Genomic DNA, 144,179 nt, shown 5'->3' with positions numbered 1-144,179 from the left:
ACCTTTCTTGCCACAGCTGTTAAGTGAATCGCTTCAGTTGTTAACTGAGTAAGGCTGTTGTTACGTGAATCTGGCTTCCCCATTGAGTTTGATTGTCAGAAGGTCGCAGAAGCTGATCGCATAACCCCGGAGCACTGCAACCATCATAAATATGAGTCAGTTGCCAAGCATCTGAATTTTAACTAGGAGACCACGGGGATGCTACAACAGTCATGGGGAAAATGGTCATGTCCCTTTTTTCAGTGCAGTTGTAAGTTTGAACAGTCACTAAATGAACTGTTGTAAATGGAGGAATGCCTTTATTCAATGGAAAGTAAAGGGGAAAGCATAGCTGTTTTTTTCCCTTTTCATTTCTTTTCTACCCCATTCCCTTTATTTTCTGTCTTCTCGCTTCTTTCTTTGTTTTGCACACTTTTACTGGATTGAAAAATTCAATTATTGACGTATGGTTTTAAAAAATCCAAATAAGATCCATTTTGGATAATATGGACACTGCTAGTACAAACTCTGACTTCTCTTCTTTATTTGCAGGAATCTTTTTGTTATCTGCTCTACTCATTACTTACTGCAACCTTAGAATCAAGATTGATATATACAGCAATAGAATGAAACCTTACTATGGTTTTTACATTGGTTGCATTGTCTGTTTGCTATCATACTTTTTAGGTAAGTGAGATTCTAAGTTAAGCATAATTTTCAAAAACAACCTGCTCTTTCCTATGCCTGAAGAGAAAAGTTTTTGATCAGTGTGTGCTACCTATTCTAACATATGCTGGCGAAACATGGACACTCACCTCACAATCGATACAAAAGTGGCGCATAAAGTCATGGAAAGATCTATCTATGGTCAGCATCACACGACAAGATAGAAAGGCCTGCACATGGATTAGAGAACAAATGAAAACATACATTGCCATCAAAAGAGTAAAATAATTGAAATGGAAAGAGGAGGGGGAGGAGGAGGAAGGGGAGGAGGAAAGATTCTGTTGGAGACAACTGACTACATTATGGGTTAAAAGTGAGGATTAAGGTGGCAGTAGTATTAAACCATTGCACCAGAGGTGGTATTCAGCAGGTTCTGACCAGTTCTGGAGAACCGGTAGGGGAAATTTTGAGTAGTTCGGAGAACCGGCAAATCCCACCTCTGACGAGATTTTACAGTATCCTTCCCCTGCCACACCTACCAAGCCACGCCCACAGAACCAGTAGTAAAAAAATTTGAATCCCACCACTGGATAAAGATAACGGGGGGTAAAAATTTTCTGAGCATATTTTCCACCCAGAATTTTTAAATCAAAAACTTATTTCACAAAAAAACCAATTTTTATGTACATTTAAATAATATTGTGATTGTTATTGGAATGGCGCACAAAAACACTGAACAACTAAACAATGAAGAAACACACTCTTAATACAAATATGTATAACACCATAATTACATAAGTATGATTAATGTAATGAATGTTATTAATATTACTATTATTATTTGTATCTAAATGAATGATACCCAGATGCCTCACTGTTCATATAATGATATTGATGTATATATAAAAAAACATAACACACAAAAAAACCCCAACCCATTTCTATTTTCCCCCATGTTTCCTTCTTCATAATGTGGCAGGGGAAAAAGCTTTTTCATTGTTGCAGTTGTTATGGCATTAACAGTCAGAAATTGAGAGCTGGAAGTACAAGAACTTACCAGGTACATTCTATCACATGTGGTGGACATGTAAACATTGCAAGAAAATACTGGAGATTGATACAGACATGGATGGAATAAATGGTGGGAGAGCATATTCCATTTAAACCAGAATTATTTCTCTTGGGAATAATGACAGAAGCTTATAGGAAAGGTACAGCATATTTAATAATACATGTAGTGACAGCGGCAAGAATGATATATTGGAAAATATTGGAAAAATGAAATCATACCACCAGAAAGAGAGAGGAAAACAATGGCTTGTGTAGAATCAGATAGGCTAACCTGAGAATTGAAAAACAAGGGGGAATCAGATTATTATGTAACGTGGAATATGTTTTATCAGTGATTGCAAAAAAGAAGGGAAGGTCGGAACAGAAATAATCAGGATGAATAGAATTAAAAAGTAAATATTGTATCAATAATATGAATGTTAATGGTCTAGTAATATTTTTGCATGTATGGCAAATGTAACAACAAAACAGTTGCACTGTGTTGTACACTTATAGTTGCAAATAATAAATATATATATAAATGATTATGTTAATAATAAAAATAAATAGTTAAATAGAAACAGTCAGAATTTTATAACGATCTCTTGCCAAACACTTAGAGGTCTACCAGTAGTATATCTTCTTGTTTATCTTGTTTATCTTCTGTCTATGCATGATCAATTTTACTTTCCTGTTATTTTTTTTTCCAGGCACAATCAGCCTGTTATATCATATGGGCTTGATCAAAGAAAAGGTAAATGTGATCTCTGACATAAATGCACAAAAAGAAATGCCACAATCGGACAGTGACCAGCCTACCGTATAATCCATGCTTAATCTGTATTGCTCAAGAGTTACAGGCATTACAGGCATCCTTCAGAGATCCCGCAAACCACAGACAACCTGAATGAATGGCCATTTAGTCAACAGCAATATTTGATACTGAAGGCTGTCTGTGAGCTGAGCTTGGTATCTTGGGCAACTTCTTGTTCCCTGCTCCACTCACCAACATTTCTATTAAAATTGTTGAAGTGACGCAAGATTATTGTCTATTAAGTCTTCATTTCTGTCCTTAGTGTTGTGGCCCACCAGTGGCTGGAGGAGTTGGCAGCAGAGTCGGACAGTAGTGAGGAGGTTGGGGAGGAACCCAGGCCATTCCTGGAGGCTGAGGAAGGCTTGGATGAGGGCTCTGCGTCAAAGGCAGAGATGGGGCCAGGGCAGGCTGGCCGTCATCAGCTGCCTTTGGGCTCGGACAGCAGTTAGGCGGGGGAGCTTCTGGAATTGGTTCCCAGCCTGTGCACACACAGAGCTGCCAAAAGGAAGACACAATTAAGAACTCGACAGGGGAGTAAGTAAGGCCACAGGTAGACAATGAATGGCCCGTCCCATCAGGTTTAAAAGAGAAGCAAAAGGAGAGGGGGCTTTTGCAGGAAACAACTCACTTGTTTGGTCGTTCGTCCATTCCAGCCTCGTGAAGACTTGTCTGTAAGCCCAGTCCTTCCCTGTCAGCACTGAGTGTGGAATTTACCGGGCAGCGTTCCAGGTTTGATCTAGGTCTGAGCTCATTAGTATACCTTCACAAGACTGTTTGCCAAGCCGTTGGCTGACTGTGAATGAAATAAATTCACATTAATGTAATAAAAGAGGTTTTTGTCGGGACTCAGAATGATATTGCTTTTTGGGATGCCTAGGACAGGACACAGGTGGATTTATCTTTCATTTCTGAGGCAGGGGCCAGTTCCGCACAAATATATTTGCAATGCAAGTGACATGTTTCTTGGTGGGTGTCTCTTGTTTGGGGATGAAGCAGGTAACTGGCACCCAAGGTTTTTGAAGGCCAGAGGTGTCCTTGGAGATTCCAGTTCAGGTTGCTAAACAGCTTTAATGAGGAAAGGATTGGGATAGTTTGCACTTTCCTGCAGTAGCACAAACAAATGAGCATAGAGCAGGACGAGGCCATTATGGCTTGTTCCAAAGACTGTTAGAGAATGCACCTATTTGTTCTTTGCACATGACAGTATGTAGCTTGCTGCTTCTATACTCAGAAGTAGAAATATTATTAGTAATATTATTATTAATTATGTGTTTATAAGTTATAACTAAGCAATTTTTGTCTGAAATGGTACAGGGCAGAGGTATCAAACTCAAGGCCCGAAGGCTGGATCCAGCCTGTGGGGTGCTTAGAAGCCACCCTGGAAACAGCAAAGGACCAGCCCATGGCATCCCTCCCAGAAAAAAGGGAGCTTCGGAGAGAGCAGAGGGCTGCAGGAGGATGTGCGTGGCCTCCCTGAGCTCATTTTTCTAGCAGAGGGTTGCAGGAGGCTGGCACAGCTGAAAACAGAGCCCAGGAGGGCCATTGTGGCCAAAAACAGAGCCCGGGAGGGCCATTGTGGCCGAAAACAGAGCCTCGAGGAGTGACATTGAGCTGGCCACGCCTACCTGGCCACACCCCCTTGGCCCTTCAAGGTCAAACACAGTCCTGATGCGACCCTCAATGAAATTGAGTTTGACACCCCTGGTATAGGGTCTCCTGCCAGAGCAGGGGGTTGGACTAGGTCCCTTCCAGCTTCTATTCTATTCTATTCTATTCTATTCTATTCTATTCTATTCTATTCTATTCTATTCTATTCTATTCTACTCTATTCTATTCTACTTCTACTCTACTCTATTCTATTTTTTCTATCTTTACTACCCAACTCTCTATTCCTTCTATTCCTATTCCTATTATCTATTCTATTCTATTCTATTCTATTCTATTCTATTCTATTCTACTTCTATTCTACTCTACTCTACTCTACTCTATTCCTATTTTATTCTATTGTATTCTACTCTCTCTACTCTATTCTACCCAACTCTCTATTCTCTACTATTCTATTCTATTCTATTCTGTTCTATTCTATTCTATTCTATTCTATTCTATTCTATTCTATTCTATCTCTATTTATTCTATTTATTCTATTCTATTCTACTCTCTACTCTCTCCTATTCTACTCTACTCTACTCTACTCTATTCTCTACTCTACTCTATTCCTATTTTACTCTATTCTATTGTATTCTACTCTACTCTACTCTATTCTAACTCTCTATTTCTCTACTCCTCTACACTCTCTATTCTATTCTATTCTATTCTATTCTATTCTATTCTATTCTATTCTATTCTATTCTATTCTATTCTATTCTATTCTATTCTATTCTATTCTATTCTATTCTATTCTTATTCCTATTCTACTCTATTCTTTTCCAGACATGAAATAAAATGGCAATCTACACCACCGTGTATGTAAATGAAGTATAACAGCATAATACAAAATAGAGACAGTTTGGTGTAGTGCTTAAGGCATCAGCATAGAAATCAGAAGACCATGTATTCTAATTCCACCTTAAGCACAAAGGTAGCTAGGTGTCCTTGGGCCGGTCCCTTTCTCCCAGCCCCAGGAAGAAAGCAACGATAAACCCCTTCCAATATCTTGCCAAGAAAACTACAAGGACGTCTCCAGGCATTTCCCAAGAAATAGTGTGGACTCAAAGTGGCTCACCCAACCTGTGACGCAGTGGTGGGATTCATTTTTTTTTACTACTGGTTCTGTGGGTGTGGCAGGGGAAGGATACTGTAAAATCTCCAGCCAGAGGTGGTATTTGCCAGTTCTCCGAACTACTCAAAATTTCCGCTACCGGTTCTCCAGAACTGGTCAGAACCTGCTGAATACCACCTCTGCTGTGACACTTCCTGGTTTCCTAGTGAAGAAGATTCCATGACAGTTAGAACTGGTTGAATGGAATAGAATCAAGCAATGTCAGACTTGCTCAGCAAGGGCCATGAATGATATTTGGGAAGAGGGGATTGCGGATAGTCTAAACCACCTGGATGGAGACCTACAGGTATTATTCATTTTTTTCTTTACCCTACATTGGATCAAATCTGACTCCTCGGAGAGCACATCTGAGCTAAGTAGACGTGCACATCCTTGGAAACTTTGTCACTAATATTTGGGGAAGAAGAGACAATTTTTGACAAAGTTTTAATGAACAGTGGTTTGCCGAGAAAATTATAAAGACCCCAAAACTAACATGGGAGGCCAAGGGGACTTAGCATATTGAAGGAGATACTTCTGTAGGGCCCATTTAAACAATGTCACAATAATCTCCTCAGTACTTCGATATCTCTCTGAGGATAATTGTTTCTTGTTTAAATTTGAAGTGTTGGATCTGGCTGTTCTTCGTAGGTTTATTTTTCCTCACTCCACTTTGGTGCTTAATGCAAAAGGAAATGGAGTCCTGGGAGAAGGGGGTGAAGAGATCTCCTGGACATTTGCACCCTATTTCTTAGTTTATAACATCTTGGAAGGATTTAGCAGTCAAATAGCTATGCTCAAGCAGTGTGTGTTCCCTTCCTCTGCTCTTTTCTAAAATAATACTGTAGTGGAAATGTCCATGGGAGGTTTTAAGGTGACAAACCGCTCCTGTTTCCACCCTAAATCCTACTTATGATAGCCCAAAATCCCCTTGCTGGTTGGAGGCAAGAATAATGCCCCCCAACATTAACAGATTAACAGATAATCAGAGTTGGAAGGTACCTTATAGGTCATCTAGTCCAACCCCCTGCCCAAGCGGGAGGCCCTACACCATTTCTGACCAATGGCACTCCAATCTCTTCTTGAAGGTCTCAAGTGATGAAGCTACCACAACTTCCGAGGGCAACTTCTGTTCCACTGGTTGATTGTTCTCACTGTCAGAAAGTTTCTCCTTATTTCCAGGTTGAATCTCTCCTTGTTCAGTTTCCATCCATTATTCCTTCTCTGGCCTTCAGGTGCCTTGGAAAATAGCTTGAGCCCTTCCTCTCTGTGGCAGCCCCTCAAATATTGGAAGACTGCTATCCTGTCTCCCCCTGGTCCTTCTCTTCCCTAGACTAGCCAAGCCCAATTCCTGTAACCATTCTTCATATGCCTTAGTCTCCAATCCCCTCATCATCCTGGTTGCTTTTCTCTGCACTTTTTCTAGAGTCTCAACATCTTTTTTATAACGTGGTGACCAAAACTGGATGCAGTACTCTAGGTGTGGTCTTCCTAAGGCTTTATAGAAGACCAAGTTATTAGAAGACCAAGAAGGACAAGTTTCAATGGCCACGTTACCTACTTCTGAGTTATGTCTAGGCCTACAGACTTAGTTACCCACTAATAACGGCCTGTAGCCCAGCTCTTAACAAGCAAGAAGAAGCGTTATTCTCACAGCATTATTTATTCCCATTCGCTTCTTAAAGGGCAGGTTTTCTTTAAGAATGGATGGAAGAGGAAGTGGCCATCTTTTCTCCACTGTGTTTATTCTCAAACAGTTTTGCTGCTACCGTTGGCTTTCATCACAACTTCAGCCAGGATCTTTAGTCAGGGGTGGGGCTGCTGGGGGTTTGCAGGGGTTCGGGAGAGCCCCCTAGCTAAGATTCTGTGCAGTTTGGAGAAATCCCCCCCCCCAAATCCCACCCCTGGCTGGCCCCTCCCACCTCACCCCTCCCAGGAGTCCCCACACAGCCCGTTTTGAAGGCAGGTAAGTACAGGGCGCGCACGGAGGCTTGGGGAGGGCCCAAAACGGGCCTCCTGGAAGTTTGGAAAGGCCAGAAATGGGCCTGTTTCTAGCTTCCAGAGAGCTTCCGGAGCCCAGAGTCCATTTTCGCCCTCCCGGAGGCTCGAGGAAAGCCTCCGGAGCCTGGGGAGAGTAAAAATGCCCCCCCCCCCAATAGTACAGGAGGCCGACTAGGCCACACCCACCATGGCCACGCCCACCCAGCCACCGGGCAGAGAACCCTTTGCTAAAAATTTTGAAGCCCACCCCTGGCTTTCATCACAATTTCAGCCAGGATCTTTTGGCTCTTGCAAGGGATGTTATGACTAAAACATAAAGAAGGTGAAACCGGGAGAAGGAAATAGGCAAGGCCAGGGCAGAAGCAAAACACGATGTAATTTAGCCAATCCCTGGTGCCAATCCTCCCTTCCTCTGCAGGTCTGCTGCCTCATCTTCCCAATCAGCTACTACAAAACCGGATACAACATTGTCGCCTGCACTAATTGTCTTCTGCTGCTGCTCGTCTCCATCTCTCCCTTTTGGCTGATGCATCCAGAAGGAGAATATGTCTTAACCTTGGGATTCTGGACAAAATGCTATGAAAACAATTGTTACATCCTTGGAGAAACTACAAGTAAGAAGGATTTTCTGAGCTTTCACTTTTCATTTTTGGACAATTTGTTTTGACGTCAATTATGTGAAAACCTGAAACTGAATGGTGGAGATATTAAATAAGATTCCCGCCTTTTCATTAAGTTTAAGTGTAGATTTTTGTTTTTATCATCCTTGCCTTTTAAAATATATATTTTAGGTTTCTTTAATGCACCACTCTGAGTCCTTCTCTGAGGGAGATGGGTGATTCCTCCTCTCTTCTCCTCTCTTCTCCCCTCCCCTCTCTTCTCTCTTCTCCCCTCCCCTCTCTCCTCTCCCCTCCCCCTCTCTTCTCCTCTCTTCTCCCCTCCCCTCTTCTCTCTTCTCCCTCCCTCTCTTCTCTCTTCTCCCTCCCTCTTCTCTCCTCCCTCCCCTCTCTTCTCTCTCTCTCCCTCCCCTCTCTTCTCCCTCCTCTCTCTCTCTCCTCCCCCTCCCTCTCTTCTCCTCTCTTCTCCCTCCTCTTCTCTCTTCTCTCCCCCCCCTCTCTCTCTTCTTCTCCTCTCCCTTCTCCTCCTCTCCCTCTCTCTCTCTCTTCTCTCCCCTCTTCTCCCTCTCCCCCCTCTCTTCTCCTCTCTTCTCCCTCCCCCTCTCTTCTCCTCTCTCTCCCCTCCTCTTCTCTCTCTCCCCCTCTCTCTCTTCTCCCTCCCTCTTCTCTCTTCTCCTTTCTTCTCCTCTCCCTTCTCTTCTCTCTCTCTCCCTCCCCTCTTCTCCTCTCCCCTCCACTTCCCTCTCTCTCCTCTCATCCCATCTCCTCCTCTCTCTGATCCCATCTCATTTCATCTCACCTAGATCTTTAGATCTAGCCCTGGCATTACAGGCTGCCATACCCATTTTAAAGGCCAATACCTTTGCCCCCCCTTATTTCTTCTAGGCACTCTGATTTTGATCCGGACACTGGTGATAAATACCATTATCTGTTCCTTAACTGCATTGATTCTGTCACGGAATTTTTTTATGCGCTGTCTGAAAATAAATATAGCAGAAGACCTGCCTTCCTGCATAGCCCACTTCATCACAGGTATTGTACAAGTCATCTAACTATAAATAGCAAATGTATAGTTTTTTTAAAAAAATTACAGGTTAAACTTACAGCCACAGCTGGGCCCAAAATTTCTCTGGCTGAGTGCAACAGTTGTGAAGTGAATTTTGTCCCATTTTACGACCGTTCTTGCCACCGTGGTTGAGTGAATCACTGCAGTTGACAAGTTAGTAACTTGGTTGTTAAATGAATCTGGCTTCCCCACTGATTTTGCTTACAATGAACAATGGTCATAAATATGAACCAGTTGCCAAGCATCTGAATTTTGATCCTGTCAGTGTGGGGATGCTGCCGTGTGAATGTGAAAAACGGTCAGTTTTTCCATTGTAAGGTTGTAAAATTAGGCATGACTCATTTAAGAACCTCCTTGCTTAGTAACGGATGTTTTGGTCCCAATTTTGATTGGAAGTCAAGGAGTGCCTTTATAAAAATAATATATAAATAATCCATGGCCCTTATAAGGATGCCCTATTTGCATGACATGCTACGCTAAAAAAGCAGTGAACGTATTTACTTAATTTAAAATATGTACATAGCTGCCCATCTTATATCAAACTATGGGTGGTTCTCCATCCCCAATGGGAATGATAGCTCATCATTTTTCTAACCTTCCTGCTGAATTCTAGTCAAACTTTGTGATGTAAACTGAAAATGGTCATTTTCACGGGCTTCAAGAAACTGTAATTTGTGGCAACGAGGTTCACAAGTTCTAATTTCTGAACATTCAACCCAGTGGTGGGATTTTTTACTACTGGTTCTTTGAGTGTGGCTTGGTGGGTGTGGCAACGGAAGGATATTGTAAAATCTCCAGTCAGAGGTGGGATTTGCTGGTTCTCCAAACTACTTAAAATTTCCACTACCAGTTCTCCAGAACTGGTCAGAACCTGCTGAATACCACCTCTGATTCAACCTGCCTGTTTCAAGGTCATAGGACGTGGTAAACCTCGAAGCTTGTTTTAATATTTGCACCATGTTCATAGACATTCATTGATCTGTGAGATGCATGTATTGATTGGGCCTACCCATCCAGAAGTTAGATAGAGATGGGGAGGTCTTTATATCAAAGGTGGAGAACGTATGACTCCTTGCTAAGGATCATACTGACTGTGACTGTAGAGAATTATAATTAGCTAGCTGATAACCCAGCGTTGCCTGGGTATGTATTTATCCCAATCCTGTATTAGACAGGAAAATCGTGCCATCGAAACTCACGCTGTTGTACTGTCTCTCATGCAGGCATTGCAAGTCTTCTATTCCTTCACAAGAAGGAGCTCCCTTGTGGAGTACTGTGCAGCCGTTACCATGGCAAGTCCACTGTGCTGTATAGTAGAAGCCATTTTAAGGCACACACACAATCCCCAAGGGGTGTTAGAGGTGTCTTACCCCCACAGTATTTATTTCCAGAGGGTGTCACCTGTGTACCAAGTTTGGTTGAAATTGCTCGAGGTGTTCCAGAGTTATGTGCTGTACAGTAGAAGCCATTTTAAGGCACACCTCCCCAATGGGTATTAGGGGTGTCTTACCTCCACTGTATTTGTTTCCAGAGGGTAAGTCATCTGTGTACCAAGTTTGGTTGAAATTGCTCAAGGCATTCCAGAATTATGCTGGAACAAACACACACACATAAAAAAATAGATAGGAGGAGGAGGAGGAGGAGGAGGAGGAGGAGGAGGAGGAGAAGAAGAAGAAGAAGAAGAAGAAGAAGAAGAAGAAGAAGAAGAAGAAGAAGAAGAAGAAGAAGAAGAAGAAGAAGAAGAAGAAGAAGAAGAAGAAGAAGAAGAAGAAGAAGAAGAAGAAGAAGAATTAGCATGCAAGTGGCCATATCTTCTCTCCTTTCCAAATTTAGCAACTTCCAGATGTGCTGGCAGGAGCTTGGAGACTTAGTGACTTAACACATCTAGAAAACAGGAGGTTTGCAGGGGGTTGGTATTAATTTCAGAGGCAGTTTCACTCTTGGTAGAAAGTTACTGTATCAGAGGGAATCTAATTGTCCTTTCCTTCTTTGCAGCATTCTCCCTGTTGGCCATTTTAGTGATTACAAGTGAGAAGCTTAAATATGAATTTGAAGAATACGCGGTTCTGCTTCTAAACTGGGATTTCTACCTAGGTTGCTGCGTCTGTGCTCTGTGTTTTATCTTAGGTAAACAATATCTCTCTCTTTAAAAAAAAAATATTTTTTTTTTGGATACAAATAATACAAACATAGTACATATGCATCTAAATACCAAAAAAAAAGGAGAACAAGAAAAAATACAAATATTATAGTGCACCCCCACCCCCGGAGACCATTTTCTTTTCTGATATTTCTTCTTCGATAATAATTCAAACATATACAATATATTCCAACTGTGCTCTTCTCCCATTCAAAACAACATATATTCTTGAGTAGGTTTATCCTTTTGCCTTCCACCAACACTGTTTTTATGAAATCCCCCCATATCTCTCTATATAAAAGCGAAATACCACTCACACATCATCACAAAATCTCCAGAACCATAAAGCCTACAAATTTGAAATGTGGCGTGTATGTTCCTCTTGGCTTCTAGGTGCTCACTAAGAAAGGATTTTTTAAAAATGTATATTATCATTAACATGCTCTGATGCTAAGGAGTTCTACTCCACTTCCCCACCTGAAAAGAAATCTGTTCCAAATGCAAAACACAAGCAGAGGAGAGGAGTTTCAGTTTCAATTTTACTTTCACAACCGCAACCGGCTTTAATACAGACAGTTGAGCTAAGCCACGCCCAGGCTCCTTGCTGTCTCCTTGTTCACACAGCAAATACTGTTTCAGTTTCCATGTTTCAGTTTCCAAACAGCCCTCAACTCTTTCACCCACTGACAGGACACTAGCCAGATGAATACTGATGGATGCTGGTAGGCAGTGGCACAATCTCCCCCTCTGAATTTCCTCAAAAACTAAACCCGATCACATAGTTTCATAGTGAAGCATAGGTATAGAGCTAGTATAAAATACAAAGAAAAGAAAATAGGAAATTAAGGGAGGGAAAGGGAATGGTGGAAAAGGGTTGTGAGATACAAGGGCGAAAAGAAAAAGAATGAAAAGTAAGCATTGACTTCCAACTCTTCCTAGCACACTCCAACCTCAACTTTTTGCTTTTACACATTAATATATAACTAGCCATTTGGTGTTGTAGAAAACAAATTTGAAAGAACATTTTCCCCATCTATTAGCAATAGCACTTAGACTTAGATACCGCTTTATAGTGTTTTACAGCCCTCCACTTTATAGTGGTTTACAGAGTCAGCCTCTTGCCCCCAACAATCTGGATCCTCTTTTTATCCACCTTGGAAGGATGGAAGGAGGAATCAACCTTGAGCCTGATGAGATTTGAACTGCCAAATTGCAGGCAGCCGGCAGTCAGCAGAAGTGGCCTGCAGTACTGCACGCAAACCACTGTGCCACTGAGGCTCTCCTTGTTCCCAATGACTGACTCGCAACAAAAACCACCTGATTATACAGCAAAAATAATTTCATCCCCCTTTTTATTTTATCCAGGTATCGCCAGCTTCTTCTGGACTAAGTTCATAAAAGTGTAACCTCTTGATATTGAAGCTAAGGCAAGAGAGAACAAATAGTCTTGTATTTCCGCAGCCAGATCTGTATTCTCCCTTCATAGTTGCAAGGATTCATTTCTGTACTTCTGAGACCCTGGACCCTGTCTGGAGATGGGCATTCGTATGGTGACATCAGCTGAGTGGAAGCCAGCCCGGATATAGAAATAGTCTTTTTTATATTTTCTTCTGTGATTGCTCTGTTTGCGGTGACTGGATTGTCTCTGAAATTCCATAATCTTTTCAATACAGGTGCTACTCTAGATTTTAGCCTAAAGTGGAGTATTTCTTTCTATGCCAAAATGCCTGTTCTGACCCAGCTCCCCAAACATGACGAACCCTCTGATGTGAACTAAAAAGATTCCTTTATTAGGAATGCCGGTAGTCCCAGCAAAACGTTTATCTCGCAGGCTAATATGTCGGTCCGGCCGGAAGATGAATAGTAGTCTGCGACATCTATTCATGTCTGCTCCCTGCCTTTTATCTCCAGAGCTAGGGTGGAGCTTCGCTAGCAGCCGTGGCTCTTCCTTCCCAAGGACCAGCCCATAGATTTCCACTGCTCTCCTCTCCCCTGCTTTCTGCGCAGTCAGGCACTGGACCCAGCTGTTCTTCTTCTTCATCGGCCACCTCCAGACCTGGGGGCTGTTGATTCTCCATCTGAGGGCTGATGGATGGCCCAGGCTCCGCCTCTCTCTCCCTCTGCCAGCTCCATTCCCTCTTCCCCCTTGGAGCTCCCAGGTTTTCCTGATGCTGACCCCGATGCCTCCTCCTCTGATTCGGCTGGCCAGAGAGGCCGTGACCGACAGACCCCAACAACGCCTGTCTCTTTTTCCTATAGCGCCACTCAAAATAAATCTCTTTTCAAACGAGTGTTTTGCAGATAGAGGGTTCTTAACAGAGTAACATTGAAAGGGAGACTTGGAGGTTTGCTAGTCTACACACACACCCCGCCGCTAATAATCAGGTGATCATTAGCCTCAAGCTTGCATTTGTCAAAGAAGACAACCATTTGTCTGAAACACTATGCTACTTCAGACAAATGGTTGGCTTCTTCAACAAATGCAAGCTTGAGGCTAATGATCCCCTGATTATTTTAACATTATTGCAAGAACTTGCCTGGATTTTCATCTCTGGTGAAATTCAGGTTGAGCATTCCCATCAAGCAAATATGAAACAGTTTACATGAAACTCCTTCGGGAAACGAGATGTGTGGATTTCAACTTCCAGAATTACCCAGCTAGCATGGTATGTTTACATATAAGATTAAGCCATAAACTACTATAGGTAGTCCTCGACTTACAGCAGTTCATTTAGTGACCGTTTAAAGCTACAGTGGCACTGAAAAAGTGATTTATGACCGATTTTCACACTTCCAGTCTTTGTAGCATCATGTGATCAAAATTCATGTGATCAAAATTCAAACGCTTGGCCACTGACTCATATTTCTGATGGTTGCCGTATCCTGGGTCCTGTGATCCGCTTTTGCAACCTTCTGACAAGCAAAGTCCACGGGGAAGCCAGATTCATTTAACAACCAGGTTACTAACTTGTCAACTGCAGTGATTCACTTAAGCACTGTGGAAAGAAATGGGGCAAAACTCACTGAACGAACGTCTCACTTAACAAAAGAAATTTTGGGCTCAGACATTACTGTTCCATTTAATTTGTGTTCTTGCAAATGAGATCTCTTCACAGAATCATATTTTATGTTTGAATAGTTTAATTTGGAGATTTTTTAGCACCCTCGTGTCAGGTGAGTGCGAAGTTTCATCATTGAATTATATTGATTCTTCCCTACTGCACCACTTATTGTGAATGTTCTTTAATTTTGTTCTTCTAAAAGTAGTATCACAGGAAGTGAAACACTGGTCCTGAAGTTAGAGGATCCTTCAAAGGTTTGCCATCTAAAATCACTTTTAGATTTCTTCTGCATGATGTCTATAATCTCCTTTTAAGAAAATGTACACTGTTAGCCAAACTCTCATTTTTTCAAACCAATCATTATGAAAAGTCTACCTTTGTGGTTTGTGAAGGTTGATACTGACTTGATGGTCCATAATCAATATTTGGGTTCAGACAGGTCATTGCAGTTGTAATTTCTGTATTTAGATTTCAAAATAAAAATCTAGTTTGAAATCACACACCTACATTAAATTTCAAAATATACATTTTATTTATAAACCATACATATCTATAATATGTATGTCAGTGGTATATCCAGACCAAAATACTCGCATTAGTAAAGCAATAGCATTATTTACTTGTACCCACTGAGTAGCAGCATGAAGAGAACTGCACTGAGCGAAGGGATGTTTAATGACAAACATATTCAGTATTTGACTGAGGAACCTGAATATTCTTGAAGGAAATATCTCTCCAGGATAGCCCAATGCACAAATGGGAACATCCTAGAGTCAAGAAAATATTGCAGCAAGAACAAATCCTTCCGACAAACAATCACTCTAGAACAAGGATCTTCAAACTTGGCAAGTTTAAGACTTGTGGACTTCAACTCCCAGAATTCCTGAGCTAACATGACAGGAGGAGGAGTTCTGGGAGTTGAAGTCCACAAGTCTTAAAGCTGTCAAGTTCAAAGACCCCTGCTCTAGAATGAGCCTCTTCCAAAGGAGACACCTCAAAGATGTTGGCATGGGTGAGAAATTGCCAAGTAAGGAGTTCATTTCCTCCATATGTCCATGGTCAACCAGGATTCTGGTCTTGTTGTTGCAGTTGTTCTTGTTGCATCTCCGATGACAAAAGGTTGCCAGAATAGACTGCAGTCTCCCAAAGTGAATACTTGTAACACACTAAGTTATATATACCTGAAAGAAAAATGGACCAAAAAACAAACAAACAAACAAACCCATCAGGGAGGACAACAACTGATTAGAACATTGATGAAAGTCAAAGATGTCTATCCGCTGTAGCTTGTTGAAACCCTCAACCTTCTTTGGAAACTACTGAAGCTTCCTTAATTTGTGTGGCAAAATAGAAATGGCAAAGTGATATGATAGCATTGGATAGAGAGGGGAGGTCAAAAAATTTCGGAAAGGAAACGATCTCTTTTCCCCACCCACTACTTTCTCTCCACGATACTTGCAAATTCAAAACAAAAAATAACTAGCCAACTATTTTCAGCCCTACATTTTCTGGGACATTGAAAACTCACTAGAAGATCCATCAAAGCCTAATGGGTTAGGAAGCAGTCTCAGGCTATCAGAAATTCACTTCTTTGGTGTTTCTTTGACCCAAGCACACCCCAAAAGAATATTCCAAATGCTATGTGGTATATGTGCATTCTAGACTTTGATCATCCAACACAGAAGATGGATTTCACAATCATCATTTTATCTGTTGGTGGGCGGTCTTGTCCACCACCCCATCGGGCTCACCTATAAAGAACCACAGGATCGTGATGATATAGCTTAAATAAAAAGCCCATTTCTTCTTATGAGCTGGGATTGATTTGTCATCCTTAATTTTCAGTTCAAAGATCAGCATGGCAACCAGCATACCGAGTCCTGCAAAACAGATATAAACAGAGTTGGAAGAAACCTTGTAGGTCATCTAGTCCAACCTCACCCACCCAAGCAGGAGACCCTACACCATTTCTGACAGATGGCAGTCCAGTCTCTTCTTGAAAGGTTCCAGTGATGAAGCTCCCACAACTTCTGAAGGCAACTTCTGTTCCATGGGTTGATTGTTCTCACTGTCAGAAAGTTTCTCCTTATTTCTAGGTTAAATCTCTCCTTATTCAGTTTCCATCCATTATTCCTTGTCTGGCCTTCAGGTGCTTTGGAAAATAGCTTGACCCCTTCCTCCTCTCTGTGGCAGCTCCTCAAATATTGGAAGACTGCTATCATGTCTCCCCTAGTCCTTCTCTTCACTAGACTAGTCATGCCCAGTTCCTGCAACCATTCATCATATGTTTTAGCCTCCAGTCCCCTAATCATCTTGGTTGCTCCTCTCTGTACTTTTTCTAGACACAAGGAGGCAGATTCTACCATGGAATCAGAACAGTGAAAACAATGACTTTCATAGGGGACTCTCATATAGCATGTAACACTATGAATGCTACCATGGCAGAGACAATAAATAAACCCACCTTTCATTCTGCACCCCTGCCTTCAACAATTTCCAAAACAAGGTAAATCCAACCCTAGTTATATAGGTAATCCTCAACCCATGACCACAATTCAGCCCAACATTTCTGTTACTAAGCGAGTTAAGTGAGTTTTACCCTATTTTACGACTTTTCTTGCTACTGTTATGAAGCGAATCACTGCAGCTGTTAAGCTAGTAACACGGTAATGAAGTGAATCTGGCTTCCCTGTTGACTTTGTTTGTCAGAAGGTTGCAAAAGGGGATCACATGACCCCAAGACATTGCGACCGTCATAAGTATGATTTGAAGCACATGACCCTGAGGATGCCTCAATGATTGTAAATGTGGAAATGGACATAAGTCATCTTTTTTCAGTGCTGCTAACTTCAAACGGTCATTCAATGAACTGTTGTAAGTCGAGGACTACCTGTATTAACTCACAATCTAGTTCACCTAGCAGAAAACTGAGTTACACAGAATTGCTTTTGAAGACTCTCAAGAAACTATAACAAGATTTTCCCCCTGCCTAGAACCTGTAGCCTGGGAATATTTAAATGTAAAGGTAAAGGTTCCCCTCTCACATACGTGCTAGTCGTTTCTGGCTCTAGGGGGCAGTGCTCATCTCCGTTACAAAGCTGAAGAGCCAGCGCTGTCCAAAGACGTCTCCGTGGTCATGTGGCCAGCATGACTAAAGGCTGAAGGTGCACGGAATGCTGTTACCTTCCCACTAAAGTGGTCCCTATTTTTCCACTGCTAGGTTGGTAAAAGCTGGGACAAGTAACGGGAGCTCACTCCGTTACTCGGTGCTAGGGATTCAAACCACCAAACTGCTGACCTTCCTGATCGACAAGCTCAGCGTCTTAGCCACCGAGCCACCACGTCCCTTTCCTGGAATATTGACAATGCTGCCCAATTTGCCCTAAACATCTATCCAGATTTTTGCATCATGGGAATATTTACAATGATGCAAAAATCCGGATATATGTTTAAGGCAAATTGTGTATATTGTAGCATCACCTGCAGTGAAGCTCAAGAGTGAAGCCATCAAAGCTTGGGAAGGACATGAGAAAGGACAGCCATAGAGTTGGTTCCTCTTTACCAACCAAATCCACAGTACAGATGCGACAGATGTGACGAGAACTAACATTAAGAGGACTCGACAGATGATCATGTACGCTGGGAAAAAAACGGGTTGGGGAAGAGAGAAAGAGAGAATGCAAGTTATTAAGAATAATTCCTAGTTCCGGTTAGATATAAGAGATAGAAATTAGATGAAGAAAGATTATTGTTATGCGCATGTAAAAGATGAACATTGTCTATGACTATAAGCATGCTAGTATAATTATCATGATCATTAATAAGCTAATATAATTATAAATATTGCTATAATTACTATGTTTATTATTGTTGTTGTTGTTATTATTATCATCATCATCATCATCATCACTATCAGTTTATATGTTGCTTTTTTGGTAAAATGAAGTACCTGGACAATATACTGTTTTCAAAATATTCAAAATATTTATATATAAATACAAATATTATATATATATATATATATATATATATATATTGATTTCTTTCCATATTTGTTGGTGACTCTTGCCATCCATCACTCTGATACAAGTAGTCCTGGACATACAATCATTCATTTAGTGACCATTGGAAGTTACCATGGTACTGAAAAAAAGTGACCTGGGATAGCTTTTCATACTTATGACAGATGTCTCATCCACAAAGACATGTGATCAACATTCAGATGTTTGGCAAACTGGCATGTATTTACGATGGTTGCAAAGTCAATGGAGAAACCAGATTCACTTAACAAACAGGTTACTGATTTAACAACTGCAGTGATTCACTTAACAACTGTGACAAGAAAGGTTGTAAAATGGGGAAAAACTCACTTAACCACTGAGCTGCAGTGGCGCAGTGGTTAGACTGCAGTACTGCCGGCCAGCGGTGGAATCCTACCAGTTTCCCTACCAGTGCCTGCGTGCATCTAACATGTGTGCCGCTTTCCTCATACCAGCTGAGGCCTGCAGCGCCGATCAGCTGAGGCGATAAAGAAGAGAAAAGCACAGGGGCGGATGGGAAGGCCAATCCTGCACTTTTATTTTCTTTCTCCTCAGCTGATCATTGGAGGCCTTTTTTTTTTTTTACTACCGGTTCAGTTGAACCGGTCTTAACCAGTAGCATACCACCACTGCCGGCTCCTTCTGCCAACTGCCGGCTGCCTGCAATTTGGCAGTTCAAGTCTCACCAGTTCTCAAGGTTCACTCAGCCTTCCATCCTACCGAGGTGGGTAAAATGAGGACCCAGATTGTTGGGGGCAAGAGGCTGACTCTGTAAACCACTTCAAGAGGGCTGTAAAAGCACTGTGAAGCAGTATATACAGTAAGTCTCAATGCTATGGCTATGCTTGCTTAACAATGGAAATTCAATCGCGATTGTAATTTGAGGACTACCGCATCTCTGTTTTGAAGCCTGAAATATAATGTCTTCATAAATTTCTATATATCCCTTGGGAGTGAAAAGAAGCAGGCAAAATTAGGGAAGACTTCGAGAGAGTTCACCGTAAAATGAAAAGCAGGACAATAATTTCTATGTCTTCTAACCAGGAGGCAAAAATTTTACATTTTACCCAAGTGAATTTTCTGCACTCCTTATTTGAAAAATAATCCTCTCCCAAGAATCTTGATTCAGCTCAGCCAAATTAGTATTTTTTTCATTTGATATGATGCAGACTGACTTCGCTTAGCAACCTGCCTCTAATTAAAATAAGGTTGGATAGTTGGTCATTTAGCCTACTGTTAAAAACCCAGTTATTGACCTAGCAATGCTAGGTACATCAGCCCAATCATTTCTACACTAGGAATTTTAAAGTACCCCATAGGCCATACCATCAATATCTTTCACAAATCGGCAGACAAATTTTTCCGAGCAGATGGTCCAGAGGCCCATATAATACAGATCTACATGTGCATAATAGACAAACCAGCAGGGAGATACGACAACAATTAGGAGGAACACAAAATTAAAGAAGGTTAGGATGCAACTGATACTTTTGTAGGAAATCATGAGTCCTCTGCTCCTTCCTTTATCTGCTGTGTATCTCTGCAGGAAGACATAGGCGTGATTGAAAGCAACATATAAGAGAGAAGATGGGAAGGGAAGAAAGGTTTGGAAGAAGAGAAAACCCAAAGAGAGATCCTTCTTAGTTTCCTTTTGGTGGTGTCAGTTTGAGTTGTTTTCTTCTATCCTGGGTTCCAACTGTCATGGAATGGTAGTTCTGCTCCTAGAGCCAGATCCACAAGAACACAGTGAGGTGATAAACTCCCTTACTGGTGGAAGAAATACAATGACAGAAAAGAAGGATTGGAAATAATTTATTTATTGATATAGTTTCTTCATCTCCAGAAACATCTACATTTCCAGGAACAATATGGCCATAATTTAGGTCATAGATGTCAGCGTTCCAATGAAAGTCCCCATTTCATTCAGCGCTCGGAAACAGAGTTTATCCAAGTAAGAATTATTAAGGAAGTCACACTGACACACGTGGGAAAACCTGAATCTGAAAGTTCAGGGTTTTCCCTTTCCAATTGAACATTCAAAATCCCTCCCTTGCACCCACCCATCACATGGCCCAATCAACCATCGTCCGAACTGGAGACATTCCTCCAACCACTTCTTTCCAGGTGCAGGGTTACTTGTCCTTGACTTTATGAGAAGAATGTTGTTATGTCTAATCCCCTCCCAAATTCCCAGGCACTAAGATGTGGCAGCTTGGAAGCTTCTGAGTAAAATATGGCTTCCAAAGCTGACAATAGGCAGAAATTTTTTTAAAAAAAAAAATTCATAAAGAAAACTAAGGGACATTAATCCCACAATGGATGAAAAGCTAAAAAGGTTGCTGGAGTTAGCAGAAAGGGCTAAACTGGTTGCTTTGATTAAAGAAAAACAAAAACCACACTTTTGTTTCTACTTGGAAACTTCTTCTGGACTTTGGGCTAGAGGTGGAAAAAAAATGAAACTTTGATTTTGGGTTTAACTGATTAGATAGGCTTGTTGTTACAGAAATGGCTAGTTTATGATACTATGTAAAAGTAAAAAAAGTTGAGATTTGATATTATCTTATTCTACTGCACCAAAGGGAGTCAGAAGCAGAGGAGGTATTCAGCAGGTTCTGACCAGTTCTGGAGAACCGGTAGCGGGAATTTTGAGTAGTTTGGAGAACCGGCAAATATCACCTCTGACTGGCTCCGCCCCCATCTGTTCTCTGCCTCCCGAGTCCCAGCTGATTGGCTGGGTCTTCTTTGGTTGCCCTGCACAGGAGAACAGAGCTGGAAAGCAGGTTAGTGGGGTGGGGAGGGAATGGGGATTTTGCAGTAACCTTCCCCCAGGAGTGGGGAGGGAATGGGGATTTTGTAGTATCCTTCCCCTGATATGCCCACCAAGCCATGCCCACCAAGCCAAGCCATGCCCACCAAGCCATGCCCACAGAACCTATAGTAAAATGCAAAATCTGGATCACATCAGGCTGTGTTGGTGCTCAATGTTGGTGCTCAATAAATCCCTTCCATCTCTTCAATGGTAATAAAATAGTTTGTGTTAAATATGGAACTCACTTGTCAGAAATAAATTCAAATAAGGTAAAGGTCCTGTAACTCTGCTTAAAATGAAGGAAGGAATACTTGAATGAATGAATGAATGAATGAATGAATGAATGAATGAGTGGGTGGGTGGGTGGATGGATGGATGGATGGATGGATGGATGGATGAGGAAATACTTCATTGTTTAAAATGTAGAGATAGCAATACTGCTTTACAGTGCTTTACTCTCTAAGCGGTTTACAGAGTCAGCATATTGCCTCCAACAATCTGGGTCCCAATTTTACGCACCTCAGGAAGGATGGAATACTGAGTCAACCTTGAGCCTGGTGAGATTTGAACTGCCAAATTGCTGGCAACTGGCAGTCAGCAGAAGTAGCCTGCAGTATTGCACTCTAAACATTGGTGCCATCATGGCTCAGATATTAATCTTATTATACATTATGGAACTTGGACTTTTTAGAGTCTCTCTCTCTCTCTCTCTCTCTCTCTCACACACACACACTTCCTGCCTGCCTGCCTTGTTTGCTTTTTTCTTGGCAAGGTTTTACAGAAGTGGTAGGCTATTGCCTCCTCCTTAGGGCTGAAATAAAGTGATTGGCTCAAAGATGGCTTGGTGCCTAAGGTGGATTTATGGTTTTTAGCCTGGTACCTTTGGCCATGAAACTGGCACTATAACCCAACTGGCTCCATTTAATATTTTGCTATGGTTTATTTAAATAAGGATGGTGCCAACTTAGCAGTTTGAAAGCATGTAAAAAATGCAAGTAGAAAAATAGGGACCACTTTGGTGGGAAGGTAACAGTGTTCCGTGCGTCTTTGGCATTTAGTCATGCCGGCCACATGACCCTGGAGACGTCTTCGGATAGCGCTGCCTCTTCGGCTTTGTAACGGAGATGAGCACCGCCTCCTAGAGCCGGAAACGACTAGCATATATGTCCGAGGGGAACCTTTCCCTTTACATATGGTATCAATTGCCATTTTATTCTCTGCCCATGCCTTGTTTAATTAATAGATGATATTAAATATTAATATTAAATATAAATTAATTAATTAATTAATGAGAAAATAGACATGCAATGAACAAGGTGGAAATCAAGTAATAATACAAAGCTCAGTATGTACTTTTGGTATGAGGATACTTAATAAGTACACAGGAAAGGTAGTGCACCAAAATGATAAATATTTTATGTAGGACATACATTGCAGGGAAGTTCAATCAAAAGTAAAGGAGTCATGGACTATTTCCCTGAATAGAGAAATCTGCATTATTGTTTTTATATGGCATAGAAGTGAAAAATTGTGATGATGGCCCAAACTGTTTAGGGGAGTCTCTGGCCCCTCCCAATGCCCAGGGTCCAAGCGGATTCCGACATAGAAAGGTCAGATGTTCATAGCAGTAAAGTTGGGGTAACTTCAGCTTCGCTTTCATGCGTCTCTTCAGCCTTATCCACTGTGGGCAATCGTGTTCCCCAAAGTGCCCACTTGTAATTCAGTAGGTTATAGAGCCCTGGGAGAAAAAGAAGCAACATTAGGTTAGGTTGAGAGGAAGAGCTTGGTTGGTCTTCTTAAACCAGCCTGGAGATTAAGGCCAAGATATATCAGAAAAGAGCAGCAAAGATGATTAGGTGCAGAGACGAGCAACAGCAGAGCAACAAAGATGATTAGGGGTGGGATTCTACTGGTTTGGACCGGTTCTATAGAACCGGTTGTTATGATTCTGCACAGTTCGGAGAACTGGCAAATCGTACCCCTGGCTGGCCCCACCCCATCCCTCTCCACCCACCCTTTTCCTGCCCACCCAGTCAGTCCTTATCGTGCATGCACAACATCGTGCTCAGGCCCAACATCGCTGACTGTGTTCTCCCCTGCCCAGTCATTCCTTTTCTTTTTTTCCCCTCCCAACGATCAGCTGTTCTGATGATCAGCTGTGCCAGGATCCCCCTCACTGTCTTACTGCTTCACCCAGGAGCCTTCCCTGAGGCCCAGGAGGCAAAAAGGGCATGTGGGGGTGGGGACTGAGGGCATATGTGCTGTGCCCCCCTGTACTCCATTTTTTGCCTTCCTGGGCCCCAGGGAAGCCTTCTGGGAGCAAAAACACTCCCCAGGAGGCTTCCCTGAGGCCCAGGAGGCAAAAAATGAGGGGGGGGGGGGAATGCTGCCCACCTAGTCACATGGCCATGCCCACATGGCCACACCCACCTAGCCATGCCCACAGAACCTGTTGTTAAAAAATTTGAATCCCACCCCTGGTTGGAGGCTAAAGCATATAAATAGAGTAGAGTAGAGTAGAGTAGAGTAGAGTAGAGTAGAGTAGAGTAGAGTAGAGTAGAGTAGAGTAGAACAGAATAAATTCTTTATTGGCCAGGTGTGATTGGACACACAAGGAATTTGTCTTGGTGCAAATGCTTTCAGTATACATAAAGGAAAAGATACATTTGTCAAGAGTCAAGAATCATCAGGTACAACACTTAATAATAGTCATAGGGTACAATAAGCAATCAAATCATACTAGGAAATAATCAATATAAATGGTAAGGATAAAAGTGACAAAGTTACAGTCCTGCAGTCACAAGTGGGAGGGGATGGGTGATAAGGAGTGATGAGAAGATTAATAGTAATAGTTGGACAGTGTTGAGGGAATTATTTGTTTAGCAGAATGATGGCATTCGGGGAAAAACTGTCCTTGTGTCTAGTTGTTCTGGTGTGCAGTGCTCTATAGTCATTTTGAGGGTAGGAGTTGAAACAGTTTATGTCCAGGATGTGAGGGATCTGTAGATATTTTCACAGCCCTTTTTTTGACTGATGCAGTATACAGGTCCTCGACTGAAGGCAAGTTGGTAGTCATTGTTTTTTCTGCTGTCCTAATTATCCTCTGAAGTCTGTGTCTCTCCTGCTGGGTTGCAGAACCAAAACAGACAGCTATAGAGGTGCAGATGACAGACTTAATTAATTCCTCTGTAGAACTGGATCAGCAGCTCCTTGGGCAGTTTGAGCTTCCTGAGTTGGCACAGAAAGAACATTCTTTGTTGTGCTTTTTTGATGATGTTTTTGATGTTAGGTATCCATTTTAGGTCTTGTGATGTAATAGATCCTAGAAATTTGAAGGTCTCTATTGTTGATACTGTGTTGTCTAGTATTGTAAGAGGTGGTAGTATGGGAGGGTTTCTCCTAAAGTCTACTACCATTTCTACAGTTTGGGTGTGTTCAGTTCCAGATTGTTCAAGTTACACCACGAGGCAAGTTGTACAACCTCCTGTCTGTATGCGGATTCGTCGTCTCGAATGAGACCAATCACTGTTATATCATCTGCAAACTTCAGTATTTTAACAGATGGATCGTTTGAGATGCAGTCATTGGTATATAGGGAGAAGAAAAGTGGAGAAAGCACACAGCCTTGGGGAGCCCCTGTGCTAATTGTACAGGTATCAGACATGATTCTGCTTAGCTTCACCTGCTGCTTCATGTCTATTAGGAAGCTTGCAAAGAATGGTTGATGAACTATCTCTAGTTTAATGAAAAGAAGGATGGGGGGCGGGGTGACATGATAGCAGTGTTTCAATATCTAAGGGGTTGCCACAAAGAAGAGGGAGTCAACATATTCTCCAAAGCACCTGTAGTCAAGACAAGAAGCAATGGATGGAAAGTAATCAAGGAGAGAAGCAACTTAGAACTACCTGTCAGTGAGAACAATTAATCAGTGGAACAACTTGCCTCCAGAAGTTGTGAATGCTCCAATACTGAAGGTTTTAAAGAAGAGATTGGACAACCATTTGTCTGAAATGGTATAGAGTTTCCTGCCTGAGCAGAGGGTTGGGCTAGAAGACCTCCAAGGTCCCTTCCAACTCTGTTATTCTGTTCTGTTATCTCTGGGTGGGATGGAGTGGAATAGGATTGTGACACAGACAGTTTCTTCAGGAGCTGTTCTCATCATCGCCACATTGGAGGGACCATCTCCACCCAATTATAGGTCTGCCAGAAGATGTAGGCTGTAGGCCCCATCTGCAGAAGAGTTTCATCTGATGGACCCAAGAAATAGACCTTTTTTTGCTGTGGCACGTATCCTATGGAATATCTTCTCCCTCCCACCATGAGGTGAGATTGGCCTCATCCTTGCCATCCTTCAGCAAGTCCCTCAAAATATGGCTGGTCTGCAGCCAAGACATCTCAAGGAAAATGGAGATTTGATGAGATGGCTGCATTGTTTTTAGCACCAGTTCTCTCAACTGTCTTTTTTTTATCAAGAATATTGTCAATGTCTTTGATTTGTAGTTAATATTTAGGTGTTATGAGGCCTTTGAACTCTGGTGCTGGAGAAGACTCCTGTGAATCCCTTGGACTGCAAGGTGATCAAACCAGACAGTCCTAAAGGAGATCAACTCTGACGGCTCTTTAGAAGGCCAGAGCTTAAATGGACTCCAGAGGATGGCAGAGGACAGGAAGGCCTGGAGGAATGTTGTCCATGGGGTCGCGATGGGTCGGACATTACTTTGCAACTAACAACAACAACAAAATGATTCTTTTCATTGCAAGTCTCCAAGAGTCATTTTTACTGTGAGATGGACAGCTGTATAAATATGATAAACAGATAAGCAAATACCCACCTGACAAAAAACAGATGATGCAAATGATGTAACTCAAGTAAAACGCCCATTTCCGTGCTGGTTCCACAAATTTCTGATTGAAGTGGAATTCAAAAACCAACGTTGCTAGCAACACAGAGAACCCTACAGGAGAACATGAGAGAATTAGAGAGGTGGTATTATCAATGCAGGGAGATTTCTATTGTACCCAGAACAAGGGAGTCCTCAAGTACCACTGCGAATGTACAGTACTTTCTCTGCAAAATGCTACAGTTGCTGTTCATTTCAGGTACTGGTCTAAGAAAATATCCTATTATTTCATACTGATGAAAGAAAGAAACCTCTTCAGAAGAAGCTTTCTTTTACAAAGGTTTTTCCAAGGATAATTACTGCAGGCTACTTATGCTGACTGCCGACTGCCTGCAATTTGGCAGATCGAATCTCACAAGGCTCAAGGTTGACTCAGCCTTCCATCCTTCCGAGATGGGTAAAATGAGGACCCAGATTGTTGGGGGCAATAGGCTGACTCTGTAAAACTGCTTAGAGAGGGCTGTAAAATCACTGTAAATTGATATATAGGTGTTATTGCTATTGCTATAAGAAGATTTGAGACAAATTCTGATGGGTGGAATGGTATCCTTGCACTTCTATCCTTGATTAGATTCCAAGAAACAATGGATGGAAACTCACCCAGGAGAGAAGCAACCTAGAATTAAGGAGAAGCTCCCTAACAGTGAGAACAATTAACCAGTGGAATGGCTTGTCTTCAAAAATTGTGGGTGCTTCATCATTGGAGGATTTTAAGAAGAGACTGGATGGCCACTTGTCTGAAATGGTATAGAGTCAGAAGTAGCATTCAGAAGGTTCTGACCAGTTCTGGAGAACTGGTAGCTGAAATTTTGAGTAGTTCAGAGAACTAGCAAATGCCACCTCCGACTGGAGATTTTACAGTACCAACTCTGCTCTTCTGTTCTGTTCTATTACAGATACCGATTATTTCCCCAACAAATAGTACCTGCTATGAAATTAAAGATGGCAGTCATCAAGGGCTTTGGAAGAAAAATGAACTTGCAGTGGATGACAAGGTCCCATTCTACCGTCCACAGCATTGCTATGACAGCTGTTATAAGAGCTGCTATCATGGAAATACGAATGGTATTCAGATAAACTAAAAGAAGAAGAAAAAAGAGAGACAGATAGATCACGACCCTTAGGGTTATAAACTCACATTTGCTGTCATTGTTGCTGAAAGAAAAAGGTAATTATTTCAAGCATGGGTGCAACCAACCAAGGCTGAATTCTATTGCTCCCTGGTCTAAGAGTTCAAAAATCTGAATCCATTTTTAAACGGAGATTACCTGGTTTGGGAAAGCAGGTAAGCCAGTTTACTGCCAGCCAATAGAATTTGACCTCCTGCCTTTGCTCTAGAACAGTGTTTCTCCACCTCAGCGAGGTCCAGATGTGTGGACTTCAACTCCCAGAATTCCTCAAGCCAGCAGCTGAGGTTGAGAAACACTGCTTTTAGTCTAGAGTGCAGAAATGCAGCATAGTGAACAGTGTATTAAAAAAAAGTCAGCAGAGGATGCAAATGGTTTTTGGAAGGCTACGCTTTGCTTTTGGACAGAAGAACAGCAGAGAGCAAATTTGGTTGGTTCTTATAAGGCATCAGGCTAGAAACCTGAAGATGTGAGTTCTAGTCCTGCCTTAACCATGAAAGCCAGCTGGATGAGCTGGGGTCAGTCACTCGTTCTCTCTGCCCAGCACATCTTACAGGGTTGTTGTTTGGGGGGGGCGGGAAATAAGAACATAAAATAACAGAGTTGGAAGGGACCTTGGAGGTCATCTAGTCCAACCCCCTGCTCGAGCAGGAGAGTCTATTCCAAATATTAGTCTCTATCTAGGATCAAACTCACAGCCTCCTGATTGTGAGGCAAGAGCTCCACTTCTAGGCCACACACCTAGACCACAAGGAGGAAGGAATATTATGTATGTTTGCCCCTTTGAGTTACTTATAATGCAATAAAGGCAGGAGAAAAATCAAATAAATATGTTAAGGACAAGAGTGGACAATCTATATCCTCTCTGGCTCCAAAACTCCTCTTGGGATCACACTGCTGACATTTAGCCTGCTGTCTGGAAACAGGGAAAAGGAAAACAGCATAAGTGGTAACATTGACATAGTGCCTTATTGCAAAATATCAGGAGACAATTTCTAATTTTCCCGCAAATTTCACTAAAGAATAGGCACAACTTTGCCCACCAAGTTTGCTTCATCATGCTCTGACCCTCCCTTCCTTCCTCTAACAAGAAGAGAATTTCCTGGCCACTGCAACATTTCCAATTTCTGCTCTGCTCTGCAAGGAGGGAGTATGATCATCAATTAATCCTGGCCAAAATAGAGTCTCTCTTTTGCCCAGCCTTCTGTACGCTAGACCTAGCAGCTAGTGGAGGGGAAATCTATGATTGCTAGGAATCATATCTGGAAAAAAAAATTGTAAGGACACCGTTGATGAAAATGTTGCAATATGCTCCTTCTCCCCCACCAACACCCAAAGAAAAACAATAATTTTTGCCTTTCTTTTTGACAGATTAGAGCACCTATTTCACCACTTCAACTGATTCTAAAAAGACCAACAAAACCCATCCTTGGAAAGGTCACCCTCTTGCCACGAAGTGCCACTTGCGCTGTCTCGTGACACAAATTATTGGCCATCGACCCCAAAGAGATGGGGACCACATGTGACCTGGGTTGACCACAGGCTGCCCATCCCAAATTAATTTTAATCTAACTAGTAATAGGGAAGAGTCTAGGGCAGGGGTATCAAACTCGCGGTGTCCTGTTGTGGTCACGTGATGTGTTGCAACTTCCCCCCACTTCACTAAACCAGGGGTGAGTGTGGCCAGCGCATGATGCATTCGGCCTGTGGGCCACGCGTTTGATACCCTTGGTCTAGGACAGGGGTGGGCAAACTTTTTGGCTCGGGGGCCTCATTGACTTTTAAAATTTGACAGATGGGCCGCCACCTGGTGTCAAAATGCCTGTCATTACAAGTCAAAATCAAATGAATGCAATCATTCAATCATTCACATCAAACCTTAATTCTGTACCAATCTTCGGCGGGCCGGATTAAAAAGACCAACGGGCCGGATGTGGCCCGCGGGCCGTAGTTTGCCCACCCCTGGTCTAGGATGACCCCAAGTCCAGGAAAATACCTTGAAATTTAAGGAATACTTCAATGATATTAACAAGCAATGGCCGGTGAAGAAACACCAAAAATTTGGGGCGGTAAGAGTAAGGCAGGGAGACCTCGCCTTTTCTGGTATGTATTTGCTTATTTGATGACTTCTCTTATATTTCTCTCAACGGTTTGTGTGCCTATTCAGCTAAAGTTCACATGTTAATAGTGCTATTTTCATTCGACCCCCTATAGCATACCATCAGTAGACTTCATGGACTGGCATCCATACCTCCTGGAACAGATGACCCAGAGCCCAGCACTATAGACATCCGTGTCGGGAAAATGTGTTGTCCATCCATGAGAACCAAGTGTTAGCATTATGAGCATGACATTAAGAAAGCAAAGGGAAAAACATATGAGCCTAGGGGGTATCCTTCGACTCCATGAAGCTAAAGGCATTCTTCTTAATTCCTCTAATTGGATCCTTTCCTGCTCCCAGTAGCAACCTGAAAAGTAGAAGGGACTGGCAAGGGAGTCTGGGAAATGAGATTCCTGGAGAATATTCCCATTGGTTGCTACCCAGTGTGGCCGTTTTCTATGACCTCCACTAACTGTCATGGAACTCCTGCCTCTGTGATGCCGGAACTATTACAAGGACTGATCAGATGTTGTGTATCTCTCTATAAATCATAAGTCAGAGTGAGGGGATAAGCGAGGGATAAATAAGAGGGGTGTCACAGTTTTGGTCACCATATTTACAAAAAAGATGTTGAGACTCTGGAAAAAATGCAGAGAAGAGCAACTAAGATGATTAAAACATAGGAAGAACAGTTGCAGGATTGGGGTATGGCTACTCTAGAGAAAAGAAGGACTAGGGCGTGACAGGATAGCAGTATTCCAGTATTTGAGGAGCTGCTGCAAAGAAGAGTGGGGTCAAGTTATTTGCCAAAGCACCAGAAGGTAAGACAAGAAACATTGGGTGGAAACTAATCAAGGAGAGAAGCAATCTGGAATTAAGAAGAAACTTACTAACAGTGAGAACAATTAACCAGTGGAATGGTTTGACTGCAGAAGCTGTGGGTGCTCCATCATTGGAGGTTTTTTAGAAGAGACTAATTGTCTGAAATGGTACAGGGTCTCCTGCTTGAGCAGGGGGCTGGACTAGAAGACCTCCAGGGTCCCTTCCAGCTCTATTCTGACTTTTAATCATTTTAAATGATGACCTACTACAGGTGGGGAAAAGAAACAAACTCCCTGAGAACAATGAATCGTGGATGATATTTTTCCATCAGTCCCCTCCTTCCATTGCTCTTTTTCTTTTTCTACAAACATTTCATCATGAACGTTTTAGTGGAGGAAATGGCACATGGGTTTTATTTCTGGGGAGGTGAGGAAGGTGTCTGGATGATTTGGTAGAAAGTCAGCTGGACTTATTCAAGGGTTTTGACAAAGGATCTTCTTGAAGATTCTTAAGCAACGGAATATCAAAAAGAGACCAGGTCTAATTAGTAGAATCCTAAATGAAAGCCAAAACACATCCTTAAGTAGTATTTTGATTTTACACATATTTGGCTCCTCAAGGCAGCCTTGGTTCCTGGCAACTGCCTGGATTAGTCACAATGGGGTTTTTCCTGGCAAGATTTTTGAAAACAGGTCACCAGGGCTAAGAGAGGGGGGGGGGACTGGTGAAAGTCATCTAGTTAACCTTCTGCCTAAGGTCAAAACTAGTCTTCTGGTTTATAGCCTGGTGGTTTTATTAAAGACAAATGATCGATTACAAAATTTACTGCAGTTTTAACAGAAGAAGAGACTGGACAGCCACTTGACTCCACTTGACTTGTATAGGGTCTCCTGTTTGAGCAGGGGGGGGTCAGACTAGAAGACCTCCAAGGTCCCTTCCAGCTCTATTCTGATTGAAGAGAATCAGCAGAATTCTGCTCAAGCAGAAGACCTTATGCAACATGAGGCAACTGGTTGTCCAATCCCTTCTTAAAAAACCTCCAGTGTTGCAGCACCCTCAACTTCTGGAGGCAAGGCATTCCACCGGTTAATTTTTGGTTGCATTGATATATTAGTGACTATGTCTTAGGCAGGGTACTTTTTCTTTTCTCTTTTTATTGCAACATTATAGCGGCTGTTCGTTCATTTATATGCAGCCTAAAATGCCACCGTAAGCTGTGACATTTTAAAATGATTATGCTTTACACCTTTATCCTCCTAATTATCTCTGTGGTGGTTCAGGGTGAGGTAATGATTAACTCAACGCACACCCTGAAAAATTGATAGCCGAGCAGAAATCAAGAGAGAGTTTCCTAATTCTTGACTGACACTCCTGATATCACATAGCTGCGGTGTATATATGGGGAGAGAAAATAGCAACACACATGTGGGTGCACAACATAGATTTATGGGAAACCTCTTTCCAGCTGAGCATGGACACCCTGAATTGAGTTTACTAGTGAAGAGCAAGGAGACACATACAAAAGCCATCTGTGAAATGATGTGTACGAATACAGGCCTGGTCTAGGACAGTGATGGCTAACCTTTTCCTCACTGTGTGCGTGCATGTGTGCCTCCACCCATAATGCAATATGTGCACGACCCCCCCGGTCCCCTTGCACATGCACACATGACCCCCCCATGCACCACGCGCCTCTGTGCATGCATACATGACCCCCCTGCACATGCATGTACATCTTCCACATGTGTCTCCCCCCTGAGCATGCATGGCAATCATCTGGCTGGCGGACAGTGTGCGTGCAGGCGCAGTGGGGCTGTTCTGGGTGACCTCTCACATGCCAGCAGAAATGGTTCTGCATGCCACTTCCGGCACGCATGCCATAGGTTCGCCAACATGGGTCTAGGAACATCTGTGACAGGAAAAAGTCCTGCTTAAGAATTGGGGTTTAGAAAACGTAGAAAATTCAGTGCAGTTGAAACAGACCACATGCAGTTAATGTTGGCCCAGAAATCTGATAGACAAGGAAAATAGTCTGTAAGAAAAAAACATTAAAAACTTTATTTGCATGGCTGGTTTACAGCAAATTTGACAAAAAGAACCAAAACCACAATATAACACCTCAAATTACAACAGTTCCTTTAGTGGCTGTTCAAAGCTTGGTTTACATTCAGAAGCTGGACAGCTGACTCACATTTATGATGGTTGCAGTGCCCCAGGGTCATGGCGATTCCCTTTTGTGACCGTCTGACAAGCAAAGTCAATAGGGGAATCAGATTCACTTAACAACCAGGTTACTAATTAAAGAACTTCAGTGATTCGCTTAACCAATGTGGTGAGAAAAGTCACAAAATGGGGCAAAATTCATCAAATTCCTCGCTTAACATCATCCATTTTGGGCTCAATTGTGATTGTACGTTGGGGATGACAGTGTCTGTTTTTGTGTAGGCATGCATGTCTGTATCTCTCTCTGTGTATGTGGCAGTAGTGGGATCCTACCTTAGTTGCTACCAGTTTGGTGCATAATGGTGTGTGGGTGTGCGCGTGCACACTCCCTAACATGCACACCCTAACAAGCCAATCGGCTGAGAGGATGAAGAAATGAAAAGCTAGAAGCAATCCTCCCACCCTTCCATGCACTTTTCAGTCTTTTATCCTCTCAGTTGATCATCAGGAAGCTTTTTTTTTTTTACTACCAGGTCAGGTGAACCGGTCCAAACCGGTAGCATACCACCATTCATGTGTGAATTTATTTGTGTTTGATGTATCTGCACATTTTTAAGGGAGGTGAGAAAGAGGGAAAGCATAAAAATGATATTGTTTGGAACATTTACACTCAACTCCAGTTGGCTTCAACTGGGCATGCACTGCTCCAGGCAAATTGTGGCCCTAAGAGAAACCGCAACAGAAAATCCCTAATATGGCATTTTGATTCTGCTTCAAGAAAAACAAAATGATACAAATAAATAAAAGGCCGCACTGAGTAACTTTAAACATATCAACCAAGGAGTATTTCCAATGCAGGGAATTTTTGGATGCAGTTCTAGTCTATTTAAAGAAGAAATATTCTTTCCAAATTTGTAAACCTTGTTCCATGGACTCGTGCTTTTTCAGTTTCCTGGAATAACATTTAATATGATTTCATTTTCCTCCTCGATTTCCTGGAGTATATTTTGACACAATCCTGCAAAAGCTGGAAGGGACGGAGAAGAAAAGTAAAAGAAACATGCATTGTGATCTTTAGGATTTGGTGGAGTCTAACTTTCTTTTAAAAAATACACTGAAAATTCAGCTTTGATCATCTTTACCCTGAAATCCTATCCAATTCCTGCCTTGCACTTGAACATAATAGAATAGAATAGAATTACAGAGTAGGAAGGGATCTTGGAGGTCTTCTAGTCCAACCCCCTGCTTAGGCAGGAAACCCTATATCATTTCAGACAAATGGTTATCCAATCTTTTCTTAAAAACTTCCAGTGTTGGAGCATTTATAACTTCTGGAGGCAAGTTGTTCCACTGATTAATTTTTCTAACTTCTAACTCTCAGGAAATTTCTCCTTAGTTCTAAGGTTGCTTCTCTCCTTGATTAGTTTCTACCCATGGCTTCTTGTCCTGCCCTCAGGTGCTTTGGAGAATAGCTTGACTCCCTCTTCTTTGGGGCAGCCCCTGAGATATTGGAAGACTGCTATCATGTCCTTCTTTTCATTAAAATAGACATACCCAGTTCCTGCAACCGTTCTCTATATTTCATTCCTGTCTGAGCTACGTCATGAGGTATTTGAGATGGTCTAGGAGCAAGAAACTAGCTACCTCTCTGCTTGCATAAAAATGCTGTTTTGAAATCTCATTCATTCTAACTTCTATGAAGCTACACAAACCCCGTCCATTCCAACATTTAAGAATAACAGAATAACAAAATAAGAGAATTGGGAGTGACCTTGGAGGTCTTCTAGTCCAGCCCCCTGCTCAAGAATGGGACCCTATACCATTCCAGACAAGTGGCTATCCAGACTCTTCTTAAAAACCTCCAGTGATGAAGCACCTACAACATCTGGAGAAGATACACACATATTTCTAGGGCTGATGTCCCAGAATTTTGTGTTTTCATCACAGTAGATGAGAAGCCAGTGGAAACACCAAGCCAAGCTAGGCTGATCTTGAAAGAACTAAGCAGCCTTGAGGCTGATTAATATTTGAATGGGCAACCCCTAGGAAATCCCAGAACTCTCCACTAATTGCAAAGTTGACAAAACACCGCAGAAGGACCCAGGGGCAAAACACTTATGTATGGTTAAGGAAATACACATCCTGGATTCACCCAGAGCAAACTGGCTTCAAAGGAATCTTTAATGAAACCAAGATGGTTTATCTTGGAAAACAATTGGAAGCTCAGTTTGGAGAAAGGAGCTGATGAAGCCCATGTTTCATAATATTGCTACTGAACTCACCAGCAACAAGGGAGATGGGGAAGGAAGACCAGGTCAGCCAGAAGGGAAATCCTCGGGCTTCATAATCCAGTTCATAAGTGTAATGTCCAGTATAAAGTGACATTGCAATCATTGTAGCCAGCCCTAGGAAGAAATGAATTGAAACATCAGAGATAGAGGATCAATGCTAAAATATCATGGCTAATTAAGATAACGTGAGTGCATACAGCACACAACAAAATCATCAATGTATAAACTGACTGATCCAAGATATTAGGCAAATTATATGTATAGTTTCAGGGAATTAACTACTATTAAAGGAAACACACAAGGGCAGTGACAATAAATTGTGCAAAAGTTTAGCATATAAGAGGAAGTGGTTTAGGGAAGTACTGGCCCATAGAGGAAACTGATTGTGGGAAGCCAGAACTAAAGCATCGAAATCAGCATATTTTTCAGAGTATAAGACATACTTTTTCCACCTGCAAAAGTGGGTGGAAATGTGCATCTTATACAGCGAATGTTGCCAAAGCCCTGCCCATCCTCTGGCCCCCCACCCTTTGGCTTCTGTCTCCCAGCAATTTGCCTCCTTGCAGCAAACAGCAAACAGCCAATTTCAGCTTCAGCACAGCCTGATTAGCACAAGCAGCTGATGGTTGGTAGGATCGGGCTCCCGACAATCAGCTGTTTTAGGCTGCAGGGATTGCTATCGCCTATTGGCGCCTCCATGTGCACAATTTTCCACCCGTTCTGATCCCCGCCACCCGGAATGGGTGGAAAATGGGGCACGCAGAGGCCGAAAATGTGGGGAGGGGGGGCACAGAGGCTGAAAATGGGAGGCAAAGGCCAAAAATGGGGGGGCGCGGAGGCAGCAATCCTTGCAGCCTGAAACAGCTGATTGTCAGGAAGCTGATCCATCCAACAATCAGCTGCTGGTGCTAATCAGGATGTTTTGAAGTTGAAACAGGCTGTTTGCTGTTTGCTGCAAGGAGGCAAATTGCTGGGAGGCAGAGGCAGATTCTCTCCCCCCCCCTTATTTTCCTTCCCAAAAGCTAGGTGCGTCTTATACTTTGGAGCGTCTTATACTCTGAAAAATGCAGTATATATCTAACTATAAAAATGACTTTGCATGTGGGTGAACATCCAGGGCAAGAAGAACTTGTCATCATTTCACAGGGCATAATAAATAGCAATAGCACTTAGATGTATATACCACTTCACGGTGTTTTACAGCCCTTTCGAAGCGGTTTACAGAGTCAGCCTCTTGCCCCCAACAACCTAAACAATTGGCAAATCAAATAAATAAATAAAAAATAAATAAATAAACCTGGGTCCTCATTTTACCCACCTGAGAAGGATGGAAGGCCGAGTCAACCTTGTGTCTGGTGAGATTTGAACTGCCAAATTACAGGCAGATTTGAACTGCCAAATCACAGACTGCCCCAGCTGGCAGTCAGCAGAAGTAGCCTGCAGTATTGCACTCTAACCACTGTGCCACCATGGCTCATAAACCAGGATTCGACAAACTTTTTAGGTCTTGAATACCGCAGTAACCCAAGATATGCATTTTTATGGCAAGGATGCAGGTAAGTGCAGGGCACTCACGGAGGCTCTGGGAGGGTGTAAAACAGGCCTTCCGAAAGTTCAGGAAGGCCAGAAATGGCACTGTTTCTGGCTTTCAGAGAACCTCCAGAGGCTGGGGAGGCTGTTTTCATCCCCCTGGAGGCTTGAAAAAAGCCTCCGGAGCCCGGGGAGAGCAAATCCCCCGCCGTGGTGCAGGAAGCTGACTAGGCCATGCCCAGCATGGCCACGCCCACCCAGCAACTGGGCAGAGAACCTGTTACTAAAATTTTGGAAGCCCACCCCTGCTAGTCAGGGTTGAATTTTTAAAGGTGAGAGGGGGCGTTTGCTTCACGAATCGGCTTCAAAGGGGTGTTTCATTTTGAACCAAAAGGAATGTAGAAAGGAAAATCCATTTTAACCCTTTAGCCAAGCACAGCATCGGGCTCTTAGGGATTAATTTTGTTTTTCAAGTTTTGTATTTCAAGTTGATTTTACGGCCTTTGGGTTCAGATAACCTGAAACGTATTTATTGTTCAGTATGAGTGATTGGAACGCTTAATAGGTCTTGGAAGCTCAGAAGGGGAAACGGTGCAGGGGGAAAACAGGGTCATTACACCAGAGATTATGGATTACTGAATCCAGGTGAAGGGGAAAGTGTGGGAAAGAGACTGGACTTGCCTTAATTATAATAGGTAAAAGTTGTGTGAGAGAGTTACTTGGGGAAGTTTTTCAAGGCTATTGTTACTCTACCAATCCTAAGGAACTTTCCAGAAAACCAAGTTTGTATTTGGACGCTGACGACATCCAACTTTGCATCTCCATCTTCAGGGATCCAAGGTGCTGCTGTGGCTACCCCTTTCATGGTGCCTGGTAGCTGTGGGGGGGGGGGTCTGAAAGGGGGTGAACCAGAGGTGGTATTCAGCACGTTCTGGCCAGTTCTGGAGAGCCGATAGCGGAAATGTTGAGTAGTTCAGAGAACCGGCAAATACCACCTCTGACTGGCCCTGCCAACCCCATCTATTCTCTGCCTCCCACTGGGTCCCAGCTGATCGGCTGGGCCTCCTTTGGTTGCCCTGCACAGGAAAACGGAGCTGGAAAGCAGGTTAGTGGGGTGGGGAGGGAAGGGGGATTTTGCAGTATCCTTCTCCTGACATGCCCACCAAGCCACGCCCACAGAGCCTGCAGTAAAAAAAATTGAATCCCACCATTGGGTGGTGAACAAGTTTCAGCTGAATCAATCAATTAATCAGAATAGAGATGGAAGGGACCTTAGAGGTCTTCTAGTCCAGTCCCCTGCTCAAGTAGGAAACCCTATACCATTTCAGACAAATGGCTGTCCACTGTCCACTTGTGTGTCCCATCACACTCGGCCAATAAATAATTCTATTCTGTTCTGTTCTGTTCTGTTCCGTTCTAATTTCCATTCCATTCCACTTCACTCCGTTCTATTCTATTCTATTCTATCCCATCCCATCCCATCCCATCCCACCCCATCCCATCCCACCCCATCCCATCCCATTCTATTCTATTCTATTCCATTCCATTCCATTTTCCATTCACTCCATCCCATCCCATCCCATCCTATCCCATCCTATCCTATCCTATTCTTCTATTCCATTCTAATTTCCATTCTATTCCACTCCACTCCACTCCATTCCATTCTATTCCATTCTATTCTAATTTCCATTCCACTCCACTCCATTTCATTCCATTCCATTCCATTCTATTCTGTTCCATTCCATTCTATTCTATTCCATTCTAATTTCCACTCCACTCCATTCCATTCCATCCCATTCCATTCTATTCCATTCTATTCTATTCTAATTTCCATTCCATCCACTCCATCCACTCCATTCCATTCCATTCTATTCTGTTCCATTCTATTCCATTCTATTCCACTCCACCCACTCCACTCCCTCCACTCCACTTCCATTCCATTCCATTCCATTCCATTCCATTCTATTCTAATTTCCATTCCACTCCACTCCACTCTACATGGAGCTACCCTTGAAGAATATCCAAAAGCTGCTATTGCTACAGAATGCAGCAGCACCAACAGTTCTGGCTGCTTTTAGGATGGTGCATTTAACTCCCAGAGTCGCTTTGGAGAGTGAGATGGGCAGAATATAAATTTAATAAATAAATAAAAACAAACAAATAAATACATTATTAAGTTGGGTTTAAGTTGCCAAAGCAGGCATTTCTGGCCAGCTTTAGCGGGGGGTGTGGGGAAACCAACAGGTTAGGTTAAGTGACCTAAGCTAAGCCAATCCATTCTGCTTCAGAAGAGGAATTTGGGGTTGCAGGTACCTGGTATTAAGATGGTTTGTTTGTATTTTTGGGACACGGACTTGCTGGTCTTGCAGACGTAGAGCAGGAGGAGAACAAGGGGGAGTAAGATGATATACGCTGCCGCTGTTGCCAGAAGCCCGATGACAAAGACATTGTATGCTGCAAAAGAATAACGATAGCATGTTCAGAATGCAAAACAAGGCAAGCCTTCGGAGTTACAGGATAGTAGGCTGGGTTCACATAACACTAGAATTCTAAACCCCCCAAGGTTCATAAATATAGGTAATCCTCAACACAAACAACTGAACCCCAAATTTCTCTGGCTATGTGAGAAAGTTGCTAAGTGAATTCTGCCCCATTTTACGAGTTTTCTTGCCAGGGTTGTAAAGGGAATCACTGCAGTTCTTTAATGAATCTGCCTTCCCAATTGACGGCTTGTCAGAAGGTCTCCAAAGGGGATCACGTGACTCCAGGAATACTGCAAACCATCCTAAATAGGAGTCAGTTGCCCAGCATCTGAATTTGGATTGCATGTACACGGAGATACTGCAACGGTCGTAAGTGTGAAAAATGGTCCTAAGTCACTTTTCTTGGCGCCGGTGCAACTTTGAAATGCCACCAAATGAGCTGTTGTAAGTCAAGGGCTACCTATGCAGTTGCTAGCTGACATGGCTTATGCCCAATAGCCACGGTTGGGCTGCTGGGGGTTTGCAGGGGTTTGGGAGAGCCAGAGGTGGGTATTCAGCAGGTTCTGACCAGTTCTGGAGAACCAGTAGTGGAAATTTTGAGAAGTTCAGAGAACTGGCAAATACCCGCCTCCAACTGGAGATTTTACAGTATCCTTCCCCTGTCATGGCCACCAAACCACGCCCACAGAACTCATCATCTTTATCGATGTTATGCCTGATATGAATGTCTCCTTTTTAGTTGTTGTTGTTATTATTAACAGATAACAAATAACACCCAAATCCCACTCCTGGCTGGCTCACCCCACCCCGCCCTGCCCGCTCCCAGGAGTCCCCATGCAGTCCGTTTGGGACGCAGGTAAGTGCAGAGCGCGTGTGGAGGCTCAGGGAGGGTGACAAACGGGACTCCCGGAAGTTCAGGAAGGCTGGAAATGGGCCTGTTTCTGGCTTCCAGAAAGTCTTCAGAGCCCAGGAAGGCCGTTTTCGTCCTCCCGGAGGCTCAAGGAAAGCCTCTGGAGCTCGGGGAGGGCAAAAATGCCACCCCCCACACACACCATGGTGCAGGAAACTGACTAGGCCATGCCCACACCCACCCAGCAACTGGGCAGAGAACCCTTTGTTAAAAATTTTGAAGCCCACCCCTGCCAATAGTTCATCCTTACAGTGGCTATACATCATAGCTTGCATAACAATAAATACAGTGATGGGGTTTTGACAACAATTTAGATGACAAACTGCCCAGTTTCTAATCCAGGGTTGGGGAAGCTATGATACATATATCAAAAGTTACATGCCATGATATTTTGGGTGGCACAGTAGCATTCACCAATACCGAACAACAACTATTCTCAAAAACATGCTTTGATCTTGTGTGATATGCAGAGGCTGTGGAGACCATGTGAGAATATGTGTGTGTGTGTGCTTTCGTGCAGAGCTTCCAAAAATCCCATAAGAAAGATGTCTACTTTCATAAGATTTTTGCAAGAGGCAGCAAAAGAGGCTTCTCTTAAGCCACTTCAAGAAAGAAAGCCTGACGCAGCCTGGCACTGTTTCCATTTGTCCAGCTTTATTTTTCTTTAAAAAGAAAGAAAATATGCAAACAATTTTGGCTTTTGTGTTTGGTGGGGAGGGTAATAACCCAGCAAAGTTAAGTGACACATTTTTTGAATATTTTCTCTCTCTTTCAACTTTATTCTTTATTACATTAAGATACTTTTATTAAATATTGTGTCATGATTCATTTTGATCGCTTCAACATATTTATTATTCACAATGCATTTAAATAAACTTACTAGTTTCTATTGTAACAGATTACTGTTGTCATTCTAAAACTGGTATATTTAGATATTCCACTTTTACAAAACCAAAAGATGTGCAGTGGAATTAAAGGAGCACAAATATATCCTTGTGAATGGGAAAATGTCCTAAAGCAACTTGGCAAAAGAAATTGACTGAAAGATTGCAATTTGAAGAGAGACTAAGAACAAATGAGAAGGGGAATAACAGCAGACTCTTGGATGGAGGTATTGCAACGGTCATATTAAGTAAGGAGGGATAGATAGCCAGGATTAAAATATAGATGGTGGACTAAAAAAGAAACAGAAAGAGGTAGCAGGTCCTTATAATAATCTAGTCATACAGTTCAGAACTTAGATTCAATTCTTGAAAATAGTCATTTTTTTGATATATTTTTAAGACTGAAATAAAATATTTTTCGAATCTTTGAAAGAACAAGCAGAAAAGATTCACCACCAGAGTCTTAAGTCTAATAGTATGTTGTGAAAATCCAACCGCTGGGTTATTATTTCCAATGTTGAATAGCCTTACGTTTTATTTTAAACAGTTGATCAGAAAAGTAGGAATAAAATTTCCCAAAAATGTTTGAAGAAAAATAGATGCAGAGAGGAGAAACTATAAATGAGCTTAAGAAGGAAAAAATGGGCAAGACCAGACTTTTATATCCAAAGAGACATGATATAGCTTAACATTTAATATTAAATCAGTTGAAGCCATCCATTAATATAAATATCCCCAAATTTTTCAGATTTATATAAATATCACTCTCAAATCTTAAATGCGAACCATTCTAGATATTCAATTTTTGGTCAGCAGCTTCTCAAAACATTAAAGGAAGGGGGAAGGCTACCCAGCCCTTTTCAAAATACTTTTCCAATTGTGGCCAACTAAAAAGATTTGTGGACAATTAAGTGGGCAACTAAGATGATCAAAGGCTGGGAGATTAAAACATATGAAGAATGGCTGCAGGATTTAGGTCTGGCTAGTCGAAAGAAAAGAAGAATTGAGGTGACAGGCTAGCAGTATTCCAATATTTAAGGGGCTGCCACAAAGAAGAGGGGGTCAAATTATTCTCCAAAGCACCAGAGGGCAGGACAAGAAACAGTGGTTGGAAACTAATCAAAGAGAGAAGCAAACCTGGAATTAAGGAGACACTTCCTAACAGGGAGGACGATCAACCAGTGGAACAGCTTGCCTCCAGAAATCATGGGCACTCCATCACTGGAGGTTTTTAAGAAGAGACTGGACAGTCACTTGTCTGAGGTGATATAGGTTCTCTTGCTTGAGCAGGGGGCTGGACTAGAAGACCTCCAAGGTCCTTTCCAGCTCTATTCTATTCTATTCTATTCTATTCTATTCTATTCTATTCTATTCTATTCTATTCTATTCTATTCTACTCTACTCTACTCTACTCTACTCTACTCTACTCTACTCTACTCTACTCTACTCTATTCTACTCTATTCTACTCTACTCTACTCCACTCTACTCTACTCTACTCTACACTCTACTCTACTCTACTCTACTCTACTCTACTCTACTCTACTCTATTCTATTCTATTCTATTTTATTCTACTCTATTCTTAACCATTTTCAGTGGCAAATGAGAAGAAGCTCTGGAAGCAGAGTCATTTCCCAAGAGACCTATAAACTCACATCTTCAAAGAAACTAGCAACCTCAGAAGGTAAGTGACCCAGGTGTGTCATATGCTACATACTGACAAACAGCTTACCCCAACCTCGATTCAAAGAGAAGCAGCTTGACTCGATGCAAGATCTCCACAAGTTTTCACGGTATATTCCCAAAGGACTATGGAGAACAATCCAGTTGTCAATGAATAGACCAATGATCAAAAATGCAGAAGCCAGAGACAGAAGAATAGGACTGACGATCTTTAGGACAAGTAACGGCCACCACATAGTCAGTATTCCTGATTCAGGAAACTCTAGGAAATTGAGCTTCAGATTTTGCTCCAACTCTGAGATAAGACACCTCAAGGAACCTCAGATGAAGGAAGGAAAAGGTGGAATAATACCACAGGTAGCACAGCATCTCAGATTGAGAGCTAGGAAAGGCTTGGAACAAAGTACAGTGACTGTCACATGCTCAAGATTTATCACTGGGGTTTAGAGATCAAGGAGAAAGGAGGTGGAGCTTGGATATCTCCAATTTTAATTACACCACATGTGTTTTCAATAAGTTTCAGTACTGAGGATAGGGCAGGCAAAATAAAGCTGATAGAGACTGGGGAAAAAATTGAGTCTGATCTGCTGTTTTAATTGGCACCATCCTAAGACCAGGACATAGAACACTAGTGCAAGTGGAGAGAACCTAACCCTATACAACTCTCCAGTCTAATGTAGAATAGAATAGAATAGAATTCTTTATTGGCCAAGTGGGATTGCACAGACAAGGAATTTGTCTTGGTGCATACGCCCCTCAGTGTACGTAAAAGAAAAGATACATTCGTCAAAAGTCAAGAATCATACATCACTTAGTAATAGTTGTAGGGTACAATAAGCAATCAAATCATACTAGGAAACAGTCAATATAAATCATAAGGATATAAGTGACAAAGTTACAGTCATACAGTCACAAGTGGGAGGGGATGGGTGATAAGGAGTGATGAGAAGATTAATAGTAATAATAGTGCAGACTTCATAAATAGTTGGACAGTGTTGAGGGAATTATTTGTTTAGCAGAGTGATGGCGTTTGGCGAAAAACTATTCTTGTGTCGAGTTGTTCTGGTGTGCAGTGCTCTATAGCATCATTTTGAGAGAAGAAGTTGAAACAGTTTATGTCTGGGATGTGAGGGGTCTGTAAATATTTTCACAACCTTCTTTTTGACTCGTGCAGGATACAGGTCCTTGATGGAAGGCAGGTTGGTAATAATTGTTTTTTCTGCAGTCCTAATTATCCTCTGAAGTCTGTGTCTGTCCTGTTGGGTTGCAGAACCAAACCAGACAGTTATGGAGGTGCAGGTGGCAGACTCAGTAATTCCTCTGTAGAATTGTATCAGCAAATGTTATATCCAAACCCATAAGGAAATCTACATGGATAATGATCAAAAACTACATTCCCATGCCACGAAAAGCAGAACCAGAAATAAGGTTTATAAGTTATAGCTCTCTAGGTTGATGGTTTTCCATCTCTGGAAGTTTTTTAAGCCAGCCCTCCAGGTGCAGAAGATGTACAGAATGTGGCTACCTTCGATATACTGAACTTGCATAGAGGTCCCCAAACTATTTACTTTATTGACCTTTTCATGAAGTTCTGGATTGTTCGTCGACTCTCAAATATTGCTTGTATCTAAATAATATAATAAATAGTATTTTAATGAATAGTAGTACGAAAAATAAATAACTGTGTCAGTGTTCTAACTAACAAACTCCAAACCAATCAACTCCGAGACAAGCATTTTCTCGAAGTTCAATTTTATTAGAGCTGCCTTGGAAGCCGTATTACTTGGAAGCTTCGAGGCTGCCAAACTGTCCATTTAACACCAGCAAACAACTATGTCTGCCTATTCCAAGCCCTTTGGAATGAGTAGATGGGTGGATTAAAATGCCCAGTCCAGTGGTGGGATTCAAACATTTTTAACTACCGGTTCTGTGGGTGTGGCTTGGTGGGCGTGGCTTGGTGGGCGTGGCAGGGGAAGGATACTGCAAAATCCCCATTCCCTCCCCACCCCACTAACTTGCTTTCCAGCTCTGTTCTCCTGTGCAGGGTTAGGGTTAGGGTTACAAAAAAGACCCAGCCAATCAGCTGGGACTCAATGGGAGGCAGAGAACAGATGGGGAAGAGACCAGTCAGAGGCGGTATTTGCCGGTTCTGCGAACCACTCAAAATTTCCGCTACTGGTTCTTCAGAACTGATCCGAACCTGCTGAATACCACCTCTGCACCCCACGGGCTGGATCTAGCCCCTGGGCCTTGAGTTTGACACCCTTGGTGTACTGACCCCCCCTTTTGACCCCCAACTCATTTATTAACCTCTTGCATAGCGCCATCAACCCTTGGAGATCAATATTGACTACCTGAACTAATGTAGGAATTAAGAATGTTGTAAAAAGAATAACCTTGGAATAGTTCAACATAGATACAAAGCAAAACAGGCTCCAGCTTTATGTATCTTGATCATAAAATTGGTTCATTTTCCTTTTCAATTGTCTCCTCCCCTTTCAACTCTCTCTGAGCTGCCATTTGTCCTATTGATAAATTCTGCCTTTGGTAAATTTCAGATATATGTTTATGACATGGACTTTAGCCTTCTGCCACCAGACAAACTATGCTGATTTACTGACAGGGTCTCTATGATTCTCTGTGATTCTTTAGGCTTGCAAAACTCATTGGAATCTGAATGCCAGCAGATGAGGAAAGGAGCAATCTGTACTTCTCTATCATTTATATTTCTAGAGTTAACTTCTGGTCAGCCTACAAGGTTTAAAAATGGAGGACAATGCTTTAAAACCACAGTTAAAAGACTGTCATGTCAGAGGAGAGGGGGAAAAAAATAAACTCTTAAGCTGTGTAATGTTTCTTCTATTGTACAGGTAGTCCTTGTTTAGTGACTGCCTCATTTAGCAATTTTCGGATGATGAAAAAATAACTTTATGACTAGTCCTCGCATTTATAATCTTCACAGGTCTGTAAAGCTGAGGTGAGATAATAGCCACAGTTGTGATTTCACTTAGCAACCACTTTGCTTAACAACACAGTTGCTGGTTCCAATGGTGGTCACTAGCAATAGCACTTATATACCACTTCACAGTGCTTTATAACAGCCCTCTCCAAGGGGTTTACAGAGTCACCTCTTGCCCACAACAATCTGGGTCCTCATTTTACCCACCTTGGAAGGATGGAAGGATGAGTCAACCTTGATATTCGAACTGCCAAATTGCAGGCAGCCGGCAGTCAGCAGAAGGAGCCTGCAGTACTGCACTCTAACCATTGCACCATCATGGCTCAGAGTGCTTCAAAGCATTCTCAGGGTGGTTTGCAATGTCAGCCTTTTGCTCCCAACAATCTGGGTCCTCATTTTACCCACCTCAGAAGAATGGGAGGCTGAGTGAACCTTGAGCCTGATGAGATTTGAACTGCAAAAAATTGCAGTCAGCTGGCAGTCAGCAGAAGCAGATTGCAGTACTACACTCTAACCACTCTGCCACCAAGGCTCTTAAATGAGGACTTCCTGTAGGTAGACACTCCACGTTCAGCCAGAACCCAGGGAAACAGCCAGTTCTTCAACCTGTCTTGAAAAACAGCTGGATCAGGACTGTTGGGCTCTTGGAGAGAGAATGCTGTGCCTTTTATCCAATACCCATGGAGAATGTTAGTGGTATCAAGATACAAGAAATCAGGAGAAAGAATGAGAGGGATGGGAGGGGGGGGGACACAGCTACCTTCATGAACAGTGATGTGGATGACAATGCAATCAACCCTCCACCTACCATCAATGTTCAAAGTAACTGGAGTTTTGTTTTTTTTAAATTTCAGCTGCTCCAGTGTCATCCTGATGAAGCTCTTTTTAATCTTGAGTATCCGTCCTCCCTTATTGCAAACATCAGGGGGGAAGGCATTCATTTTGTGGGATCACTTAAGTTAGGGTTTTGATTCTGTGCTCCATTGTCATGTTACTTGAGCGATCCAGCCAATAAAACAACTTAATATTTTTAGGAAGCTTGTGACTGATTCTTGTTGTCTTTGCTTCTGGTCTATTTTCTGAAACTGACTCAAGATTCTTTGGTTCTTCTCATTCCATTTGCAAAAATTGATCAGTCAAAGACTTCCAAGTCATTTTTCAGCAATGGTGATGTGGTCCCCTTGAAAGCTGCTTCTGCCAAGTCAAATCCTTGATCTATTAATGCATGGATCAGCGCTTCAGCACTGTGCTACCTCCTGGTGGAATGCAAAAGGTTGTCCTTCCCTCCCTCCCCTTTCTTTCTTTCTTTCTTTCTTTCTTTCTTTCTTTCTTTCTTTCTTTCTTTCTTTCTTTCTTTCTTTCTTTCTTTCTTTCTTTCTTTCTTTCTTTCTTTCTTTCTTTCTATTCTATCCAGATGGTGAGATTTTGCATGACACAATTAAAATCCAGTGAAATTTAGTTCAATTCCAGATATTTAACTTTTTTTTAAAAAAAAAACCATTGCTCTTGATTTTCTTTTGTGAGTCTGGGGTCATTCACTCTACAATGTCATCAAGATCTAGAACATCCACCCAGGGACCATGGGATTTCAATTTTCTGTCTCTTTATTTGACTTGATATTTTAAAACCTAAAAAGGCATTCATGCTTTATATTTCTTTCCATCTGAACTTATGTCTCTCTTAGACAAATATATATGGATATTTCTAAAACAAGGATCAAAGTCAAGATGAAGACAACAAGTTTCTTTTCTTTTCTTTTTTTAATAAACCCGTACAGGTAGGTCTCAATCAGTTCACTTAGTAAATCCCATGAAATGGTTGCGTTACTCAAGTTCGCACTATTCAAAGTGATATTTCTGTGGAAAATAGGATACATATACATACACACACACACACGTATGTATGTATGTATGTATGTATGTATGTATGTATGTATGTATGGTATTCAGCTTTGTTTGGGTATTTTCCCACGTCATTTTAGTTGTGCTTTTAAAGTTGCAGTGACATTTCGGCAGAATCTCATCTGCCATCATCAGGCTTCTGTATTGGGTTCGTCTGTGTGTCAGGCTTTCACAGCCGTTTCTGTTTTAAATTTGGTGCTGGCCTTGTGCTGTGTTAGAATGTTTTTTTCTTCATCCTGTTTGGTCTGTGTTTATTGGTCTTGGAGTTTGCTGTGTTCTGCTTGATTGGTGTTTCTAATATCTTCTGTCTGTTTTGTAGCATTTTTTTGTCTTGATTGGCTGGCAATGTTGTGTTTCATGTATTGGGGGCCTTTAGTGCGGCTTGGCTTCGGGTGAATGGCCAGCCACCCAGATGAAACCTAGCTTCCTAATAAACGATAGCCGACTTAGCAAGAGGGAGACGGTTGTAGATTAGTGCCGTGTCCAGGGTGCTGAACTTCCACCGACTTCTTTATTCTCTGTTTTCTATTTACTCAGAACATACAGGATTATTAAGCAGCAATCTTCTTCATGGCTGAATGAATCACACATCCCCTCCCACTTGTGACTGAATGACTGTAACTTTTTTGCGTGTATCCTTAGGATTTATATTGACTGTTTCCTAGTATGATTTGATTGCTTATTGTACCCTGTGACTACTATTAAGTATTGTACCTGATGATTCTTGACTCTTGATGAATGTCTCTTTTCTTTTATGTACACTGAGAGCATTTGCACCAAGACAAATTCCTTGTGTGTCCAATCATACTTGGCCAATCAAAAGAATTCTAATTCTAATTCTAAAGTGCTTCCTTCCTAGAGCGGAGAGAAAATGAATGGCCCAAGGTCAGCCAGCTGGCTTTTGGTGTAAGGCCAGATTAGAATTCACAGTCTCCTGGTTTCCAGTCTGATGCCTTAACCACTACATCAAACTGGCTCTCCCTCATTATATTTTAGAGAGGAATACTTGAGACACTGAGAGAGAGACAGTACAACAGTGTGAGTCCCGACTACAGGATTTTTTTTGTCTAATACAGGATTTTCTTGTCTAACACAGGATTGGGATAAATAAATACCCGGGCTCTCCCTCCTTATACAGTATTTTATTGTAAGTCATGAGTGACGTTCAGCTGGTTCTATGCATTTTGGTCTGTGATCAAATACAATTTTCCTTATAGACTTTTCCTTCTCCTTATTTATTCAAGTATTGGCTATTGAACACATTTTATATTTAACAGCCTATGGTGGATTGACATTTGAAATGAGACACAGGGAACTGTCTCTGAGAAAATGCCAACCCTGAGTGAACTCAGGTAGCAGTATTTATTGAGAAAAAACACAAGCAAAATACAGTATGCATATTCAGAAAACAATGACCTCAACAGGAGATTACTTCACCAGCATGAGAACACACAATCTTGGAAAGTCCCAAATGTTACTTTGTTAGGATGAGATACAGCCACGGAAAGTCTCATGGGAAAGTTTGAAAAGTCCCATGAGAAAGCACAACTGTGTACCTTGAACTTTTACATATTTTCCTATTCCTTCTAAACTTGCAGAATCAAACAGGATGAGACACTCATGAGCAAAGGTACTCCTACCCCCACCAAGAATGCCCACATCTCCCTAGACTTACTGCTAGTATTCAAAGGCCTTACAGAAAATGATAAAATGATCAATAGATTATATTACCACACAGCCCTTATTTGTGAACATTGCATTCTTAGCTGAGTTTCTTATCAGAGGCTTACATTCTATGTTGGACTCACTCCGTTACAAACAAGTCCCTAACTCACTAAAAATGAATGAATTAACGTAGCTCCCATTAATTTCAGTGGTGCTGAGGGGCAGTTGACATAGTTGGCCTCCACCTCCAATCAAGTTTCCCTTCTCCAATGAAACTCTCACGAAACATTGCAAATATTTATGCCTTTTTATTGAAGAGTATATGTTGCACATGTTTAGAGATAAAGACTTCAGTCATTGATACAAAAACATTGTTGAAAGTAGTTCAAATGGCATAAATTCAGTTGAATTGAAAATGTCATTTTCCCTCCAAATATTCTATTGAAGAACAGGTGGAAGAAGAACAGGTGATTTATAATTATACAATTATAAAAGGCCAAAGCCTGAGAGTGTATGCCACGAGTTATATGATTCTTTAAAGTTCCTTATCGTAAAGTACAAAAAATCTGATTTCTAGAAAACAAAATTTCAAAGGTGCGATATGGAAAAGGGGGAAACCTGAGATGCAGTGAAGGTGAGTTTGGTGTTTTTTTTTCCAGAGAATTCTTGATCACCAGGAGAGGAACGAAAGCATGTCAGGGATCATCCCATTCCATTTTTTTTTTTGCCAGAAAAAACATTATTTTTTTTTGTCCCTTGAGAAGAATGGAAATCAACTTTCCTGAAAGAATCTATGGAGATTCTCAGTCATCCAGGTCATGGTTAAACCAAAGGCAATTGGACTTTTCTTTCCCCTTGAAGACATTTCATTCTCATCCAAGAAGCTTCTTCACTTCTGACTGAATGGTGGAAGAGGGAAGGATTTGTATCCCTTGCAGTCATCTGGTCCTTAGTACTCTTTCTGAAAGTCATGGAGGCCACTTGGAAGTTTATCTATGCCCCCTGGGTCCCCTGAGACCACAGATAAATCAAAAAGCACCTTTGGTTTCCTGGAACAGGAAAGAAGGGAGAACAATAGAATTCCTGCTTTCTGGGACCTGTTGCAGAAGCCTCCCAAAGTTCTTAACATTTGCCAATCCAAATGGACTTCAGAAAGAAAACATTTTGAATATTTTAGAGAAAAATGGGATGGGGAGGGGCTGGGAATGTATGGCTGTTTTCCTACATTGAAACTTCATTTATCCTTCATCCTTCATTTATAAATTTGGTGCAGGGCAAATAATTCTGATCTGTGCCTCCAGGTTACCAACGCAGCTTCACTGGTCATCTCCAAAGACAGCGTTGCATTTCTCCTACGCTGTTGTTGCTGTATTCTTATACAATATATAAGTAAGACAACCTATCCAAAGGAAAAATAATAATAATGGATTAGCTACCCAGCAGATGAAGTAGAATTAAAAACTAACAAACCAGGAATCTATGGAGGTCTGAACTCAATCACATCTCTTTATTCATCTTTTTATGACCAAGGTCTAATCCTTAAAAGTCAATGGTCCAGAATAGATCTATTGCTCTTAACTGCAGACAGTCTTAATGTCAGATATATGAGGTAAACTAAGGTAAAGCTAAAGGTTCTCCTTGCACATATGTGCTTGTCATTTCCGGCTCTAGGGGGCAGTGCTCATCTCCATTACAAAGCCAAAGAGCCAGCACTGTCCAAAGACGTCTCCGTGGTCATGTGGCTGGCATGACTAAACACTGAAGGCGCACAAAGTGCTGTTACCTTCCCACCAAAGTGGTCCCTATTTTTCTACTTGCATTTTTTATGGGCTTTCGAACTGCTAGGTTGGCAGAAGCTGGAACAGGAGCTCATTCCATTACGCGATGCTAGGGATTTGAACTGCCAAACTGCCAACCTTTCTGATCGACAAGCTCGGTGTCTTAGCTACTGAACCACCATGTCCCTTATGAGATAAATGAGTATCTCCTAAATGTCTGGAACTTCAAATCTTTTTGGTCCCAACCAAGCAACGGATTGGATAAGCTGTAATACAGGATATACAGATGTTTGGATATTTAAATGTTGCTGATTCCTCTCCTGCCAGGGAAATGTGCTTAGTTCCCAACCCAAAATGAAATAAAATTCACAGAATGCATCAATGTGCACCCTTTGAAAAATCTCACAAAGGTATTCACAAAATATCCTTACCATTTAGAAGGTACAAAGGAAAAGAAGCCCAACCCAAGCCGAAAGACCATCCAAATTTGCTGGTAGAATCAGCCCTTCCTGAGAAAATGGACATGGCAATCATGACGCAGAGGCCTGAAAATCAAGGGAGAAGTAGAGGTAGAAGTAGGGACATTTCTTTCAGAAGTATGGAAGACATCGATGGGTTTTTCAACTCTCATTACAAAAAAGGTGGCAGCCTCTTGGGATGTTTATTACATTAGTATAATCCAAGTATTTCGTATTTCCTCCAAATGCAGAAACTGGCATAGGGAAGGATGGATTAATTTGCCAAATGTCTGTGGAGATTCTCAGTCATCCAGGTCATGGTTGTCCCAAAAAGTACTTTCTTCAAAAGGCAACTGGACTTTCTATGTTTTTTCTTGAAGATGTTTTGCTTCTCATACAACGAAAGAACTTACGGTAAGTAGCTTCTGGAATGAGAAGCGAAACGTCTTCAATGAAAAACAAAGAAAGCCCAGTTGCCTTTTGAAAAAGGATCTATGGGTCAGTTTGCCAATTTTGTTTTCTCTGTATATTTTTCCATTTATAAATCTGTTCTAACAGTGAACTGCATTCTTTCCTGTATCAAAAGACTCTTCTCACAGTCATCTCTTGTCTGGGCTAGTGTACACAGGGCCATGCTTGAAGATACTCTTGAAAGACGCATTGGAAACTAAAGGTGGCTGCATGAATAATTATGAATAGACTTCAGTATCTCCACCAGACTTCAACACTTCAAGAGTTGCAATGATTTCTGGTTGGTTTGTGAGTGCAGTTCAAGGTGCTGGTTTTTAATCTATAATGCCTTTGCTTATTTGGCTCCTGGATCTTAATGGGACTGTCTTTGTCTCATTGTCTCTGTCCATCTTACAAAGACAGACAAGATGGGTGTGTTCCATCTCCCCTCAACTAACAATGCCATCTGATGAGATACTGGAGCCATGCTTTCTTTGCCCTTGGAAGTGCCTACTAGGTTCATGCTGTCAAGACTGACTCACACTTTCACCGACATTTTTCCTTTGTTTGCATTGTGGCAATAAGAGGGAGCAGGGTGGATGGAATACAGGGTGGCAGGATGGTATTCAAGCATCCATCGGCTTCCATGAGACATTGCTGTCACCTCAAGGACACACCAAGCAGATGTCCCAGAATGGCTGGTTGTTTCTCATAGTAAAATGAACAAAAGAGATTGGTGGACGTTTTGGACTGTGGGTGGCCGATAAGAAAAAGGGGGGATTAACTATCTTTTGAGATATTGCAGGCATACCCTAGAAAAGCCCACTAGGTCTAAGGTTAATTAGCCCCTCCCATGTTGTTCTTCAGAAAAGCTTTTTTAAAAAAACTGGTTTTCAAGAGGGGCACAGGATGAAGTTGTCCTGTCTGGTTGATGGCAAATAGTTGAAACAATTGTAATTATACAATTTCCCAAAACTCAAATTTCTGTATTTGGTCTTGATGTTATTGTTATTGTTTTGATGTTTTAACTTTGTACACTGCCTTGTACCTTTCTGATTGTATCATCATCATCATCATTAAACACAGCTGTGTCCATTATTTTGGGCTGCCTTTTCAACTTCCCTGTCTAGCCTACATCTCTGAGCTTTTGGGGTGGTGTCCCATTCATGTATTAGGCCAGTTCAATGTTGCTTAGATGTTTGAGGTCATCCAAAATCAGATAGGTTCTACTATTTTCTGAGATGGTACACAACATTACTATTCTTTTTTTAAAAAGTAGCTAAAACATATGAAGAAATGAACTTCAAAAGCAGGCAGAACATAGAATTGGGAATGACACTATGGGTGTAATTGAAAAAGAGGAAGTTTCAAATAGCAATAGCACTTGGACTTACAGTGCTTGGACGTATACTCTTCATAGTGCTTGATAGCCCTCTCTAAGCAGTTTACAAAGTCAGGATATTGCCCCCAGCAATCTGGATCCTCATTTTATTGATCTTGGAATAATTAAACCTTGAGCCTGTCAGGATCAAACTGCTGGCAGTTGGCAGAATTAGCCTGCAATACTGCATTCTAACCACTGCACCCTGGGTAGTGTAGTGTAGTGTAGTGTAGTGTAGTGTAGTGTAGTGTAGTGTAGTGTAGTGTAGTGTAGTGTAGTGTAGTATATAATACTGAATTCTAATCACTGTCCACCCTGGCTAATATGGTATAGTATGGTATGGTATGGTATGGTATGGTATGATATGGTATGGTATGGTATGGTATGGTATGGTATGGTATGGTATGGTATGGTATGGTATGGTATGGTATAGTATAGTATAGTACAGTACAGTACAGTACAGTACAGTATAGTACTGTACTATAATACACACACACTCATAAATATACTCTGTGTGTGTGTGTGTGTGTGTGTGTGTGTGATATAAATTAGTAGTGATAGTGTTGAACTAAGCCACACAAAAAACATAACTGGGAAAAGACACTTGTAAAGATTCTTACCTGCAGTAAAGCTGGCCATATATGCAAGTCTGGGTTGACTATTCATGACGCAAAGCCCACCGAGAGAGACAGCTCCAGCGATCATCCCCAGAAACATGAAGGTTCGGATGGCATGTAAAGTGGCTGTAGGGAACCAATGCAGACACAAGATAAGAATTCAAGGTGGAAGTTCCTGGGCCTTTCAGGCTAGTGATGCATTTGAAATATTGAATCTTACCTGGCACCCATTCCACACCAAGTGATTGACATGCTCCGTGATTACAGATTTTCCATAGACCCAAATGTGAGCCGGAATCTGCTAGCCAATAGTCTGAGCCCAAGGCAGTGAGCAGGCACAGAAGACTGATGAAGGAACAGAACACAGCACCGAAATGTAGGGCACTCATTTCTATGGGATGCGCTGGTCTGCCACTGGCCAAAAGGTGTGGGATGGAACTGGAGGAGAACATTAATTTTATGTCATTGATGTTCATTACTTTGATCATTTATGGTTTGTTGTTCTTAGTTGCAAAGTCAGGTCTGATGGTTACACATCTTAATTACTTTGTCTGCTAACAATTTGAGGTGTGTGTGTGTGTGTGTGTGTGTGTGTGTGTGTGATTTTAGTACACAGTAAACTCCCTGGGAAGAATGAGAGCCATTGAGAGCCAGGTGGTGGCTTAGTGGTTAAGACACTAGGCTGGCACTAGGTTCAAGATTTGAGTGCCATGCAACCAAGCTCCTGCTCACCTAGCAGTTCAAGAACATGCAATTGTGAGTAGATAAAATAGGTGGGAAGGTAATATCGCTCCATGGCATCATGCTGGCTTCATGAATGTGGAAATATATTTGGAAAATTACTGGTCCAATTGCCTTGAAACGGAGAGCCACTGATCCCAGTGTAGACTTTCAGATAGTTATCTGAATAGAGACTGACTTACCAGGAAGAAGAATCTCGGTTCCATGTTTAAATGTGTCTGGTTTCTTCCTCAAAATGTTTCTGTTTATGGTGTCAAAAACTATAAAGGTAGCACACAATTCCTTACCAATAGATGTGCATTTCACAATACATTGTAAAATAAAACTATTGTCTCTTAGAGAGCACTCCATTCTGAATCGAGCCATCCTTCCACCAAGAGGGGTTCCCCCCCACATTCAGTCCTATATTTTGCTCAAATGAATTTTGGCGCACCTTATATAAATAAGACTTATGAGCCTATAGTTTGGGGGGGGGGGAGTCTTCCTTGTCTCCTTTCTAAAAATGGGGACAAAATTGGAAACTTCCCATTCTAATAGAATGCGGCCTGTGTTATTTATTTATCTAAGGAGACAATTGTGACAGCAATGGGACTCACTTATGTGTCCTAAAATATTCTGCAGTTAGAATTTGTTCACTGGGCGTCTTATTCGGGTTTTAGCGTCTGAATAATAATAAATATAGTTTTTGCCATTGCCACTATCCCTCTTTTTTAGGGGGATTCAATAAATGTGAAAATAAATAAATAAACAAAAAATTTCCCTTTGAAAAACGCGGTAGGGTTATTCTAGAGCAGGGGTATCCAACTCGATTTCATTGAGGATCACATCAGGATTGTGTTTGACCCAGTGGTGGGATTCAAATGTATGCATTTCACAGCATAACAGGCGAATTAGGAACAGCAGAGTTGAATTTCTAGATCTTCATTTTTGTTCTATTTATTTTGCTACTTTGGATACGCAGAGCAATCTTTGGTTAATCCGAAGGAAACATCCACAACTTTCTTGTCTGACACCCAGCTATTACTTGGGAGTTAGGATCAACTTTGTCTTTCTGAGTGGATGTTTTTAGATCATAGGAACGGTGAGATTTCATTGGTTCACCAAGGCTGTGGATTGCGATTGAGCGGGAGTGGATCTCTTTTAAAGGATCCATTGTGTCAAAAGTTCAGAAACTGGGAGCATTGCTTGTACTCTCAATAGGCATTGCCTGGGAAATGAAATCCATTGTTTTCATTTTAAGTTGTTGAGTTTGGTTTTCCTCACTTCCTTTCAATATAAATCCTGCAGCTGCTGAAGAAAGAGTTGCAATCCATGCAAATGCTTCAAGGCCATTTCTGTTTTATCTTTCCTTTCAGAGTTACAGTAACTCTCCAGGTGAAGGAGAAGAGAACCACCCCTATTTTATCCTGCTCAGAAACTTAAAAAGTTAGGTAGCTATTGCTGACAGAAAGCAGCTACCTCTGATTCACTCACTGAAAGTGGCCATGGGCATTTAAATCCAGGTCTCTGTTCCTTATTTACTTATTTTCTAACCATTCCTATCACTTTTTAATTGGGGGAAATGCAAAGGTAAATCTTAAATTACAGATTATTTAAGGAAAAGTCAACTTTTTCCCCCCTAGGAAGTGGGGAGAAAGAAAGAGAAAAATCTCACATATTTTTATGCACACACACACACACACAAAGGATTGTGTTTTGAATGTTTCTGTTCAAGAACTACCATTTAGCTCCACAGATTTCAAAGAGTTGTTACAGAAACTCTGGCTGTCAGATTCAGTAGCTTGTTTTCTTTTGTATCCTTCCTTCTATATTTAATGTTAGCACATTTAGCACATGTTCCATTCAAAAACCCAGAATGCTTTCATTTAAACGGACAAGTGATCAAATTTATCAGAAATGAGCGAACATTTTAAGAAGATGAACATCTTAAAGAAGATCAGAGCTTTAGGATTTCTCAAGGAATTTCTCAAGGAATCTTGAGCTAATACATCCAGCCGGTATTAATCTCACTGATTATGAAACAAATTTTTATGAATTTATATATATATAAATTATGAAAAAAAACTTAGAGGTATTATTATACAAGCAGAAAAATATTTAACTTTCCCCTCTTTTTCTTAAGTAAAGTAGCCTAGCGTAAAATATTGATTTCAAAAGCTTACGATTAGATCCCATCAGTTCTTCTTGAAACTCATTCAGAATAAAATTTGCCAATTCTTAAATGATTAAAGAAATAAAGAAATACTATCTCACCAGCTTAGAATCTGTTCCTTGACCTTCCTGCAGATGATAACTCTCCGAAGTAGAGTTCTAGAATACTTGAGCTCTACTCCCAGATACTATATGTTAACAGATGACTATCACTTCCTTTATAATTTAAGGAAGACTCTTGATGTGCAAATTCCCTCCCCACCCATATACAGTTTGTTTCCTGTTGAATTTCTTAATTCTTGGATCTCTGAGATCTTAAAACAATTGCAACATCAATGGCTAAATAAGAGAAACAGAAGTTAGAACTTCTAAAATCACAAGAGAAAGAATTAATTTTATTATTAGGGTTGATTATTGTAACTTATTAATTTTGATTAGTATTAATAATTAATATGTATTAATATTATGAGGGAAAAGCACTGTCATTATGAGATTACTACTAGAGAATATTATTATTATTACTATGATGAGTATTTCTTAATTCTTGGGTCTCTGACATCTTAAAACAATTGCAACACATCAACCATTGCAATAGTCACTGCAGTTTGAATCGTTAAACCTAGCATTGAGAAATACATTTTATTTATTAAGTTTATATGCCTTTCAATTCATTCAAAAAAAATCCATTAAAATTTATTAATTTATTTAGAAAGAAGAAAGAACATCTTGATTAGCTGAAGACTTGTTGAAATGAAAACTAAATCCTTTAAAATAGTGGTCCTTATTCTGTTCAAAAATGTTACGGGATGTTCTAAATTGTCAGACTTTGATTTAGCTCTACTTACTTAGAGAACAGACAGAAACGTTCATAGGGCATACTTAGCATATTTCCAACTGAGACACGGGAATATTGTAACTGTGACCTCATTCCTGGTATGAGGCTATGTTTTATCTAGCCAAGACAACCAATGGGACAAAAATCATACAGGAGCTCTCCTTGGTGACTATTCTGGCTAGCTGGACAGGATCACTGGAAGAGGATTCGATGCGTCTTCATCAGTAAAGCACCTGATGGAAAAAGAGAAAGAAGTTAATTTCAGACTAAGCTGAGACTCATCCAAATTAACTCTAATTGATGTAACTCCTTACACACACACACACACACACGCACGCACGCATGCACCCCTCTGGTACCTTCATCCCATTGCAACATTTGGATAGAACGCAAACTTGCTTCCAGAAGAAATCCAGGGATTCTGTTACATCCTTGCCCAGTTATTGAACATGGACTTAGTTTGCTGCTAAAATATTTGCTTTGGTTGCTAAGGTGTTTCCTCATGATTCTCCGGCTTTTACTAAATTAATGCCTAACATATATTGGTGCTTCTGCACTCTATACACTCCTGGTTGAATTCTTGGCTGATTTTTTTTAAAAAAAACTGCTAATCACATGTTTATTTTATTCCAGCTGTATTTTTTTTTTTGTTTTAAAATATGCTGATTTTCTTTTCTTTTTGTTCTCTCTCTCTCTCATCTATCTATCATCCATCTGTCTGTCTGTCTGTCTGTCTGTCTGTCTGTCTGTCTATCAAGCAACTCTCTCTCATCGATCTATCTATCTATCATATCTATCTATCTATGTCTAACAATCAATCATCCATCCATCTTTCTGTCAAGCATCTCTCTCGTCTATCAGATATCTATCATTCATATCTATCATCTATCCTCTGTCATCTATCTATCAATTATCTATCATCTATCTCTATTGATCATCTAACTCTAATCTATCTATCTATCATAAATCTAATAATCTATCTATCTATCATCTATCTATCTATCTATCTATCTATCTATCTATCTATCTATCTATCTATCTATCTTTTGGTTTTTACATATGTTTTCTTTTCCCCTATTTCATTTTCAACTAATTATATGGCTCCTAATAGAAAATGCACATTCATTGCTAAGGTAGTTGGCATTGTTCTTCTTCCCTGCAATAGTTAAAAACTCTTTATTTTCCAATTCTCTGTATGGTCTATTTTTCTTTGGTGGACATTCTCTCTAAGCAGATGGCTATCAAGATGAGCCCTGTCAGATGTTGTGGCTCACCTGTTATGAAGAACATTGGAATGCAAGCCCAGGCCAAGCTGTAGGAGGACCCAAAGATAATTAAATGCTGCGTATAAGGCCTGCTGTTCCTGTATATATATGTGAATATGCACATGCCAAGTAAGAAGAGAGTACCTAGGCCAAATAGGAGAAGGAGAGGGAGGGGAGGAATTTGCTTCAAAAGAACATTGCATATAATATTAGTTTGTTTGTTTAAAAACAGTTACATGGGTGCCCAACTCAACCAATTCTGGCTGGCTTTTAACAAACTTGATAAAACCTAACCAAAAGGACACAAAACCACAGCATATAAACTGATAAGTAATAAGAAAATGGTGGTCAAAGCAGAAGTGATATCATTCTCCAATTGGGGTGCCAATATGTCACATCCCAAAGGCTCAGGGGAATTAACAGCTCTACTTTGCCTGCCATTGATAAGAACAAAAGAATAACCCTGCCAAATCTGGGCAAGGCCCATCGTGGTCCAACATCACCATGACCAACCATGATCAACCAGATGCTTGTGAGGGACTTAGAAGCAGGATGTGAAAACATATCTTTCTTCTGTCCTTGTTATCTTGCAATATTAGAATCAGAATAGATCTGGAAGGGACCTTGGAGGTCTTCTAGTCCAGCCCTCTGCTCAAACCGGAGATCCTATACCATTTGAGACAGGTGACTGTCCAGTCTCTTCTTAAAAACCTCCAGTGATGAAGCACCCACATCTTCTAAAGGCAGGCAGTTCCACTGGGTAATTGTCCTCCCTGTTAGGAAGTTTCTCCTTGATTCTAGGTTGCTTCTCTCCTTGATTGGTTTCCATCCATTGTTTCTTGTCTTGCTCTCTGGTGCTTTGGAAAATAAACTGACCCCCTCCTCTTCATGGCAGCCTCTCAAATACTGGAATACTGCTATCATATCTCATGTTCAAATAGTATTTGAAGAGATGCTGTTCCCCTCCTGGAGGTGACACTGAGATTCAGTGTTACTCCAGGTTGAGGTCAGCATGCCTTCAAACACCATCTCAAGAATAATACTCCATGAATTCACTCAATCCATTTTGTAAGGTTTTCCAAACTAGCAGTTATCATCCTGCACAGGTCACAGAGTGCAATGTGAAGAAGAGTATTTTATGGCCCACTTTTCAGCCTTGCAATGGCATATCCTTCAAGAGAGAAGTGTTGTGGTCTGCCAGCAGCCTGCCAGCAGAGTTGGTGGCAGATTCGGACAATGAGGAGGTTGGGGAGGAACATGGGCCAGTCCTGGAGTCCAGGGAAGGCTCTGACAAGGGCTCTGCATCGGAGGCAGAGATGGGGCCAGGGCCGTCCAACAGTTATCAGCTGCCTTCGGAGTTGGAGAACAGTGGAGCAGAAGAGCAACTGGAGCCTGTTCCCAATGTGCACATGCCCAGAGCTGCCAGGAGAAGAGGAACAAGGGTCGACTTGGGATTAAAGGCACAGGTGGATGGTGAATAGGGAATAAAGAGGAGCGAAAGGGGAGTGGGGTTTGCAGGAGACAATTCGTTCATTTAATTAGGATGAAGATCCGTTCGAGACTCTTTGCCAAGTATTTTCTGATAAAGCGTTACACTTGGAAGCTATCGGCCTGGCAACTCTCCAAGCCTGATAAGGTTTGTGGTTGTAAATCACCCTTGAAAGACTGTTTGCCAGGACTTCTCTGGGTGCGAATGATAGGAATTCATATTAGCCTAATGGGGTTTTGTTGAGACGAGGAGTTGGCTTTGTGATTTTGTGAAGCCCAGGTCAGAATAAGAAGGATGGGCCTGCCAATACAGTAAAATAAAAATGGAGGAACCCCAACAGTTACCTGCTATGATGCTGAAGATAGAGGAAAGCAAGACCAGGGAGACTGAGTTCACTTGGGTACGAACGAAAGAAAAGGAGACACAGCACCAAGCCAGGAAGCCACAGATTGTCCCAAGCACCAGGAAAATCCTAGTCGTATGGACAAACCATGCTAGGATCCATGGAGAAAGAGGATAAGAATAGCATTAGGTAGTCATGGCACAAAGATGGATGGACTCTCTTTAGCCCACCTTCACAAAAAATAGATTAAGTTTTGCCATCAGCAAAATCTCCAGGGAAATACGTTGGAAAATAACCATTAAGCTCTATGTTGTATCTTTGTGAGGTTTCTAGCAGGTTGTTTTCCTCTTAGCTCTTTTAGCAAAATTGCTTTCATGGCAAATTCTAATAGCAAAAATAGCAATGAAAATTCCATGCATATTGCATGAAAACTATGCCTTTAACTCTTAAATACTTAACAAAACCCAAGCATCTACCTGTATTCAGTAAATAACAGTAAAAAATATCCAAGCATGTTAGCTCAGAATGAGTTCTGAACATCTAGATTTTTATTAATATGAAGGTGAAATTAAGATATGCCACTAAACTCCTTGAAATAACAATGTTTTCATTGTCACTATATTTGCCAATGTATTAAAAACATTCTCACAGGGCCTGGCCTCATGGCAAATGTATAAGTCAACACAGAGACAGAACAGATGTAGCATAAATGCATTTATGTGTGTGACCGAAATGAAAGAATCTGAACCGGAGAGTTTGCATAATATTGTGTACTATTTGCTCAATATTTAAAGCAAATATTCAAAGTCTTACCTAGGTTAATTGGATAAAAGTCACAATTTGGATCTAAGCAAATGCTCCAGAGACCCCCATGAAGGAGGCCGTGAGGTGTACTTTCAGTCACCCAGTAAGGGGTGAACAAGGCTATCAACATCAACATTAGACTCGCAGTGCAGAAAATCAGGCTGCTGAACCAGAGGGGTTGCATCAAGAAACGAAAGTTAGTTTGAGAATACACCGATATGGTTGAGATAGTCCTAGAAAGGAAGAGAAGTGAGTCATTATCCACATTTGGTGGCTCATGAGATTAGCAACCTGGCTGATGGTTGCCGCAGGATGGGGTGAGTTTCCATCATGTGCTTCAGCTCTCGTCAACCCAGAGGTTCAAAAGCAGGTTACCAAAGCAGATAAACAAGTACCACTTCAATAGGCAACTTCACCAGGAAGCTAAAGTTGCCTTTCTTCTTATCCAAATTTTAGAATGAACTTGTAGTTCTTTCTCTCTGTTCTCCTTTAAATCTCCTAATCTCACTTTCAGGACTGGGATAAATGAAAGGGGAACAAACAATTCAGAATAACATTGACTGTAGAAGACAACATGAAGATTTGTGTCCATCAAGTTCTGTATGTATTTCTCCCTCTGGAAATAATGTTGCTTGTTACGTCAAAGGGAGAATTAAAATTAAATAGTCCATTTTTTTTTTCCAGACTAAGGACTCAACAGTCAAGGATAAGGAACAGTTCATAGATCAAATTTTAACAAAACAAACATTACTGCCAGTAATTTAAAATGACCATTACAGGGCTGGCAAAAGGGACAAGTTTTATCATCCAAATGGGGTGAGCAGGAACCAAACACCTATCCATAGGGTGACGTTCTACAGTTAAGGAGTTGCTCAGGGAAATGTCCTTTCCAATAGATATCATAGTTGAACTTTTGGCTAAGGGGGCATCTTTAAATGATCTTTTCCCTCTGGTCTAAATAATTACTCAGTTACATAGTAGATAGGAGAGATGGATGGACCTTCTATTCCAGGGATGTTCAACTTGGCAAGTTTAAGATTTATGGACTTCAACAGTTGAAGTCCACAAATGAAGTCTTGAAATCCATAAGTCTTAAAGATGCCAAGGTTGGATACCCAGTGAAGCAGAATTCCTATATATTACAGAAATGCCATCTCCTGTACCTCTAGTTCTAGGTTGCTGCCTCATAGGGTAACCCAACCCTGTTGTCATACCTGTCTACCATATTTATGTTGGGGTTTGACTCTGGAGATGCATCAACCCTTTCAGAAATATATCCGGTTGCCTAGGACGCTACAGCTGATCCAGTCACTGCCAAGCAACATAACATTTGACCAATCAGACTCTTGGAGAATTCTACATGTGGAAATTTAAACCAATCAAAGAAGCAACAGGGAAAATGGTCCTGCACCACTCAGAACAAATTTGTAAATGTCAGATGAGTCAATCCTAAATCAAAAGAAATTTCAGTCATAAATTTAGGGATTGGAAAAAAAATGAAATAAACAGCAGAAAGTTAAATAAGATTCCAATAAACAAACTAAGGGTACACATAAAATTGCAATATTGAAACCTATACAAGAAGGTGTTAGAATCAATCCTAAAGAGCAGAGAGCTTCTTGTGGGAAATAGATCCTATTTTGGTTTTTATAAGACATAACAAATGTAAGCAACATCACAATTTCAAAAACTGAACACAAGAGGGGATGAGATTTTAGCTAGTGGAGAGATACACAGGCCCATAAAAATGAAGCTAAACAATAACAGTATTGAAGGAGATTTTTGAAGAGTGCAATCAGGAAATAGTACTGTCTGGTCAAAATTCTGTTGCTAAGTGAAATATTTAAGTGAGTTTGCCCCATTTTATGACCTTTCTTGCCAAAGTTGTTAAGTGAATCACCGCAGTTGTTAAATTAGTCCAACTGTTGTTAAGTGAATCTGGCTTCCCCACTGACTTTACTTGTCTGAAGGTCGCAAAAGGAAAAAAGGTCACAAAATCCCCATTCCCTCCCCATCCCACTAACCTGCTTCCCAGCTCTGTTCTCCTGTGCAGGGCAACCAAAGAAGACCCAGCCAATCAGCTGGGACTCAGGAGGCAGAGAAGAGATGGTGCCGGGGCCAGGCAGAGGTGGTATTTGCCAGTTCTCTGAACTACTCAAAATTTCCACTACCGGTTCTCCAGAACCGGTCAGAACCTGCTGAATACCACCTCTGGTCTAATCCACCATAGCTATTTTATACCACAAATGTGGCAAACCCTTTGCACTGCGTATTGCTTGCATTTTAATATTAAATTGACTACGGGCCTCACAGTTTATGGATTATTATTTTAGCATAGTTAGGCCATGTGTAATTGACAGGCTGCTGGATTTTAACGTAGATTGTATCTGTTATTTATTATTTATTCTAGAATTTTTAATTGGATATTCACGGAACGTTTTTATTTGTTCTGGTCCCTGGTCTGTGATTGTAATAAACTGAATTGATGATTGATTGATTGATTGATTGATAAATATGAGTCACTTGCCCAGCCTCTGAATTTTGACCACATGACCTTGGGGATGCTATTATGGTGGTAAGTGTGAAAACTAGGCCATAAATCACTTTTCTCAGTGCCGTTGTAACTTTGAATCATCACTAAATGAACCACCAAGGATTACCTGTACTTAAAGAGTACTTAAAACCCATTTATAGAATGGATTACTCCACCATGATGATCTCTTCAGAGCTTACCCTACACTTAAAGGAAACCAACATATTTTGTCTGAGGCCAGGCCTTGCCATTGCCTTAAATATGTCTATCTGTTTCATCTGTATTTGAAGTCAACTCAAATGAGGCACGGAAAGAAGTGTTTTTATTTATGACATTTCTTTCTAGGGAGCTCATGAGGACTTTGGTTGGTTCTCCCTTCAGTCCTCTGTGGCCTTCCAGCAATCACGGGAAGTAAGTCATACAGAGAAAGAACAACCAGGTCTATTTAACATGTCAAGATATGGTTTAATGAATCATGATTGTTTCAATAAAACATAGTTGACTGGGTTGACACTCACATTCAGCCAAAACAAATTACGCTGGTTGTCTGTGTAAAGAATGCATCATGACCACCCATGAACTTTATGACTAAGCTGACATGCCCCTGGTGGAGACTGACTCTGAGGGAGAGGAGGAACAGCTGACAGGGAGTGGAAGTGTGGCTCTGGAGGTTGTGGAGGAGGTTATGGAATGGCAGAGTCCGGCTGGGCAGTCAGAGGAGGACCCAGGCCCATCCTGTTAAGTATGGAGAATAATGGAGACCAGACATCTGACCAGTGACTTCAACTCTTTAATAACAGTAAATAGAACAGAACAGAGCAAGGCTATGGGCAGCAGTAACCCTTTTATAGGGTTAGCTGCTACCTTATTAACCAATGAGATGAGCAACAAGTTCAAACTAATAACCAATAAGAATAGTCCAAATAGTGGCCAATCAGGGACTAGTTCTGGCCCAATCCAAAGTTGTTGTATAAGGACCAATCAAGTGTGCAGGTTTTCAAACCCTGATTTGCATTTATTAACTTTTATTGATTCACAACACATCCCCTCTCCATCCTAGGGCACACAGGGAGGAGAGGATAAGGGAGAGACATAGTCTACTCGGAAGGAAAGGGCCTTGATCCTCTTCATGGGCTGCAGCTGTGACAACTGGATAAGAGGATGGACCTGTGTACTGGCGAATGCTGGAAACAAAGCATGGAAATATTTCTAGTTTATTGTTCCTCTCTGATGCCTCCTTTGGCATCCTTCCCCGTGTGTGTTCTAATATCTGTGGACATCTTCCAGCCCTTATCTTGCCTGGTTTGTGTTGCTTTTTACTCTTTATAATTTTAACAGCATTTCCTCCTTCTTGTAACTGCTTGTGTGGGAGTTTTTTGTCTCCAGTCAAGGATATTTGGAGCTTGGAAGCAAAGTGAAGGAATAAAAGGGGCTTCACCTGTTTTTTGTGACTGTGTTTATTTTGTACCCCACCCTGGGTCATCACATAAGCAGATATTTAACCTGAATCACTTCACCCTAGTCAAATCCTTTATATCTGCCACACCATGCCAGAGGGTTTTTGGGAGGGAAGGAAAAAAGTCACTGCATACACTTTTAACACTGAAAAATTGCTTTTTTTAATTTCAAACAAGACAGGCATGATCTAAAAAGATCTCAAGAAAATCTGGATGGAACAAGAAAGGCTAGGCAACCATGGGGCCAAATACATAGTTATGGAATGTTTATCGACAACAACTAACAAACAAAACCATATTCACATGTGTTTTCACTGACAAATACAACCCACAGGTAAACTGATCCCCACAAAAATATATTTATATGCCAGATTCCCATGCATTTGCACAGATCCTCAGACAACAAGGCCTAACCAAAATGGACACCACTGTTCTCCTCAGGATGTCCATTTTACTGCCATCATGACACCACCATATACTCACTCACTTACACCGGAAGCTAATGCTCCTAGGGCAAACCTACGCATTGTTTAATTCATTTTCAGTTAGAGAAAGGCTGAAATATTGTCAGCCTTGATTCACTGCCACAATATAATTGTAAGGTATCTTTTTGAGGTGCGTGAAGACAAATGAGGCATTATTTACAATGGCTGTCACGGAGTAGCATGACGTGCTTTCTTCTTCTCTGTCTCTTCCCTTCTCATTTCCTGGTTTCAGCCCTCTCTGGTTCCTTATGATACCCAAGGCGTGTGAAATTAGCATGAGCCATTATTTAGCTGCAAGTCAGAACAGGAAACCAATGCCCAGTTTCCAATTTAAAGGTGAAGCAAGTTCCTACTTTTTCCTCCCAGATCATAGCTTCTGGAATGTCATAGCAAGCCATGGTCATTTCCAGCTATCATAAAATATTGCATGCCAATGTCCTGCCAAGATGGAAGAGAACTGTCTGAAGGCCATTCATAGTGGCAAAACCATGGTCCAATTACATTGGAACGAGAAGAAATGGGATATTTTCTTCATATACCCAGAATAAAGTTGCATTTGCTCCAGCTAAATGCTCCAGCGCATAATCGTTTCCATGATTATGAAACCAGCAAATGTGCTATAAGTGACTTTCTAAAAAGTCTCAGTGGGAGGGTAGATGCCTAGGCTAAAGAAATGATGGTTTTTTCAGTCAGCAAAAGTAGAATACCTGGGGGAACAAAGGGGAAAAAATGAGTCATACAAATCACCTGTCAAAGCCAGAGATAGTAATATGATTGATTGATTGATCAACTTATTTTAAAAAGTTGCCTTTTCAAGTCTTGAAAATTCAGATATCTTGGACTTCGTCTCCCAACTGCCCTCTCCAGCTTGGTTGAAGGGAAGAAACTGTGAAGTCCTTCAAACCATCACTAGCGTCAAAAACATAATGACATTAAATGTAGAGAAGAAAAGACAACTGCAGACCTTAGAAAAGATGACTCACCGGTAATGATGTACATAAGAATGGAAGCCCAGCCCAAGCTGAAGGATGAGCCAAATGTTACTAAATTTTGGGCATATCCTGGGGATTTCCTAAGAATGGCAGTGAACAATGACATGGCAACCAGAACAAGGAAACCTAGGGACAAAAGAGAAGGAAAAAGAAATGTGGAGTGAGAGTTGAAGAGCAGCCTCGCAACCTCACCCACCTCTGTGGAAAACCTCTGATGTTCATCAGCTCTTAACTGAGAATTATCCTGGGACAACAGACCTGAAGGACCACACAATCTAATTATCCATCAACCACAGGGCCAGCCATATGAGCAAGAGTTATATCCTAATACCCTAATGAGCCACGGTAGCGCAGTGTTTAGAATGCAGTACTGCAAGCTACTTCTGCTGCCTGCCGGTTGCCCTGCAATTTGACAGTTCGATTCTAACCGTCTCAAGGTTGACTCAATCTTGGACTCATCTGTAAATCACTTAGAGAAGGCTGTAAAGCACCGTGAAGTATAAATCTAAGTGCTACTGCTACTGCTAAGTGCTATTGTGCTAAGTATAAATCTAAGTGCTATTGCTACTGCTAATAACCAACAGAAGCTCCAACAACATGCAACTAACTGACCTGAACTATCTACCAAGGCCAGGCTATATCTCACTATTTCTTTCTGGGCTGGAACAGCTGGTCTCTCTCCACCCTTGTCCCTTTAGATTGGGAGCTTAAAGGCAGGGGGTGATTGTTTTTTTTGCTCCCTCTTTTTAATTTGTCTGAGCGACTTTGGAAAGCAAGCACTGTCTGGGGAAAAAAAAAAACCTTTTGGTTTTAGACAAATAGTCCAACAGCTGGAATAATTTGAAGAAATACCTGAGTTTACCCTTAGGGCGTCCTTCATGCAAAGCACAGGTTCACATCCTGAAGAACAGCATCTGTATTTACCAAGTCCCTCAAATAAGGGCTGAGGATTGCTTCTGATTTAAGTACCAAAAAGATGCCTTGAATATGTAGAAGCATGAACAATGGCCCTCCCTGAGACTGCAGCAGCTACAGAACTACATAACACCAAGAATGTCCCCAAAGGCCCCCAAAGAATATATAAATGCCCACCTATCTCAACCCCATTGTCAGAGTTCCGATGGATGCCTTAGTTAATTCATGAGCCTCAAGCCAATTTTCAAAAGAAATCCAATTATTTATTAGGAGCAACATGTCGGCACTTTCCCAAGTGTATTTGGCTCTGCCCCACGTAATTTACTGCCCACTTATGACCCTGTTTCCTCCCTCCTCCCAGGGTGCGTCATAAATCTCATTCTCCAACTGAGCACTTTCGTGGGCTGTAGAAAACATGCTTCTCTGGCTTGCTCTAGTAACCTGGGATACAATCTAGAGAAAGGTATGTGTGGAATGTGCTTCTGATCATAGCAACTGAGCTTCTCCCCCCTTCCTGCCTATGGCAACTCAAGAACAGTCCAGGAATGCTTTACGAGTTGACACCCATTTTGTCAGCCAACCCAGAAACATGCTGCTGTCAATTGAAGTTTGTGGCTACTAAATAAACAGAGATCTCCTTTCCAAAATGCGGCCTGACTCCATTTTATTTTCAGCGTCTTTCTCCTGGGTTAGAACTGGATCCGATTTTTCTTCCAACAATACCAAACAGAGACCTAGTTGCTTTAAAGAGTTGCAGGCAAAGGCTATGATTGCATTCCAAAACCCCTTTCTGGAATAATTCTCAAAGGCTGCCCAAGTCTATTACCAACCTGCACTAAAGCTGAAGATGGCTGCTACTTTTATCACCGATACGTCGTATAGCTTGTTACGTTCAAAAGAGATGCAACTGAAAAGCAACCCTATGAAGCCACAGAAGAGGGCCATTAGCAGGAAGGCACGGGTAACGTGGATGTGCAGAGCTGTGCCCAAGAAAAGAAAGAAAAACATTAGTGTGCCTCGGTGTGTATAACTGCAGCCCCACAACCCTGTCCTTGCACCCCAAAAGAACATCCCAAAAATTCTGCAACAATTCGTAGCAAATTGCCGAGTCTAAACAATAACGCTCGTAAAGAGGCGTATTAAACTTCCAATACATTTGATGCCCCACTAAAAAAAAATTAAAAAAAACTTTTTAAACTCCACTCTGGCTCACTGTTGCTAGCAACCATTGGATATTTTTTTAAAAAATGCTGAAATTAAAGGAATCACAAAGGAAGTGAGATCTGCATGGAATTTTTTAAAAAAAGCTGGGTTTTGCATCTCTACTTTGTACCTGATGTTTACCTAGACATTAATTGGGATGTCAGTTCAAAAATTTGGTCCCAATAGGTAGCAGCAGCACCTAACCAAGTTTGTCTGATCTTGAAACTAGTGATTGCATGGGAAAATCTGGGGTTAGTGTGATGGATTGTGCACCTGCAGGAGCAGAAGGGGAGTTTTGGCGACACTTGAGCTTTCCCAGAAAGAAGCTTGGATTAAGAGACTGTGCAGTCCTGAACTGGATGGGGAGGAAGGAAGAGGTTCAGAGGTAAAATCTCTCAGGATATACACTTGCTAGATTAGAAGGTTATACCTGTAAATAGCAATAGCAATAGACTTATATACCGCTTCACCGTGTTTTACAGCCCTCTCTAAGCGGTTTACAATGTCAGCCTATTGCCCCCAACAATTTGGGTCCTCATTTTACTCACCTCAGAAGGATGGAAGGCTGAGTCAACCTTGAGCCTGGTGAGAATTGAACTGCCAAATTGCAGGCAACCAGCAGGCAGCAGAAGTAGCCTGCAGTACTGCAGTCTAACCACTGCGCCACCGTGGCTCCTTTTTTTTTTAAGGCAAATTAGGCAAAATCCTGTCTCTTAGGTGTAAGCAAAGAAAGGGTTGGATTTAATTGGATCTCACTGTTTTGTTTCTGGGCTTGGGTCTGAAAGTAAGAGGCTAGATTGGAAAATCAGGTCGACATCCTAGAAAAAGGCATGAGTAAATCACCGTCTTTAGCTCAAAGGCGTTTCCTTTTTATCAGTTCAATTTTCTCATTTTGTTCTGGGTCAGGAAGAGCCACCCCAAACTAGTGGGTCCAACAGCCAACACGGCAGCTGAAATGGGCCCCAAAAGAACAAATTCTCTCCTTTGAGAACTGATTGTAAATTCCCCTGAAGTTTCAGCAGCCTCCTATGGCTGAAACCCAGTCTATTTCTCAAAATGGGAGAAGTGAGCATTGCATATGCTGCTTTGACTTCCTGGAGGGAAGGCAGAATATAAAATGAATGAGTGAGTGAATAAATATCTTTAAGACATTACAAGATGGAGTGGAGAGATCTTACCTAAGAGATTAAACTGGTATAGGTTGCATTTTGATTCTAAGCAGATGTCCCAGAGACCACTATGAACCATGCCTCTATAAGTTGTCTCCAGTACCCAGTAAGAGGTACTCAAGGACATATATTCCAACAGCAGACTTCCCGCTGAGCAAATGCCACAGCTAATCTTCAGGGGTTGAGTCAAGAAAGACAAATTTATCTCTAAACTGGTGATGCTTGTTAAAGAAACTGTAGTGGAAGGGATTTCTCTGGAGGGAGGATGAAGAAAAAAATTAAAGTCATTATGATTATTTCTAATTTATTTTTTTCAGTCCTGATTAATGGTCGTTTGAAGGGAAGTCCTGGATATTGATTGTAATATCTGGTAGAACATATCAGTATCTCAGGTTGTAGTGCTACTAGACCATACTGGAAATCTGTATCTGTTCTGACCTAAACTCTTTTCCAATAAAGCAAACACGAACCAAAGGGAACAGAAACCGTTTAATGATTCTTATGAATCACCGGTTAAAAGGCTGCTGCAAACTAATTAACTTTGATAAGCACAAGCTTCGCCAAAACTGTGGTAGTCTGCCAAGAATAACAGATAAGAAAGATTTCACAACACAAGACTCTTCAAATACCAACTTAAGATACTGTAATGCCCATGAGGCTGAGTTTCAAAATGTCTTTGCTTCCTGCAAAGAACGTTCGCTTCACGGCTGCCTTTTATCTTCTTGAAGGAGGGGCCATTGCCTTGCAGCCTTACTCCCAAGTCACCTGTGCTGCTGCAACTGCTCTTTCCTGTGAGCAACCCTGCATGCGCATGTGTACTTGGCACAGGCTCCTCGGGAATCTCCTCATTGCTGCTGCCAGCCCCCGCAATCTCTGAAGGCAGAAGTCCACTCTCTAATGGTCCTGGCCCCTCATCTGAGTCCTTGTTCTCCTCAGCCATCTGCACCTGCTGTCGGCTAACCACAACAGTGTCTGAGATTTCTTGTTCCACATATTCCTTTACTTCAGGGTAAAATGACCCAGTAGGATTTTCCAAAGCAAAAGAAGGCAAGGCAAGAAACAATGGATGGGAACTAATCAAGAAGTGGAACAACTTGTCTTGAGAAGTTGTAGGTGCTTAATCACCTGTCTGAAATGTCTGTAGTGTCTCCTGCTTGAGCAGGGGGCTGGACTAGAAGACCTCCAAGGTCCCTTCCAACTCTATTCTGATTAATTTTCATTGATGGAATTGTTACTTCTTGGCAGGCTGGACTGGAAAGAATCATCAGGCAGACAAAAATCCAACAACTTTTGATCTGGAATTTTTATTATAGAAAAATTAAGAAGCCATTCTGAAACAATTCCAGCCCCCTCCTCAAGCAAGAGACCCTATACCATTTCTGATAGATGACTGTCCAGTCACTTCTTAAAAACCTCCAGTGATGAAGCACCTACAACTTTTATCTAAAATAACTCCATCCAAACAAATGTAATTGATCCTTAAGCCTGTAGATGTTAACCAATCTAATAATTTGAATCACAATTGTACAGACATTAAATCAAACTATCTGTATGTTTATCCTTCCTTTACATTTGAAAGTTGCTTCTTCTTTATAATAATTAACTTAACCTATTCTCAATTTATCCGAACAGAATTCAGTTAGCTATAACCTCAAACTTTTCAAACGGGAATATGAAAATCCATGGTGGCAAGAAATTAATTACAAATGCAAGGATTCATTATTTCTGTGGATGTTTTATGGGGCAATCTTGATCAGCTAAGAACCACCATCAAGTTATAAGAATGGGGAATGACAAAATGTAGGTCAAGGTTTCCAATTTGTTTTTTTTAAAATTGCATTAACAGAGGGATTCAATCAGTAGAGTGGTACTAATACCACTCTATAAAGCCTTGGTAAGACCACACCTACAATACTGCATCCAGTTTTGGTCACCACACTATAAAAAAAGATGTTGAGACTCGAGAAAGAGTGCAGAGAAGAGCAACCAGGATGATTGGGGGTCTGGAGGCTAAAACATACGATGAACGTTTGCAGGAACTGGGCTTGGCTAGTCTAGTAAAGAAAAGGACCAGGGGAGACATGATAGCGGTCTTCCAATATTTGAAGGGTTGCCACAGAGAGGAAGGGATCAAGCTATTTTTCAGAGCACCTGAAGGCCAGACAAGGAATAATGGATGGAAAATGATCAAGGAGATATTCAACCTGGAAATAAGGAGACATTATTCAACAGCGAGAGCAATCAACCAATGGAATAGAAGTTGCCTTCATAAGCTGAGGGACCTTCATCACTGGAGCCTTTCAAGAAGAGACCAGACTGCCATTTGCCAGAAATGGGGTAGGGTCTCCTGCTTGGGCAGGGGTTGGACTACAAGGTCCCTTCCAACTCTGTTAATGTTAACTCTTTTAAATCTGTTAAGACCTTACCCCTTTCTCCCTCCCACAACAGGTCCAACAGCCACACCTTTCTGCCATTTGGGGCAGCTTCTCTGCAATGGAAGCAGGGATGGAGAAACAGCAACCTCTTCTGAGATCCACTCGGTTGCCTCGGCTACCATCACAGGTTCCTAGCCTACCACTGGAATCTGCATTGATGGGTGCAAATTCCGACCAATGAGGCTTCCGGGTTCTTCTGTCCCCAAGGTTTCTGGCCAATTAGATCAATGTTGTGCAACAAGGGAAAGAATGTTTTGATTGCAATTTAAATTTTGAAGAGTCTGAAGTGTAATGAGAAGAACTGAAAAGATTCAATAGTTTCCTTACAAGAAACTCCTAAAATTACCTAGGAGCACCTCCAGAAGTGTAAAATTGACCCCTCCTCTCTCCAGTATCTATCTTGTATCGCTTATCTACCTATATTCAGAGGTGGTATTCAGCAGGTTCTGACCAGTTCTGGAGAACCAGTAGCGGAAATTTTGAGTAGTTCGGTGAACCGGCAAATACCACCTCAGACTGGCCCCGCCAACCCCATCTATTCTCTGCCTCCTGAGTCCCAACTGATCAGCTGGGTCTTCTTTGGTTGCCCTGCACAGGAGAACAGAGCTGGAAAGCAGGTTAGTGGGGTGGGGAGGGAAAGGGTATTTTGCAGTAACCTTCCCCTGCAGTGGGGTGGGAATGAGGATTTTGCAGTAACCTTCCCCCAGGAATAGAGAAGGAATGGAGACTTTACACTATCCTTCCCATGCCATGCCCACCAAGCTACGTCCACAGAACCTGTAGTAAAAAAAATTGAATCCCCCCAATGCCTATATCCCATCTATCTATCTTATCTATATCTGTCAAATCCCTGTATCTATCCATCCATCTATACCTCTCTCTATATACTGTATCTTTCTCTTTATTTCTCTTTTGCTATCATCTATCTAATCATTGGGTTTTTATTTTTTTTTTCCAGGTATTTACAACTGAAATAAACAATAGCTAAATAAATAGGTATGCAAAGAGAAATGATCTTATAAAAATAAAATATTGCACTATTGCTTAGGGAGATAATCTGGATAAATAAAATTAGGTAAATAAAATTGAATCTTAATTTTATTGGCTGTCTTGAAATGCCCATTGTGACAATTCTGCTGAAGTTTAAATAAATGTATCTATGCCTTGTATGAAAGAAAACAGTCCATCTTGCTAACACAATGCCAACTTTATTTCAACAAGTGAGAAGTTATCAGAAAAACACAATTTCACATCTTCCTCTAGGGGAAACAAAAATATTTTACTATAAAGTATTTCAAATCACCACAAATGCTTTTCTTGGGTTTAAAAACCCACGTTCACCACATAAGATATGCAAAAAGGTTTTAAAAGCTTTCTAAACAAACTCAGTGTTGAACACTTAACACTTAAAACAGCAAGATTAATTAGCATTTAGATATACTAGACAGACATCGTTATTAAAATAACATATCCATCTGTGTGTGCAAAGAAAAAAAGCATGGATGGTCTTTGCTAACAATTTCTCCCATGCAGTGAAATGATAACCATCTTCGCAATGATGTAGTCTGTATTCTGAGATTTGCATGATGATTTCAAGCTTCTGTGCTTCAGATGTTGAATGTAATAGGCATTAATCTTTGGGTTGAAACCAGACAGACTGTAGTTTAAAAGTCATGGATCATTTCTACAGAACCCACAATGGGCATTTTGCAGAATTGGATGTGGGTGACTGCATGGACTCAGTAGGATGCCTCCATTGTAACAAACTGCCAATTGAAAAAAACAACAACAACAAGCTGTGATAGTTAACACAATATGAAATAGCTTTCCATTGGTGATATATCTTAAAATACCCCAGACTAAGAATAAACGATGCCACAAATGCAATTCTCCACTGCTTTTTCCATTCTCTTCAAATAGCAAGGTGGTTGAGTACTGGTTGATGTAGCCTATTTTGGAAAGGATAGCAGGTGTATCTGATTATGTCAGAAGAACCCTTGTTTCATGAATAAAAGACAACACAGGTTGTGAATGATCTGTAAAAGAAGACATAATAACCACAACCTACCTACACTGGAGTCAAATGTCTATCTTAACCAATTAAACTGCTCTGGAATTCCAGAAATGGAAACTTTTGGAGAAATCTCCTCTTAGATCCCAAATCTGTTAAACTACACGATATCCTCATTTTCTCCTCCTAGCTAATCTCTCACCCATAATCTACGCTAAAGGTTTTGATTCTTCATCAGGTGCACCCTTCATGGCCTCTTCCTCTTCTGGTCTAGATTTCTCTGGATCTATATCGATGGTCAGATCTGTAGAACATTCAGAACTTGACTTCTCCGGGACATCAGAATAAAGGCTCAGAAGATAATGGGCAAACCTGCCATTCTTCTTCCAATCCGAGTCAGACGCGGTGGGTTCCATCTCAGTAGATGTAGCTGCCTGGTCTTGGGAAAGGGACTTGGGAAGGGGAGAGGTCTCCAGTTTCTGTTTGAGTAGATCCGTAGATGGAGCACATTCTATGTCGTAACTATCTCCTGCTTCAGAAGTATTCATTTCTTTGTCCTGAAGGGAAGAATTGGAAAAACACTCAGGAGCGCTGGCGGTTTCTTGGATGTTCTGATATTCTGCTTCCCAATCTTCTGCTTTATCCTGACCAGTTGTGGTAGTCATCTCAGCAACTGCAGTATTATCCTTGACGCTGGCAGGCTGTTGAGGCCCTTGCTTCCTTGGCCATTCAATCTGGCCATGGGTCGAGTATCTTTGGCCTTTGGGACCATCGCACATCTCTTGCCAACAATTTCCATCTCGCTTCCTCTTCATGTTCAGAGTATGTTCTCCAAATGAGGCGCCTTCCCTTTTGCTGTTGGGCGAGCCTGAAGACCAAGGAGTTGACTCGGCCAGGCTTTCCCTGGGGTTGCTCCAAGACTTCCTGAAATTTCCCTCCTTCCTTTGCCAGTTGTCCCCTTTCCAATACCTCCCGCCTTCATCTCTCTGCCTCTCCTTCCATCCCAATGGGGACTGGGATCGTTTCCATCCCCTTGCCGGATCTGCTTGAGGGGATCCAGACCAGTTCTTCCCACCATCCCATTGGGCAACCCTGGCCCGTTGGTTGTGCTGCCTATCCGGGATTCCACTGCCATGAGAATAAGAGTTTCTATAAACTGTATCATCACGGTGAGGCGTACTAGGGTGCCAGGCGTAAGGAGCACTACCAGAAGCCTTATGGCAGGTGGGTTGGCAGCTGTTACAGCAGCTCCCTGCCTGTGAAGCACCCAGGCCATGACACGCAGAGACAGATCCTTGCCCACTCTGAATAGGTAGGGGAGCCAGGGCATTCTGGGCCCCTTTGGCAGCACTGTTCAGCAAGAAGTACAGGACATCCAAGCGTACGGGCACTGTTAAGGAGGACAGATTGCTGGATGATGTCACATGTCCCAAGGAGTTAGGATGCAGGTCAGAAGCTCCAGATGTGGACATGTCTTTGGTGGATGACCCAGGTGGCATCAGCACCAGCCTTCTTTCAAGGGCCTCATGATTAACAGGCTTCTGGTTCTCAGCCATAGGACTTTCTGCGTGATTCCCAGGAGACCCAAAGGCTGTAGGAAAAAGGAGAACACAAAGCCAACTGTCAAGAATCTCAGAGTATATTCATGAACTGGAATAGAGCTTGGTAACAAGGTCAGCCAATGAATAGGCATAGCAACTCAGTCAGCCAATGAAGAGAGTTTGGAAACTGAAACTAGAAGTAGCCTAGGCTGGAAACTGAAACTAGTGGTCTAGGCATGGCTCTATATCAGTGATGGCTAACCTATGACACGCGTGTCACTCGTGACACGCCGAGGCACTTTGACTGACACGCCTGTTGGTGTGGGGAAAACCTGCACATTTAGAGGCTGCCTGTGCTCTGCTCCAATCCCTGCTCCCTGCTTGTTGCATGGAGGCATGGTGTCACCGCTGCCACGAGATCTTTGCAGCAGAGAACCAGTTTTAACCGCCATAAACTGAGGTTTGTCAGTTTCATTACCTCAGGAACGCTACAGGAGGAAAGGAGATCCATGAGGTTCACAGCCCTGTAAGGTGGCCTTCCGATCCCCACATCCTGCACCTGCAGCCCTGAGACCAGGGAGACGAGTTTCACAGCCCTGTGTGATCACCCCAGCCCAGTCCGTCATAAACCAAATTATTGATATTTCTTGAAGTGACACACGACCCGAGGAAGGCTACACTTTTTTCCAATTTTCGACACACCAAGCTGAAAAGGTTAGCCATCACTGCTCTATATTAACCTCTGCAGCTATGTTAAGGTCTGAGTCTGTCTGTTGAAGATGAAACTAACTTGCTTGCTTGCCTGCTGAACTAAAGTGAAACTAATGTCTGTTTCTGTGCTACTGAAGTTACTTGCAACATGTTTCTGTCTGAGTTTGCTCCATTTATTTATTTATTTATTTATTTGATTTGATTTGTCACTCGCTTACAAGATAATAGGTATAAGTATAAACATGAGTAAGAATACAGGAAATAGGTACGAATAAATGGGGACAATAGGACAAGGACGGGAGGCACGTCCTATCCATGTTGAAGAAATCGACAACTGGTTTGTAGAAATCTACTTATGTTTATAAAGATGTTAAATGAAGCATCAGACATCTGTGTTTATTTTTCTGCCACTGAATTAATTTTTCTGGCACTGAATTAGCAAAACTCTGAACAAAGAAAACTACTTCTTCAAACCTGTTTTCAATAGGCTTGAAAAAAAATGGTGGGGTTTTTTGGTGTTTTTTTTTTGGACAAAAGTCTTATCAATTAATCTACACGTCATCTTCCTGCCTTCCCTTCCACAGGAAACACACAACAGAAGACTCTAACCATCAAATAAACCTCCGAAACAAATAAAGAACATTAGGAAATTGAAACAACTTAGGTAGTTCTTGATTTGCGACAGTTCATTTAGTGACTGAAGTTACAAAGGCACTGGAAAAAAAGTGACTTTTTCACACTTACAACCATAGTACCCATCCCCATGGTCATGTGATTTTCATTTGGATGCTTGACAACTGACTCAAACTTATGACAGTTGCAGTGTCCCAGAGTCATCCCTTTTTGTGACCTTCTGATAAGCAATAGTCAATGGGGAAGCCAGATTCACTTAACGACCGTGTTACTAATTGAAGACCTGCACTGATTCACTTAACAAATGGGGCGAGCCAAGTCATAAAATGGGGCAAAACTCACTTTTAACAAATTTCTCCCTCGGCAACATCCATTTGGGGTTCAATTGTGTTTGTAAGTGAGGACTACCTATACTTTCCCCCAAAACAGAGCCTTATTTTAACCTCCAAAATGTTATCTTCAAAAAGGGTTGATTTGAGTGAGGAAAGCTTTCTGCTTCAAATCCCGCGAAGCTGCTACCAGTCAGCGTTGATAATACTGCACTATTTCTTGCACTCCTTCTCTTCCCTGCATTTACTCTGAAAAGGACTATCATTATAAGTAGATAAGATATATTAGGAAAAATATTTGGCATAGAATTTACACTGCATCGCGTTCAGAAAATCACTGCTCATTCTTTAGAAGAAGAAAAACCGTGGTTGCATTTTAACAGAGTTGAACACAGGTACATGCAGGCTGTTTGAAAAGAGACTGGCCAGGTTCATACAACACGTTGAAAAAGGTTAGTGGGTGCATTAACCCAGTGTGGTTAACTTAAGATTTTAACCTGGTTTGCATTTTGCACAGTCCCAAACCGTTTGTCCCAAAGGTGCTTTTTCAGGAGGCAACTAAACTTTTGTTTTTTCTTTTGAAGATGTTTTGCTTTTCATCCAAGAAGCTTCTTCACTTCTGACAGGATAGTAAGGCATGGAAGGATTTATGTTCCTTGCAGACAGCTGGTAACCTGCATCCATCCTTATTCATGCGACTCTGAGGACACAGATAAACTTCAGAGTGCTTCAGTGACCCTCTGAAAGGATGCAAATGACCAGCTGTCTGCAAGGAATATAAATCCTTCCATTCCCCATTATCCTGTCAGAGTTGAGGAAGCTTCTTGGATGAGAAGTGAAATGTCTTCAAAAGAAAAACAAATCAGAAAGTCCAGTTCCCTTCCGGAAAACCACCTTTGGGACAATCCTGACCTGGATGACTGAGAATCCCTACAGATGCTTGTCTCGGGACTTCTCGTGGGGAACTTTGGAGAGTTGAACTCAAAGTCCTTAAACTCTCAACGTATGGAAATATAAAAAAGGAAAATTGGTAATAGATAATGATGCAAAATTAGATAAGAAAGCTGTATTTGTGATTATGGTCTTGTTTGATTTAACATGTTAAAAGCCTGGAACCACACTGTTCACCTAAAAGATGTTTTTAAAGAAATAAAAATAAAAAAATTATTTGGAAAAAAAAAAGTCCTTAAACTCTTAAAAGTTGCCAGGTTTGAAAACACTGGTCTAGCTTTTGATTAAGAAGGTCAACACAGAATACAGGTTTCATACCCAGGGAAGCGTATCACGCAAAACTCAAAATCACATTTGTATTTTTCATACACTTCCAGGTGGCTTCTGGAGATCATTCATCTGCTTTTTTTTTTTATTAAGAGAGAGAAGTTAATAACATTCTGGGTGTATCTTTAGCCTACTCTAGATTTAATAGTGTCATAGTCAGGTTCTGTGAAATTAAGTATAAAGAATAAAGATGACTAAAACCAGGTGTAAACTGATTGTAGAAACCCAGCACTTCTCCTTCCTAGGGCTGTTATTTACTGAGAAGGCCAACAAAGAGATTGGACAAGCATTCATCTAGAATGGTATAGGATTCCCTGCCTGAGCAGGTGGTTAGACTAGAAGACCTCCAAGGTCCCTTCCAACTCAGCTATTCTGTTATATTCAGTTGACTTAACCAAAAACTCAGAATCTGCCCAAGTTACAGTCCTAAGAATCTGGCAATGTTTTTTTTCTTTTTCCCAAAGCTAAAATCCTCATCTCATTCTCCCCCCTACATATCTTTATAGTGCGGTTTCTACGATCAGTTGAACTACAGCGGAATACTCTACCCGACTCTATAGTCTCTTCCCCAAACCCCAAAAACTTTAACCTTAGACTGTCTACTATTGACCTCACCCCTTTCCTAAGAGGTCTGTAGGGGGCGTGCATAAGCGCACCAACGTGCCTACCGTCCCTGTCCTATTGTTTCTCTTATTCTTCTTTTATTTTTCTTATATGTACCCATTTCATGTATTCACAACTATGTATACACTTATACTTATTATCTTGTAAACAATTGGCAAATCAAATCAAATAAATAAATAAATAAATAAATGATCCCCAACCAAAACTTCATGCAATGCATGGCCTGCACTGCAGCTTAAGCCAGTTTGGAGATCTTTCGCGCATCGGGACGAGGTTGTTTGCCTTTCCCCCACCGCGAGAAAGCTTGCAGGCTGATCGGGACGGGAAGGGCTCTTCCAATCCCCTTGCCGGGGATAACGGGGACGAAGGTGGGGGGGGGAGGGGAGAAACCCCTCACTGTCTCCACCTTTAGGCAGTCTGGTCCCTGGTCACGCGTGGGCTTTCCCGGCTCTTTCCAGGGGAAGCGATCTCGAAGCGTAAAGCATAAGACTGGAGTAGGGGCGTAGCTAGAGAAAGGGGGAGGGTCAAATGCTAACAAAGGAAGAAATGTATAGAAGGGAGGGGGGAGAACAAATGTATAGAAGGTGGGGGAGAACGTGTGTCTCTGTCTATCTCTGTCTCTCCTCCTCCTCCTCCTCTCTTTCTTTCCCTCCCTCTTCTCCTCCTCCTTAGATTCTTCTTCTTCTTCTTCTTCTTCTTCTTCTTCTTCTTCTTCTTCTTCTTCTTCTTCTTCTTCTTCTTCTTCCTCCTCCTCCTCCTCCTCCTCCCCTCCTCTTCTTCTTCCTCCTCCTCCTCTTCCTCTTCCTCCTCCTCCCTTCCCCTTCTCCTCTTCTTCTTCCTCCTCCTCCTCCTCCTCTCTCTCTCTCTTTCTTTCCCTCCCTCTCTCCTCCTCCTCCTCCTCCTCCTCCTCTTCTTCTTCTTCTTCTTCTTCTTCTTCTTCTTCTTCTTCTTCTTCTTCTTCCCTCTCCCTCCCCTCTCCCCCTCCTCTTCTTCTTCCTCCTCCTCCTCTTCCTCTTCCTCCTCCTCCCCTTACCCCTCTCCCCTCCTCCTCTTCCTCCACCTCCTCTTCCCCTCCTCTTCTTCTTCTTCCTCCCCTCCTCTTCTTCTTCCTCCTCCTCCCCTGCCCCTCCCCTCCCCCTCCTCCTCTTCTTCCTCTCCCCTCCTCTTCTTCTTTTTCTTCTTCCTCCTCCTCCCCTGCCCCTCCCCTCCTCTTCCTCTCCCCCCTCCCCTCCTCCCCCCCTCTTCTTCCTCCTCCTCTTCCCCCTCCTCTTCTTCTTCCTCCTCCTCCTCTTCCTCTTCCTCCTCCTCCCCTACCCCTCTCTCCCCCCCTCCTCTTCCTCCCCTCCTCTTCCCCTCCTCTTCTTCTTCTTCCTCCCCTCCTCTTCTTCTTCCTCCTCCTCCCTGCCCCTCCCCTCCACCTCCTCCTCTTCTTCCTCTCCCCCTCCTCTTTCTTCTTTTTCTTCTTCCTCCTCCTCCCCTGCCCCTCCCCTCCTCTTCCTCTCCCCTCCCCTCCTCCCCTCCTCTTCTTCCTCCTCCTCTTCCCCTCCTCTTCTTCTTCCTCCTCCTCCCCTGCCCCTCCCCTCCACCTCCTCCTCTTCTTCTTTTTCTTCTTCTTCCTCCTCCTCCCCTGCCCCTCCCCTCCTCCTCTTCTTCCTCCTCCTCTTCCCCTCCTCCTCTTCTTCTTCCTCCTCCTCCCTGCCCCTCCCCTCCACCTCCTCCTCTTCTTCCTCCTCTTCTTCTTTTTCTTCTTCTTCCTCCTCCTCCCCTGCCCCTCCCCTCCTCCTCTTCTTCCTCCTCCACCTCCTCCTCTTCTACTTCTTCTTCCTTCCACACACACACACTCCAGAGAGATCCTTCTTCCTCCCTCCAGGAGGAAGTTTTATTTTCAGTTTTATTTTAAAATTGAAGGAAACTTACGTTTTTCTGCAGGTGGCGTTATAGCCTATGCATTCAATAGGTAGCAATCGTTTAATTTGAAAACGGATTATGTATTTTGGCTATCTGGTTTTCTTTTCTTTTCTTTCTTTTTGCATAGAATCTGCTTCTGAGTGCAAAATCCTGGGAGGAACACTCCCCCCCTTGACAATTCTAGTAATTTACTTTAAAACAAATTTATTGTGGAGGTTTTTTTTTGAGGTAGCACACATACAATCTGATTTGAGCATAAAATCATGGGTTTTCTTCGGAAAATCCTGCTGGCAATTCTTCTTCCCTCCACCCACCTCCCGTATCACGCAAAGATGGAACTCGTGGGTGCGTGTGGCATTTAGAGAGTCCAAACTTTTGCTGAGAAGCCCACACTGGTAGTGGCTGCCACTGAACAGATGTCCATTAGGAAGACTGACGCTTGCTTTAGGTCTACCCAAAGTCTTACAGTCTTCACGTTTTATTCAATAGATTTGTTTTATTGGTAATGGCAGATATTTGGAGGGGACGGCTTTTTTAGGCCAAAAAAAAAAAGCGTAGTATATGCTCCTTAAATGTTCCAAAAATGTCAGGAAAAAAAAAATTGGGCTTATGAAAATCCTTCTTTTCTCTGAGATGGACAAAAAGAGAGAGGTTTTTGGTAGTGGTGGGTTTCAAAAAATTTTTTTACTATTAGTTCTGTGGGCGTGGTTTGGTGGGCGTGGCAGGGGAAGGATACTGCAAAATCCCCGTTCCCTCCCCACCCTATTAACCTGCTTTCCAGCTCCGTTCTCCTGTGCAGGGCAACAAAAGAAGACCCAGCCGATCAGCTGTGGGCATGGCTTGGTGGGTTTGGTGTTCTGTGGGCACGGCTTGGTAGGCGTGGCTTGCTGGGTGTGGCAGGGGAAGGTTCCTACAAAATCCCCATTCCCTCCCTACCCCACTAACCTGCTTTCCAGCTCTGTTCTCCAGTGCAGGGCAACGAAAGAAGACCCAGCCGAGGATTTCTGATCACCGCGTCCCTTCAGAAGAACACTGACATCCTGAACACTGGCGATTACAGGAACTGGGCATGGCTAGTCTAGTGAAGAGAAGGACCAGGGGAGACATGATAGCAGTCTTTCAATATTTGAGAGGCTGCCGCAGGGAGGAAGAGGTCAAACTATTTTCTAAAGCACCTGAAGGCCAGGCAAGGAATAATGGATGGAAACTGAACAAGGAGAAATTTAACCTGGAAATAAGGAGAAATTTTCTGACAGTGAGAACAATCAACCAATGGAACAGAAGTTGCCCTTGGAAGTTGTGGGAGCGCCATCACTTGAGACCTTCAAGAAGAGGTTGGACTGCCATTTGTCAGAAATGGTGTAGGGTCTTCCACTTGGGTGGGGGGTTGGACTAGATGACCTACAAGGTCCCTTCCAACTCTGATTATCTGTTGTTGTTATTGTTATTATTATCTGTTATCCCCTAAATTCCACTGAAGATGTTACCTAGCTTCATGTTACCTAACGAAATGTTCGGAAACCAATGCACAACTTCCACTTTCAATCTGTAGAGTAGCTAGCTTAATTGCACAAAGAGAGTTTCATCAGCAGCCGCCCTAACAAACCACGTTTTTGCCACCTGAGCAGCTCAGTTCCCAGCGTTCCCCTGCCAACATGCATTTTAAAGAAAGTGTTTTAGGAGCGTCTCTACTTACGCCAGTCTTTCCAGACCGCACTGGGCGGGAACCTTAGAATTTGTTGCTTTGATTTCGGCTGCTTCCCAGTCTAAAGAATTGTATTGCAGTCTGAAATACAACAGACTTAACTTGGTTACAGCATGAATCCACTCTCTGAAGGTGCACAACCCACGGGGATCAACAGCTTATCAAACAGGTTAAATATCAAGGCTAATGCTAACCATTTCTGGCATGCTTGTGCAGTTGCAGCCACTGCCTTTAGCTACCCTAGTAGCTTAAAGGTCACATTTCCCTGTAAGACAAGTGTGATCAGGATTTAAAGGCACATTAAAGGGAACTTGTGTGATATTTAAAAATGCACCATCATCACATACAACTCCTTGCTCTAACCAGTCCAGATGTTCTGGGGGTCCAGTCAGTGATAGGATTCAAAACAATTTACTACCAGTTCTCTGAGCGTGGTTTCGTGGGCGTGGCTTGGTGGGCATGTCAGGGGAAGGATACTGTAAAATCCCCCTTCCCTCCCCACCCCACTAACCTGCTTTCCAGCTCCGTTCTCCTGTGCAGGGCAACCAAAGAAGACCCAGCCAATCAGCTGGGACTCAATGGGAGGCAGAGAATAGATGGGGTTGGCGGGGCAGTCAGAGGTGGTATTCGGCGGTTCTCCAAACTACTCAAAATGTCCGCTACCGGTTCTCCAGAACTGGCCAGAACCTGCCGAATACCACCTCTGGGTCCAGTTCCTTGATTTCCATAATATAACCTGACCCATCTGGAAGACCCTAGATTGAGGAGGAGGTATAAATATGTATCACTTAGTTGCTATGGGAAGAGTTTCTTTGACAAGGGATAGAAAAGAAACAAGCTTTAAACCAGGGAATGTCCAATCTTGGCAACTTTAAGACTTGTGGACTTCAAGTCCCAGAATCCCCCAGCCAGCCTGACCTGGCTGGGGAATTCTGGGACTTAAAGTCCACAAGTCTTAAAGTTGCCCAAGTTGGATGCTTCTGCTTTAAATAAAGGAAATGAAAGGTTTTAAATAAAGCAGGGGATTTTTATTTTTATTTAAAAAAGAAAGACCGGAAATGAAACTGGAGTAGGAAGTCAAAACCAGGCTGTGAAAGTGAGGGGGCAGAGGAAACAGAGACAGCAAGGAACAACTTGGTCTTGTTGGCAGAAATCTAAGAGGCACAAAACTGAATTTCTCACCCTTGGCGATGTGTGAACTTTAACTCCCCAAAATCTCATTAAAATGGAAGGCAGTAAGAGTGTAAGACAGAGGTGTCAAACTTGATTTCATAGAGGGCCACATCAGGGTTGTGTTTGACCTCAGGGAGCCGGTGTGGGTGTGGCCAGGGTGGACATGGCCAGCTCGACGTCCCTCGTTTGATCAAATGCCACTTTTTCTAGTAGTTTGCTTTGCTAGCACTCTGCAGCGTGACCCTTCCGGGCTCCATTTTTGGCTGAGACAGCCTCCTGCAACCCTCTTCCAGTGGAAACGGAGCTCGGGAGGGCCACGGGCAGCCCTCCCGGCTATGTTTTCCCTGGCAGAGGCACTGTGGGCCAATCCTTCACTGTTTCCAGGGTGACCCCACGGGCCAGATCTAAGCACCCAATGAGCCAAATCCGGCCCCCGGGCCTTGAGTTTGACACGTCTGATGCAAGAGAACAGTAAGTGCGCCTTCCATTTTAAGTATTTGATTTGTATAACATGGTTTGGAGAAGACGGCTAAGAATAAGAAAACTCCGGGGATGACCTCTTGATTTGAATTTCCCAGGAAAGGATTGGAGCCCCACTAGGGTGGAAGTATAACCCTGGGTGCCAATGGAGTTAAGTCAAAAACTATGGATAGGAGCTGGGGAGAATGCAATAGGGCAGTGATTGTTAGGAATCTGTCCAACAATTAGTTGGGTTGGCAATATATAAACCAACAGTGTATGTTTGTAGCTTTAAGACAAGCTCACTGTAATATTCCAATTGGTTGGTTGTGTTGCAAATTGCCATAACAGGGAGCTAGAAATCATAGCTTGCTCTCTCTGACACTCTATTCTATTGCTATCTGTTGTATTTATGCTGTGCTATCTTTGTTTACTGTAAATGACAAAGGCAACCGGTAAGAAGACTTTGTAATTGGATATTCTTTGGACTGTTAAACGTATATGACCTGGACTGTTTATTGGACTGTGCTATTTCTTAAAGTAAACTTTAACTCAATTCAGTGTAGCTGTGTGTGGCTGAATAATTATTCATAACTACTCTTATAAACATTTCCCTGTGCATATCCTTGTTACTCAAGAGTTATTCTGTACATATAATAACAGGGATGGCTAACCTTTTTGTCGCGTCCTGAAAGTGCGTGTGTGCACGCACAATAGTGCATGTGCGTGCCTGCACCCATAATGCAATGCACACGCCACCCCTCCCACTCGCCCTGCCCCCTGTGCATGCACCTGCTTCCACCCTCGCTCCCCCGTGCATGCATGCACGCCTCCCTGTGCTTCCTCTGCCCCCAGCGCATGTGCGCGCACTCCCCCGCACATACCCCATTTGGGCCTAGTAGGCCTCCCTGCAACCTCCTGGGGGCTGCAGCCCCGCATGCTCCCCCAGCCCGTGCATGCACATGCATCTCCAGCATGTGCTCCGCCCCCTCATTCATGCGCAGCAAAACCTGAAAATCAGCTGGCTGGTGGGAGGCATGAGTGCATGTGTGGTGGAGCTGAACTGGGGTGACGGCTCACGTGTCCTAGAGAGGCTCTGTGTGGCCCTGTGGCATGCATGCCATAGGTTCTCCATCACGGCAATACGGTAACCCGAATTCTGAATAACTTAATGAAGGGACTATGAATAGTCCCTCCTTCTCTGCAAAGGTCATGCTAGCAGCAGCCATGCTTTCAGGATCAGGAGAGGTTCTAGAGTTAGCTTTAAAGGCTGAAGCACATCCATAAAACTATAATTCCCCCAGGAATGGCACAGCATGGGAAAGGCATAGGATTTAATAAGTCATTTAAAAGCAATGCGTCTCTACAGTGTGGAGTAGATTCTGCCTCCCTGGCGGAGCTGAGAATAGGATATTGATTTCTTTCAATCTCATCATCCCTGCCTATTTAGGTCAAAGGCAACAAACTGCCAAACCGATACCCACTGCAAAGTTTTGCAGCGATGGGGATGGTCCTGCAACTGCTTCGGTCCTCCAGTGCCCATATTGCTGGAGCTTAAGTTGAGATTCTGGAGCACCTGAGACTTTGAGCAACTCAGGACATATGCCAATCAGCTCAGTTCAGTGTCGCCTCAAACAGATCCACCTCACCCATCTTGGAAATGACCTTCTGGGTCACATCGTCCTGGTGCAGCTCTGCTAAGCAATGTATCAAGGACAGCAACTTCAGCAACCAATCTGCCAAAAGCATGACTGGGTCTCCTTCCCAACTGCTCCCAAGCAGTCCTCCCAATTTGCCTTCCAGCCCAGAGGTCAACAAGGGAGCTGGAAAGCAGGTTAGTGGGGTGGGAGGTAATGGGGATTTTACAGTATCCTTCCCCTGCCATGCCCACCAAGCCATACCACGCCCACCCAGCCATGCCCACAGAACCGGTAGTAAAATGGTTTAAATCCCACCACTGCGATTGAGACGTATTTATACCTGGTGGAATTATAAAAAGTTATATTTTGCTCTGCTTGAACACGGTCTCTTGCAGCCAGTGCTGAAGTTCAGGGCTGTAGATCTCTTCCAGTTCCTTCAGCTTCTCCAGAAATATTTGGCTTGCTGCTGGCTGGTGACAGACTCTGTCCAGAATGGAAATGACCTGATTCTTCTTGGATCTGACCTCCAGCAAGGAGAAATACTCTGACTGAGTGATGAGGACAGAGCCATGAAGCCAGTGAAGCAGAGGAGCTGGACATGGTTTGAGTGAATGCACGAGCTGATCTGAATAGCCCTGGATTAGATGCGAACAATGTGCAAAATCAGCCACCTGCAGAGCTGGAAACAGGAGGATGTTAGAGGGATGGATGAAGGATGTCAGAGCTTCTGTAGGAACCAATGCAGGAGAATATTTGCAGTTCAGGATTAACGCAAATGCTCTCTGAACATTCAGAGTTGTTCTGATACAACATTACTATGCAAAAGTATGCAGTATCAACAAGACCAAGAGACAATCAACAAATGAAAAAGGGAATAAAGAGATCAAGACATCCACCAGCAATCAGCACCATACGAGCATGGGGTTAACTCCAAGATTAATGTCAAACAACCAATCAAATAAACAATATTCCAATCAAGAAATTGCCAAACAAGCCAAGCGTAAACAGCCCAAACAAAGAACTTCTAAGACCACCCCTGCTAACACTGACAGGGCAAGCCACTGGGATATAAATTGACAGCAAACCCCACGTCTATTCATCTCTCCCCCCTGCCTTTTATCCCCAGAGCTAGGGTGAGGCTTTGCTAGCAGCAGTGGCTCTTCCTTCCCAAGGATCGGCCCATAGATTTCCACTGCTCTCCTCTCCTCTGCCTCCTGCGCAGCTGCGCGTCAGGCACTGGACCCAGCTGTTCCTCCTCTTCCTCATCAGCCACCTCCAGACCTGGGGGTTGGTGACTCTCCATCTGAGGGCTGACGGATGGCCCAGGCTCTGCCTCTTCCCTATCTCTGCCAGCTCCATTCCCTCTTCCCCCTTGGAGCTGACCCTGACTCTCATGCCTCCTCCTCCTCCTATGATTCGGCTGCTGGAGAGGCCAGCAACTGGCTGGCCACAACAGGAGTATTTAGGAGCCGGGATATTTATTTATTTTATTTATTTATTTGATTTGCCAATTGTTTACAAGATAATAAGTATAAGTGTATACATAGTTGTGAATACATGAAATGGGTACATATACGAAAAATAAAAGAAGAATAAGAGAAACAATAGGACAGGGACGGTAGGCACGTTGGTGCGCTTATGCACGCCCCCTACAGACCTCTTAGGAAAGGGGTGAGGTCAATAGTAGACAGTCTAAGGTTAAAGTTTTTGGGGTTTGGGGAAGAAACTACAGAGTCGGGTAGAGTATTCCAGACATTGACCACTCTATTGCTGAAGTCGTATTTCCTGCAATCAAGTTTGGTGCGGTTAACTTTGAGTTTGTATCTATTGTGTGCTCTTGTGTTGTTATGGTTGAAGCTGAAGTATTCATTGACAGGTAGTATGGTGGACTGACATTCGAAATGAGACACAGGGAAATGTCTGAGAAAATGCCAGCCCTGAGTGAACTCAGGTAGCAGTATTTATTGAGAAAAAACACAGCAAAAATACAGTATGCATATTCAGAAAACAATGACCTCAACAGGAGATTACTTCACCAGCATGAGAACACACAATCTTGGAAAGTCCCAGATGTTACCTTGCTAGGATGAGATCATACAGCCATGGAAAGTCTCATGGGAAAGTCTGGAAAGTCCCATGAGAAAGCACAACTGTCGAAACTGGGAAAATTATTCACAGCACCAGCAGATGAGCACAAAAAGAAAGGTATTGCAATATATTGTGAGAGATGATTTAAAAGCGGAGTTAATCTGGGCGGATCCTGAAGGAAGAACCCTGGTGGTACAAACTTCGATTAATGGCATTACATTTTTACTGGTAGTAATCTATGCCCCAAATGATGATCAAGGTAAATTTTTCAAACATCTTCACCAAAAAATAATAGATTTCGGAAAAGGCAATATTTTTCTGATTGGCGATTTTAACTCTATTGCTGACTACCGGAAGGATCATAGTAACATGAGTAAGAATAAAAAAGGAAAAAGAGAATTTTCGAAGCCATGTAAGGATATGATATACGAACTGAATCTGGTAGATATTTGGAGAAAACTAAACCCAAAAAAGAACAGTTTACCTATTACTCTAACCCACACAAAATTTGGACAAGAATAGATATGGCTTGGATAAATGGTGAATTAATTAATGAAATCAAAGATAGCGAAATCTTACCAAATGACTGGGCTGACCACAACCCAATTCAAATAACCTGGAGAGGTAGAAGAAAACCAAAAAGAAGATGGACTCTTAACACTCACTTAATAAAGAAGAAGAATACACTAATAAATTGAAAGAAGAACTGAACTTCTTCTTAAAAGAAAATAATAATGAACTAACTCTGAAACAAAATATATGGGACACAATGAAGGCATTTATAAGAGGAACAACTATCTCTTACAATGCTATGAGAAATAAAAGAAAGTATGCCCAACAAAGTAACTTACAACAAGAAATTAAGGATTTAGAAACCCAACTACAAAGAACCCCAAAAATCAAAGAATACAGAATCAGTTAATAACAACTAAACACAATCTAAATTTATTGGAACAAGAAAAATTGGAGAGTAGTCTGAAAATGACTAAACAAATTTATTTTGAGCACGCAAACAAGCCAGGAGATGGTTAGCCCACAAACTTAAGAAAATGAAAGAAAAAGAATGATACACCAATTAATGGACGAGAGGGCAATTTGCAAGAGGAGATAGAGAAGAAAAAAGAGATCACTTTTAAATACTTCAGGAAATTATACAAAAAGGAAGACGTTTGTGAGGACAAAATAATGAAATATCTAGAGGAAGCAAACGAAAAAGCAATTGGAGAGGAAGAGAAAGAATTATTAAACAAAAATATAACATGGTCCGAACTGAAGTCAGCAATAGAGAAGCAAATTAACAATAAAGCGCCAGGACCGGACGGGATACCTGTAGAACTTTACAAAACAATCATAGAACAAATTGGACCACTGATGCTGGAAGTATTCAATGAGGTACTCCTAGCAGCCAAGATGCCGGACTCGTGGAGGGGGCCTTAATTTCGCTGATCCCGAAGGAGGACCTAGACCATAGACTTATTAACAATTATAGACCAATCTCGCTCCTGAATGCAGATTACAAACTATTCTCTTCTATAATAGCTAATAGACTAAAACAGGTTCTAAACACACATATCCACGAAGATCAAAATGGATTTCTCCCATTTCGACAAATTAAGAATAATCTTAGAACAGTGATAGACATTTCAGAATACTATGAAGCCCATCCGGAAAAACAATTTGCATTTATGTTTTTGGACGCTGAAAAGCATTCGACAATTTAAATTGGCATTTTTAATTCAAAAAATATAAATATGAACCTCGGCACTAGATTCAAAACGTCGTCACTACAATTTACCATACTCAACAGGCAAATATTCTAATAAATGGGGAACAAACTGACCCGATAAAAATAGAAAAAGGGTTAGACAGGGTTGCCCTCTCTCTCCTCTGCTTTTCATATTCGCCCTAGAATCTCTTTTGACGTATATTAGGCAAAATTCGAGAATTAGAGGATTGAGGATTAAATCAGAAGAGTACAAAGTACAAGCCTTCGCTGATGATTTGGTTTTTTCTGGAGGAGCCTATAGAAAAAGGACATAACTTATTAGAAGAACTAGAACGATTTGGAGAAGTCGCAGGATTTAAAATTAATAGGGGTAAAACAAAATTAATGTCTAAAAATTTAACAGGAGACCAGAATAAAGAACTAGAGACAATAATGGGAATACAGGTGACAAAAAAAATTAAATACTTAGGAATTTGGCTTACTCCACAAAGCAAATCATTAAAAGAAAACAACTATGACAAACTTCTCCAACAATCCAAGAAAGATTTAGATTCCTGGAGTACATTACAACTTTCCTTATTGGGCAGGATTGCTCTGATTAAGATGAATATTCTGCCAAAATTTCTATATCTATTCCAGACAATTCCAATCAAATTAAATAAAAATTTTTTATGGAATTAAACAAGATAACATTGAAATTTATTTGGCAGGGGAAAAAAAGCTAGGATTAATGTAAAAGCCCTACAAGATTTGAAAAGCAGAGGAGGGTTAGGCCTGCCAAACTGGGAAGTATATTACAAGGCAGCCACCCTACTATGGATAAAGGAATGGGTGAATTTAACTAACAAAAGAACACTAATATTAGAAGGCCACGATATGCAGAAAGGATGGCATGCCTTTCTGTGGAAACTGGGAAACCCAGGCAATCATATTTCCATAGGCATCTTATCAGGGACTCTTTATTAACCAATTGGAAAAAAACGTAAAAAACTTTATCTAAAAATACCGATTTGGCTATCTCCAATGGAGCGATAGTACACCTAATAATTTGGATATAACTAAAATGATTAAGTACGAAAATTTATTAGACCCACAAGGAAAACTGAAAACCCGACAAGAATTACAAGAGCGAGGATTTAAAATTGATCAGTGGGTGTACCTTCAAATTCATAGTAGATATAAACAAGATATTAAGGAATTTGGAATCTACAATAAATTACAGACTTTAGACAAAATTCTATTAGGACCGAGCAAAAAAAATATATCTAAATTTTACAAACATTTATTAGAAACTGAATTAGAACAAGAAATTGTCAAAGGAAATATGATTGCATGGAGCAGAAACGTGGGACGGAGCATTACTCTAGCAGAATGGGAAAGGATCTGGAACAGGAACATTAAGATCACGAAATCAGCAGCTTATAAAGAAAACGCATATAAAATGTTTTATAGATGGCACCTGCCCCTTGAGATTGGCGAAGATGCACCCCAACACGAGCCCCAATTGTTGGAAATGCCAAAGCATAGAAGGTACCTTCTTCCATTTGTGGTGGTCGTGCAAGGAAACCCAGAAGTACTGGCAAAAATTAGGCGCTGGCTAGAGGAAATAACCAAGGAACAAATAGAGTACAAACCAGAGTCCTTCCTTCTAGGAATTTTCGATAAACAAATACCCAAAAAATTGAAGTATATTGTAATTCATATCTTAACCGCAGCCAGACTGGCATTTGCCCAGTGCTGGAAATTATCTTCCATTCCCACTGAACATATGGTTATTCAGAAAATTTTACAATGCGCGAAATGGACAAACTAACCCAAGCACTAAAAACAAAGAATCCTCATCCTATTACAACAATTGGAATCCTTTGTATAATTGGCTAAACCAAAGATAGATCACCTCTAGGAAAATTATGGCCGAGGGCCTCCGAAGCAGAGATAAAGAAAAGCACCGCCGATGATACTGTTGAAGAAGAAAGGATCTTACAGACAGTCACAAAATATGGTTTTATTTTAACTGTTTTCCCTACTCTATCCTTCCCCTCCCTTACTCTTCCCTTTCCCCTCTCTTAGGCTTTCCTCTCTCTCCCTCTTGGCCTGTACCAAGGCCTATTTGTCTTTTGTTGTACATAATTTGTAGTTATGTTGTTCTTTTAAAGGTAAAACTAATAAAGTATTTTTCCAAGAGAAAGCACAACTGTGTACCTTGAACTTTTACCTATTTTCCTATTCCTTCTAAACTTGCAGAATCAAACAGGATGAGACACTCATGAGCAAAGGTACTCCTACCCCCACCAAGAATGCCCACATCTCCCTAGACTTACTGCTAGTTATTCAAAGGCCTTACAGAAAATGATAAAATGATTAATAAAATATATTACCACAAGGTAGGACATTGCAATGTATGATTTTATATACCATGCTTAAATCAGACCGAAGACGGCGTAATTCAAGGTTTTCTAGTTCTAGAATTTCAATATAGACATCATCTTTCTGCTGACTGGCTCCTGTTTAAAGGATGGTGGAAGTCTGCACTATTTTGTCATGTTTTGATCTCACTGACCTAATTCCCTCCCTTCAGGATCCTTTTAGTAGCTGTATGAAGGCCTGGCAATTGAATCGTTCTTTCTGTCTTTGGAAGCACCGAACATCACTTTTGCACAAGCATCTGTTAAGCAGCCATCCCAGGGCACAGAGGCTCTGGTAAAAAGAGACAGTGATCCTGCTTCAGCACAAAACTCAATTAAATATAGAGTGGTGTGGAGGGAGGGAGGTTGCCATCTGAGGTGCCTCCGGCTCAAAATCTGTGCTCATTTTGGAAACTGGTTGCATGACCTTGAGTGGCTTGTATCTCTTCGGCTCAACTATTACAGGAAGTGGGAGTTATTGGATAAACAACCTAACAATTACAAAGCATTTACGAACCAATGAAGATGAGCAATAATTCAAAAAGCTGCTTGGCTAACACCACAATCCTTAATCACACACGCACACACACACACACAAAGTTGCATTTTCTACAGCCTGGTAAAGACCATGTTTTCCCTTTTCTTCTTGAACTTTCCAATTAAGGCAGTGAGTTTAAGTTCTGAGGGTCACGAGGTCAAAAGCCAGCATACAGCAACAGCTGCTAATTTCTTTAAGGGACAAAAGTTTATCCATTTGGTTGCACCTAAGAAGGGTAAATGTGTTCTTCCCAGGAGCAGTATTCTCCCATTCTTTCCAATATTTGAACAGGAAAAGAAATAAGAAGTGGAGATTTGGGTTTACAGCACATCATTCTAGTGGCAAAGATGATCATTTTTCCATGATGCAAAACTTACTTTGGAACTGCATCAGCCAATACACAAAATGCCAGGGGCCACACAAATGCTACCATTTCCGTGCTGCCAAAATCCAGGCCATCATTAGGTGGCAGTAAAGAGGTACTTCCTTCCTGCCATTTACTAGTTGTCTAGATTGTTGCAGATCAGAGAACCTAGACAACCCTCCCCCCCAATAAATAAATAAATAAATGGGACCAGGAGAAAGAAATAGGTAAGATCAGAACATAACCTGTTCAAGGCTTCGTTTTTTTGCTCCTGGGGAAAACATGAGGGTGTCAACTAATGAATAAGAAGAATTTGATGGGGACTTCTGGAAGGAAGGCTAAAGAATACATTCAAGGTGTTCAACAGCACTTCAGATCCTCAGATTTCAATCTATGCCCTTCCAGGAGTTGTGTTCTCCAGAAGTTGTGGGTGTTCTAACACTGGAGGTTTTTAAGAAGAGATTCGACAACCATTTGCCTGAAATGTTACAGGGCCGTGATGGTGAACCTCTGGCATACGTGACAGAGGTGGCACACTGTGTAAGCACACCCACCCTCACCAGCTGCTCTTCCAGGTCCTGTCATGCGCATGTCCGGCGATCTTTGTGCAAAGACCAGCTGTCCAGTGTGCATGCATGCGACGGAACCCAGAAGTGCCACTGGTCGCCATGTGTAGGCGCACGGGGCCAGCTGCTCTCTTCTGAGTTCTGGAGGTATGGCACGCACATGCTCCAGTTTCAGCACTCGGTGCTGAAAAGGTTAACCATTCCTGGTATAGGGTTTCCTGCCTGAGTAGAGGTGGGACTACAAGACCTCCAAGGTCCCTTCCAATTCTGTAATTATGTTGTTCTGCTTAAAGAAGCAGGTGGGTGGTCAAATGAGGAGATATAAGGAGGGAAGAGCATTAATTATTAGATTTTATTACTATAATATGAACAGCAGCCCTTCCTAATTAGCTTCTCTGGTTCCCTCTGACATCTCTTTCCACTTACCTTGCAATCTGGAAGGTCTGTGGTCCTGGCAAATGTTCTCCATTACACTTAGAATGTAGAATCTAGAAAGCTCCTGGCCCTTCTGGGTGTCGCACAAGTGATTTTCTATCAGGGCAGCTACCTTTTGCAAGTCTACAGATCAAAAAGTTCCCAGGGTGTGGCTCAGACCAACCTTTTGTAGCCAGGGAACAGACAAAGCACACCTTCTTTGAGGGTAGATTCTGTCTGTGGCAGAATCTGGAGAAATAATGCAACAGGACCAGATTTTTTTCCAAACTTCACAGGATCCTGCACATGGCACTGATCTATGATTTGATTGCTTATTGTACCCTATGACTATCATTAAGTGTTGTACCTTATGAATCTTGACTCTTGATGAATGTAATCTTTTCTTTTATGTACACTGAGAGCATTTGCACCAAGAGAAATTTCTTGTGTGTCCAATCACACTTGGCCAATAAAGAATTCTATTTCTATTCTATTAATGCTGCACAGACTGAGCTCACACAGCACATTTAAGCTGATTATAGTATCAATCCATTTCCTAGATCTTCACTAATACACTGAACCATAAACTAAAGCTGACTTGCCAAAACTTAAACTTCTAAATCGAAATTATCCTCGGCTCTGTTTATTGATATAGGTATAATTTTATTAGAAGCCAAGTGTATTGCAGTAAAGCATAGCCAGAACTGAGAATTCTGCGTCAAAATCTCTTAAATTCCACCTTTTCTTCCCTTCACTGCCTCCATTGCTCTCTCTCTCTCTCTCTCTCTCTCTCCCTCTCTCCTCTCCCTCTCTCTCCTCCCCTCTCTCCTCTGTCTCCCTCCCTCTCTTTCTCTCTCTCTGTCTATCTCTCTGCCTCTGTTTCTCTCTCTTCTCTCTCTCTCTCTCTCTGTCTCTGTCTCTCTCTGTCTCTGTTTCCTCCCTTCACTGCCTCCATTGCTCTCTCTCTCTCTCTCTCTCTTCTCTCCCCGTCTCTCCCTCTCCCTCTCTCTCCCTCCCCCTCTCTCTCTCTGTCTCCCTCCCTCTCTTTCTCTCTCTCTGTCTATCTCTCTGCCTCTGTTTCTCTCTTCTCTCTCTCTCTCTCTCTCTCTGTCTCTGTCTCTCTCTGTCTCTGTTTCCTCCCTTCACTGCCTCCATTGCTCTCTCTCTCTCTCTCTCTCTCTCTCTCTCCCCGTCTCTCCCTCTCCCTCTCTCTCCCTCCCCCTCTCTCTCTGTCTCCCTCCCTCTCTTTCTCTCTCTCTGTCTATCTCTCTGCCTCTGTCTCTCTCTCTCTCTCTCTCTCTCTCTGTCTGTCTCTCTCTCTCTCTCTCTCTCCACACACACACACACACACACGGCCAATCAGGTTAAAGCAAGATGTTTTCAGAATGGTCATTTCAAATATGCAGTTGTGTTCTTCTCCCAGCCTGCTGACCTTGAAGCATCATCTTGGAGAGATGCAGCAGTTAAATCACTTTCCCCCTTCAAGCATTCCCCCCACTCCTATCCATGCTCCCCAGAGTTCAAGGTAGACTGTCACCGCATTGTAGCTAGCGAAGCACACAAACAAGTGTAAGGTGGCAGCTGACTTAGGTTGGACTTATACAGTGCACTAACCCAGAAAGCACACAGTAAAATTAATAAGGTGGACAAATGCAGCCACAAGGGTTGCCACTGGAGGTTGTGTTGGGAGCTTCGGGTCTTCCAGATGCGGTAGGGCGGAATGCAAATCTCAGCTGAGGGTCAGTGATGAAGGATTGCTGGAATGAGAAATCCACCAATATTAAGAAGCCCACAAATGTCACCGTAAGAATCATTTCCTCCAGTTCAGCATTCTGAAACAATGTCATCTGCTCCGTATACCCCAAATTAAAATGGTGACATTTATTATATCAAAAGCTGAGGTGGTATTCAGCAGGTTCTGACCAGTTCTGGAGAACCGGTAGTGGAAATTTTGAATAGTTCGGAGAACCGGCAAATATTGGAGACTTTACAGCAGGGGTGTCCAACCTTGGCAACTTTAAGACTTGTGGACTTCAACTCCCAGAATTCCTCAGCCAGCAAAGCTGGCTGAGGAATTCTGGGAGTTGAAGTCCACAAGTCTTAAAGTTGCCAAGGTTGGACACCCCTGCTTTACAGTATCCTTCCCCTGCCATGCCCACCAAGCCACGCCCACAAAACCGGTAGTAAAAAAAAAATTGAATCCCACCACTGATAAAAAGGAGCAGTTTGACGTAGTGGTTAAAAGCACTGAAACCAGAAACCCTGATTTCTAGTCCCACCTTAGGCATGAAAGCCAATTGGGTGACTTTGAGCCAATCACCAGGAGATGGTGAATTCTAGCCTTGCCTTAGACGTGAAAGCTGGTTGGGCCAATCACTCTTTCTCAGCCCAACTCACCTCACTAAATTGTTTTTGCTAGTGGGGTTATGTACATCACCTTGATGTGTACAAGATAAAGGTACAGTATAAATCTAACACAGATCATCTCTGCTTAACGATATTAATTGGGGCTGGAAATTCTTCCCAAAGGTGCTTTTTCAAGAGGCAACTGGGTTTTCTTCAGATGTTTTTTTCTTCTTTTTCTACAACACAACAAATTGTGATTTCCTGCTGATTTTCCCCGTTCACTTTGCTTGTTGGAAACCAGCAAGAAATGTCTCTCGGATTGTGATCAGGTACCAGTAGAAATGCTGTGATGAGCGTAAATATGATGACCGTCAAAATTACCACTTGTTTAGTGCCCTTGTGAATTTAAACGGTCGCTGAACAAGTGGCGTTTAAGCAAGGATTACCTGTAAATAAATCAATGTCTCTGGCATGTTACTTTAACACAGTGTGATGCCCAAGTTAAAGATTTGTAGCTATTCAGAAAAAATAATCCCAGATCAGTGTCCTTTGGGGTAAAATAACTTGGGTTAAAAATAATGATTTTACTTGTGGGGGGGGGGGAGAAAGAAAGAAAATTCAAGTTTCTTCCACTTCCCCACCATAAAGAAAGCCTCTAATAAAAGCACACTTACTCAGATTCCTTTTCTGCTGTGAAGAAAGTGGAAACAGTTAATAAATATATATATATAGATAATCAAATGACCATTTTGTGGGTGAGAAAGGAAGAAGAAACCTTTTCTGCTTGACTAATTTTTGCCCTTTTGTTTCATCAGCTGTGGATGCACACTTGCAAAGATATGTTGCTAACACGATTGTCCTATGTCCCACTAGCCTGTCAGCCTTGGAACTCACAGATTGTGTCACATTTTTCTGAATGTGTACAGTACGCTGAACTATAAACGCACAAATCAACAAACCAGCCAAGACTAACATTAACCAAACTTACCCCGTGCCTCTTAGAATTGTCTTTCTAAGACAGCATTTCTCAAGGTTGGCAACTTCAAGATCTGTGGATTTCAACTTCAAGAATTTCCAATTTTACACTCTGGTTCTTTTTCACACAATTGACCTGCTTCTTAAATCAACCCATATCATCAAAGCATTTGATGATAAACAAAGCTAGGAGACTATTGGTCATGTGACAAAGGAAGTTATGAGAAAGGAATGATGGTTAGAACCAAACCAGCTCAGCATTTTAGGCAAACAGAGGTGCACATTTAGTTGCTGGAGCACTGTGTTGTGTGAATTTAGCTGCTTTCTTCTAACAGCCATAGAAGGCCTGGTGAAATCCTATTGATTTCAATTGGGGGGAAGGGGGTGATTTGTCTTAACTACCACTGACATCAATGGGAATTTAAAGACCTATGATGCAACTCATGTGAGACTAAGGAGGAATCTGCTTCCAGATGAGCATGGCAGATAATTGGGTTTGGCTCTACTTTGCTGGGGGAATCAAATCTTGAGCCCAGTGGGCATCGATTCAAAAGAAAAAAGAAAAAAGAAAAAGCAATCTCCTGCAAGAACAGCAGTCTAAAAATGAAGAAAGCAAATTGAGAAATAAGCAAAAGAGAAAGTAGGGGGGTGTGGAGAGAATAAATGAAGCAATGTTCTTTCAGTACGTTGGAAGCATTTGCTTACTGGGAGCTCAGAGAAGTCATTGTGGGTAGCATGGGGCGGGGTTTACTCTTGCACTTACGAGTGGTATGCTAGTTAATAAAAGTGTGCAAATGTCCTGCCTTTTACTCTATGACCCATCCTCCCTCCAGTCAAGTCTCCTTGACTTCCCAATCTTCCATGAAATCTGAAGACAAGGCATTCTTCCAGGTTGCCAGCCAGGACTCTTGAGAAACAAAACTAGAAGGAGCCCCCTTTAACGTCTCCTATAGCAGAAGAAACCTGGAAATATTATCAAAAGGAACTCAAAAGAAATTCTCACCTTGAGAATAAGGTAAGAATCTCCCTGAATTTTGTGATTGCAAAAATAAATAGGCAGATGGAGTATTTATTCCCCCCTCTCTCTTCACCCATTATCTGTCTATCTGTCTATCTGTCTTGTCTTCTTCTTCTTCTTCTTCTTCTTCTTCTTCTTCTTCTTCTTCTTCTTCTTCTTCTTCTTCTTCTTCTTCTTCTTCTTCTTCTTCTTCTTCTTCTTCTTCTTCTTCTTCTTCTTCTTCTTCTTCTTCTTCTTCTTCTTCTTCTTCTTCTTCTTCTTCTTCTCCTCCTCCTCCTCCTCCTCCTCCTCCTCTTCCTCCCCTTCCCCTTCCCCTACCCCTCCATCCTCATCCTTCCCTTCCTTCTTCTTCTCCTCCTTCTCCTTCTCCTTCTTTCCTCCTCCTCCTTTCCCTTCCCCTTCCTTTCCACCTTCCATCCTCCACCTCTATCCCACCTACCAATCTAGGAATGGAACAGAGCAAATCCCATGTTGCATGATGGAGATTTGAAAGCTATCCTAAGAACAGTAGGAATGCCAGCCAGAGCCACTTTTCATGAGACAAGCAGCCACACAAATGTGACAAATACATAAGTAAACAAAAACAGGCCACGGAAGTAAGCAAACAAGTAGGCCGGGAAGTTTTATTTCAACTTGGCTTGCAATTCCAAAGCAGCAGGTAGCGGACAAGATGCAGCAGGGCTGGGATGCCAATTGAAGCTGAGCCGAAGCTGAGAAGGGCAGCTCAGCAAAACTTGGCGAGTCCTGGGCTTATTTATAGTTGACAAGCACGGGGAGAGGATGACGGGGTGGGGAGAGCGAGGAGGGCGGGATGAAGTGGTAAACAGGCTGTCAGAGAGCAGAAGAAATAGAGCATGAAGAAGCCGCTGGTCCGGGTGCAGGTGCTGATGGGGGGGAGCAGCTGGGGTCCCCCCAGGTTGTGAACGGTAAGCCCCTCTGGAAGAGCTCGGGGAGAGGAGGAGAAGGAGGAGGAGGAAGAGGCATTTAAGAACAGGGCCAAGATGGGAAGCCAGAAAAACAAACAAACTATTGTTAGTTATCTAATGGCCGAGAGAGGCATGGGGGGGGGGAGGAAGGAAGAAGGTTGGGCTCATGCCTCCCCCCCCTTTGAATTGCCTGCCATCCTACTTCAGCAGAAGGCATCTCTCTGCTAATTGGGGCACAGACCCCCACCTGCAAATCTGAACAGATTGCAGGGCTCCAACAGAGAGCGGGATCTTACCATGTTTCCATGGTATACAACCTGAACTTAATAGGTTCTATAAAATATATCTGCTTTGCTGCCTCATCAGTTTTTAGACAGCTGGGAAGGAATCTTGTTCCCCCTCCATCCTGGGTAGATCTCTGGCAGTCTTCCACAGATAAGAGGAACATTCCCAGGATCTACAGATTCTCAGTCAACCAGGTCATGGATGTCCCGATGGTGTTTTTTCAAGAGGCAACTGGATTTTCTTTGAAGACGTTTTGCTTCTCATCCAAGAAGTTTTTTCAGCTCTAACTGGATTATTCCATTCCCCACCATCCAGTCAGAGCTGAAGAAGCTTCTTGGATGAGAAGCAAAATGTCTTCAAAGGGGGGGAAAACCCCCCCAGAAAGTCCAGTTGCCTCTTGAAAAAGAAGCACCTCTGTCTTATCCCAGGGATAAGACAGACCCCAACCAAATTCTGAATTCGCTATAATTTTTTGCACTCAGTATCCCACATTTTGATGCTTAAAACAAAAAGAGCTTTGAAACCTAGGGATGCTGAGCCAGTCAGTCTGTTGGGCTAATGTGCTAGAAATTTTTTATTCCTGAGAGTAGATAGCAACAATAGTTTAAGAGATCAGTCGGTGGATATTTTATCTGCCTGTACCTGCATAATTTTGAAACGCCACAGTGGGAAAGCACATTTCAGAAGAGGTTTTTCTAATTTGCAAGTGGTTGAGAGCCACATGCCTTTCCTAAAGCAATAGCTTTGTGCACAAAATTCAAAAACCAAGAAAATATACATAGAATTTTATCCAGATTGGGGTGGGGGGAGCACACTGCTGGAATAATCTCTGAGCTCAGCCACTGGAGACTAGAGAGGAACATTTTCCTTTGAGCTGTTTTTTTAAGAATAGAATAGAATTCTTTATTGGGCAAGTACAATTGGACACACAAGGAATTTCCCTTGGTGCATATGTTCTCAGTGTACATAAAAGAAAAGATACATTCATGAAGAGTCAAAAGGTACAACACTTAATAATAGTCATAGGGTACAATAAACAATCAAATCATACTAGGAAACAGTCAATATAAATTGTAAGGATACAAGCGACAAAGTTATAGTCATAAGTGGGAGGAGATGGGTGAAAGAAAGGATGGGAGGATTAATAGTAATAGTCATACAGTCTGAGTAAATAGTTGGATAGTGTTGAGGGAATTATTTGTTTAGCAGAGTGATGGCGTTCAGGAAAAAACTGTTCTTGTGTCTAGTTGTTCTGGTGTGCAGTGTCCTAAAGGATCGTTTTGAGGGTAGAAGTTGAAACAATTTATGTCCAGGATGTGAGGGGTCTACAGATGTTTTCACAGCCCTCTTTTTGACTCGTGCAGTATACAGGTCCTCAATGGAAGGCAGTTTGGTAGTAATTGTTTTTTTCTGCAGTCTTAATTACCCTCTGAAGTCTGTGTCTGTCTTGTTGGGTTGCAGAACCATTTTTAAATAGTTTATTTGTACATTTTCATTTAACACAAGTGCTTTATGAACAGTGTATTGTCTGGGTTGATTGCTTACATAATAATGTTTCCCAGCTCCTAATGTCTACCTTTGTTATCCAACCATTTATAAAACAAATCCCATATTCTAAAGTACTCTGTATCTTCCTTTTCTTTTATCTTTCATGTCAGTCTATCCATTTCTACACAATCTAATATTTTTTTTAATTACATCTTCTCTCGGTGTTTCCTCATTTTTCCAATACTGTGCAAATACAATTCTTGCTGCCGTCAAAATGTGTAATATTAAATACAAATTCCCTATTATATTTTTCTGGTACTATACCTAACAAAAATATGAACTTAAATGCAAGGCTGATATCTTTTCAACCGTAGAAAGAGAATTGCTGTTAGTAGCAAGGCTATAGATTTAATCTAATGTCAGTGGAGGCATTTAATACGGTCAATATATTTTGTACAGGCTGGGAGCTGCCTCAGAATCCAGTTTCTCTTGCATGTTTGTAAAATCTTGACAAATTCTGGAGAATTTAGGTTTAGTAGAAATTGACATGGTGTTGCCCTGCTAAACCATGGCTTGTTTGACTATACAGTTTATTTATATAAATCACAGTAGTTGGATTCTTGAGTCCATGATTTACAAACTACAGTGGCTGGATTCAAAGAACATGCTTGAGTCAAAAGCAAACAATTCGTATGGAACCTTAAAGCAATGAAGAAATGTATACATGTGAGGGGGGGAAATGCTGGAAATGAACCCCGTTAAAGTCTCATTCTTCTGTCCACCCTGTTGGCTGCTTGGAAAGAATGTGATTGTGTGACTGGCTACTTCTGTTACCTTGGCTGAAGTGGCTTCAGGAGGAGGAAGGCTGTGAATATGCCCCCTGAAACCTTATAGAGATAGAAGAAAAGCACAGGACACAGCAGTAGCTACTGCTGCCCAGTTTATGGTTTTACTCTTGATGTGTATTGGGGGGGGGGGGAGAAAGAGGGAGGGAAGGAGAGAGAGGGAGAGAGGGAAAGCAAAGGTTCACCCTTTGCGCTGCAAGCAATTTCCATGCACAGCAATCATTAGCAAATTGACAATTGTGTCCAGAGCCTGCAGCTGAAACAAAATTTCACATGCATGTGAAATGTGTCCCATTCGGAAGCCAAACTGCTGCTGCTGCTGTTCGTTCATTTGTTTCTTTCTTTTTTGGAGAGGGAGAAGGCCTTTTGCCAAATGCCCCGCTTAAAATTAGCACCAGGAACTGAATTTTGCCACCAACCCACTTTCTTCACCCTCCCCAAACTAAGCATATCAAGGTGAGCTACTACTATAGCAAGATCCTGAGCAAACTAATGAAGCAAAGATGATGATGAATGCCCTTCAAAAAATATAAATCATCCGCCAAAATTTGTGGGTTAGGTCGTGGTCATCTGGATGGTTGCAACCCATTTTTGGGTGGCCATATTTCATGCAGGACGATACTTCAGTCCCCTTGTTTTAAATAGGGATGAGGTACAGATGATGTGGACTGAAAGAGGGATGAGATACAGATGATGTGGACTGAAATGACACATCAGGTCAAGGTCCTCAGGATAGAGGAGATGAAAAATCAAATGAGTCTCAATAGCAGAGAGAAACGTTACCCCTGCAGTGCAGGCTGGAAGTTGGTGGCTATTTCAAGCAACTGAAAATAGAGAGCTTGTCCTAAGGTGAAGCTTTCTCTTCAGTGAAACTTGTGATTTACAGGTGAACGAGGGACATGCAGTGGACATGGCAGGAGACAAGACTGTAGGTAGTCCTTGACTTACAACCACAATTGAGCCCAGAATTTATGTTGCTAAGTGAGAAATTTGTTAAGTGAGTTTGCCACGTTTGTTAAGTGAATCACTGCCATTGTTAATATCAGTAACACGGTTGTTGAGTGAATCTGGCTTCCCCGTTAACTACTGCTTGTCAGAAGGTTGCAAGAGGGGATTGCATGACCCTCATAAAAATGAGTCGGTTGTCAAGTATCCAAATGTAAATCAAGTGACCATGGGGATGCTGCAGTGGTCCTAAGTGTGAAAAACGGTCATAAGTCACTTCTTTCACTGCTATTGCAATTTCAAACAGTCGCTACATGTAAGTCAAGGACTACCTGAATCCAGTGGTAGGATTCCAAATTGTTTCCTACCGTTTCTATGAGAGCGCTTTGGCCAACTGGCCAAAATTTCTTCTACCAGTATGCCAGAACATGTCTGAACCGGCTGAATACACTGGTGGTATTCTACTGGTTCAGCCTGGTTCAGCCAAGCCGGTAGTGCTGATGAGCAGTGGAGACCAAACTGGTTCCAACTCTCTGCTGTTTGACCCACCTGCCCGTCTGGGCTCTCATATTGACCTTTATGTCCTGCTTTTGAAGCGCAGTTGCTTTGTGGCAGCTGTTGAAGCGACCGGGAGAGTGCAGGCTTGCAGAAGGTTGAGTCAGAAAGCCTCTGCACCTGTGCAAAGGGTGCATTTGGTGCACACATGCGAGTAAGGCATGTGCGCGTGCAAAGAGCTCCCACCAAGCCACACCCACCAAACCGGTGGTAAAAAGTTTTGAAATGCACCACTGGCTGAATACCCACCTCTGCCTGTATCACTGACCCAAGGAACTGAGAGGAAAGGAACTGCTACGAACAAACCTCTTCCTCTGAAATGAAAAGTACACAACACTTTTCCTCCCAAATATAAATATAAAGTCAGACCAACTTCATACCAACAACCAAGTAAGCAGTACCCCAATTGAGAAACTGTCAAAGAGCCATCAGTAAACAGCCCAACCAAAGTATCTCTTAAGACCGTTCCCATCCACACCGCCAGGGCAAGACACCAGAATATAAACTGACAGTAAACAGCACTCCTTACTAGCCCTGATGATGTTACCTAGTTAGGTAATGAAACGTCTGCAAGAAAACAAGCAAGCTCAGAGAGCACCAAGGACCCCTCAAAGTCAACTCAGCCTGTCTTCTAGCTATACCTTCAGCATAGTTTGGAAAAGATCAGCAAGACATTTTCTGAGAGTGTGAAAAGAATCCTCCCTGTCTTTATAATAGTCCATCCCCTATTCTGAAAAGATGTAAAAAGGTTGCAAACCATGTGCTGGATTTATAACTTACAATGAGTCTTACAAAACACTTGGGAGTGTTTGAGTCTGGCATGGTAGATCAGTTACAGTTTTTTAATGGGTTCTCATGTTTCGAAGAACAGGATCTGCAGAAGGTTATATACAGCAAAACGTTCAAACTTTCCATCCCACACACACAAAAAAACCCCACACCTTCTGATGAAATTGTCACAAAGGCACAATGTGAGGCTGGTGCCAGTCCTTCAAGATAAACCAAGAACAGCATATTCTATCTTGAGGGTTGTAGGATAGGATAATAGTGTTTCGAGTTTCTGTTCTTCTGTTAGAATTTATCTTCAACACATATTATACCAAATAAAACCAGGGTGGAGTTATTTTGAGTTTCTTTCTCACTCTTTCCCTTCCCCCAGACCACCTGATTTTTCCTCCTCCTTTAACAGTTCATTGCTCCCTTCTCAAGAACAAGTCTGCAGTTTTTCACCTCCAGGTTAGACTACTCATTACTCGGCTGGCAGTCTCAACTAAAGGTTAAAGTAGCCATTACACATCAGGAAAGTACTTCTAATGACTGTAGTCCACATTTCTTGCACAGAGGACCAAATGACCTTTAAATACATGCAGTTCTTCTAATGAGTACCACCACATCCTGTATGGATAAATCCTTTGGTTCAGACAATGTGATGATCCCTTTGTACCCTAGCAATGGAAGGGAGAGAGTATCACCTTAAATGTGATCTTAGGTGGCCAAATATCTCAGGACAATTTAAGCGGGCATCAATAGCAAGCCAACCAATGCTGGGATGGGTCATCATTGGGAAAATAATCATATTTCAGAAAAGAAATTAATAACCTCTTATTAATTATTAAATATTGTTAATAATTAACAATACTTGTTGGCCAGGAATCCCTAGAACAAGGATCTTCGAACTTGGCAAGTTTAAGACTTGTGGACTTCAACTCCCAGAATTCTTGAAGCTAACATAACTTAGAGAAGGAATTCTGGGAGTTGAAGTCCACAAGTCTTAAAGCTGTCAAGTTTGAAGACCCTTGCCCTAGAAGGACATCAACAGTGGAACGTCAGAGAGAAGTTAGTGGAGGTAAAATTTGTCTCAGCATTTTGCATTGCCTGGTCAAGTGATTCCTTGATCACTTTTGCTTTCCATCAAAGAGGTTGGGTTGGAAAAGAGGCTTGTAAGTATCCTTTCTCCCACTTTCATCAGAGTAGAAGAACCCCTGCCAGGAGTTTGATGGTGTTTCAACACTATTATATGTTTAAGCAACAAAAGTGAAAGGAAACCTTTTTTTGAAAATGGCAGAGAGGATGAAGGATTTCAACATTCTTGATGTGGCAGAAATCCAACAGACAAAGCTTATTCCACCCTGTCCTTCCCTAAGTGGAGAGTTAGTCCTTCTGTTGGTGGTTCAAGCCTTACAGGCTATACAATTTTCAGGCAGCAGATTTTTTTTTTCATCTACAGTGTCTTTCAGGATGCATAGAATGCATTTTTTTTCTCAGTATTTGGCCATGATCAATATTTAAAACGATCTTCTACTTTGGTTTCTGGTTCATCTCCTTCAGCTTTTCAACTTTTTCTCTTCCAATCAATTTTCCCATTGGAGAGTTTGGTTGTGCATGACCAAGAAGACCAGAAGAAGGGAGTTGCCGTTCCCCACCCTTGAGGCAATCTCCAGGTTGCAACCCCAAAGAGACTTTTGCAACATGAAACCGTCCAATGAATATCTTCCTCTGACGTTTCTCCTAGGTAAGTTATAGAATAAAACATCAGGACAAAATGGTCTTCTGGATGGGTTGCTGGGAAACATAAGCGGCCATCATGATTAGGTCCTGCTTGAAGTATTCCATAAAGAATTGATTGACTATTGTATCCACTAAATGGTGGAGTATATAGAAGTTTGATCTGTTCCAGTAGGATGCTTCCTTCATTATGCATCCCCCACCTTTCCCAACTTATCTAGAATCAGAAGAACTAAGATATTTCACAGTGGGTTCCCTTCAGATGGTGAGGGCTGTTCTTCAAGGGCCATGGGGTATCTTAGTTCCAGTTGAAACCTCTCTCTCTTTTTTTTTTACTTACCGTTCCCAACTTTTTTTCCAGTTCTCTTTGACAGCCCTGTCTCTGCAACCTGGAGCTCCACTCTGCCTAGCTCCATCCAAGCCTTAAAAGGATCCTGTGTGGTCATCCCATGTTCATTCACCTTCCCAGATTCATGGGATTCTTGGGACAGCACTGTGGCTTGGTACCAGTATCATTTCTGGAGCTACCCTGAAATCTACAACAGCAAAATGCCAAGCAATGTCCTTCCAGCCTACCAGGGACGAACGGAAGTGGTGGGGAATCTGCAAAAAGGCAACTGTACTCTCAGCATCAATCCAGTAAAGATGGAGGATGCCATGAGTTATTACGTCTGGATCAACCCTGACTCGGTCAATCATCGCTTCCATGATGTCACTGTCCAGGTAGAGGTAACAGGTTAGTGCATCTTTGGGTCAAGATCTCCTCTGAGGATGGAAATCTTTTCCTGGTTGGGATGTTGCATAAATAGCTGGGTTTTGCTCCTATTAATTTGAGGAACAGGTAGAAGCTGTGGTCAGAAAGACCTCTGCAGAAGTTCAACCTGTGTGCCAATCACATTTGTTCCAGCCTTGGTCACTTTGTAGGTGGCTGTTGCAATTTGCTGTATTCTGAGCTGTTTTTGAAAACCATTCAAAAACTACAGCTGGTCAAAAGCGTGGCAACCCTAGCAGTGATGGCCAAGCCTTGTTCTGCCCATGTTAATGCCCTTCTCATAAGCTATAGTGGTTGCCAGTTGGCTTCCAGGTGTGACTGAAGGTGATTGATATTACCTATAAAGCCCTAGGGTCAAAGGGATTAGCTGGTTAAGCAACTATCTGCCTTTTGTAATGTCTGACCATCCAATATGCTCTGATAGAGTTGGCTTGCTTTGGGTCCCATCCAATAAGCAATGTTGGTTTGAAGGCCTAGCCATTTAACTGTAAAGTCATGTTTTTCTTCTTCTCCCAGCTCCATCTTTGCCATGAATCTAGCATCCTTCGGTCCTGATAAGGTTGCTGGTGTGGTCAGAGGAAGAGCTACCAGCTCCAATTGTCCCCTTTAAGTTGCTTCACCCCTCTCTTTCATAACCAAAACTGCATCCATGGTTATTTTGGTTATTTTGGCAGAGATTGCACTTCTAAAGGTTATTTTAAATTTCAGATACTTTAAATTATATGAGCAGGGTGGTGGCCCAGAGGTGGAGCTCTTGCCTCACAATCAGGAGGCTGTGAGTTCGATCCTAGGTAGAGGCAGATATTTCTCTCTCTGGGCACACTGAGAATATATATCTGCTGAAAAAAACTCTGCATTGGCGACAGGAAGGGCATCCGGCCAGTAAACATTCAGCTCCATTCAGCTGCCCAGACTCCACCACACAAAGGATTATAGTGTCAGTAAAAGACAATGATGATACTGTAAATTATATCTATTGCCTGAATTATTTTTATGTCTTTCATTTTTTAAAAAAAGAGTACTAAAACTAACAAATTTTAGCCCAATTTTCCATAACAAACCTTCTCTCTGTACAGATAGTCCTCAACTTATGATTATAGTTGGGACCAGACCATCTGTTGCTAAGCGGGGTGGTTGTTAAATGAGTTGTATCTGATTTTACAATATTTTTTTTGCTATTTTAAGCAAATGGAATGATCAAAAGGTGAAGACTGTTGTAAGTCACTTTTTTTCAGCACCGTCGTAACTTTGAACAGTTGCTAAACAAGTGATCATAAGTCAAGGACTACTTGTAGTAATTCTGGCTAAATAGTAAGTATCCACCCTCATCCTACAACTCATTTGCGCTCTTTTGATGCCTTCTCAGATGTCCCTAACCCGCTGGAGCTGAGTGATCTGGGACTAGTGATGGAAGGGGATCCTACCCAAGTGTCTTGTTCAGTCCTGCACACCTGCCCTGTGTCTCCACCTATCCTCACCTGGAATCTAGACAGAAACACGGCTGTCACAGTCCAAGAATATTTAACAGGTGGATCCTGGCGGACAGAATCGAGTTTTAGCTATATCCCTTCCCACAAAGACCATGGCAGATACTTGCGATGTACTGCAACATTTCCAAACAAGCAACAGATCTACGGTGGGATCAACCTGAATATTCAGTGTGAGTGTCCCAGCTCAGCAGTGAAATAGCATCTGATATGTTTTTTTAAAAAATTCTGAAATACCTGTGTTACTTATCACTATGTTTATTTTCCAGAAGCTTGAAAGCTCTAGGGGAATTCAAGAGTTTAGAGTCTGGAACATTAATGGTGCCCATGCCAATGCTGTTGATTGGGTCTAATGCGGTGGTCTTCAAACTTGACAACTTTAAGACTTGTGGACTTCAACTCCCAAAGTTCCTCCTCTAGGCATGTTAGCTCAGGAATTATGGGAGTTGAAGTCCACAAGTCTTAAAGTTGCCAAGTTTGAAGACCCTTGGTCTAACTTCTGTTAGGTCTCTATGGAGATTCTTAATTATCCAAATCATGGTTGTCTTGAAGGTGCTTTTTCAAAGGGCAACTGGACTTTCTTTGTTTTTTTTGTGTTTTTTTGTTTTTTGAAGACGTTTCGCTTCTCATCCAAGATCTTCAGTTTTTGGATGAGAAGAAAAATGTCTTCAAGGAAAAACAAAGAAAGTCCAGTTGCCTTTTGAAAAAGCATCTTTGGGACAATCTCTTTGGTTTGTCTTGGGAAGGAACAATCAGAACAAAGCTAGAGTAGAATGGAATTAGAATAGAATAGAATAGAATAGAATAGAATAGAATAGAATAGAATAGAATAGAAAATATGGAATGGAATAGAATAGAATAGAATAGAAAATATGGAATTAGAATGGAATAGAATAGAATAGAATAGAATAGAATAGAATAGAATAGAATAGAATAGAATAGAATAGAATAGAATAGAATAGAATTCTTTATTGGCCAAGTGTTGTTGGACACACAAGTGCATGAGCTCTCAGTGTACATACAAGCAATAAGTGGTAAATCATGATCATAGTATACATTCATAAATACATTCATCATGAATCATAAGATACAAGACAGATAGACATAGGATACTAAATAAGCAATCAAAATAACACTAGGAAACTAAACAAAGCAATATAAATTGTAAAGATACAAGCAGCAAGGTTATAGCCATAAATAGAAAAGGAGATAGGTAATAGGAAGGATAATAATAATAATAATAATAATAATAATAATAATAATAATAATAATAATAATAATAATAATAATAATACAGTTTTAGTAAATAGTTAATAATAAAAATAGTAAATAGTAAACATAGATTTGATATTGCCCACAATGGACAATATCAACTATAAGATAAGTTTGGGTAGATCTGGATCTTGTTTTCTCCTCCAGGGCTTTCTAGTTCCAACTCTTTTTTCCTGAAGTTGATTGGCTCCTTGTGTTGATTGAAAAGGAGACAGAACGGCCTCCCTCTGATCTCTTTCTTGGAGGATGCAGGATCCAATCTTCCACAGGGACCAGAGGTTTCGTCTCCCGAGCTTTTGGACACCTGTTGGAGCCCACCCTCAGGAGACTTCTCTGTGTGCTATGGGCTGTTCTGGTGTGGTATTGTGTGGCTGGTGTTTGTAGCTTTTTAGAGGTACGTCTATGGAGAGTCTCAGTCATCCGGGTCATCGTTGTCCCAAAGGTGCTTTCCAAGAGGCAACTGAACTTTCTTGTTTTTTGTTTGAAGGGGTTTCACTTCTCATCCAAGAACCTTCTTCAGCTTTTTACTGTAGATGTAGATTGGGAGGTTGGTGTCTGGCTATTAAATCATTGGCTGTTGTTTCCTTGGGCTGCCAATCCCCTGTCTCCTAAGTACTTGATAAGCTGGGAATAGATCAGCACTTCTGTTGATTGACAGGTTTGTTTTTTTTAATTTCTTGGGAAGAAGCCCATTCCTCCCCTCCAAAACACACTTAGGAGAGGACCTTGCTCTCCAATGATTCTTTCTCTTGTGTCACATCCGTCATCGGACATTTGGCAATCATGTTGGCGATCCTATTTTCATCAACAGCTGCATGAAAAAGTGCTGTTGGGTTTTAGTCCAAACTAGGCCCTTAGATTTTGAAGCCATGATGTTCTGCTTCTGCCTGGACCTCATTCCCCTTCAATCTTTCCTTGCATGATCATGCCATTTTTTTTCCAGGTGTCACATCACATGTCTAAAATATCCTAACTTTCACTTTTTTATGGCTTTGATCAGTAGTGGGATTCAAAAAAATTTACTACCGGTTCTGTGGGCGTAGCTTGGTGGGTGTGGTGTGGCTTGGAGGGGATAGCTTGGTGGGGATGGCAGGGGAAGGATCCTGTAAAATCTCCATTTCCTCCCCACTCCAGGGGAAGGTTACTGCAAAATCCCCATTCCCTCCCCACCCCACTAACCTGCTTTTCAGCTCCGTTCTCCTGTGCAGGGCAACAAAGGAAGACCCAGCTGATCAGCTGGGACTCAGGAGGCAGAGAAGAGATGGGGGAGGGGCCAGTCAGAGGTGGGATTTGCTGGTTCTCCGAACTACTCATAATTTCCACTACCGGTTCTCCAGAACTGGTCAGAACCTGCTGAATACCACCTCTGATCTATCTGTCTGTCTGTCTGTCTGTCTGTCTGTCTATCTATCTATCTATCTACCTACCTACTTACTGGCTACCTGCTTTACTACTGGCTTTGTGGGCGTGGTTTGGTGGGCATGGCAGGGGAAGGATACTGCCAAATCCCCATTCTCTTCCCACCCCACTAACCTGCTTTTCAGCTCCGTTCTCCTGTGCAGGGCAACCAAAGGAGACCCAGCCAATCATCTGGGACTTGGGAGGCAGAGAAAAGATGGGGGCGGGGCCAGTCAGAGGTGGTATTTGCCAGTTCTCCAAACTACTCAACTTTTCCGTTACCAGTTCTCCAGAACTGGTCAGAACCTGCTGAATACCACCTCTGGTTTTGATGATTTCCCTTGGCTTTCCCAGGCAGCTTACCACCTCCTCATTTCCGATTTTGTCAACCCAACTTCTGCATCACAGCTGCCTGTAAATCCAAATGTCAAATGCTTCTAGTCTCTTCAAGTGGCTTTCTATCAAGAGACAAAACTCTCTACTCCGTACAGTAGGATAGAAAAGACCCCCCAATGATTGCAACCCCCTTAATGAGTTGTTACAAAGGCTTCACCTCTGTCTGCCTGCTCCTTATTCATTCAGTCGTATATAGGGCAACGCTAGTGAACTGATGGTATGCCACAACTCCCCATCTTTATTGGCCACACCAGCTGCAGCCGCTGGGAGTTGAAGGACAACCTCATTTAGAACGCGATGCCTTGGTAGACATTGAATCCTAGTTTTGAACTGGGGGCAGGGAAAGAGATGAAGAAGATGGCAATGTTTGGAGGTGCGATGAGCACAGCCTATACAAACCTCCTTGCATTCTGATTTTCTCTCTCAGATCCTCCCAAAAATGCAACTGTCTTGATCATTGGGAATCAAAGGCTAAAAGAAGGAGACGATGCCACTCTGAGATGTGAGAGCCATGGCAACCCGCCACCCATCACCTACCACTGGTTCTTTGGCCCACAAAAGGCACCCCTGAAGGTAGCAGGTGGTGGACCAGAGGTGAAGCTGAAGGACATCCGGAGAGACTTGGAGCCCTACCATTGTGTGGCAGAAAATGATGTTGGCATGGGGGAGGACTCGCCACCTACTTTCCTAAATGTGGAGTGTGAGAGGACCACTTAATGTTTTCTCTTTCAGGGCGTTGGGGTTTCTCATCTAGTCTCTTCTGAGAGCTTTAGAAAAGGTGATAATTCAAGCTCATCCTGCTGGTTTGTCTGGTGGAGCTACACCTTTTCTTTCAACAATTCCTATTTCCTACACCTTTAACCCAGGGGTAGACTTCAAAAATTTTAGCAACCGTTTCTTTGCTCGGTTTGCTGGGTGGGCATGGGAGGCCAGTTTTTTGCCCTCCCTGGGCTCCTGAGGCTTTCCTCAAACCTCTGGGAGGGTGAAGATGGCCTCTCCGGGCTCCAAAGCCCTCCAGAAGCTGGAAACGGGCTCATTTCTGGCCTTCTGGAGCCCCCAGTAAGCCTGTTTTTTGTCCTCCCTGAGCTTGCACGTGGACCCTGAACTTGCCTGGCATCCAAAACGGGCCATGTGGGGACTCCTGGGAGGGATGGGGCTGAGTGGGCAGGGCCAACCAGGGATGGGATTTACCGGTTCACCAAACCGGTTATTAAAAATGATAAAATTAGCTACCGGTTCTCCCGAATTGGAGAGAACCGGTAGCAGCCCACCCCTGCTTTAACCTTTATGCTCAGATACTCACTAGTACACTGTTTGTTAACTTTGGTCACTCTAAAGATGTCTGGACTTCAACTTCCAGAATTCCAGCCAGCCCAGCTGGATGGGAAATTCTAAGAGTTAAAGTCCACACATCTTAGTGGCCAGGTTTGAAAAACATCGCAATAGCAGATAGTGTGGCAAAACTTTGTTGCATTTTCTGCCAACAAAGTAGAGCCACTAGATGGAAACAAAGGGAATTAGTAAAAAACAAAACAAAATACCTCCACTCTTTGCTGCCATCTAGAGGTTTTGTATGTATTTGGAGCCCAGAACTAGAATTCTAAGCTCTATTAAACACTTCTATATATAGATGTTTGACTAACAAGCCATGTATTTCATTCCTTTTTCTTCCTGTCTGCTGCTCTTCTTTCCTTAATAATGGTAAGAGGGGCTAATAAGAGCTCTGTAAAGATAGGTGATAGATAGATAGATAGATAGATAGATAGATAGATAGATAGATAGATAGATGATAGACAGATGATAGATAGATAGATAGATAGATAGATAGATAGATAGACAGATGATAGATAGATAGATAGATAGATAGATAGATAGATAGATGATAGACAGATGATAGATAGATAGATAGATAGATAGATAGATAGATAGATAGATAGATAGAGATAGATAGATAGATAGATAGATAGATAGCCCTGTTTCCCTGAAAATACGACCTACCCTGAAAGTAAGTCCTAGCTTGATTTTTACACATGCACCCAATATAAGCTCTACCCCCAAAATAAGCCCTAATTAAGATCCTGCCCACCCATGCACAGGTAAAAATTAAGGTGGGGATGGGGGGTGGAGCTGTCCTACTACTTACCTTTGGACAGCTGTAGCCAGGCCTCACACACCCCAACACCTGCCTTGCCAGCCCATTTCTTCTGCAGCCATCAAAGCTGGCAAGGCTTTCCTGAAGGCCTCTGTAGCTGATATCAAAGCTCCGGATCGATCCACAGCTCTATTATCGGCTGCAGAGGCCTTCAGGAAAGCCTTGCCAGCCGCAGAAGAAGTTCCCGAAGGCCTCAAACAGCGAAAAGGAGGAGGGGGCAGGGTGATGCGCACAAGTGAGGTTAGTCAGTGGATAACATCCTCCGAAAATAAAACCTGGTGCCTTTTTTTGGTGGCAAAAAAAATATAAGACAGGGTCTTATTTTGGAGGAAACATGGTTGATAGATAGATGATAGATAGGGAGGGAGGGAGAGAGAGAGAAAGAGAGAAAGAGAGAGAGAGAGAGAGAGAGAGAAATAGATGATCAAGGCTGGTAGTGGGCAAATATTTGTGTAATCTGATCTTTTGTGTCCCCTTACAGACACTAACATTCATGTTAAGATAGGCTGCATTTTTTTGAGCTAACTAGATCTAAATCCGCTTACTTTTTTTTCGAGAATCACCAAAATTGGCTTGGTGCTGCCACCTACTGTGGCAAGAGGCAATGTGGCTTTATGTTAAAAGGAGTAGAATTAAGGACATATTTCACCATGTCGAAGAGGTGTATACACTAAATCAAATTAATGTCATGTTTAACCATTTATATACCGTTAAAAAAAAACAGTAAATGCATAATGCAGTCTGGGATACATGTAAGGGAAATGCTGGGAGGTAGAGATGCTGAAGATTTCACAGGACCACCCTTTCACAAGCTGACAAGTTATTCCCTAACACATTTTTAATTGACAGTCTATTTTGCACCCCTGATTAATGAATGCTCAATACGGTCAGCATGAAAACTTTGCAAGCCCAACCCTTGATGTAAACATGCCATCCATGGCAGAACATTGCATAGACAAAGTCCTTGACTGATGACTGGTAGCTTAGTAACCATTCCAAGTTATGGTGGATGTATCTGGGGGGACTTTGGGGTTCAAAATTTCATTATCACATGACCACACTTCAAGCGCTCGGCAACCAGGCTGCCTTGAGAGCCATTTGCAGCATCAAGTTCCTCACAGCCATTGTCAAACACCAGGGAAAGCAGGAGAATCAGACAGTTCAAATGGTTTCAAATAGTGGTAGGATTCCAATAATTGAACAACCGGTTCTCTGCCCTAATGATTTCTTGCAACAACCGGTTCACCAAACTGCTTAGAAAGTTAACAACCAGTTCTCCCGAATTGGTGAGAACTGGCTGAATCCCACCTCTGGCTGTAAAGAGTTATTGCAATCTTAAGCTCTCTACAAGAATCTGAACTACTAAAGGTCAAGGAAAATTAGCAGGAGATAAGGAAGGCATTCAAGGTGGGCTGGACTTAGATCTCTTGCAGGGACTCGTGACTGATGACGTGTTTGACTCCTCCCTCGGGGTCATCCTGGTCATCTCCTACAGCCATGTGACTGCATTTTATGACAAGCTTACTTTCAGTATTTGGCAAAAGTGCTCCATAGCAAACCATAGGCTGGCTTTTCATGAGCACAGCTTTCATTTCATTGCCACAATGTTCACTTAACAACTGCTACAAAAAGTTCATAAAATCTTTTTAAAAACCGTGAATCAAGTTTGGGCCATAAAGTTGCTTTTTGTGCCTATTCTGTGGTGTTTTTTTTGCTGTGCCCATGAGCTCTCTTGATAGGGCAATTTAAGGAACATCACAACAACAGGACAACTTGGAGATAGTTTGGAGCTATGGCTCAAATCCAGATGATACCAGCCTAGTGTGATGCTTTCTCCTTTCTTTGCAACAAATCCTTCTGTGTATTTTGTTTTAAAAGACAAGCCAGTGATTTGGCCTGAAAGCAACTGTACTATCTCGAGAACCGGAGAGATTATCACCTGTTACTGTGTGGCAGAGGGAAACCCCCCTCCAAGAATTGAATGGAATCTTCTAAACCTCACCATTCCTGGAGAATTCAATAGCTCTGAACTGCAAGCAGACTTGAACTCTTGGGAACAAACCATTGTTAGCACCCTGAGGGTGCCCGGATCTAACTTTACCCCTATATCTTGCAAGGCCACCAATCAGCACGGGATCAGCTACATCGCCTTGCCCACCATCAAGGCAGGTAAGGCTAAGGAAGGTTAAACCAGAGATACCTGTGGAGAAGGTAGAGGTGGACTAGAAAGAAATGGGCAACAATTTCCCTACTGTTCCAAAGAAAACTATATGGACATATAAGTGAAGAACCTGAGTAGTATAGTGGTTAAGATGCTGGATTAGGAGCAGGGAGAGACACCTTCAAGCATTCTCTCTTCCCCCTCCCTCTCCCTTTCCTTCTCTCCTCTCTCTCTCCCTGCTTCTCTCTCTCCTTCTCCCTCCATCTCTCTCTCTCCCTTCCTCCTTCTCTCTCTCCTTCTCTCTCCCTCCCTCTCCCTCTCTCTGTGTCTCTCCCTCTCCGTCCCTCCGTCCCTCCCTCTCTCTCTCAAATACTCATAATTGACTTCACAAGGATAGAGCACTGTTTCTTAGCCTTGGCAACTTTGAAGACTTCAACTCCCAGAATTCCCTAGCTAGCATGCTGGGAACTGAAGATTACATCCCTTAAAGTTGCCACGGTTGAGAAACACTAAACTAGAGGACCTGCACAGGCATTCAAGATGCCACATGGTGATGGCATTGCTGGTGGCTCTACCAGCAAGCCTGCAGTCCAACCCACTGTAGCATAGATAGACATTTGTTGGGAAAAGGTTTGCAAACATCATTTCTGGTTGTTTAGGAGGTACGTTTGACTCAAACTTCCTGCTTTGACCACTTCCTTGCCAGTCTCTCTCTTTTTACAGGGAACCTCACCCTTTTGCTTATTGGTTTGGGGGGAGCTGTTGCAGGGCTCGTCCTCTTCACCTTGCTGGGAATTTTGGCTTACAAAGTGACAGTAAGCAGGTAAGACACGTAGTAAGGATCAGTCAGATCTGTCGATGAAGATTCTCAGTCCTTCAGGCAAAGGTGTCTGAAGATTGAATCATGGCAACTGGACCAATTCTTGTTAGTTGAGATGTTTCGCTGCTCATCCAAGTAGCTTCATCAGTCAAAGTAAGCTAGTTGTCAGCATTCCAACTAACCAACTTCATACCAATAAACTCTGAGACAATCAGTTCCTCAAAGTTCCATTTTATTAGAGTTGTCCTATTGGCACATCTGGGAAAACCCAATTTTGAGAGTTCCGGGTTTTCCCTTCCCAAAAGAGAAGTCAAAGGTCCACCCCCTGCACCCATCAGTCCATCACATGGCCCAATCAAATCTTCGTCCCAATTGGAGACATCCCTCCAGTCACTCCTCTCCAGGTGCAGGGCAACTTGTCCTTGACTCTCTGAGAAAGAACGTTGTTGAGTCTAATCTTCTACCTCTCTAAGAAATCCCCCCTCCCAAATTCACAGGCACTGAATGTGGCAGCCTTGAAGCTTCCAAGTAAAAAATGGCTTCCAAGGCTGGCACTATTCTTTGGAATGTGCCGACTTCCGACAATCAACCTCAGGGGTTTCCTCCCCAAATCAGTCAGATCCAACTACAGTCCTGCAGCTCAGAGGGTTATCCAAACATCATTGTACCAAAATAGCAGGCCTCAAAAGGTGGTTTTTCAGGAGGCCACTGGACTTTCTTGCTGTTTCTTTTTGAAGACGTTTTGCTTCTCATTCAAGAAGCTGAATATAAATCCTTCCGTTCCCCACTATCCTGCCAGAGCTGAAGAAGCTTCTTGGATGAGAAGTGAAACGTCTTCAAAAAGAAAAGAAAAAACAAGGAAGTCCAACTGCCTCCTGAAAAAGCACCATTCGTGGTGATGATGATATTTTCCATTCAGTTGGGACTGACTCTTGGTGATTCTATGGGCTGGGTCTCTCTACCTCTAATGATCTTGCACAACTTCTTTGAGTCATTCTATCATCTGGCTGGTGTCAGCTTTGATGGTGTCCATCCACTATATTCTTTGATGGCCTGGTTTCCTGCTACCGTGAACTCTTCCAAACATAATTGCTTTCTCCTGGGAATTGCCCTGCATGACTGTGCATGATGTCATGTCACATGGACAGAAATGACAGAGCTGCTTTCATAATTCGCCTCGCCCTGACATGACTCCCCAGAGCTGGGTGATGCCATTGAAGATAGCATTCTAGGAGAGAACCAACCTTGAATTAAGGGGGAAATGTCCTAACAGAACAATTAATCAGTGGAATGCCTTGCCTCCAGATATTGTGGATGCTCCAACACTGGAGGTTTTTAAGTAGAGGGTGGACAACAATTGGTCTGAAATAGTAGTTGAGCAGGGGGTTGGACTAGAAGATCTCCATGGTTCCTTTCAACGATGATATTCTGTTTTGTTACAAAAATGCTATAACTCACTAATGGGGAAATGGCCTCAATCAAACCAGTCCAAAGTTGCTTTTGGTTTATTTAGCTTGTGCCTTCAAATTTTAAGATAAATTTCCAAACGTTTGTCAATCTTTTTCACTGGTCTTTCCTCCTATACTTTTGCCACTGATCCTTTCAGGAATGCTTTACCTGCGATATTTGGCTAGATATTTTTCCTTCATTGTCTTTTATCTTATTCCCTGATGGTCATTTCCTTCTTTATTTTTTATGACATTTCTTTGGACAGCCGGAAAAAGGAGAAGAAACAAGGGGAGGAAGGGGAGGAGCAAGCAGAAAATCCCCGGATACATGGCAGTGGAGAAGAAATTATTTACCTTAACACAAAAAAGCCATCTAAAGATAACGAGGAGGAGCAACTCAACGTGTACAACAAATCCAATGTTCCAGGAAGCCAAGCTGCTGATAATGTATGAAGCAATCTTGGGGCAACTGAGAATAGCAGCATCTCCTATGAAACAGTACTTACATAACACTTGCTAGATGCATGGGGAACCACAGATCCACTTACCTGAACTACAACTCCCAGAAGCCCAACTAACACAGCCATAGGTTAGAGTTGCAGGGAGGTACAATCCAACAACATCTAGGTGGTCATGGATTCTCCTGGAAAGTCCCCATCCATGCCTGTTAAGTTCACCCAATGGTATCCAGAGATGTGGACTTTCAGTGCTCAGAACCCTAAGACAGCATAGTCCATGATGATGATGGTGATTTGAGTTGTAGCTCAGCAATATCTGCAAGGATTCAGGTTGCCAACTCTTGGTGAATTGATCCAGTGGTTCCCACCCTTTTTCTTCGTGTACAGTAGATCTGTGTTTTTCAAACTTGGGAACATGAATATGTGCAGGTTTCAATTCCCAGAATTTTGCTAACTCGTGAGAGAGGAAGAAGGGCACTTCTTAAATCATCATCATCATCATCATCTTCTTCTTCTAATGACCCCATAATCCCTTGTGGGGTGGAATCTGGGCAACTGAATGGAGCTCGCAGTGTGTTTTAATGGCTGAATGCCTTTCCTGTCACCAATGCGGAGTTTTGTTCAGCAGATATATTCTCGATTTGCCCAGAGAGAGAAATATCTGCCTCTACCTAGGATCGAACTCACAGCCTCCTGATTGTAAAGCGAGAGCTCCACCTCTAGGCCATCACACACTTCATGGGCAGTTCTTAAATATGACAAAGTAAATAAATAAATTGGGGGAATTAAAGTGCACACATCTTAATGTTGCCAGTTTTGAAAAATATTTATGGAGTCTATTACATCATCATCCAAACATAATCTGAGATCAGCAACACAGTGCTCTTATGTGGGAGGGTGCACAAAATCTCCTAGATTTTGCAGAAACTTAAAATTAAATCAAAAGTCTAAAGTAAAATAATCTAAAGAGATTTGTTGATCTGACAATATGTCACCCAAATCATGTGTTTCGTTTTGGCATTTACCTCATGGACCAATCCTAGTATTATCACAAATGATGGTTTGAAACTATTAGTTTTTACAGCTAAATTGTACTCAATATTTACTCAAAAGATAAATGTTGGCTCATCCCTCTTCCACAGGAGTCTGGTACCAATAGGAATGATACAAACATGAGGAAAGATTTGCATCATGTCACAACATTGTGATGCAAACCTTGGCCTTTCATATTGGGGTCCAGGTCTTATGGTTTATGTCATGACAATATTTCATAATTTGCCATCGTTCCCTCCTGCAGACCCTTCCAGATAGTGTAAGGCCCTTAAAATATAAAGTTTAACTATTTTTATTAAGTCATTTGAACTCAAGTCTTTCTTCTGGTTTCTTCTACATTTTTAAAGGAATTAAGCACCATCAAGGACTATGAGAATATGGAGATGCCAGAAGATTATGAGAATATGTCAACAGAAAAGACCACTGGATATTTTGGGATAAGCGACTGGCAGTTTCCTTTTGGCTCTGATCAACTTTACTCCAACATCTGATCCAACATTTGGCAAAAGATCTTGAGAGCTCCTGTGTAACACTTGCTAGATGCATGGGTTCTGACCTCTAACTCTTTCACAAATACCTCTGAACTACAACTCCCAGCAGTCTAACCAACATGGCCATAGGTTAGAGTTGCAGGGAGGTATAATCTATACATCTATATGGTCATGGATTCTCCTGGGAAATCCCCACTTACACCCGTAGGTTTACTCAAGCAGCATCTCCTCCCCAGACAGTGATTGGGTAGAAGACCTCAGAAGGTATAACTGCAATTAGAATATTGAAATGAAGACATTTACAGGAATCTTTTTATCAAGGAATATCTCTCCAAAGTCCCTAGGGAATATTATTATTGTAAAGTCTCCCTGCTACTAAGAACATTCCTGCTAGAGGTAATCCTTACTTAATGACTCCATCAGTGACCATTTGAAATTACAGCAACACTGAATAATTGGGATTAATGCCTGGTCCTTTAAGTTCTGGTCTTTGCAACATGCCCACAGTTACAAGCAAATCAATGGGGAAGCCAGCAGGAAATCAATGGCAACCACATGCCATTGGACATAATAACCATATGGAATTCACTTACTCATAGCAATGGGTCCTAATTACTATTGTTGTTACCATAGCCGCCATTACATGTCTCAAGTACGGTCATTAAGTGAGGACTAACCAGTATTTGAAAGGAAAGGCATGTTGCCTGATTAGGACTGAATTCCCAAGGCTTTAATGGAAATATTGATAACAGTAGCTCCTTCTTGTCATCTCCCTGGGGGGAAATATTACTGATCGCCCAAAGTAGCTACCAGGTCTACTTGTTGAAATTTAGGGAATTGTAACTCTTTTACCACCACTACAGCTATCCTCTTTTTTTCCTTCTGAAACTCAAAATGTTCCTTCTGTTCTGAGCCAAATGAATTAGTGGATTTGACTCTCAGGCTTTCAAAATATATTTTTTTTGTACTCAACATGCATTCCTGATGCTTTACCAGTCTTGGATTTGGAGATGGTGGGGAAAATACTCTGGAGATTTTTATGGATGATTGCATGATTATTCCAGTTTTAAATATGACAATCTTAGGTGATCATCACCACCTTACTGGGTTCCTGTGTCTTGAAGAGCTAATTGATCCTACACTACACATAAAATCTATACCACATTTGCTTTCCATGTAGATGATGCAGGGGGAAAAGGAATGGATAGGAAGAGGGCCTATGTCCTTGTTGGCTCGATTCAAAATTATATGATTTTTTTTTAAAAAAACACATTTCCGTTGAGTCATTACAACTCTTAAGATCAGGCTAATCAGGTGATTTGTGGTTTGCCATATTTGGGAAGGCCAGATCTTAAGGCAGGAAAATATAATCCAGAGGTAGAGAATCACAAATCGGTAACAGCACATATGAGATAAAAATACGTTTAATTCTCAAGAACTGACAAGAACATCAAGCAAAACAAAAACGCCAAATATTGTCAAACTAATAAATAAGGAGAATGTGTCAGGAGACCCAGAGACCAATGGGAGGAGGTTTTTTTGAAGGTGGTCATGTCTACAAGGAGAAGGACATCTCCATAGCAGAGTTGTCATCTATCATGGGCTTTGTCCTTTTCATGTCCGACAGCAGTAACCAAAACCTTTGTTTCCACAACAGTCCCAGCAATATCTGCAGAGAGCAATGTGACTGACGTGACGCTTGGGTCTTCCTAGCAATGCCTGTCAGGAGAAATAAAAAGAATTTACTCTCTGGGTATGCACAAGTTTGGATTTCAGAAGGAGGATTTAGAATAGAATAACAGAGTTGGAAGGGTCCTTGGAGGTCTTCTAGTCCAACCCCCTGCTTAGAGAGGAAACCCTACACCACTTCAGACAAATGGTTATCCAACATCTTTGTAAAAACTTCCAGTGTTGGAGCATTTACAACTTCTGGAGGCAAGCAGTTCCACTGATTAATTGTTCTCATTGTCAGGAAATTCCTGCTTAGTTCTAAGTTGCTTCTCTCCTTGATTAGTTTCCACCCATTGCTTTTTGTCTTGCTCTCAGGTGCTTTGGAGAATAGCTTGACTCCCTCTTCTTTGGGGCAGCCCCTGAGATATTGGAGCACTGCTATCATGTCTCTCCTAGTCCTTCTTTTCATTAAACTAGACATACCCAGTTTCTGCAACCATTCTTCATATGTTTTAGCCTCCAGTCCCCTGATCATTTTTGTTGCTCTTCTCTGCACTCTTTCTAGAATCTAAACATCTTTTTTACATCGTGGTGATCAAGTCCAGAATTTACAACAAGCCCAGAATGCAACATGCCTAGAACATGGAATTAGCTACCAGTAGCTGTGGCAATGGCTGCCAATGGATCTCTTTTGTTCTTATTTAACTTTTCATGACACCTGATTTGAACATGTCTAATCAAGGCCTGATACAGGCTTGAGTAGAAGATCAGACCAGCAATGGCTTCTAATCCTAATGGTGTCTCCTAACTTCCAAGCCTTAAACACTAGTTGTTGGGAAATGGCAGTTTGAAGGAGACCATATCCTTCAGGGAAAACTTGTGAGCTTCAACATCACACCTAGTTGACAACTCTGTGTCTCAGAATATTGGGTTAGAAAGGCCAATATTCTGACCTGGCAGGATCGATTAATTTATTACATAGATTTTGACAGACTGCTATTGAAGTGTGACTTTTGTTTTTCTCTTAACATGAAGCTTCTTGAAATGTGATTTCATAATCAACATAGAAACACCAAACTGATCATAGTTTGGTGTGGTGGGAGTTAAGTCCTGTTTGCAGGCATCTAATGTCCAATGTTAGGGATTCTAAGAGCTGTCAATGAATCTCTCTGTAGGGCGGAGGAAGAAAATGTGAGACTTATAATGAAGAACATCTGGAGGGTATGAGGTTAGGGGTAGTTTCACACAGCTACATATGGTAGAATCGTTTAATGAATGGACTTGAAGAGAACATCATAATCTGACATGGTGCTGGACAAGGCAAATAGGAGGTGCAAGGAATGGAGTGGATTTTTCTAAGAAAGATTGCAAACCAGCATGCTTTCAAAATTCCTAGTATATCAATTCCTAGTATATCAATCTGAAGGTGGTCAGGGGTCTTCAAACTTGACAGCTTTAAGACTTGTGGACTTCAACTCCCAGAATTCCTCCTCCAGTCGTGTTAGCTCAGGAATTCAAACTTGCCAAGTTTGAAGATGTTGGTCTAAATTAATCTTATTGGTGTTTTTTTTTAAAACTGCTCTATAATAGTGAAAAAACCCAAAACAAAAGTAAAACAGAAGTTGCAACTGAAGCTCCTCTTTGTGTCTCTCTACAGTTGCAAAGTTCAGAATGTAAGAGTGCAAATTTGTATTTTGAATGAATTGCACACAGAGCAATGTCTTCCCCATTCTGCCCACTTATGGAATATTACAAGCATTACTCAGATACTGGTCTCACCTGCAGTCCCATGCTTTCTGTCTTGTAAGGGTCCAAACTGGCCAAGTCTTTCTGGGCATCTCTCTGTAATGAAGAGGACACAAAAATACTTCTTTCAAACCTTCTATTTTCAAAGAGGAAAATATATTTCCAAAGTAGCCTATGTTCACAGAATATCCTAGACTCAGTTAAAATTAAGTTGGCTAGCTTGTGGTTCAGTTTGCTGTGGGAGAACCAGCCACTATCTTAGGCTATGAACTTAAGATCGGTTTGTTTAGATATTGTATGTCATGTGATTTTGTCAAGATTTTTGAGATGAAGATTAAGCCAAGGTGTATGAATTCAGCTTGCTTGACATTAGGTACCCAAATCTTTGAAATTAACAAACAGGGGTATAGTTCTCTCAAGGGTCACATTCCCCTAGAAGAATTTGAATTAGCAATGGGACGGGGTGAGGAAGGAAGGAAGGGAGGGAGGGAGGGAGGGAGGAAGGGAAGGATCTTTTTCCTTCCTTCCCTCTTTTCTTGATCTCCAGAGAAATGGGTATATCACAGACAAGCAGCCTGACGGATTTTGAAATTAAGCTGCAGATTGCCCAGTCTTGATTGCCCAATCTAAAACAAAATGGACACCTTCCATGTCACCAGACATAGTTCGTATATCAGCCATTTCAGTAATTTATTCGTAGTTCTAACCATGTTGGCAACGTATAAGAAGTGAGCACAAGGCTGGTGCCAAGGTTAGGACTGTTGGAGGTGATGAACATGATAATCTCACTCCAGATTTAATCCCCATGCTGTTGCTGCTTTCTTCCTCTCGTGAGTAGGAACCAGAACAAAAAGGAGCTGACTAGCTTAGGTCTAGCATAAGAAAATGGAGCAATTTATGGGAATAAATATCATGGCTAGCCTCCCCTTGCAATCTTACCTCTCTGGACATTTCTCTACCTTCAGTTGCTGTTGGACAGGAAGAACAGAATGGAGTCCACAAAGTGACACTCTACCATCTTCCCATTCTATAGGCTGCCCACATAGACCTGCCAGGCATGTGTCTTGCCCGTAGAGGACTCTCTATTAAGGCAAGTATCTTTGTCGAGATAGGCTGGCATGATGAGCAGAAGCAGCAATAGAAAACTAGATAGCCCTGCTCCCTTTCTTCTCTTTTTTCACTAATTCGGAGTTAACGATGTATTTGGGGTTTGCTACAACAATTAAGTAGGTTGAATCTTTCCATTTTCCCCTGCCACTTCTTTGGCTACTTACACAACAGGAGAAAACTTTTATCCTTTCAACCTTCAGCTATCCTGATTTTCAGTGTGTCTGGTACTTTATAACAACCCAGTGTAGTTCTATCCTGAGTTTTCTTCAGGAATCTCCTCCCAACTATTTAGCTGTCAACCCAAAGCCATCAAGGGACTATTTGGGCCATCAACTTGTCTATTTGTGTAATTTTACATATCTGTATGTCGCCCACCTTTTGTCAGAGAACTTAGAGGGCCACATGTGAAAGAGGGTATCTTCACACCCCGAGATGGCTCCTAAATCATCTGATGAGTTCCACAATCAAGTGAGGTCATAAAATCAACGTTCCCCAGTTCTAGCCCAGTATTCCAACTCCAAAACTCCTTTAGCAGTCACAAGACCAGCTATATTTTCATCTACCTCACTCTGCTATCCTGCTTTTGAAAAGCTTAGAATGTTTAAAAATCCATTAATTATCAGACAGCTGAGAAGTACGGACATCCTGACTTTCACAATAACTATCTTCTCTCCAGCAACTTCCTGGCTTCTTATAAACACTAGAGGAAGATCTCCAAGAGATATTGCTTTCCATGGGCTTTCTCAGACGAGGAAGCAAGGACTGCCAGCAGGCTTACAGAAGAATGGAAAGACAGAGAAAAGTGGAGAACCTGGGGGTGGGAGGAAGCTTCATTGGCTAAAATGAAGCTCAAGCTCCGTGAAGGAAGCTGAAGGACATGATGAGAAGATATTAAAACTAAAGCAATAATGAGGGTGGCAAAACAGCTATTTCAGAAGAGAAAGAAAATATTCAAGAAATTGGAAAGCCAATTTTTGCCATAATAATTAATTTGGTTCTTACCTGAATGGTGAATGCACAGAGGTTTCTGGTAGTAGCACTAAGTAAAATGAAGAGCATGCAGATCATTTGAAGTTTCATCTTTCTTTCTTGAGTAAGGCTGTGTTCTTAGATTTTTTTAAAAAAATAAATAAATCTGTCTTGTCCGTTCTCTCTCTGGGATAAACCAAGATTGCTTTGTAGGCAAGTGAGCAGAGGAGCAGCTTTTAAGGACCACAGAATCCCTCCCCTAGTTGGGATCAGCCAATGATCTGTGTTCCAAGAAAGTCCACACGTGGGCAAGATAATGACCAGCAAACAGGTCAATAGAACTTATTACATTTGAACAGAAACACACATCCCTCAGACCTACTGGAAAATGATACAAATTTCCCAACTTGACGTAACATCTCAGGGTCAGTTCCATCCACATGTGCAAAAAACCAAATAGACCAAGGCAGGTGTTAAGAAATTATTAGTATATTCTGTTCCAACTGTAATCCTTCCTGGACTTTCCCTAACCATTGCAGTGGATTTACTGTAATTTTCTTATTTGAGATTCAAAAATAAAACAGTCAAATCAGCACACGTCCAAAATAGGGAAATCAAGATTTGAAACAAGCCATTCATCCATCACGTTTTGCAACATGTCTTCTGCCAGTCAGCAAAGCAGACTCAAAGAACTCATGAAGAAACAAATCAAGTAACATCAGCAGAGAACGAGATGATGTCCCAACTTTGGGAAGGAAGAATGCCTGAAAAAAATTTGCAGAAGAGTTTTGAAGAGATTTAGATCTGGTCTTGAAGTGTACACTTCCACAGATTCTCATTCAACCTGGTGTCGCTACTCAATAGATCAGAACATGGCAGGGATATACTGGAGTTGGATTAAGTCAGATGCAATTATTTAAATATGGGTTGATCAGGCAACAAATTAACTGATCTTTAAAAAAAGGCATCACTTCTTGATTACCTAAAGTTGTAGATCACAGATCATTTTAGTAATTGCACAGACCACAATCCTTAAAAAAAAAAAAAACAGACATAAAACTGGGCTTTTTAGATTGGAAGGAAAGGTTGAGATTTATGAAGGAAGGATTATCTAAAACACAGAAATGAAGAATTAATTAACACATAAAGTGTGAGTCTCACTTTCTGTTTAATCCATGAGTAAACACCTGGTGTTAATGCTTCTAATTAATGCTGCTTCATAATAAATACCTGTTTTTGCTGTGCCTGTTCTTTTTGCTGTATTGTGGTAAATAGTAGAATGTTCCAAGGAGTTAAAATGTTCCCACTGGTTTGGAGGTATTGTCAGTTTTGGTCTTAGAGTTATGTCCATTGATAGTATTCTTCTTAGTAGAGATTGGCCAGTTTGCTCAAATTACAATAAATGTTTGTGGATAATTATAAGAAATTAGATCAGATTTACATATAGATGGAATTTCAGTTTAGACTGAAAAGTAGCTTAGTTGCGATGAAGTTAAATTTCATTATCACCGTAGTTTTAAAACTATGCAGTTCCACATCTTCTTGGAAACAGTTTCTGCTGAATGCAGTGAGATTTAGTTCTGAGTAACTATGTAGACATCTATACTGTATAATTTCCAGCTCATTTTTAAATTCATTTTCTGAATAAAATTCTTAAAATGGGTGCTTTCTTCTCTGGAAACCATGAAAAACTTCAATATACTTTCATTTATTTGCTACATAAAAATGAAAATTCAATGGTTGAAAAATTACTCCTGCAAGCATTCATAACACATTTTGAACAGACTAGAAAAAGTTAGGGGAAATCTTTAACAACCAAAAATTCTTATGAATAAATATAAAATTGTCAATATAGTAAACTAAAGTGCACACAGAATATTGTCCCAAAATTATCTATAATCCAATTTTTACAATTATTATCACTATTGTGAGCTCCATTCTTTTCAAAGTATTTGTATAACTAAATCTAGAACTGACATCTCCCTAGAATTTTTAAAGAAAGAGGGACAGAGACAGCCAGACAGACCGATCAGTTTGCTTAGTAAAGCTGGAATTTGAACACCCAGTTCCCTTTTTCCACATGTACATATTTTTGAAATTGCAATTCATTTAAAAGACAAATAAGACTTCCTGTCTTTGTCCATGCAAATCCATGCAAAAGGTACATACTTAAGTGTACTGAAATTGCAAGTGGAAGTGTTGTGTATGCATATATAGATTAAAGGAAAATAATTAAAGACTGAAATTAAAGAGAAAAGTCAGTTAATACAACATTTAATGTATTTTTCTAGAGCTCTGAAGCAAAAAAAAAAAAAAAAATAGAGGAATGTAGGATAACAGATAACAGATAATCAGAGTTGGAAGGGACCTTGTAGGTCATCTAGTCCAACCCCCCACCCAAGCAGGAGACCCTACACCATTTCTGACAGATGGGAGTCCAATCTCTTCTTGAAGGTCTCAAGTGATGGCGCTCCCACAACTTCCAAGGGCAACTTCTGTTCTGTTGGTTGATTGTTCACACTGTCAAAAAGTTTCTCCTTATTTCCAGGTTAAATTAGGAGTTCCATTATAGTTTGAAAGTTATCTGTAATACTGCACAAACAGTAGCTTATTGTTATTAATATTACTATTATTACTACTACTGTACTGGGAATTCTTTGGTATTTTGAAAGTCTTCATATTTATATCACAGCTATTATCAGTTATTGTTACTGAATGCAATAATATTAATAGCCCCTATGTGGTCAATATTTAGAATTTTCAATTAACAGAATTTAGAGGGTTTTTTTAAAAAAAAAAAAGTCAGATGAACAATCTGATTTCAAACAGATTTTAAATCAAAGTCCTATTGGGGAGAATTTCTTCAAAAAGTTATAGTTGTTGAAGAGATTAAAAGAAAACCCATTTAAACTTTAAGTGTTCATTAAATCTGGCTTTTAAATGTATTCTTGATCCATTCTCCTAAATGGCTATAAAAAGGAAGCAAGACTGATATATTAATTAGGAAGGTATGTATGTCCATTTATGGCTATATTTGATGGGTACAGACAATTGTGTCAAAATGAATTAATATACAAGCACTTGGTTTGAGGGTGCAGTAATTTTCCTAACCTTGTCAGTACTCAATCTGGTTGATTTTTGAGAAGATAGCCAGAGCACCGTATTGTATTGCAAGCAAAACCAACAACTTTTAAACTGTGCAAACTGAATTAAGATTGATGACAATCATTTTATTATATGATCTGAAATATGACTTGTGAATACTTCCCTGAAATCGACTAATTTGCTGTCCTTGTCAAATTGTTGAATCATATTAGTAGTTATTTAAAATGTGTTCCAAATTATCTTGGAATTAGAATGGAGCAAACAGCTATGTTTTCCCTACAAATACTAGTAAGCTACACCATAACAAAATTAATATCTTTTAAAATTAAAAAGAAATCTCCCATATCTTCAAATTTGTTGCGTGGGTGCTTGTTTCTTTTTTAAATAGTATATTATTATAAAGTATAAACTAATAAAAGGAAGAAAAAGATAATATCAACATAACACTATGTTTTAAAAAAAGCAAATGAAATGTAGGAAAATAAAACCAAAAAAAGACAAAAAAAACTGTCATTTCTAAGTATTTTTATACAAATGATTTTACAGTATTTTAACACTCATTTAGTTTGTATTCAACTGAATACTTTCCTTGTATAATATTCTTAAATAAAAGGAAAAGTATTAAATTTTGGATTCTGTGAATTGTTCCAACTCTTTTCTTTTTATTTCTGATATTCCTTCTACAGACTTTGAATATGTGGGCTGTCCTAATGTAAACATGGTTTTTAAATAATAAACTAAGATATATTTTTTTCACCATTTCATATATGCCCGACTCAAAGTTGATCAACATGTTGTTCTTTTTTTAAATATGGAATATAGTTTAAAAAGGTTGTTGACTTCCCTTTCATGTTTCAAAGAATTATCAAGACTAATCTTTGACAGTACACACTTCGTTTCTGAAAAGTTTGGTGTCAGAAAGTAGAAAATCTCTAAAGTCTCAATCAATTGTTTTGTGCAAAGAGAATCAAACAATTGTCAAAAACAAGATTAAAAGGTAAACATCTCATTGAGACTTAATGGTACTAATTAAAGGTTTGTTTGGTGAAACTCCTTGGTTAATGTTAAACAAATATAAATTCAAGACCCCCCAAAGAACCAGTTGCTTATTTATAATTCTGGAAGAAAATATTACATTTACTTAAAATGTTTACAAATCTTTCACACAAACATCCTTTTGTGGTTATCCTCCACCCCTGAAACCACAAATAAGAAAATAAGAGCCAAACATTTCTATCAACTTTCCCAGTATACCCTAGTATATTTTTACTATTTAAAAAATGTTTTATTTTATATTCATCCAAAACTATTATCTTTCTGTTATATCAGAATGATGCCATTAGGCCTATATCAATATCTTCATCCAAAATGAGAGGTTTTTAGTATATAAAATAGGGACACATTGAATACACAATGATGGTGGGTATAAGGATTGAGTATGAGTCCCAAAGGCGCTTTTTTAAGAGGCAACTGGACTTTCTGGTTTTTTTTTTTTGAAGATGTTTTGCTTCTCATCCCAGGAAGCTTCTTCAGCTCTGAGCTGAAGAAGCTTCTAGCATGAGAAGCAAAATGTCTTCAAAGAAAAACCAGATAGAGGCAACTGGACTCAAGCTCTTGAGCTGAAGAAGCTTCCTGGATGAGGAGCGAAATGTCTTCAAAAAAAACCCAGAAAGTCCAGTTGCCTCTTGAAAAAGCACCGTTGGGACAGCCATGACCTGGAAGACTGAGAATCTCAACAGACACTAAGTATGAGCTACAAAGACATCATATATAGCATGATACCATTGCACAAATAGTGCAAACCAACTATGCTATATTTGCGATTATGTCACAACTGAAAAAAATGATAGTTCCTGCTTCCCTCCAAGCCATGGAAGATGACCAGGAAGGTATGGCTGTGTTCAATCAATGTACAGTACTTTCCCATGGATTACTTCAGTATTAAACCAATCACAGGTGGCTGGATTTTCAGAGCATATGGACGTTAGTCTGTTATATCACTATAATACACTAACACAATGTAATCACTTACATTGCTGAACTAATTCCTGGAAAAGTTGGGCTAAAATTCATGCTTTGCAGTGAAAATTCACTGGGTGTTTTTTTTGTCTCGGAGGCCACCCCTATTCTTTTGACCCGGCAGATATAGGGAGAAATTGAAGAAGTGGATATGCTACATGCCTCTCTGAGAAACTGGACAAAAAGTAGTGTCTCTCTCTCTCTCTCTCTCTCTTATCTATATCTCTCATCTATCTTCTATCTATCTATCTTTCTATCTATCTATTATCTATTTATCTATCTATCTATCTATCTATCTATCTATCATCTCCTCTCACCTATCATCTATCTATTATCTATTTATCTCTATTTTATCTCTCTATCATCTATATCTATTATCTATATATCTCCATATCTGTATCTATCATCTACCAATCATCTATTTATCAATCTTTTTTATCTATTATCTATCTGCTCATATCTGTATCTATCATCTATCTATTATCTATTTATCATTAATCTTCGTTCTCATCTATCATCTATATCTATCTATCTATCTATCTATCTATCTATCTATCTATCTATCTATCTATCTATCTATCTATCTATCACCTACTTATGTAGCTATTTATCATCAATCTTCTTTCTTATCTATCTATCATCTATCTATCAATCTTCTTTCCTATCTATCTATCTATCTATCTATCTATCATCATCTTCTTCAAAAGAACAACCTTCATAGTTCTAAGCATCAACCATACTTCTCGGATTGTACTGATTGAATTCGCATCTGCCTAAGCAAGGAATCCATATTTTACTCTCATGAACCTAGTTAGTGGGCATATTATGGGGAGGGGAAAAAAAACCCTTTTCCTGATCTCTGAATGATGCGAGAAACCCCCTTTCCAGTCAGTTGTCTTCTGCTAACAAGATTTCCCCTTTTCAGAGAATCTATTTGTTCAGAGCACCAAGCAAACCCGTTTTGTTTGCTGTTTCTCCATTCTGCTTGCATCCCTGATGGGATTTGGCTGGCTTCCAGCAGACCCATGGCTCCTCTCTGGCGGCCAAGCACAGACCCACAGGCGCCAGGGAGGACACCTTTCCTTCCATTGCACTCTGTTTAGGATCAGTGACCTTGGATGCATCAGTTCCAGGCAGTCCTCTCCTCTGAGGACAAGCCAATATGATTCCAGGTTCCTGGATGATGGGACCAGTTCCACCTCTTGAATTGTGCCCATTCTTTATTGACTTATCATTGATTTATTGAAAAGAGTCTTGTGCCTCTCCCTGATCACCAGAAATAATAATAAAAAGTCATTACTATAAAAATTCAGGAATCCAACCTCCCAAGTTCTAAAGAAATTAGAAGAACGCCAAAATCACCTAAACCAATGATCAGCCAAAATTTATTTATTTTATTTATTTATTTGATTTGTCAATCACTTACAAGATACAGGTGTAAGAATAAACATAGTTTTGAATACATGAGGTCAATACTTATAAGAAAAAAAAAAAGAAACAATAGGACAGGGACGGTAGGCACGATTGGACGGTAAGGACACCCCCATAAGCCAAATAGGGGAGGGAGGTAAACTGCCTTATCCCTCCACCTTCTTTCTAAAAATGTGGAACTGAAAATATGAGGATACCCTCAAAATATGAGAATTCGGTCTAAGACTTCTGAAGGCAAGAAGTTCATAACGATCAAGGCAACCATAGAGATCTGTTTCAAGGTTTCACAACCTATGGGGAAAGGGGTCCAGAGCATAGCCTCTTGGCTTACATTTAACAGGGGACTTCAAACTTGACAGCTTGAAGACTTGTGGACTTCAACTCCCAGAATTCCTCTTCCAGTCATGTTAGCTCAGGAATTCTGGGAGTTGAAGTCCACAGGTCTTAAACTTGCCAAGTTTGAAGGCCCTTGGCTTAAAATGTCAGAGCTGTCCTACAATGTGCCTGTTCATGAAAGACAACGTGTGGGCATGGTGAGAATAACAGAACAGACTTGGAGGGAACCTTGGAGGTCTTCTAGTCCAACTATGTCTTCTAGTCAAGCAGAAAAACACTATAGCATTTCAGACAAATGGCTGTCCAATCTCTTCTTAAAAACTTCCAGTGTTGAAACATTCACAATTTCTGGAGGCAAGTAATTCCACTGCTTAATTATTTCTCACTGTCAGGAAATTTCTCCTTAGTTCTGCTTCTCTCCTTGATAAGAGACTTGGAGAGGAAACTTCAAGGCACAACGGCCTCTCTCAAATCAGCAACCCATTATTTTCATGTTTCAGTGCAGCTGTGAAGGTGAGGATCTTTGCAGTTCAAATTATGATGCCAAAAAAAGACTAGGTTATCCCCCCTCCCCCAAAGATGTCAGAAATACTTATTTTCAGAACATCGGAATGGATTTGAGCAATCAAAAGCAAGGGAGACACATCGAAATGAAGAATATGATTCTAAAAGCCAGGATAATATTTTGATTATTATTAGCCTCCAGTGGAAATGGGAGATGTCAATATAAATGGTCGCCCTTGACTTACAACCACAATTGAGGCCAAAACGTCTGTTGTTAAGTGAGACATTTGTTAAGTGAGCTTTGCCCCACTTTACGACCTTTCTTGCCACTGTTGTTAAATGAATCACTGCAGTTGTTACCCTGTTGTTAAGTGAATCTGGCTTCCTTGTTGACTTTCTTGTCAGAAGTTCACCAGAGTCCTCAGGTACAGCAACAGTCATAAATAGGAACCAGCTGCCAAGCATCTGAATATTGTTCATGTGACTGTGAGGAATGCTGCAGAGGTCATTAACCGTGAAAAACGGTCATAACTCACGTTTTTCAGGGCCGTTGTAACTTCAAACAGTCACTAAATGAACTGTTGTAAGCCGAGAACTACTCATACTCTGTACCAGGAGTGGCAACCTTTTTAAAAATTATTATTACTAAGGACCATATTTCCTCAGTCAAGAAGAATGATGGGTGAGTTTAAGCAATGTAAGCCAAACATAAATAGGAACATATTCTAAAGGTGTTCACACAACACGTACACACAGCAGTTGCAAACCTGGCAGCCATATTTGCTCAATGTGCTGAGTCAGGTTAGGTTTTTTTGTGGCATAGCACAGTTTGTGCGAATTCCATTTTTGTAGAACTTTTATTCAGGTTGTGCAGGCATTGCAAATAATGCTTTGAAACCCATTTTCAATGTTGTCGTTTTCATTCTCTTTAGGAAGTCACATGTTTTAGGAAGAGGCACTTAAGACAAGTAGGGTGAGAAAGAGGTACCTTGGTCTATAATATACTAAACCAAGGGTCTTGGTAAAGTTTAAGGCTTGTGGACTTTGCAAGTTTAAGACTTGTGGACTTCAACTCCCAAGAATTCTCGAGCTAACATGACTGGGGGAAGAATTCTGGGAGTTGAAGTCCACAAGTCTTAAAGCTGTCCAGTTTGAAGACCACTGCACTAAACCAATGACCCATTGGGATAAACAACTTACCTTATGTGAGGCCAGAATCTGAAAACAACATTTAACACAGCATAGTATTTCAGCAAAATGGTTTGGTTGAGATCGGCATACGTGGACTGATTTTGGTAGATTTTACGGGTGACAATACATTTTAGCATATTTTATTTATCTATATATTAAATCATTGTATTTTATTCCAATTTCATTTTAAACTGTATTTTATTCCAACTTCATTTTCAATCATATTTTATCCAATTCCAATTTTAAACTGTTTTTATCAGATTGTAGTAATAATTTGTGTCTGGAACTCTGCACTTTGATATGGACCAAGGGCTAATAAATAAAGTAAACTAACTAACTATCTTAAGACAAGTAAGATTTCTTCCACACAAGTGTTGGAGTTAAAGCTGGTTTATCATCCCCCTTTGTGATTTTCTAAGGATAAGTCCGAGAGTTGAGTTTGCACAATACAGGAGCTGAAATGCGGTTGCTTAGCTTGTGACTTAGTTGCTGAATAATTGACTTAATCTTTCATGCAAACTATTTTGAGTCAGCTTTTCTACAGAAAAAAAAACCTCAACTGACAAAAAAAACCTTAAAATAATGTAAGTCTTGCAATTCAATCAGGTGGTTTAATTTGTTTAAGTAAAGGTAGAACAGCAACCACCTGTAGGTCATCCCAGCAAACACATTACTTATTGTTGATATTATTATTATTATTATTAATTATTATTATTATTATTATTATTATTATTATTATTATTATTATTATTGTTATTGTTATTGTTATTGTTGTTGTTGTTGTTGTTGTTGTATGGCTTTTGACTTTTATAGGAAAAATGGTGAGCTTGTGCCAAGTGATTTTCAAGAGGCAGTCAAATAATAAGGCTACCCTGTGGGAGAAATAGGTTATCAATAAATCCATGGAAGTTGGCCTAATTATTTGTGTAGGCCAGAAGAACTTATGTTGGAATGGAAACTGGAGGCACCTTTCTTAGAAATGTATATGCTTAAGTTTACAGTTACCTCTTGACTTGCAACAGTTTGTTTAGTGACTGCTTGAAGTTACAAAGGCACTGAAAAAAGTGACTTATGACCGTTTGTCACATTTACAGTTTCCCCAAGGTGATGTGATCAGAATTCAGATGCTTGGCCAATGACTCACATTTATGACGGTTGCAATGTCCCAGGGTCACGTGATCAGCTTTGGCAACCTTCTGACAAATATAATCAGTGGAGAAGCCAGCTTTCACTTAACACCAAACTGCAGGAGATGAACACCTCATATCAGGGGCGGGCTTCAAATTTTTTAGCAAGGGGCTCTCTGCCCTAAAGACTGGCTGGGTGGGCGTGGCTAGGTGGTCATGTGACTGGGTGGGTGTGGCCAACTCGACGTCGGTTCTTTGGCTTAATTACCTAAAAAATGATATATACCAAAATGTTGTTTATAATTCCGTGTATTTAATACTTAAAAGAACTTACCAGCAATTCCTAGTTTGTACAAGAGCCTCTTTTGGTCCAAAATACAGATCGGAGGGATGCAATACTGTGGAGCTCCATCCACAAACAATCCAGCAACTTTGCAACATCACCTTCTTTGACCTCTTGGTGTGTATCTCTCTCTCTCTCTCTCTTGCTCCCTCCCTGATGGGAGGCACAGTGAGGGACAGCCAAGAGCACAGATTACAAGTGGCGCCGAGCACAAAAATGGACAGGCGACAGGCAGGCTAGCCAAGGCACTTCCCAGCGCCACTGTTCATTTGGGCAACTGGTACCACTGTGTCCTTGGCTGGGGGGTAGGTGAGGCAGGCATGGTCTCCTTTGTGGTCAAAGCAGCTCAAGGGCAACATTACTACAGGCAAAACATAACATTTACGTCCACTCCCTCCCAATTCTGGCCATACCCATGTAAATATGTCAGAAAGTCCAGAGTGTAGGTTTTTTTCTTAGAAAAAAAAAGAAAGCACAAAACATTCGTTTGCAAGTGGTCAAGGAAAAAAGCCATGTCCACACACGTGTGATAATAACACCACAGCTTTCAGGATGTAAGAAACCTGGGGTCTTCAGAAGTAGCTCCCTGCAATTCTCATGGACCTTTGCTGTGAGTAATTCATAAACATTAAACCAGAAACGCCAACTCAGAAAGCTCAAACTGCCCAAGGAGCTGCTGATTCAGTTCTACAGAGGAATGATTGAGTCTATCATCTGCACCTCTAGAACTGTCTAATTTGGTTCTGCAACCCAGCAAGACAGACACAGACTTCAGAGAGTAATTAAGACTGTGGAAAAAACAATTACTACCAACCTGCCTTTTATCGAGGACCTGTATACTGCATGAGTCAAAAAGTGGGCTGTGAAAATATCTACAGACCCCTCACATCCCGGACATAAACTGTTTCAACTCCTGCCCTCAAAACGATGCTATAGAGCACTGCACACCAGAACAACTAGACACAAGGAATCACTGGAGTTGTTGAACGAGTCCCCTGGTTGTTAAGTGAATCTAGCTTTTTGCCATGGACTTGGCTTGTCAGAAGATTGCAAAAGGGAATCACGTGACCACGGGACGCTGCAACCGTCATAAATATGAGACAGTTGCCAAGTATCTGAATGTAAATTGCAGGACCAGGGGTCGTAACTGTGAAAAACAGTTGTAAGTCACTTTTCAAAATACCGTTGAATGGTCACTAAGCCAAGTGTTGTAAATGGAGGACTACCTGTATTAAGTACACTGTCCAATCATATACTGGATGTGGTCCTTCAACACCCGAAGCAATAAAAAAGAAAGTAAAGAAGAATTGAATGTGGTTGAAAGCAGGGAAGTGCATAGACCAGAGGTGGCATTCAGCAGGTTCTGACTGGTTCTGTAGAATCGGTAGCGGAAACTTTGAGTAGTTTGGAGAACCGGCAAATCCCATCTCTGACTGGCCCTGCCCCCATCTATTCTTCGCCTCCTGAGTCCCAGCTGATCTTTTGCTACCCTGCACAGGAGAACAGAGCTGGAAAGCAGGTTAGTGGGGTGGGGAGGGAATGGAGATTTTGCAGTATCCTTCCCCTGCCTTGCCCACCAACCCACACCCCCAGTGCTGGTAGTATTTTTTTTTTTTTTTGAATCCCACCACTGGAGTAGAATCCTTCAACACTAGGTGTCTAACCTGTAAGAAATTCATCAAAATTTTCTTTTAGGAGTAAATTCTTCTAGAAAAAAGAATACAGATACAGATTAACAGAGTTGGAAGGGACCTTGTAGGCCATCTGGTCCAACCCCTTGCCCAAGTAAGTGATCCTACACCAGTGGTGGCTAACCTTTTTGGGCTCCTGTGCCAAAAATTGTGTGTGCATTAGCGCACGCATGCACTTGCATGCCAGCACCCAGAATGCAATGCGTGCCCCCCCATGCCCCCTGCGCATGCGCACGCAATCCCACCCCCTGCCATCCCCTTACCTGCACTGCGCCTCACAGCTGATTTTTCGGCTGGTTTGAGACCTTTTTCGGCCTCCCAGAAGCTTGGAAAAAACCTCTGCAAGGTTTTTAAGGCCGAATAATATGCCCGTTTCGTCACTTCCGGTATTACAGGAAGTGACAAAACCGGCCTATTTGACCTGAAAACCCAGGGATGTTATACGCTTGTTAAGAAAGTTAAAAACCACTCAGCCCTAGTTAAAAAAGTGCTTTTAAATCCAGACAGTCCCCAACTTTCGAGCATAATTGAGCCTGGAATTACAAATGCAGTCGCAAATTGAGGCAACGCACTACCATTTGTCAACCCTGAACCTGCATTGCAGGTTCAGGTTAGGGAGTTGTAGCTTCAAAAGATCGCTAGACAACTGGACATAAATCAAGGACTACCTCTACTGGAGAATTCTTTCCAATTTCTAATCAATTTTTTTTAGGAGCAAAGATAGGTGGGATTATGGGGAATACTGCTCCCCCTGCTTTTCAATGATAAAGGTACAGCATATCTGGTGGTTACTGCAAAACCCAGGAATTCAATATATTGCAATGCACACCCCAGCTGATAGAAACCACTTTTAGAACGGGGAGGAATAATATGTGATTTTTCAAAAGTTCTCCATCTCTAAGCATGCCTTAGCAGTGGCCCTACTGGAAAGGAAAGATCACAGCTGTAAGATCTGGAGGGCCACATTGTACTTTCAAAGATGTTTCTTTTTTAAGTGTTTTTGTGCCACTTCAATCAAAAGAATAAAGCGGCTTACATAAAATTAAGCCCTTCATTATACACTGCTCAAAATAATAAAGGGAACACTTAAACAACACAGTGTAACTCCAAGTCAATCACACTTCTGTGAAATCAAACTGTCCACTTACGTAGCAACACTGATTGTAGCAACACAATCAATTTCACATGCTGTTGTGCAAATGGAATAGACAACAGGTGGAAAGCATAGGCAGTTAGCAAGACATCCTCAATAAAGGAGTGGTTCTGCAGGTGGTGGCCACAGACCACTTCTCAGTTCCTATGCTTTCTGGCTGATGGTTTGGTCACTTTTGAATGCTGGTGGTGCTGTCACTCTAGTGGTAGCATGAGATGGAGTCTACAACCCACACAAGTGGCTCAGGTAGTGCAGCTCACCCAGGATGGCACATCAATACGAGCTGTGGCAAGAAGGTTTGCTGTGTCTGTCAGCATAGTGTCCAGAGCATGGAGGCGCTACCAGGGGACAGGCCAGTACATCAGGAGAAGTGGAGGAGGCCGTAGGAGGGTAACAACCCAGCATCAGGACCGCTACCTCTGCCTTTGTACAAGGAGGGACAGGAGGAGCACTGCCAGAGCCCTGCAAAATGACCTCCAGCGGGTCACAAATGTGCACGTGGCTGCTCAAATGGTCGGAAACAGACTCCATGAGGGTGGTATGAGGGCCCGACGTCCACAGGTGGGGGTTGTGCGTACAGCCCAACACCGTGCAGGATGTTTGGCATTTGCCAGAGAACACCAAGATTGGCAAATTTGCCACTGGCGCCCTGTGCTCTTCACAGATGAAAGCAGGTTCACACTGAAGACATGTGACAGACGTGACAGGGTCTGGTGACGCCATGGAGAATGTTCTTCTGCCTGCAACATCCTCCAGCATGACCGGTTTGGCAGTGGGTCAGTAATGGTGTGGGATGGCATTTATTTAGGGGGCTGCACAGCCCTCCATGTGCTCGTCAGAGGTAGCCTGACTGCCATTAGGTACCGAGATGAGATCCTCAGACCCCTTGTGAGACCATATGCTGGTGTGGTTGGCCCTGGGTTCCTCCTAATGCAAGACAATGCTAGACCTCATGTGGCTGGAGTGTGTCAGCAGTTCCTGCAAGACGAAGGCATTGATGCTATGGACTGGCCTGCCCGTTCCCCAGACCTGAATCCAATTGAGCACATCTGGGACAACATGTCTCACTCCATCCACCAATGCCACGTTGCACCACAGACTGTCCAGGAGTTTGGGGATGCTTTAGTCCAGGTGTGGGAGGAGATCCCTCAGACCATCCGCCATCTCATCAGGAGCATGCCCAGGCATTGTAGGGAGGTCATACAGGCACGTGGAGGCCACACTGAGACTCATTTTGACTTGTTTTAAGGACATTACATCAAAGTTGGATCACCCTGTAGTGTTGTTTTCCACTTTAATTTTGAGTGTAACTCCAAATCCAGACCTCCATGGGTTGCTAAATTTGATTTCCATTGATAATTTTTGTGTGATTTTGTTGTCAGCACATTCAACTATGTAATGAACGAAGTATTTAATAAGAATATTTCATTCATTCAGATCTAGGAAGTCTTATTTTTGTCTTCCCTTTATTTTTTTGAGCAGTGTAGTTTGCAACCATTGAAGGAACACAGGCACTCAGAATTTCAATAGATCGGTAGAGCCTTCAAGGTCAAATGTGCCACAATTTAAATTTGATGCTACGGGTCCTGTAAGAACCTAGTATATTCACTGGGATAGAGCAGGGGGTATCTGCAAAGAAGGGGTGGGCAGAAGCAAGATGGTGGATGGAATGTTGGGATGCAAGCCCCACCCCTTTGGAACGTCCACTTTCAAAAAGGGCTGCCATCTTGAAATTCATTCTCCCATCTTGTCTACGTAGATTCTCAGTCATCTAGGTCACAGTTGTCCCAAAGGTGTTTTTTTCAAGAGGCAGCTAGATTTTCTGGTTTTTCTTTGGAGGCATTTCGCTTCTCATCCAAGGAGCTTCTTCAGCTCTTCTTCTTGACTGTTCTGACCCAAACCCTTTTCCAATAAGACAAACAATAATTAAAGGGAACAGAAACCTTTTAATGAGTCTTACGAATCCTCAGTTAAAAGGCTGCTGCAAACTAATTAACTTTGATAAGCACAAACCTTGCAAAAACTGTACGAGACTGCCAAAAATCACAGATAAGAAATATTTCACAACACAAGAGTCCAACTTAAGATACTGTAATGTTCACAAGGCTGAGTTTCAAAATGTCTTTGCTTCCTGCAAAGAACGTTTGCTTCACATCTGGCTTTTATCTTCTTGAACTAGGGGCCATTGCCTTGCAGCCTTACTCCCGAGTCACCCATGCTGTTGTAGCTGCTCTTTACTGTGAGCAATCCTGCGCACGTGCGCACTTGGTATAGGCTCCTCAGGAACCTCCTCATTGCTGCTGCCAGCCCCCACAATCTCTGAAGGCAGCAGTCTGCTCCCCAATGGTCCTGGCCCCTCATCTGAGTCCTCACTCTCCTCAGCCATCTGCACCTGCTGCCGGCTAACCACAACACTAGATGAGAAGCAAAATGTCTTCAAAGAAAAACCAGAAAACTCAGTTGCCACTCAAAAAAGCATCTTCGAGGCTTCCGCCAAGTTGCCAATTTAATTTCCCTTTCCCTGGACATCCCTAGAAGTACTTAAAAGCCAGGAGCTGGAATTCTAGTACATTGATCTTCCTGAAATTTCTTCTTGGATTATTATCAACACCCGAAAGGTGCTTTTTCAAGAGGCAACTGGACTTTCTGGTTTTTCTTTGGAGACGTTTCGCTTCTCATCCAAGAAGCTTCTTCAGAGTTGAAGAAGCTTCTTGGATGAAAAGCAAAATGTCTCCCAAAAAAAAATGAAAAAGTCCAGCTGCCTCTTGAAAAAAACACCTTTGGGACAACCATGACCTGAATGACTGAGAATCTCCATAGATTATCAACATTTTCAGTACACCCATAAATTACATAGTGAGGAAGACAACAGGTTGAGCATGGTGTATGTGCACTCTGAAGGGGCAGGATGGAAAAAAATTGTCCACCTGGATTGATACTAGCATTAAACTTACTTAGGCAGCTGCCAGGATCAAAGCAATGAACATAGGAACTAAGACGTAGTTTTGGAATACTTTGGTTCTAATTAAGCAACCTTAGGAAGTCATTCCGTGAACAATTCCCCTTTTCTCCTTAAAAGCGAAGCTCCAGTTTTACTTCACATCTTCTCAGGCTTCTTCTTATAGTCCCAACAGCCTTTTCCCTGATATGGAAGGATGCCCCAAAACAATGCTAAAAACACTGATATAAAAGCCAAGTAGACTGACCCAAGGCAAACTCATGTTCCGGTCCACTAATAACCACAAACATTCACTGGGTGATTTTTGGACCAACTCCTTTTACCCCAAGAACTTGGATGAGGTAGTGGTGAAGGTGCTGGATTAGGTTTGGGGAGACCCAGGTTGTAGTCCTCTCTCAATCACAGCAGCTCAAGTGTTGTCACCTGTCAGCCGCCAGCCCCTCCAGCAACCAAATCAGAGGAGGAGGTGTGGGAGGCAGTGTTAAGGCAACCTGAGAGCTCCAAGGGGGAAGAGGGAATGGAGTTCTCAGATAGTGTCAATAGCCCCCAGTTCTGGAGGTGGCTGATGAGGAAGAGGAACAGCTGGGTCCGGTTCCTGACCTGCGGATGCGCAGAAGGCAGAAGAGAGCAGTGGAAATCTATGGGCCGGTCCTTGGGATGGAAGAGCCACCGTTGTTAGCAAGACCCCACCCTAGCTCTGGGGATGAAAGGCAGAGGGCAGAGATGAATAGTGTTTTTCCGAAAATAAGACCGGATCTTATATTAATTTTTGCTCCAAAAGACGCATTAGGGCTTATTTTCCGGTTAGGTCTTAATTTAGGGGAAATACAGGTCTAAATGCATCCATCTGGCTGACAATCTTAATTGGGGCTTATTTTCAGGGTAGGGTTTATATTACGAGCATCCTGAAAAATCATGCTAGGGCTTATTTTTAGGGAAACAGGGTATGGCAGACAACTATTCATCTCCCTGCCAGACAGACTTGTTAGTCTGCTGTGTGTGTGTGTGTGTGTGTGTGTGTGAGAGAGAGAGAGAGAGAGAGAGAGACATTTTTTTGCCAGGGCTGCTGGTGCTGCTAATAAAGGGAACAATTATGTAATTACAATGGGTTTGTTGTGTTTTGGAGCTGGGTCAGAACACTCAACTGGGTGATTCTGGATCAGTTCCTCTCTCTAAGGCCAAGATCCAGTGTGGCATAATGGTATTGAACTTGAAAAAGGAAAACTATTTCATTTTCAGCCACCAAAACTGATTGTTATCACAGAACTGTAGTGGTGGGGGAAAACAGGTGAGATGGTTATATACATCGGCTTGAGCTCTGAATGAAAGGGAGAATATAAACCTAATGCTGCTTCTAATAAGTAAGAATAATAAGTGCTTCATTGCTGTGCTGGTGATGTTCCACCTCTATCTATAGCAAGGGTCTTCAAACTTGGCAAGTTTAAGGCCTGTGGACTTCAACTCCCAGAATTCCTGAGCTAACATGACTGGAGGAGGAATTCTGGGAGTTGAAGTCCACAAGACTTAAAGCTGTCACGTTTGAAGGCCCCCTGCCTTAGCACACCAACCCTATCAAAGACCAGGCATTTCCTGCCTTCCTGAAGCCAACGGTACAGTGAGTTTAGTGGACTCCGTCACCTGTAAAACTCCATCCTTCATCTAATCCAAGGATCTTCAAACTTGGCAAGTTTAAGAGTTGTGGACTTCAACTCCCAGAATTTCTGAGCTGACATGACTGGAGGAGGAATTCTGGGAGTTGAAGTCCACAAGTCTTAAAGCTGTCCAGTTTGAAGACCCCTGATCTATAGGGTTTAAACCAAATGCAGTTGTCTTGTTTGACCATATAGTCCTCAATTTACAAACCATTCGTTAGCAACCGAAATTACAACGGCATTGAAAAAAAGTGACTTACGACCATTTTTTTGTGCTTACCACCATTATTATATCTCCATAATGACATGGTCAGAATTTGGATATTTGGCAATCAGTTCATATTTATGATGGTTTGCGGTGTCCCAGAGATCATATGATCACCTTTTGCCACCTTCTGGTCAGCAAAGTCGATGGGGAAGCCAGATTCACTTAACAACCGTATTGTGTTTTGCCCCATTTCATGACCCTTCTTGCCACTGTTGTTGAGTGAATCATTGCAGTCCTTTCATTCCACCCCCCGTAACAACCCCAAGGAAATGCTGAACCACAAAATGATCAGATAGCAATTTTTTTTTCTGTGCAGGTTTTTTTCTTCTTTATAAACAGAATCATTTCCCACTTTGCAACAAACTCTGCAAGCCAACTCCTTAATCTTTTTTTTTAAAAAAAAATATATATGTATATTTATATATACCGTATGCTTTTATTCCTGCTTGATTTTCCTTTGTTTTTTCTCCCTCCTCGTATTGACAGAGGTGTCAACAGAATCAAACAGCACAAATTGTGACCACAAATTCAGTTGCAAACTTAAGATATTTTTTCCTTGTTTTTTTTAGGGAAGGGTGGGTGATTGGTATATATAGGTATCTTTTTTATATATATAAAAAAATCAGGTCTATGTTACTTGCTGTTACGATAGTATTTTACCATTTTAGGAACCATTTATTATTATTATTATTTTTATTTTATTTTAAAAAAAATTCTGTTCAGAAGTGGGTAGAAGGGAAGGACACAAAATAGAGATTTCCTTTTTTTAAAAAAAACCTCATCTCCTGATTTTTTTTTTCAAACCTGAAATCCTAAAACACTGCTGAAGTTTAATTAAAAAATTATATAATATCAAAAAACACACACGGAAAAAAACAACAACCCTGTTGTCATTCGATCCACCACTATTGCCTTTCCTAACGACCTGGGTTATCAGCTATCATACAAACACCGTACCTCTATACAAACGCGCTTTTAAACTAATAAAATAAAGATTACTTACAAGAAAGAGAGAGGGGGGAAAGAGAAAAAGAGAGTGACAAAAGATGGGAAGGGAAGGCAAACTTTTAGAG

The 144,179-nt window shown here is 41.7% G+C and overlaps 4 protein-coding genes and 1 long non-coding RNA gene across 8 annotated transcripts; 1 reads left to right on the top strand and 4 right to left on the bottom strand.

Moving 5' to 3' along the window:
* Positions 1-49,559: 49,559 nt before the first annotated feature.
* On the bottom strand, positions 49,560-56,185 carry LOC113423275 (protein NKG7-like). The gene is made up of 5 exons (XM_026684589.2): positions 56,100-56,185; positions 53,326-53,543; positions 53,109-53,231; positions 50,631-50,744; positions 49,560-49,820 (listed from the first exon to the last, which is right to left on the bottom strand). The coding sequence occupies exons 2-5, from the start codon at positions 53,492-53,494 to the stop codon at positions 49,774-49,776; spliced, it is 453 nt and encodes a 150-aa protein (XP_026540374.1). The 5' UTR covers positions 53,495-53,543; positions 56,100-56,185; the 3' UTR covers positions 49,560-49,773.
* A 9,683-nt stretch (positions 56,186-65,868) lies between these two features.
* LOC113423257 (protein NKG7-like) lies at positions 65,869-72,044 on the bottom strand. Its single transcript, XM_026684573.2, has 5 exons — positions 71,914-72,044; positions 69,497-69,741; positions 67,946-68,095; positions 66,192-66,326; positions 65,869-65,915 (listed from the first exon to the last, which is right to left on the bottom strand). Exons 1-5 carry the CDS (start codon positions 72,042-72,044, stop codon positions 65,869-65,871), a joined length of 708 nt encoding a protein of 235 aa, XP_026540358.1.
* A 1,375-nt stretch (positions 72,045-73,419) lies between these two features.
* LOC113423258 (uncharacterized) lies at positions 73,420-75,489 on the bottom strand. Its single transcript, XM_026684575.2, has one exon. The coding sequence runs from the start codon at positions 75,487-75,489 to the stop codon at positions 74,143-74,145; it is 1,347 nt and encodes a 448-aa protein (XP_026540360.2). The 3' UTR covers positions 73,420-74,142.
* A 23,514-nt stretch (positions 75,490-99,003) lies between these two features.
* On the top strand, positions 99,004-120,767 carry LOC113423262 (sialic acid-binding Ig-like lectin 14). 4 transcript variants are annotated; one of them, XM_026684579.2, is made up of 9 exons: positions 99,023-99,300; positions 105,788-105,930; positions 106,285-106,659; positions 108,062-108,355; positions 111,676-111,948; positions 115,279-115,569; positions 116,285-116,384; positions 118,096-118,276; positions 119,688-120,767. In XM_026684579.2, the coding sequence occupies exons 2-9, from the start codon at positions 105,801-105,803 to the stop codon at positions 119,829-119,831; spliced, it is 1,788 nt and encodes a 595-aa protein (XP_026540364.2). In that variant the 5' UTR covers positions 99,023-99,300; positions 105,788-105,800; the 3' UTR covers positions 119,832-120,767. The 4 variants fall into 4 exon arrangements, with proteins under 4 accessions (XP_087827135.1, XP_026540364.2, XP_087827134.1 ...); XM_087971007.1 differs by having other exon boundaries at positions 99,200-99,300; positions 105,747-105,930; XM_087971009.1 differs by lacking the exon at positions 111,676-111,948 and having other exon boundaries at positions 99,004-99,300.
* Positions 120,768-121,239: 472 nt separating this feature from the next.
* Positions 121,240-125,558, bottom strand: LOC113423272 (uncharacterized). The gene is made up of 3 exons (XR_015750521.1): positions 125,361-125,558; positions 123,282-123,344; positions 121,240-121,550 (listed from the first exon to the last, which is right to left on the bottom strand). It is a non-coding gene; the product is annotated as an uncharacterized LOC113423272 (long non-coding RNA).
* Between the last annotated feature and the right edge of the window lie 18,621 nt (positions 125,559-144,179).

The sequence above is a fragment of the Notechis scutatus genome, chromosome 8 (genome assembly GCF_049901735.1).
Source record: "Notechis scutatus isolate UNSWTSFEM ecotype Mainland chromosome 8, rNotScu1.2, whole genome shotgun sequence".
NCBI lineage: Eukaryota > Metazoa > Chordata > Lepidosauria > Squamata > Elapidae > Notechis > Notechis scutatus.
Note: the sequence above shows the minus strand (reverse complement) of the source record. Positions and strands in the feature narration are given on the sequence as shown.

What these genes read in the sequence shown, in the direction of transcription:
- LOC113423258 (XM_026684575.2), bottom strand. Translation starts at nt 75,489, where the DNA reads ATGGCTGAGAACCAGAAGCCTGTTAATCATGAGGCCCTTGAAAGAAGG.
- LOC113423262 (XM_026684579.2), top strand. Translation starts at nt 105,801, where the DNA reads ATGACCAAGAAGACCAGAAGAAGGGAGTTGCCGTTCCCCACCCTTGAG. An exon ending in CTTGCCCACCATCAAGGCAG is followed by an intron (nt 115,570 to 116,284) that starts GTAAGGCTAAGG and finishes CTCTTTTTACAG; the next exon opens with GGAACCTCACCCTTTTGCTT. An exon ending in TACAAAGTGACAGTAAGCAG is followed by an intron (nt 116,385 to 118,095) that starts GTAAGACACGTA and finishes TTCTTTGGACAG; the next exon opens with CCGGAAAAAGGAGAAGAAAC.
- LOC113423257 (XM_026684573.2), bottom strand. Translation starts at nt 72,044, where the DNA reads ATGGTAGCCGAGGCAACCGAGTGGATCTCAGAAGAGGTTGCTGTTTCT. An exon ending in GTTGTGGGAGGGAGAAAGGG is followed by an intron (nt 69,742 to 71,913) that starts GTAAGGTCTTAA and finishes TCCTCCCTCCAG; the next exon opens with AGAAATCCCTTCCACTACAG. An exon ending in ATACCAGTTTAATCTCTTAG is followed by an intron (nt 68,096 to 69,496) that starts GTAAGATCTCTC and finishes TCTTGGGCACAG; the next exon opens with CTCTGCACATCCACGTTACC.
- LOC113423275 (XM_026684589.2), bottom strand. Translation starts at nt 53,494, where the DNA reads ATGAGTGCCCTACATTTCGGTGCTGTGTTCTGTTCCTTCATCAGTCTT. An exon ending in TATGGCCAGCTTTACTGCAG is followed by an intron (nt 50,745 to 53,108) that starts GTAAGAATCTTT and finishes CTTGATTTTCAG; the next exon opens with GCCTCTGCGTCATGATTGCC. An exon ending in TCCTTTGTACCTTCTAAATG is followed by an intron (nt 49,821 to 50,630) that starts GTAAGGATATTT and finishes TCCTTTGGATAG; the next exon opens with GTTGTCTTACTTATATATTG.